This window comes from Mesoplodon bidens, assembly GCF_964165515.1.
Source record: "Mesoplodon bidens genome assembly, chromosome: Y".
In the NCBI taxonomy this organism is placed as follows: domain Eukaryota; kingdom Metazoa; phylum Chordata; class Mammalia; order Artiodactyla; family Ziphiidae; genus Mesoplodon; species Mesoplodon bidens.
This window is the reverse complement of record NC_138180.1, coordinates 33,635,594-33,779,772: the sequence shown is the minus strand read 5'-3', so window position 1 is coordinate 33,779,772 and position 144,179 is coordinate 33,635,594.

The following is a 144,179-nucleotide window of genomic DNA, read 5'->3' as shown; positions in this document are numbered from 1 at the left end:
TAGTGTTTTCCTCTGTATAACTGTTAGGTGCAGTTTTTTTTTTTTTCTTTTTTGGTTCAAGTTAGATTTTATTCCTCTTTTATGTATTTATAGATATAAGCATGGAAATAATTCATTGTTATATATACATCAGTGTGAATGGAAGAACTTTTTTTCTGTTTTATTTTTACATTTTATTTTTAAAAATTTTGAAATTTAATTTTGTTTATTTTTTTATACAGTAGGTTATTATTAGTTATCTATTTTATGCATATACATGTATACAGGTCAATCCCAATCTCCCAACTCATCCCACCACCACCACCCCATGGCTTCCCCCACTTTGTGTCCATACGTCTGTTCTCTACCTCTGTGTCTCTATTTCTGCCCTGCAAACCAGTTCATCTGTACCATTTTTCTAGGTTCCACATATAGGCATTAGTATACAATATTTGTTTTTCTCTTTCTGACTTACTTCACTCTGCATGACAGTCTCTAGATCCATCAACTTCTCTACAAATGACCCAGTTTCATTCCTTTTTATGGCTGAGTAATATTCCATTTTATATATGTACCACATCTTTATCCATTCGTCTGTCTGTGGGCATTTAGGTTGCTTCCATTACCTGGCTATTGTAAATAGTGCTGCAATGAACATTGTGGTGAATGTGTCTTTGTGATTTATGGTTTTCTCTGGGTATATGCCCAGAAGTGGGATTGCTGGATCCTATGGTAATTCTCTTTTTAGTTTTTTAAAGGAACCTCCATACTGTTCTCCATAGTGACTGTATCAATTTACATTCCCACCAATAGCGGAAGAGGGTTCCTTTTGTCCACACCCTCCCCAGAATTTGTTGTTTGTACATTATCTGATGATGCCGATTCTAACAGGTGTGAGGTCTTACCTCATTGTAGTTTTGATTTGCATTTCTCTAATAATTAGTGATGTTGAGCAGCTTCTCATGTGCATCTTGGCCATCTCTGTGACTTCTTTGAAGAAACGTCTCTTTAGATCTTCTGCCCATTTTTGTATTGGGTTGTTTGTTTTATTAATATTAAGCTGCATGAGCTGTTTATATATATTGGAGATTAAACCTTTGTCCATTGATTCGTTTGTGAACGTTTTCGCCCATTCTGAGGGTTGCCTTTTTCCATTCCCGTTTTTTTAACAAAGAAAGAAAGAAAGCAAAAGAAGCAGAACACTAATGTGCGTGAAATATGCCTCTTGAAACTGTCGTTTTGAAATATGGACGTCTTTTGAATTTTTTGGTCGATATATGACCCCAGGATTTGTTTTCAGGGCAGGTGTCATTTACAGGCCGGTAATGATTTGGAATATCCACTGACCATTAGCGCTGGGATTAAAGCTGCAGTTGTGAGAAACGGCCACAAGGAGGCAGCAGTTCTCCCTTACCAAATCTGGTTACTAGGGCAGCAGAGCCTCAATGGAAGTCGCGTTCTAGATTGGAATGTAGAACGGAATGTGCCAGGAGAAAGCCCCTCAAGTGTGTCTCACTACTTCTTGTTCTTGTTTTTAATTTAATCTTTTATTTTTTATTACAGCAAGTTTGAGTACAACGTTTAGCTTGTTGTAGGTGTGCAAGAGGTGGTTCTTTTACACATATACATATGTCTGTTCTTCCTGGGATCCTTTTCCCATGTACGTTATGACAGAATGTTGAGTAGTCTTCTCTTGGTACTCCGTAGGTCTTTGGTGATTATATACGTCTACTGTGTTTGTATATGTCTGTTAACCCCAATATCGTAATGAATTCAATCCTCACACCTTTCCTTTGGTGAACCATAAGTTTGTTTAATGAATCTGTGATTGCCCTTCTCCGTGGAAATATCTGCCCTGGTATCAATTTATAGGTAACACCTATAAGTGATATGATACGATATGTGTCTTTCACTTTCTGACTTACTCCAAGTCACGTGATTACCTCGAGACTCATCTACGGTGTCCTTTTTTTCCTTGGCGAATATTCTGTCTTAGCGAGGTCCATTTTCTGCAATGTGATTCCCTGAGGGCTGAGGATTAGCTGCCCTGGGCAGCCTGACCCTGCCGGCAAGCCCTCCCCAGGTGTGCCTGGGTTGAGGTCAATATAAACAGCACTCCAGGCAGCAATAGCCCCTGCAGCTGTGCCTGACTCCATATTCTCTGCCCCGTCAGCAGTCTCGGGGCTGTGCTGGTGGGAGGGTGGGAGGGTCCACGGCTTTGTGGGTGGCCCGGTGTGAGTGGGGCTCTGCTGGACTTTCGGCAGGAGTTGCCAGGCTGCCACCTGTAAAGAAGAGGATGTGTCACCCATAACTTCCACTGGAATATCTCTCCGGGCTGAGGTGAGGAAGGAAAAAAAGGAGTGGGGGCCGGGACAGGAGGGGTATCTCAGGCAGGGCAATGGAAAGCTTGCAGAATAGCGCCCGTGTCCAGGACCATCCTGGCTGACCTGCAGGCACCAAGTTGGCCTGCGTGCCGTCGCTGGTGTGGCTCCACGGCGCTCCCTCTAGGCTTTCAAGCCCTTGTACATATTCAGGTGTTTCACCTGGGAAGGGTGGGAACAGTTCAGCAGCATCTGGCCTGGGGCTCAGCTCACGTTTACTCACAGAGGCCTGGGCACGGTCTCCCAGCTTTGCAATAAGGACGCTCCTTGCGTGGGCGGGTGGGGCTGCTGGCTGTATGGGAGATGATTCCCCACCTCTGACCAATTTCAGAATTGTTTACCACTGGAGCAAGTGCCTTGGTAGTGTTTTCCTCTGTATAACTGTTAGGTGCAGTTTTTTTTTTTTTCTTTTTTGGTTCAAGTTAGATTTTATTCCTCTTTTATGTATTTATAGATATAAGCATGGAAATAATTCATTGTTATATATACATCAGTGTGAATGGAAGAACTTTTTTTCTGTTTTATTTTTACATTTTATTTTTAAAAATTTTGAAATTTAATTTTGTTTATTTTTTTATACAGTAGGTTATTATTAGTTATCTATTTTATGCATATACATGTATACAGGTCAATCCCAATCTCCCAACTCATCCCACCACCACCACCCCATGGCTTCCCCCACTTTGTGTCCATACGTCTGTTCTCTACCTCTGTGTCTCTATTTCTGCCCTGCAAACCAGTTCATCTGTACCATTTTTCTAGGTTCCACATATAGGCATTAGTATACAATATTTGTTTTTCTCTTTCTGACTTACTTCACTCTGCATGACAGTCTCTAGATCCATCAACTTCTCTACAAATGACCCAGTTTCATTCCTTTTTATGGCTGAGTAATATTCCATTTTATATATGTACCACATCTTTATCCATTCGTCTGTCTGTGGGCATTTAGGTTGCTTCCATTACCTGGCTATTGTAAATAGTGCTGCAATGAACATTGTGGTGAATGTGTCTTTGTGATTTATGGTTTTCTCTGGGTATATGCCCAGAAGTGGGATTGCTGGATCCTATGGTAATTCTCTTTTTAGTTTTTTAAAGGAACCTCCATACTGTTCTCCATAGTGACTGTATCAATTTACATTCCCACCAATAGCGGAAGAGGGTTCCTTTTGTCCACACCCTCCCCAGAATTTGTTGTTTGTACATTATCTGATGATGCCGATTCTAACAGGTGTGAGGTCTTACCTCATTGTAGTTTTGATTTGCATTTCTCTAATAATTAGTGATGTAGAGCAGCTTCTCATGTGCGTCTTGGCCATCTCTGTGTCTTCTTTGAAGAAACGTCTCTTTAGATCTTCTGCCCATTTTTGTATTGGGTTGTTTGTTTTATTAATATTAAGCTGCATGAGCTGTTTATATATATTGGAGATTAAACCTTTGTCCATTGATTCGTTTGTGAACGTTTTCGCCCATTCTGAGGGGTGCCTTTTTCCATTCCCGTTTTTTTAACAAAGAAAGAAAGAAAGCAAAAGAAGCAGAACACTAATGTGCGTGAAATATGCCTCTTGAAACTGTCGTTTTGAAATATGGACGTCTTTTGAATTTTTTGGTCGATATATGACCCCAGGATTTGTTTTCAGGGCAGGTGTCATTTACAGGCCGGTAATGATTTGGAATATCCACTGACCATTAGCGCTGGGATTAAAGCTGCAGTTGTGAGAAACGGCCACAAGGTGGCAGCAGTTCTCCCTTACCAAATCTGGTTACTAGGGCAGCAGAGCCTCAATGGAAGTCGCGTTCTAGATTGGAATGTAGAACGGAATGTGCCAGGAGAAAGCACCTCAAGTGTGTCTCACTACTTCTTGTTCTTGTTTTTAATTTAATTTTTTATTTTTTTATTACAGCATGTTTGAGTACAACGTTTAGCTTGTTGTAGGTGTGCAAGATATGGTTCTTTTACACATATACATATGTCTGTTCTTCCTGGGATCCTTTTCCCATGTACGTTATGACAGAATGTTGAGTAGTCTTCTCTTGGTACTCCGTAGGTCTTTGGTGATTATATACGTCTACTGTGTTTGTATATGTCTGTTAACCCCAATATCGTAATGAATTCAATCCTCACACCTTTCCTTTGGTGAACCATAAGTTTGTTTAATGAATCTGTGATTGCCCTTCTCCGTGGAAATATCTGCCCTGGTATCAATTTATAGGTAACACCTATAAGTGATATGATACGATATGTGTCTTTCACTTTCTGACTTACTCCAAGTCACGTGATTACCTCGAGACTCATCTACGGTGCTGCAAATGGCATTGTGTCCTTTTTTTCCTTGGCGAATATTCTGTCTTAGCGAGGTCCATTTTCTGCAATGTGATTCCCTGAGGGCTGAGGATTAGCTGCCCTGGGCAGCCTGACCCTGCCGGCAAGCCCTCCCCAGGTGTGCCTGGGTTGAGGTCAATATAAACAGCACTCCAGGCAGCAATAGCCCCTGCAGCTGTGCCTGACTCCATATTCTCTGCCCCGTCAGCAGTCTCGGGGCTGTGCTGGTGGGAGGGTGGGAGGGTCCACGGCTTTGTGGGTGGCCCGGTGTGAGTGGGGCTCTGCTGGACTTTCGGCAGGAGTTGCCAGGCTGCCACCTGTAAAGAAGAGGATGTGTCACCCATAACTTCCACTGGAATATCTCTCCGGGCTGAGGTGAGGAAGGAAAAAAAGGAGTGGGGGCCGGGACAGGAGGGGTATCTCAGGCAGGGCAATGGAAAGCTTCCAGAAGAGCGCCCGTGGACAGGACCATCCTGGCTGACCTGCAGGCACCAAGTTGGCCTGCGTGCCGTCGCTGGTGTGGCTCCACGGCCCTCCCTCTAGGCTTTCAAGCCCTTGTACCTATTCAGGTGTTTCACCTGGGAAGGGTGGGAACAGTTCAGCAGCATCTGGCCTGGGGCTCAGCTCACGTTTACTCACAGAGGCCTGGGCACGGTCTCCCAGCTTTGCAATAAGGACGCTCCTTGCGTGGGCGGGTGGGGCTGCTGGCTGTATGGGAGATGATTCCCCACCTCTGACCAATTTCAGAATTGTTTACCACTGGAGCAAGTGCCTTGGTAGTGTTTTCCTCTGTATAACTGTTAGGTGCAGTTTTTTTTTTTTTCTTTTTTGGTTCAAGTTAGATTTTATTCCTCTTTTATGTATTTATAGATATAAGCATGGAAATAATTCATTGTTATATATACATCAGTGTGAATGGAAGAACTTTTTTTCTGTTTTATTTTTACATTTTATTTTTAAAAATTTTGAAATTTAATTTTGTTTATTTTTTTATACAGTAGGTTATTATTAGTTATCTATTTTATGCATATACATGTATACAGGTCAATCCCAATCTCCCAACTCATCCCACCACCACCACCCCATGGCTTCCCCCACTTTGTGTCCATACGTCTGTTCTCTACCTCTGTGTCTCTATTTCTGCCCTGCAAACCAGTTCATCTGTACCATTTTTCTAGGTTCCACATATAGGCATTAGTATACAATATTTGTTTTTCTCTTTCTGACTTACTTCACTCTGTATGACAGTCTCTAGATCCATCAACTTCTCTACAAATGACCCAGTTTCATTCCTTTTTATGGCTGAGTAATATTCCATTTTATATATGTACCACATCTTTATCCATTCGTCTGTCTGTGGGCATTTAGGTTGCTTCCATTACCTGGCTATTGTAAATAGTGCTGCAATGAACATTGTGGTGAATGTGTCTTTGTGATTTATGGTTTTCTCTGGGTATATGCCCAGAAGTGGGATTGCTGGATCCTATGGTAATTCTCTTTTTAGTTTTTTAAAGGAACCTCCATACTGTTCTCCATAGTGACTGTATCAATTTACATTCCCACCAATAGCGGAAGAGGGTTCCTTTTGTCCACACCCTCCCCAGAATTTGTTGTTTGTACATTATCTGATGATGCCGATTCTAACAGGTGTGAGGTCTTACCTCATTGTAGTTTTGATTTGCATTTCTCTAATAATTAGTGATGTTGAGCAGCTTCTCATGTGCATCTTGGCCATCTCTGTGACTTCTTTGAAGAAACGTCTCTTTAGATCTTCTGCCCATTTTTGTATTGGGTTGTTTGTTTTATTAATATTAAGCTGCATGAGCTGTTTATATATATTGGAGATTAAACCTTTGTCCATTGATTCGTTTGTGAACGTTTTCGCCCATTCTGAGGGTTGCCTTTTTCCATTCCCGTTTTTTTAACAAAGAAAGAAAGAAAGCAAAAGAAGCAGAACACTAATGTGCGTGAAATATGCCTCTTGAAACTGTCGTTTTGAAATATGGACGTCTTTTGAATTTTTTGGTCGATATATGACCCCAGGATTTGTTTTCAGGGCAGGTGTCATTTACAGGCCGGTAATGATTTGGAATATCCACTGACCATTAGCGCTGGGATTAAAGCTGCAGTTGTGAGAAACGGCCACAAGGTGGCAGCAGTTCTCCCTTACCAAATCTGGTTACTAGGGCAGCAGAGCCTCAATGGAAGTCGCGTTCTAGATTGGAATGTAGAACGGAATGTGCCAGGAGAAAGCCCCTCAAGTGTGTCTCACTACTTCTTGTTCTTGTTTTTAATTTAATCTTTTATTTTTTATTACAGCAAGTTTGAGTACAACGTTTAGCTTGTTGTAGGTGTGCAAGAGGTGGTTCTTTTACACATATACATATGTCTGTTCTTCCTGGGATCCTTTTCCCATGTACGTTATGACAGAATGTTGAGTAGTCTTCTCTTGGTACTCCGTAGGTCTTTGGTGATTATATACGTCTACTGTGTTTGTATATGTCTGTTAACCCCAATATCGTAATGAATTCAATCCTCACACCTTTCCTTTGGTGAACCATAAGTTTGTTTAATGAATCTGTGATTGCCCTTCTCCGTGGAAATATCTGCCCTGGTATCAATTTATAGGTAACACCTATAAGTGATATGATACGATATGTGTCTTTCACTTTCTGACTTACTCCAAGTCACGTGATTACCTCGAGACTCATCTACGGTGTCCTTTTTTTCCTTGGCGAATATTCTGTCTTAGCGAGGTCCATTTTCTGCAATGTGATTCCCTGAGGGCTGAGGATTAGCTGCCCTGGGCAGCCTGACCCTGCCGGCAAGCCCTCCCCAGGTGTGCCTGGGTTGAGGTCAATATAAACAGCACTCCAGGCAGCAATAGCCCCTGCAGCTGTGCCTGACTCCATATTCTCTGCCCCGTCAGCAGTCTCGGGGCTGTGCTGGTGGGAGGGTGGGAGGGTCCACGGCTTTGTGGGTGGCCCGGTGTGAGTGGGGCTCTGCTGGACTTTCGGCAGGAGTTGCCAGGCTGCCACCTGTAAAGAAGAGGATGTGTCACCCATAACTTCCACTGGAATATCTCTCCGGGCTGAGGTGAGGAAGGAAAAAAAGGAGTGGGGGCCGGGACAGGAGGGGTATCTCAGGCAGGGCAATGGAAAGCTTGCAGAATAGCGCCCGTGTCCAGGACCATCCTGGCTGACCTGCAGGCACCAAGTTGGCCTGCGTGCCGTCGCTGGTGTGGCTCCACGGCGCTCCCTCTAGGCTTTCAAGCCCTTGTACATATTCAGGTGTTTCACCTGGGAAGGGTGGGAACAGTTCAGCAGCATCTGGCCTGGGGCTCAGCTCACGTTTACTCACAGAGGCCTGGGCACGGTCTCCCAGCTTTGCAATAAGGACGCTCCTTGCGTGGGCGGGTGGGGCTGCTGGCTGTATGGGAGATGATTCCCCACCTCTGACCAATTTCAGAATTGTTTACCACTGGAGCAAGTGCCTTGGTAGTGTTTTCCTCTGTATAACTGTTAGGTGCAGTTTTTTTTTTTTTCTTTTTTGGTTCAAGTTAGATTTTATTCCTCTTTTATGTATTTATAGATATAAGCATGGAAATAATTCATTGTTATATATACATCAGTGTGAATGGAAGAACTTTTTTTCTGTTTTATTTTTACATTTTATTTTTAAAAATTTTGAAATTTAATTTTGTTTATTTTTTTATACAGTAGGTTATTATTAGTTATCTATTTTATGCATATACATGTATACAGGTCAATCCCAATCTCCCAACTCATCCCACCACCACCACCCCATGGCTTCCCCCACTTTGTGTCCATACGTCTGTTCTCTACCTCTGTGTCTCTATTTCTGCCCTGCAAACCAGTTCATCTGTACCATTTTTCTAGGTTCCACATATAGGCATTAGTATACAATATTTGTTTTTCTCTTTCTGACTTACTTCACTCTGCATGACAGTCTCTAGATCCATCAACTTCTCTACAAATGACCCAGTTTCATTCCTTTTTATGGCTGAGTAATATTCCATTTTATATATGTACCACATCTTTATCCATTCGTCTGTCTGTGGGCATTTAGGTTGCTTCCATTACCTGGCTATTGTAAATAGTGCTGCAATGAACATTGTGGTGAATGTGTCTTTGTGATTTATGGTTTTCTCTGGGTATATGCCCAGAAGTGGGATTGCTGGATCCTATGGTAATTCTCTTTTTAGTTTTTTAAAGGAACCTCCATACTGTTCTCCATAGTGACTGTATCAATTTACATTCCCACCAATAGCGGAAGAGGGTTCCTTTTGTCCACACCCTCCCCAGAATTTGTTGTTTGTACATTATCTGATGATGCCGATTCTAACAGGTGTGATGTCTTACCTCATTGTAGTTTTGATTTGCATTTCTCTAATAATTAGTGATGTAGAGCAGCTTCTCATGTGCGTCTTGGCCATCTCTGTGTCTTCTTTGAAGAAACGTCTCTTTAGATCTTCTGCCCATTTTTGTATTGGGTTGTTTGTTTTATTAATATTAAGCTGCATGAGCTGTTTATATATATTGGAGATTAAACCTTTGTCCATTGATTCGTTTGTGAACGTTTTCGCCCATTCTGAGGGTTGCCTTTTTCCATTCCCGTTTTTTTAACAAAGAAAGAAAGAAAGCAAAAGAAGCAGAACACTAATGTGCGTGAAATATGCCTCTTGAAACTGTCGTTTTGAAATATGGACGTCTTTTGAATTTTTTGGTCGATATATGACCCCAGGATTTGTTTTCAGGGCAGGTGTCATTTACAGGCCGGTAATGATTTGGAATATCCACTGACCATTAGCGCTGGGATTAAAGCTGCAGTTGTGAGAAACGGCCACAAGGTGGCAGCAGTTCTCCCTTACCAAATCTGGTTACTAGGGCAGCAGAGCCTCAATGGAAGTCGCGTTCTAGATTGGAATGTAGAACGGAATGTGCCAGGAGAAAGCACCTCAAGTGTGTCTCACTACTTCTTGTTCTTGTTTTTAATTTAATTTTTTATTTTTTTATTACAGCATGTTTGAGTACAACGTTTAGCTTGTTGTAGGTGTGCAAGATATGGTTCTTTTACACATATACATATGTCTGTTCTTCCTGGGATCCTTTTCCCATGTACGTTATGACAGAATGTTGAGTAGTCTTCTCTTGGTACTCCGTAGGTCTTTGGTGATTATATACGTCTACTGTGTTTGTATATGTCTGTTAACCCCAATATCGTAATGAATTCAATCCTCACACCTTTCCTTTGGTGAACCATAAGTTTGTTTAATGAATCTGTGATTGCCCTTCTCCGTGGAAATATCTGCCCTGGTATCAATTTATAGGTAACACCTATAAGTGATATGATACGATATGTGTCTTTCACTTTCTGACTTACTCCAAGTCACGTGATTACCTCGAGACTCATCTACGGTGCTGCAAATGGCATTGTGTCCTTTTTTTCCTTGGCGAATATTCTGTCTTAGCGATGTCCATTTTCTGCAATGTGATTCCCTGAGGGCTGAGGATTAGCTGCCCTGGGCAGCCTGACCCTGCCGGCAAGCCCTCCCCAGGTGTGCCTGGGTTGAGGTCAATATAAACAGCACTCCAGGCAGCAATAGCCCCTGCAGCTGTGCCTGACTCCATATTCTCTGCCCCGTCAGCAGTCTCGGGGCTGTGCTGGTGGGAGGGTGGGAGGGTCCACGGCTTTGTGGGTGGCCCGGTGTGAGTGGGGCTCTGCTGGACTTTCGGCAGGAGTTGCCAGGCTGCCACCTGTAAAGAAGAGGATGTGTCACCCATAACTTCCACTGGAATATCTCTCCGGGCTGAGGTGAGGAAGGAAAAAAAGGAGTGGGGGCCGGGACAGGAGGGGTATCTCAGGCAGGGCAATGGAAAGCTTCCAGAAGAGCGCCCGTGGACAGGACCATCCTGGCTGACCTGCAGGCACCAAGTTGGCCTGCGTGCCGTCGCTGGTGTGGCTCCACGGCCCTCCCTCTAGGCTTTCAAGCCCTTGTACCTATTCAGGTGTTTCACCTGGGAAGGGTGGGAACAGTTCAGCAGCATCTGGCCTGGGGCTCAGCTCACGTTTACTCACAGAGGCCTGGGCACGGTCTCCCAGCTTTGCAATAAGGACGCTCCTTGCGTGGGCGGGTGGGGCTGCTGGCTGTATGGGAGATGATTCCCCACCTCTGACCAATTTCAGAATTGTTTACCACTGGAGCAAGTGCCTTGCTAGTGTTTTCCTCTGTATAACTGTTAGGTGCAGTTTTTTTTTTTTTCTTTTTTGGTTCAAGTTAGATTTTATTCCTCTTTTATGTATTTATAGATATAAGCATGGAAATAATTCATTGTTATATATACATCAGTGTGAATGGAAGAACTTTTTTTCTGTTTTATTTTTACATTTTATTTTTAAAAGTTTTGAAATTTAATTTTGTTTATTTTTTTATACAGTAGGTTATTATTAGTTATCTATTTTATGCATATACATGTATACAGGTCAATCCCAATCTCCCAACTCATCCCACCACCACCACCCCATGGCTTCCCCCACTTTGTGTCCATACGTCTGTTCTCTACCTCTGTGTCTCTATTTCTGCCCTGCAAACCAGTTCATCTGTACCATTTTTCTAGGTTCCACATATAGGCATTAGTATACAATATTTGTTTTTCTCTTTCTGACTTACTTCACTCTGTATGACAGTCTCTAGATCCATCAACTTCTCTACAAATGACCCAGTTTCATTCCTTTTTATGGCTGAGTAATATTCCATTTTATATATGTACCACATCTTTATCCATTCGTCTGTCTGTGGGCATTTAGGTTGCTTCCATTACCTGGCTATTGTAAATAGTGCTGCAATGAACATTGTGGTGAATGTGTCTTTGTGATTTATGGTTTTCTCTGGGTATATGCCCAGAAGTGGGATTGCTGGATCCTATGGTAATTCTCTTTTTAGTTTTTTAAAGGAACCTCCATACTGTTCTCCATAGTGACTGTATCAATTTACATTCCCACCAATAGCGGAAGAGGGTTCCTTTTGTCCACACCCTCCCCAGAATTTGTTGTTTGTACATTATCTGATGATGCCGATTCTAACAGGTGTGAGGTCTTACCTCATTGTAGTTTTGATTTGCATTTCTCTAATAATTAGTGATGTTGAGCAGCTTCTCATGTGCATCTTGGCCATCTCTGTGACTTCTTTGAAGAAACGTCTCTTTAGATCTTCTGCCCATTTTTGTATTGGGTTGTTTGTTTTATTAATATTAAGCTGCATGAGCTGTTTATATATATTGGAGATTAAACCTTTGTCCATTGATTCGTTTGTGAACGTTTTCGCCCATTCTGAGGGTTGCCTTTTTCCATTCCCGTTTTTTTAACAAAGAAAGAAAGAAAGCAAAAGAAGCAGAACACTAATGTGCGTGAAATATGCCTCTTGAAACTGTCGTTTTGAAATATGGACGTCTTTTGAATTTTTTGGTCGATATATGACCCCAGGATTTGTTTTCAGGGCAGGTGTCATTTACAGGCCGGTAATGATTTGGAATATCCACTGACCATTAGCGCTGGGATTAAAGCTGCAGTTGTGAGAAACGGCCACAAGGTGGCAGCAGTTCTCCCTTACCAAATCTGGTTACTAGGGCAGCAGAGCCTCAATGGAAGTCGCGTTCTAGATTGGAATGTAGAACGGAATGTGCCAGGAGAAAGCCCCTCAAGTGTGTCTCACTACTTCTTGTTCTTGTTTTTAATTTAATCTTTTATTTTTTATTACAGCAAGTTTGAGTACAACGTTTAGCTTGTTGTAGGTGTGCAAGAGGTGGTTCTTTTACACATATACATATGTCTGTTCTTCCTGGGATCCTTTTCCCATGTACGTTATGACAGAATGTTGAGTAGTCTTCTCTTGGTACTCCGTAGGTCTTTGGTGATTATATACGTCTACTGTGTTTGTATATGTCTGTTAACCCCAATATCGTAATGAATTCAATCCTCACACCTTTCCTTTGGTGAACCATAAGTTTGTTTAATGAATCTGTGATTGCCCTTCTCCGTGGAAATATCTGCCCTGGTATCAATTTATAGGTAACACCTATAAGTGATATGATACGATATGTGTCTTTCACTTTCTGACTTACTCCAAGTCACGTGATTACCTCGAGACTCATCTACGGTGCTGCAAATGGCATTGTGTCCTTTTTTTCCTTGGCGAATATTCTGTCTTAGCGAGGTCCATTTTCTGCAATGTGATTCCCTGAGGGCTGAGGATTAGCTGCCCTGGGCAGCCTGACCCTGCCGGCAAGCCCTCCCCAGGTGTGCCTGGGTTGAGGTCAATATAAACAGCACTCCAGGCATCAATAGCCCCTGCAGCTGTGCCTGACTCCATATTCTCTGCCCCGTCAGCAGTCTCGGGGCTGTGCTGGTGGGAGGGTGGGAGGGTCCACGGCTTTGTGGGTGGCCCGGTGTGAGTGGGGCTCTGCTGGACTTTCGGCAGGAGTTGCCAGGCTGCCACCTGTAAAGAAGAGGATGTGTCACCCATAACTTCCACTGGAATATCTCTCCGGGCTGAGGTGAGGAAGGAAAAAAAGGAGTGGGGGCCGGGACAGGAGGGGTATCTCAGGCAGGGCAATGGAAAGCTTCCAGAAGAGCGCCCGTGGCCAGGACCATCCTGGCTGACCTGCAGGCACCAAGTTGGCCTGCGTGCCGTCGCTGGTGTGGCTCCACGGCCCTCCCTCTAGGCTTTCAAGCCCTTGTACCTATTCAGGTGTTTCACCTGGGAAGGGTGGGAACAGTTCAGCAGCATCTGGCCTGGGGCTCAGCTCACGTTTACTCACAGAGGCCTGGGCACGGTCTCCCAGCTTTGCAATAAGGACGCTCCTTGCGTGGGCGGGTGGGGCTGCTGGCTGTATGGGAGATGATTCCCCACCTCTGACCAATTTCAGAATTGTTTACCACTGGAGCAAGTGCCTTGGTAGTGTTTTCCTCTGTATAACTGTTAGGTGCAGTTTTTTTTTTTTTCTTTTTTGGTTCAAGTTAGATTTTATTCCTCTTTTATGTATTTATAGATATAAGCATGGAAATAATTCATTGTTATATATACATCAGTGTGAATGGAAGAACTTTTTTTCTGTTTTATTTTTACATTTTATTTTTAAAAATTTTGAAATTTAATTTTGTTTATTTTTTTATACAGTAGGTTATTATTAGTTATCTATTTTATGCATATACATGTATACAGGTCAATCCCAATCTCCCAACTCATCCCACCACCACCACCCCATGGCTTCCCCCACTTTGTGTCCATACGTCTGTTCTCTACCTCTGTGTCTCTATTTCTGCCCTGCAAACCAGTTCATCTGTACCATTTTTCTAGGTTCCACATATAGGCATTAGTATACAATATTTGTTTTTCTCTTTCTGACTTACTTCACTCTGTATGACAGTCTCTAGATCCATCAACTTCTCTACAAATGACCCAGTTTCATTCCTTTTTATGGCTGAGTAATATTCCATTTTATATATGTACCACATCTTTATCCATTCGTCTGTCTGTGGGCATTTAGGTTGCTTCCATTACCTGGCTATTGTAAATAGTGCTGCAATGAACATTGTGGTGAATGTGTCTTTGTGATTTATGGTTTTCTCTGGGTATATGCCCAGAAGTGGGATTGCTGGATCCTATGGTAATTCTCTTTTTAGTTTTTTAAAGGAACCTCCATACTGTTCTCCATAGTGACTGTATCAATTTACATTCCCACCAATAGCGGAAGAGGGTTCCTTTTGTCCACACCCTCCCCAGAATTTGTTGTTTGTACATTATCTGATGATGCCGATTCTAACAGGTGTGAGGTCTTACCTCATTGTAGTTTTGATTTGCATTTCTCTAATAATTAGTGATGTTGAGCAGCTTCTCATGTGCATCTTGGCCATCTCTGTGACTTCTTTGAAGAAACGTCTCTTTAGATCTTCTGCCCATTTTTGTATTGGGTTGTTTGTTTTATTAATATTAAGCTGCATGAGCTGTTTATATATATTGGAGATTAAACCTTTGTCCATTGATTCGTTTGTGAACGTTTTCGCCCATTCTGAGGGTTGCCTTTTTCCATTCCCGTTTTTTTAACAAAGAAAGAAAGAAAGCAAAAGAAGCAGAACACTAATGTGCGTGAAATATGCCTCTTGAAACTGTCGTTTTGAAATATGGACGTCTTTTGAATTTTTTGGTCGATATATGACCCCAGGATTTGTTTTCAGGGCAGGTGTCATTTACAGGCCGGTAATGATTTGGAATATCCACTGACCATTAGCGCTGGGATTAAAGCTGCAGTTGTGAGAAACGGCCACAAGGTGGCAGCAGTTCTCCCTTACCAAATCTGGTTACTAGGGCAGCAGAGCCTCAATGGAAGTCGCGTTCTAGATTGGAATGTAGAACGGAATGTGCCAGGAGAAAGCCCCTCAAGTGTGTCTCACTACTTCTTGTTCTTGTTTTTAATTTAATCTTTTATTTTTTATTACAGCAAGTTTGAGTACAACGTTTAGCTTGTTGTAGGTGTGCAAGAGGTGGTTCTTTTACACATATACATATGTCTGTTCTTCCTGGGATCCTTTTCCCATGTACGTTATGACAGAATGTTGAGTAGTCTTCTCTTGGTACTCCGTAGGTCTTTGGTGATTATATACGTCTACTGTGTTTGTATATGTCTGTTAACCCCAATATCGTAATGAATTCAATCCTCACACCTTTCCTTTGGTGAACCATAAGTTTGTTTAATGAATCTGTGATTGCCCTTCTCCGTGGAAATATCTGCCCTGGTATCAATTTATAGGTAACACCTATAAGTGATATGATACGATATGTGTCTTTCACTTTCTGACTTACTCCAAGTCACGTGATTACCTCGAGACTCATCTACGGTGCTGCAAATGGCATTGTGTCCTTTTTTTCCTTGGCGAATATTCTGTCTTAGCGAGGTCCATTTTCTGCAATGTGATTCCCTGAGGGCTGAGGATTAGCTGCCCTGGGCAGCCTGACCCTGCCGGCAAGCCCTCCCCAGGTGTGCCTGGGTTGAGGTCAATATAAACAGCACTCCAGGCAGCAATAGCCCCTGCAGCTGTGCCTGACTCCATATTCTCTGCCCCGTCAGCAGTCTCGGGGCTGTGCTGGTGGGAGGGTGGGAGGGTCCACGGCTTTGTGGGTGGCCCGGTGTGAGTGGGGCTCTGCTGGACTTTCGGCAGGAGTTGCCAGGCTGCCACCTGTAAAGAAGAGGATGTGTCACCCATAACTTCCACTGGAATATCTCTCCGGGCTGAGGTGAGGAAGGAAAAAAAGGAGTGGGGGCCGGGACAGGAGGGGTATCTCAGGCAGGGCAATGGAAAGCTTCCAGAAGAGCGCCCGTGGCCAGGACCATCCTGGCTGACCTGCAGGCACCAAGTTGGCCTGCGTGCCGTCGCTGGTGTGGCTCCACGGCCCTCCCTCTAGGCTTTCAAGCCCTTGTACCTATTCAGGTGTTTCACCTGGGAAGGGTGGGAACAGTTCAGCAGCATCTGGCCTGGGGCTCAGCTCACGTTTACTCACAGAGGCCTGGGCACGGTCTCCCAGCTTTGCAATAAGGACGCTCCTTGCGTGGGCGGGTGGGGCTGCTGGCTGTATGGGAGATGATTCCCCACCTCTGACCAATTTCAGAATTGTTTACCACTGGAGCAAGTGCCTTGGTAGTGTTTTCCTCTGTATAACTGTTAGGTGCAGTTTTTTTTTTTTCTTTTTTGGTTCAAGTTAGATTTTATTCCTCTTTTATGTATTTATAGATATAAGCATGGAAATAATTCATTGTTATATATACATCAGTGTGAATGGAAGAACTTTTTTTCTGTTTTATTTTTACATTTTATTTTTAAAAATTTTGAAATTTAATTTTGTTTATTTTTTTATACAGTAGGTTATTATTAGTTATCTATTTTATGCATATACATGTATACAGGTCAATCCCAATCTCCCAACTCATCCCACCACCACCACCCCATGGCTTCCCCCACTTTGTGTCCATACGTCTGTTCTCTACCTCTGTGTCTCTATTTCTGCCCTGCAAACCAGTTCATCTGTACCATTTTTCTAGGTTCCACATATAGGCATTAGTATACAATATTTGTTTTTCTCTTTCTGACTTACTTCACTCTGTATGACAGTCTCTAGATCCATCAACTTCTCTACAAATGACCCAGTTTCATTCCTTTTTATGGCTGAGTAATATTCCATTTTATATATGTACCACATCTTTATCCATTCGTCTGTCTGTGGGCATTTAGGTTGCTTCCATTACCTGGCTATTGTAAATAGTGCTGCAATGAACATTGTGGTGAATGTGTCTTTGTGATTTATGGTTTTCTCTGGGTATATGCCCAGAAGTGGGATTGCTGGATCCTATGGTAATTCTCTTTTTAGTTTTTTAAAGGAACCTCCATACTGTTCTCCATAGTGACTGTATCAATTTACATTCCCACCAATAGCGGAAGAGGGTTCCTTTTGTCCACACCCTCCCCAGAATTTGTTGTTTGTACATTATCTGATGATGCCGATTCTAACAGGTGTGAGGTCTTACCTCATTGTAGTTTTGATTTGCATTTCTCTAATAATTAGTGATGTTGAGCAGCTTCTCATGTGCATCTTGGCCATCTCTGTGACTTCTTTGAAGAAACGTCTCTTTAGATCTTCTGCCCATTTTTGTATTGGGTTGTTTGTTTTATTAATATTAAGCTGCATGAGCTGTTTATATATATTGGAGATTAAACCTTTGTCCATTGATTCGTTTGTGAACGTTTTCGCCCATTCTGAGGGTTGCCTTTTTCCATTCCCGTTTTTTTAACAAAGAAAGAAAGAAAGCAAAAGAAGCAGAACACTAATGTGCGTGAAATATGCCTCTTGAAACTGTCGTTTTGAAATATGGACGTCTTTTGAATTTTTTGGTCGATATATGACCCCAGGATTTGTTTTCAGGGCAGGTGTCATTTACAGGCCGGTAATGATTTGGAATATCCACTGACCATTAGCGCTGGGATTAAAGCTGCAGTTGTGAGTAACGGCCACAAGGTGGCAGCAGTTCTCCCTTACCAAATCTGGTTACTAGGGCAGCAGAGCCTCAATGGAAGTCGCGTTCTAGATTGGCATGTAGAACGGAATGTGCCAGGAGAAAGCCCCTCAAGTGTGTCTCACTACTTCTTGTTCTTGTTTTTAATTTAATTTTTTATTTTTTATTACAGCAAGTTTGAGTACAACGTTTAGCTTGTTGTAGGTGTGTAAGAGGTGGTTCTTTTACACATATACATATGTCTGTTCTTCCTGGGATCCTTTTCCCATGTACGTTATGACAGAATGTTGAGTAGTCTTCTCTTGGTACTCCGTAGGTCTTTGGTGATTATATACGTCTACTGTGTTTGTATATGTCTGTTAACCCCAATATCGTAATGAATTCAATCCTCACACCTTTCCTTTGGTGAACCATAAGTTTGTTTAATGAATCTGTGATTGCCCTTCTCCGTGGAAATATCTGCCCTGGTATCAATTTATAGGTAACACCTATAAGTGATATGATACGATATGTGTCTTTCACTTTCTGACTTACTCCAAGTCACGTGATTACCTCGAGACTCATCTACGGTGTCCTTTTTTTCCTTGGCGAATATTCTGTCTTAGCGAGGTCCATTTTCTGCAATGTGATTCCCTGAGGGCTGAGGATTAGCTGCCCTGGGCAGCCTGACCCTGCCGGCAAGCCCTCCCCAGGTGTGCCTGGGTTGAGGTCAATATAAACAGCACTCCAGGCAGCAATAGCCCCTGCAGCTGTGCCTGACTCCATATTCTCTGCCCCGTCAGCAGTCTCGGGGCTGTGCTGGTGGGAGGGTGGGAGGGTCCACGGCTTTGTGGGTGGCCCGGTGTGAGTGGGGCTCTGCTGGACTTTCGGCAGGAGTTGCCAGGCTGCCACCTGTAAAGAAGAGGATGTGTCACCCATAACTTCCACTGGAATATCTCTCCGGGCTGAGGTGAGGAAGGAAAAAAAGGAGTGGGGGCCGGGACAGGAGGGGTATCTCAGGCAGGGCAATGGAAAGCTTCCAGAAGAGCGCCCGTGGCCAGGACCACCCTGGCTGACCTGCAGGCACCAAGTTGGCCTGCGTGCCGTCGCTGGTGTGGCTCCACGGCCCTCCCTCTAGGCTTTCAAGCCCTTGTACATATTCAGGTGTTTCACCTGGGAAGGGTGGGAACAGTTCAGCAGCATCTGGCCTGGGGCTCAGCTCACGTTTACTCACAGAGGCCTGGGCACGGTCTCCCAGCTTTGCAATAAGGACGCTCCTTGCGTGGGCGGGTGGGGCTGCTGGCTGTATGGGAGATGATTCCCCACCTCTGACCAATTTCAGAATTGTTTACCACTGGAGCAAGTGCCTTGGTAGTGTTTTCCTCTGTATAACTGTTAGGTGCAGTTTTTTTTTTTTTTTCTTTTTTGGTTCAAGTTAGATTTTATTCCTCTTTTATGTATTTATAGATATAAGCATGGAAATAATTCATTGTTATATATACATCAGTGTGAATTGAAGAACTTTTTTTCTGTTTTATTTTTACATTTTATTTTTAAAAGTTTTGAAATTTAATTTTGTTTATTTTTTTATACAGTAGGTTATTATTAGTTATCTATTTTATGCATATACATGTATACAGGTCAATCCCAATCTCCCAACTCATCCCACCACCACCACCCCATGGCTTCCCCCACTTTGTGTCCATACGTCTGTTCTCTACCTCTGTGTCTCTATTTCTGCCCTGCAAACCAGTTCATCTGTACCATTTTTCTAGGTTCCACATATAGGCATTAGTATACAATATTTGTTTTTCTCTTTCTGACTTACTTCACTCTGTATGACAGTCTCTAGATCCATCAACTTCTCTACAAATGACCCAGTTTCATTCCTTTTTATGGCTGAGTAATATTCCATTTTATATATGTACCACATCTTTATCCATTCGTCTGTCTGTGGCCATTTAGGTGGCTTCCATTACCTGGCTATTGTAAATAGTGCTGCAATGAACATTGTGGTGAATGTGTCTTTGTGATTTATGGTTTTCTCTGGGTATATGCCCAGAAGTGGGATTGCTGGATCCTATGGTAATTCTCTTTTTAGTTTTTTAAAGGAACCTCCATACTGTTCTCCATAGTGACTGTATCAATTTACATTCCCACCAATAGCGGAAGAGGGTTCCTTTTGTCCACACCCTCCCCAGAATTTGTTGTTTGTACATTATCTGATGATGCCGATTCTAACAGGTGTGAGGTCTTACCTCATTGTAGTTTTGATTTGCATTTCTCTAATAATTAGTGATGTTGAGCAGCTTCTCATGTGCATCTTGGCCATCTCTGTGACTTCTTTGAAGAAACGTCTCTTTAGATCTTCTGCCCATTTTTGTATTGGGTTGTTTGTTTTATTAATATTAAGCTGCATGAGCTGTTTATATATATTGGAGATTAAACCTTTGTCCATTGATTCGTTTGTGAACGTTTTCGCCCATTCTGAGGGTTGCCTTTTTCCATTCCCGTTTTTTTAACAAAGAAAGAAAGAAAGCAAAAGAAGCAGAACACTAATGTGCGTGAAATATGCCTCTTGAAACTGTCGTTTTGAAATATGGACGTCTTTTGAATTTTTTGGTCGATATATGACCCCAGGATTTGTTTTCAGGGCAGGTGTCATTTACAGGCCGGTAATGATTTGGAATATCCACTGACCATTAGCGCTGGGATTAAAGCTGCAGTTGTGAGAAACGGCCACAAGGTGGCAGCAGTTCTCCCTTACCAAATCTGGTTACTAGGGCAGCAGAGCCTCAATGGAAGTCGCGTTCTAGATTGGAATGTAGAACGGAATGTGCCAGGAGAAAGCCCCTCAAGTGTGTCTCACTACTTCTTGTTCTTGTTTTTAATTTAATCTTTTATTTTTTATTACAGCAAGTTTGAGTACAACGTTTAGCTTGTTGTAGGTGTGCAAGAGGTGGTTCTTTTACACATATACATATGTCTGTTCTTCCTGGGATCCTTTTCCCATGTACGTTATGACAGAATGTTGAGTAGTCTTCTCTTGGTACTCCGTAGGTCTTTGGTGATTATATACGTCTACTGTGTTTGTATATGTCTGTTAACCCCAATATCGTAATGAATTCAATCCTCACACCTTTCCTTTGGTGAACCATAAGTTTGTTTAATGAATCTGTGATTGCCCTTCTCCGTGGAAATATCTGCCCTGGTATCAATTTATAGGTAACACCTATAAGTGATATGATACGATATGTGTCTTTCACTTTCTGACTTACTCCAAGTCACGTGATTACCTCGAGACTCATCTACGGTGCTGCAAATGGCATTGTGTCCTTTTTTTCCTTGGCGAATATTCTGTCTTAGCGAGGTCCATTTTCTGCAATGTGATTCCCTGAGGGCTGAGGATTAGCTGCCCTGGGCAGCCTGACCCTGCCGGCAAGCCCTCCCCAGGTGTGCCTGGGTTGAGGTCAATATAAACAGCACTCCAGGCAGCAATAGCCCCTGCAGCTGTGCCTGACTCCATATTCTCTGCCCCGTCAGCAGTCTCGGGGCTGTGCTGGTGGGAGGGTGGGAGGGTCCACGGCTTTGTGGGTGGCCCGGTGTGAGTGGGGCTCTGCTGGACTTTCGGCAGGAGTTGCCAGGCTGCCACCTGTAAAGAAGAGGATGTGTCACCCATAACTTCCACTGGAATATCTCTCCGGGCTGAGGTGAGGAAGGAAAAAAAGGAGTGGGGGCCGGGACAGGAGGGGTATCTCAGGCAGGGCAATGGAAAGCTTCCAGAAGAGCGCCCGTGGCCAGGACCATCCTGGCTGACCTGCAGGCACCAAGTTGGCCTGCGTGCCGTCGCTGGTGTGGCTCCACGGCCCTCCCTCTAGGCTTTCAAGCCCTTGTACCTATTCAGGTGTTTCACCTGGGAAGGGTGGGAACAGTTCAGCAGCATCTGGCCTGGGGCTCAGCTCACGTTTACTCACAGAGGCCTGGGCACGGTCTCCCAGCTTTGCAATAAGGACGCTCCTTGCGTGGGCGGGTGGGGCTGCTGGCTGTATGGGAGATGATTCCCCACCTCTGACCAATTTCAGAATTGTTTACCACTGGAGCAAGTGCCTTGGTAGTGTTTTCCTCTGTATAACTGTTAGGTGCAGTTTTTTTTTTTTCTTTTTTGGTTCAAGTTAGATTTTATTCCTCTTTTATGTATTTATAGATATAAGCATGGAAATAATTCATTGTTATATATACATCAGTGTGAATGGAAGAACTTTTTTTCTGTTTTATTTTTACATTTTATTTTTAAAAGTTTTGAAATTTAATTTTGTTTATTTTTTTATACAGTAGGTTATTATTAGTTATCTATTTTATGCATATACATGTATACAGGTCAATCCCAATCTCCCAACTCATCCCACCACCACCACCCCATGGCTTCCCCCACTTTGTGTCCATACGTCTGTTCTCTACCTCTGTGTCTCTATTTCTGCCCTGCAAACCAGTTCATCTGTACCATTTTTCTAGGTTCCACATATAGGCATTAGTATACAATATTTGTTTTTCTCTTTCTGACTTACTTCACTCTGTATGACAGTCTCTAGATCCATCAACTTCTCTACAAATGACCCAGTTTCATTCCTTTTTATGGCTGAGTAATATTCCATTTTATATATGTACCACATCTTTATCCATTCGTCTGTCTGTGGGCATTTAGGTTGCTTCCATTACCTGGCTATTGTAAATAGTGCTGCAATGAACATTGTGGTGAATGTGTCTTTGTGATTTATGGTTTTCTCTGGGTATATGCCCAGAAGTGGGATTGCTGGATCCTATGGTAATTCTCTTTTTAGTTTTTTAAAGGAACCTCCATACTGTTCTCCATAGTGACTGTATCAATTTACATTCCCACCAATAGCGGAAGAGGGTTCCTTTTGTCCACACCCTCCCCAGAATTTGTTGTTTGTACATTATCTGATGATGCCGATTCTAACAGGTGTGAGGTCTTACCTCATTGTAGTTTTGATTTGCATTTCTCTAATAATTAGTGATGTTGAGCAGCTTCTCATGTGCATCTTGGCCATCTCTGTGACTTCTTTGAAGAAACGTCTCTTTAGATCTTCTGCCCATTTTTGTATTGGGTTGTTTGTTTTATTAATATTAAGCTGCATGAGCTGTTTATATATATTGGAGATTAAACCTTTGTCCATTGATTCGTTTGTGAACGTTTTCGCCCATTCTGAGGGTTGCCTTTTTCCATTCCCGTTTTTTTAACAAAGAAAGAAAGAAAGCAAAAGAAGCAGAACACTAATGTGCGTGAAATATGCCTCTTGAAACTGTCGTTTTGAAATATGGACGTCTTTTGAATTTTTTGGTCGATATATGACCCCAGGATTTGTTTTCAGGGCAGGTGTCATTTACAGGCCGGTAATGATTTGGAATATCCACTGACCATTAGCGCTGGGATTAAAGCTGCAGTTGTGAGAAACGGCCACAAGGTGGCAGCAGTTCTCCCTTACCAAATCTGGTTACTAGGGCAGCAGAGCCTCAATGGAAGTCGCGTTCTAGATTGGAATGTAGAACGGAATGTGCCAGGAGAAAGCCCCTCAAGTGTGTCTCACTACTTCTTGTTCTTGTTTTTAATTTAATCTTTTATTTTTTATTACAGCAAGTTTGAGTACAACGTTTAGCTTGTTGTAGGTGTGCAAGAGGTGGTTCTTTTACACATATACATATGTCTGTTCTTCCTGGGATCCTTTTCCCATGTACGTTATGACAGAATGTTGAGTAGTCTTCTCTTGGTACTCCGTAGGTCTTTGGTGATTATATACGTCTACTGTGTTTGTATATGTCTGTTAACCCCAATATCGTAATGAATTCAATCCTCACACCTTTCCTTTGGTGAACCATAAGTTTGTTTAATGAATCTGTGATTGCCCTTCTCCGTGGAAATATCTGCCCTGGTATCAATTTATAGGTAACACCTATAAGTGATATGATACGATATGTGTCTTTCACTTTCTGACTTACTCCAAGTCACGTGATTACCTCGAGACTCATCTACGGTGCTGCAAATGGCATTGTGTCCTTTTTTTCCTTGGCGAATATTCTGTCTTAGCGAGGTCCATTTTCTGCAATGTGATTCCCTGAGGGCTGAGGATTAGCTGCCCTGGGCAGCCTGACCCTGCCGGCAAGCCCTCCCCAGGTGTGCCTGGGTTGAGGTCAATATAAACAGCACTCCAGGCAGCAATAGCCCCTGCAGCTGTGCCTGACTCCATATTCTCTGCCCCGTCAGCAGTCTCGGGGCTGTGCTGGTGGGAGGGTGGGAGGGTCCACGGCTTTGTGGGTGGCCCGGTGTGAGTGGGGCTCTGCTGGACTTTCGGCAGGAGTTGCCAGGCTGCCACCTGTAAAGAAGAGGATGTGTCACCCATAACTTCCACTGGAATATCTCTCCGGGCTGAGGTGAGGAAGGAAAAAAAGGAGTGGGGGCCGGGACAGGAGGGGTATCTCAGGCAGGGCAATGGAAAGCTTCCAGAAGAGCGCCCGTGGCCAGGACCACCCTGGCTGACCTGCAGGCACCAAGTTGGCCTGCGTGCCGTCGCTGGTGTGGCTCCACGGCCCTCCCTCTAGGCTTTCAAGCCCTTGTACATATTCAGGTGTTTCACCTGGGAAGGGTGGGAACAGTTCAGCAGCATCTGGCCTGGGGCTCAGCTCACCTTTACTCACAGAGGCCTGGGCACGGTCTCCCAGCTTTGCAATAAGGACGCTCCTTGCGTGGGCGGGTGGGGCTGCTGGCTGTATGGGAGATGATTCCCCACCTCTGACCAATTTCAGAATTGTTTACCACTGGAGCAAGTGCCTTGGTAGTGTTTTCCTCTGTATAACTGTTAGGTGCAGTTTTTTTTTTTTTTTCTTTTTTGGTTCAAGTTAGATTTTATTCCTCTTTTATGTATTTATAGATATAAGCATGGAAATAATTCATTGTTATATATACATCAGTGTGAATGGAAGAACTTTTTTTCTGTTTTATTTTTACATTTTATTTTTAAAAGTTTTGAAATTTAATTTTGTTTATTTTTTTATACAGTAGGTTATTATTAGTTATCTATTTTATGCATATACATGTATACAGGTCAATCCCAATCTCCCAACTCATCCCACCACCACCACCCCATGGCTTCCCCCACTTTGTGTCCATACGTCTGTTCTCTACCTCTGTGTCTCTATTTCTGCCCTGCAAACCAGTTCATCTGTACCATTTTTCTAGGTTCCACATATAGGCATTAGTATACAATATTTGTTTTTCTCTTTCTGACTTACTTCACTCTGTATGACAGTCTCTAGATCCATCAACTTCTCTACAAATGACCCAGTTTCATTCCTTTTTATGGCTGAGTAATATTCCATTTTATATATGTACCACATCTTTATCCATTCGTCTGTCTGTGGGCATTTAGGTTGCTTCCATTACCTGGCTATTGTAAATAGTGCTGCAATGAACATTGTGGTGAATGTGTCTTTGTGATTTATGGTTTTCTCTGGGTATATGCCCAGAAGTGGGATTGCTGGATCCTATGGTAATTCTCTTTTTAGTTTTTTAAAGGAACCTCCATACTGTTCTCCATAGTGACTGTATCAATTTACATTCCCACCAATAGCGGAAGAGGGTTCCTTTTGTCCACACCCTCCCCAGAATTTGTTGTTTGTACATTATCTGATGATGCCGATTCTAACAGGTGTGAGGTCTTACCTCATTGTAGTTTTGATTTGCATTTCTCTAATAATTAGTGATGTTGAGCAGCTTCTCATGTGCATCTTGGCCATCTCTGTGACTTCTTTGAAGAAACGTCTCTTTAGATCTTCTGCCCATTTTTGTATTGGGTTGTTTGTTTTATTAATATTAAGCTGCATGAGCTGTTTATATATATTGGAGATTAAACCTTTGTCCATTGATTCGTTTGTGAACGTTTTCGCCCATTCTGAGGGTTGCCTTTTTCCATTTTCGTTTTTTTAACAAAGAAAGAAAGAAAGCAAAAGAAGCAGAACACTAATGTGCGTGAAATATGCCTCTTGAAACTGTCGTTTTGAAATATGGACGTCTTTTGAATTTTTTGGTCGATATATGACCCCAGGATTTGTTTTCAGGGCAGGTGTCATTTACAGGCCGGTAATGATTTGGAATATCCACTGACCATTAGCGCTGGGATTAAAGCTGCAGTTGTGAGAAACGGCCACAAGGTGGCAGCAGTTCTCCCTTACCAAATCTGGTTACTAGGGCAGCAGAGCCTCAATGGAAGTCGCGTTCTAGATTGGAATGTAGAACGGAATGTGCCAGGAGAAAGCCCCTCAAGTGTGTCTCACTACTTCTTGTTCTTGTTTTTAATTTAATCTTTTATTTTTTATTACAGCAAGTTTGAGTACAACGTTTAGCTTGTTGTAGGTGTGCAAGAGGTGGTTCTTTTACACATATACATATGTCTGTTCTTCCTGGGATCCTTTTCCCATGTACGTTATGACAGAATGTTGAGTAGTCTTCTCTTGGTACTCCGTAGGTCTTTGGTGATTATATACGTCTACTGTGTTTGTATATGTCTGTTAACCCCAATATCGTAATGAATTCAATCCTCACACCTTTCCTTTGGTGAACCATAAGTTTGTTTAATGAATCTGTGATTGCCCTTCTCCGTGGAAATATCTGCCCTGGTATCAATTTATAGGTAACACCTATAAGTGATATGATACGATATGTGTCTTTCACTTTCTGACTTACTCCAAGTCACGTGATTACCTCGAGACTCATCTACGGTGTCCTTTTTTTCCTTGGCGAATATTCTGTCTTAGCGAGGTCCATTTTCTGCAATGTGATTCCCTGAGGGCTGAGGATTAGCTGCCCTGGGCAGCCTGACCCTGCCGGCAAGCCCTCCCCAGGTGTGCCTGGGTTGAGGTCAATATAAACAGCACTCCAGGCAGCAATAGCCCCTGCAGCTGTGCCTGACTCCATATTCTCTGCCCCGTCAGCAGTCTCGGGGCTGTGCTGGTGGGAGGGTGGGAGGGTCCACGGCTTTGTGGGTGGCCCGGTGTGAGTGGGGCTCTGCTGGACTTTCGGCAGGAGTTGCCAGGCTGCCACCTGTAAAGAAGAGGATGTGTCACCCATAACTTCCACTGGAATATCTCTCCGGGCTGAGGTGAGGAAGGAAAAAAAGGAGTGGGGGCCGGGACAGGAGGGGTATCTCAGGCAGGGCAATGGAAAGCTTCCAGAAGAGCGCCCGTGGCCAGGACCACCCTGGCTGACCTGCAGGCACCAAGTTGGCCTGCGTGCCGTCGCTGGTGTGGCTCCACGGCCCTCCCTCTAGGCTTTCAAGCCCTTGTACATATTCAGGTGTTTCACCTGGGAAGGGTGGGAACAGTTCAGCAGCATCTGGCCTGGGGCTCAGCTCACCTTTACTCACAGAGGCCTGGGCACGGTCTCCCAGCTTTGCAATAAGGACGCTCCTTGCGTGGGCGGGTGGGGCTGCTGGCTGTATGGGAGATGATTCCCCACCTCTGACCAATTTCAGAATTGTTTACCACTGGAGCAAGTGCCTTGGTAGTGTTTTCCTCTGTATAACTGTTAGGTGCAGTTTTTTTTTTTTTTTCTTTTTTGGTTCAAGTTAGATTTTATTCCTCTTTTATGTATTTATAGATATAAGCATGGAAATAATTCATTGTTATATATACATCAGTGTGAATGGAAGAACTTTTTTTCTGTTTTATTTTTACATTTTATTTTTAAAAGTTTTGAAATTTAATTTTGTTTATTTTTTTATACAGTAGGTTATTATTAGTTATCTATTTTATGCATATACATGTATACAGGTCAATCCCAATCTCCCAACTCATCCCACCACCACCACCCCATGGCTTCCCCCACTTTGTGTCCATACGTCTGTTCTCTACCTCTGTGTCTCTATTTCTGCCCTGCAAACCAGTTCATCTGTACCATTTTTCTAGGTTCCACATATAGGCATTAGTATACAATATTTGTTTTTCTCTTTCTGACTTACTTCACTCTGTATGACAGTCTCTAGATCCATCAACTTCTCTACAAATGACCCAGTTTCATTCCTTTTTATGGCTGAGTAATATTCCATTTTATATATGTACCACATCTTTATCCATTCGTCTGTCTGTGGGCATTTAGGTTGCTTCCATTACCTGGCTATTGTAAATAGTGCTGCAATGAACATTGTGGTGAATGTGTCTTTGTGATTTATGGTTTTCTCTGGGTATATGCCCAGAAGTGGGATTGCTGGATCCTATGGTAATTCTCTTTTTAGTTTTTTAAAGGAACCTCCATACTGTTCTCCATAGTGACTGTATCAATTTACATTCCCACCAATAGCGGAAGAGGGTTCCTTTTGTCCACACCCTCCCCAGAATTTGTTGTTTGTACATTATCTGATGATGCCGATTCTAACAGGTGTGAGGTCTTACCTCATTGTAGTTTTGATTTGCATTTCTCTAATAATTAGTGATGTTGAGCAGCTTCTCATGTGCATCTTGGCCATCTCTGTGACTTCTTTGAAGAAACGTCTCTTTAGATCTTCTGCCCATTTTTGTATTGGGTTGTTTGTTTTATTAATATTAAGCTGCATGAGCTGTTTATATATATTGGAGATTAAACCTTTGTCCATTGATTCGTTTGTGAACGTTTTCGCCCATTCTGAGGGTTGCCTTTTTCCATTCCCGTTTTTTTAACAAAGAAAGAAAGAAAGCAAAAGAAGCAGAACACTAATGTGCGTGAAATATGCCTCTTGAAACTGTCGTTTTGAAATATGGACGTCTTTTGAATTTTTTGGTCGATATATGACCCCAGGATTTGTTTTCAGGGCAGGTGTCATTTACAGGCCGGTAATGATTTGGAATATCCACTGACCATTAGCGCTGGGATTAAAGCTGCAGTTGTGAGAAACGGCCACAAGGTGGCAGCAGTTCTCCCTTACCAAATCTGGTTACTAGGGCAGCAGAGCCTCAATGGAAGTCGCGTTCTAGATTGGAATGTAGAACGGAATGTGCCAGGAGAAAGCCCCTCAAGTGTGTCTCACTACTTCTTGTTCTTGTTTTTAATTTAATCTTTTATTTTTTATTACAGCAAGTTTGAGTACAACGTTTAGCTTGTTGTAGGTGTGCAAGAGGTGGTTCTTTTACACATATACATATGTCTGTTCTTCCTGGGATCCTTTTCCCATGTACGTTATGACAGAATGTTGAGTAGTCTTCTCTTGGTACTCCGTAGGTCTTTGGTGATTATATACGTCTACTGTGTTTGTATATGTCTGTTAACCCCAATATCGTAATGAATTCAATCCTCACACCTTTCCTTGGTGAACCATAAGTTTGTTTAATGAATCTGTGATTGCCCTTCTCCGTGGAAATATCTGCCCTGGTATCAATTTATAGGTAACACCTATAAGTGATATGATACGATATGTGTCTTTCACTTTCTGACTTACTCCAAGTCACGTGATTACCTCGAGACTCATCTACGGTGCTGCAAATGGCATTGTGTCCTTTTTTTCCTTGGCGAATATTCTGTCTTAGCGAGGTCCATTTTCTGCAATGTGATTCCCTGAGGGCTGAGGATTAGCTGCCCTGGGCAGCCTGACCCTGCCGGCAAGCCCTCCCCAGGTGTGCCTGGGTTGAGGTCAATATAAACAGCACTCCAGGCAGCAATAGCCCCTGCAGCTGTGCCTGACTCCATATTCTCTGCCCCGTCAGCAGTCTCGGGGCTGTGCTGGTGGGAGGGTGGGAGGGTCCACGGCTTTGTGGGTGGCCCGGTGTGAGTGGGGCTCTGCTGGACTTTCGGCAGGAGTTGCCAGGCTGCCACCTGTAAAGAAGAGGATGTGTCACCCATAACTTCCACTGGAATATCTCTCCGGGCTGAGGTGAGGAAGGAAAAAAAGGAGTGGGGGCCGGGACAGGAGGGGTATCTCAGGCAGGGCAATGGAAAGCTTCCAGAAGAGCGCCCGTGGCCAGGACCATCCTGGCTGACCTGCAGGCACCAAGTTGGCCTGCGTGCCGTCGCTGGTGTGGCTCCACGGCCCTCCCTCTAGGCTTTCAAGCCCTTGTACCTATTCAGGTGTTTCACCTGGGAAGGGTGGGAACAGTTCAGCAGCATCTGGCCTGGGGCTCAGCTCACGTTTACTCACAGAGGCCTGGGCACGGTCTCCCAGCTTTGCAATAAGGACGCTCCTTGCGTGGGCGGGTGGGGCTGCTGGCTGTATGGGAGATGATTCCCCACCTCTGACCAATTTCAGAATTGTTTACCACTGGAGCAAGTGCCTTGGTAGTGTTTTCCTCTGTATAACTGTTAGGTGCAGTTTTTTTTTTTTTCTTTTTTGGTTCAAGTTAGATTTTATTCCTCTTTTATGTATTTATAGATATAAGCATGGAAATAATTCATTGTTATATATACATCAGTGTGAATGGAAGAACTTTTTTTCTGTTTTATTTTTACATTTTATTTTTAAAAGTTTTGAAATTTAATTTTGTTTATTTTTTTATACAGTAGGTTATTATTAGTTATCTATTTTATGCATATACATGTATACAGGTCAATCCCAATCTCCCAACTCATCCCACCACCACCACCCCATGGCTTCCCCCACTTTGTGTCCATACGTCTGTTCTCTACCTCTGTGTCTCTATTTCTGCCCTGCAAACCAGTTCATCTGTACCATTTTTCTAGGTTCCACATATAGGCATTAGTATACAATATTTGTTTTTCTCTTTCTGACTTACTTCACTCTGTATGACAGTCTCTAGATCCATCAACTTCTCTACAAATGACCCAGTTTCATTCCTTTTTATGGCTGAGTAATATTCCATTTTATATATGTACCACATCTTTATCCATTCGTCTGTCTGTGGGCATTTAGGTTGCTTCCATTACCTGGCTATTGTAAATAGTGCTGCAATGAACATTGTGGTGAATGTGTCTTTGTGATTTATGGTTTTCTCTGGGTATATGCCCAGAAGTGGGATTGCTGGATCCTATGGTAATTCTCTTTTTAGTTTTTTAAAGGAACCTCCATACTGTTCTCCATAGTGACTGTATCAATTTACATTCCCACCAATAGCGGAAGAGGGTTCCTTTTGTCCACACCCTCCCCAGAATTTGTTGTTTGTACATTATCTGATGATGCCGATTCTAACAGGTGTGAGGTCTTACCTCATTGTAGTTTTGATTTGCATTTCTCTAATAATTAGTGATGTTGAGCAGCTTCTCATGTGCATCTTGGCCATCTCTGTGACTTCTTTGAAGAAACGTCTCTTTAGATCTTCTGCCCATTTTTGTATTGGGTTGTTTGTTTTATTAATATTAAGCTGCATGAGCTGTTTATATATATTGGAGATTAAACCTTTGTCCATTGATTCGTTTGTGAACGTTTTCGCCCATTCTGAGGGTTGCCTTTTTCCATTCCCGTTTTTTTAACAAAGAAAGAAAGAAAGCAAAAGAAGCAGAACACTAATGTGCGTGAAATATGCCTCTTGAAACTGTCGTTTTGAAATATGGACGTCTTTTGAATTTTTTGGTCGATATATGACCCCAGGATTTGTTTTCAGGGCAGGTGTCATTTACAGGCCGGTAATGATTTGGAATATCCACTGACCATTAGCGCTGGGATTAAAGCTGCAGTTGTGAGAAACGGCCACAAGGTGGCAGCAGTTCTCCCTTACCAAATCTGGTTACTAGGGCAGCAGAGCCTCAATGGAAGTCGCGTTCTAGATTGGAATGTAGAACGGAATGTGCCAGGAGAAAGCCCCTCAAGTGTGTCTCACTACTTCTTGTTCTTGTTTTTAATTTAATCTTTTATTTTTTATTACAGCAAGTTTGAGTACAACGTTTAGCTTGTTGTAGGTGTGCAAGAGGTGGTTCTTTTACACATATACATATGTCTGTTCTTCCTGGGATCCTTTTCCCATGTACGTTATGACAGAATGTTGAGTAGTCTTCTCTTGGTACTCCGTAGGTCTTTGGTGATTATATACGTCTACTGTGTTTGTATATGTCTGTTAACCCCAATATCGTAATGAATTCAATCCTCACACCTTTCCTTTGGTGAACCATAAGTTTGTTTAATGAATCTGTGATTGCCCTTCTCCGTGGAAATATCTGCCCTGGTATCAATTTATAGGTAACACCTATAAGTGATATGATACGATATGTGTCTTTCACTTTCTGACTTACTCCAAGTCACGTGATTACCTCGAGACTCATCTACGGTGCTGCAAATGGCATTGTGTCCTTTTTTTCCTTGGCGAATATTCTGTCTTAGCGAGGTCCATTTTCTGCAATGTGATTCCCTGAGGGCTGAGGATTAGCTGCCCTGGGCAGCCTGACCCTGCCGGCAAGCCCTCCCCAGGTGTGCCTGGGTTGAGGTCAATATAAACAGCACTCCAGGCAGCAATAGCCCCTGCAGCTGTGCCTGACTCCATATTCTCTGCCCCGTCAGCAGTCTCGGGGCTGTGCTGGTGGGAGGGTGGGAGGGTCCACGGCTTTGTGGGTGGCCCGGTGTGAGTGGGGCTCTGCTGGACTTTCGGCAGGAGTTGCCAGGCTGCCACCTGTAAAGAAGAGGATGTGTCACCCATAACTTCCACTGGAATATCTCTCCGGGCTGAGGTGAGGAAGGAAAAAAAGGAGTGGGGGCCGGGACAGGAGGGGTATCTCAGGCAGGGCAATGGAAAGCTTCCAGAAGAGCGCCCGTGGACAGGACCATCCTGGCTGACCTGCAGGCACCAAGTTGGCCTGCGTGCCGTCGCTGGTGTGGCTCCACGGCCCTCCCTCTAGGCTTTCAAGCCCTTGTACATATTCAGGTGTTTCACCTGGGAAGGGTGGGAACAGTTCAGCAGCATCTGGCCTGGGGCTCAGCTCACGTTTACTCACAGAGGCCTGGGCACGGTCTCCCAGCTTTGCAATAAGGACGCTCCTTGCGTGGGCGGGTGGGGCTGCTGGCTGTATGGGAGATGATTCCCCACCTCTGACCAATTTCAGAATTGTTTACCACTGGAGCAAGTGCCTTGGTAGTGTTTTCCTCTGTATAACTGTTAGGTTCAGGTTTTTTTTTTTTCTTTTTTGGTTCAAGTTAGATTTTATTCCTCTTTTATGTATTTATAGATATAAGCATGGAAATAATTCATTGTTATATATACATCAGTGTGAATGGAAGAACTTTTTTTCTGTTTTATTTTTACATTTTATTTTTAAAAATTTTGAAATTTAATTTTGTTTATTTTTTTATACAGTAGGTTATTATTAGTTATCTATTTTATGCATATACATGTATACAGGTCAATCCCAATCTCCCAACTCATCCCACCACCACCACCCCATGGCTTCCCCCACTTTGTGTCCATACGTCTGTTCTCTACCTCTGTGTCTCTATTTCTGCCCTGCAAACCAGTTCATCTGTACCATTTTTCTAGGTTCCACATATAGGCATTAGTATACAATATTTGTTTTTCTCTTTCTGACTTACTTCACTCTGCATGACAGTCTCTAGATCCATCAACTTCTCTACAAATGACCCAGTTTCATTCCTTTTTATGGCTGAGTAATATTCCATTTTATATATGTACCACATCTTTATCCATTCGTCTGTCTGTGGGCATTTAGGTTGCTTCCATTACCTGGCTATTGTAAATAGTGCTGCAATGAACATTGTGGTGAATGTGTCTTTGTGATTTATGGTTTTCTCTGGGTATATGCCCAGAAGTGGGATTGCTGGATCCTATGGTAATTCTCTTTTTAGTTTTTTAAAGGAACCTCCATACTGTTCTCCATAGTGACTGTATCAATTTACATTCCCACCAATAGCGGAAGAGGGTTCCTTTTGTCCACACCCTCCCCAGAATTTGTTGTTTGTACATTATCTGATGATGCCGATTCTAACAGGTGTGAGGTCTTACCTCATTGTAGTTTTGATTTGCATTTCTCTAATAATTAGTGATGTTGAGCAGCTTCTCATGTGCATCTTGGCCATCTCTGTGACTTCTTTGAAGAAACGTCTCTTTAGATCTTCTGCCCATTTTTGTATTGGGTTGTTTGTTTTATTAATATTAAGCTGCATGAGCTGTTTATATATATTGGAGATTAAACCTTTGTCCATTGATTCGTTTGTGAACGTTTTCGCCCATTCTGAGGGTTGCCTTTTTCCATTCCCGTTTTTTTAACAAAGAAAGAAAGAAAGCAAAAGAAGCAGAACACTAATGTGCGTGAAATATGCCTCTTGAAACTGTCGTTTTGAAATATGGACGTCTTTTGAATTTTTTGGTCGATATATGACCCCAGGATTTGTTTTCAGGGCAGGTGTCATTTACAGGCCGGTAATGATTTGGAATATCCACTGACCATTAGCGCTGGGATTAAAGCTGCAGTTGTGAGAAACGGCCACAAGGTGGCAGCAGTTCTCCCTTACCAAATCTGGTTACTAGGGCAGCAGAGCCTCAATGGAAGTCGCGTTCTAGATTGGAATGTAGAACGGAATGTGCCAGGAGAAAGCCCCTCAAGTGTGTCTCACTACTTCTTGTTCTTGTTTTTAATTTAATCTTTTATTTTTTATTACAGCAAGTTTGAGTACAACGTTTAGCTTGTTGTAGGTGTGCAAGAGGTGGTTCTTTTACACATATACATATGTCTGTTCTTCCTGGGATCCTTTTCCCATGTACGTTATGACAGAATGTTGAGTAGTCTTCTCTTGGTACTCCGTAGGTCTTTGGTGATTATATACGTCTACTGTGTTTGTATATGTCTGTTAACCCCAATATCGTAATGAATTCAATCCTCACACCTTTCCTTGGTGAACCATAAGTTTGTTTAATGAATCTGTGATTGCCCTTCTCCGTGGAAATATCTGCCCTGGTATCAATTTATAGGTAACACCTATAAGTGATATGATACGATATGTGTCTTTCACTTTCTGACTTACTCCAAGTCACGTGATTACCTCGAGACTCATCTACGGTGCTGCAAATGGCATTGTGTCCTTTTTTTCCTTGGCGAATATTCTGTCTTAGCGAGGTCCATTTTCTGCAATGTGATTCCCTGAGGGCTGAGGATTAGCTGCCCTGGGCAGCCTGACCCTGCCGGCAAGCCCTCCCCAGGTGTGCCTGGGTTGAGGTCAATATAAACAGCACTCCAGGCAGCAATAGCCCCTGCAGCTGTGCCTGACTCCATATTCTCTGCCCCGTCAGCAGTCTCGGGGCTGTGCTGGTGGGAGGGTGGGAGGGTCCACGGCTTTGTGGGTGGCCCGGTGTGAGTGGGGCTCTGCTGGACTTTCGGCAGGAGTTGCCAGGCTGCCACCTGTAAAGAAGAGGATGTGTCACCCATAACTTCCACTGGAATATCTCTCCGGGCTGAGGTGAGGAAGGAAAAAAAGGAGTGGGGGCCGGGACAGGAGGGGTATCTCAGGCAGGGCAATGGAAAGCTTCCAGAAGAGCGCCCGTGGCCAGGACCATCCTGGCTGACCTGCAGGCACCAAGTTGGCCTGCGTGCCGTCGCTGGTGTGGCTCCACGGCCCTCCCTCTAGGCTTTCAAGCCCTTGTACCTATTCAGGTGTTTCACTGGGAAGGGTGGGAACAGTTCAGCAGCATCTGGCCTGGGGCTCAGCTCACGTTTACTCACAGAGGCCTGGGCACGGTCTCCCAGCTTTGCAATAAGGACGCTCCTTGCGTGGGCGGGTGGGGCTGCTGGCTGTATGGGAGATGATTCCCCACCTCTGACCAATTTCAGAATTGTTTACCACTGGAGCAAGTGCCTTGGTAGTGTTTTCCTCTGTATAACTGTTAGGTGCAGTTTTTTTTTTTTTCTTTTTTGGTTCAAGTTAGATTTTATTCCTCTTTTATGTATTTATAGATATAAGCATGGAAATAATTCATTGTTATATATACATCAGTGTGAATGGAAGAACTTTTTTTCTGTTTTATTTTTACATTTTATTTTTAAAAGTTTTGAAATTTAATTTTGTTTATTTTTTTATACAGTAGGTTATTATTAGTTATCTATTTTATGCATATACATGTATACAGGTCAATCCCAATCTCCCAACTCATCCCACCACCACCACCCCATGGCTTCCCCCACTTTGTGTCCATACGTCTGTTCTCTACCTCTGTGTCTCTATTTCTGCCCTGCAAACCAGTTCATCTGTACCATTTTTCTAGGTTCCACATATAGGCATTAGTATACAATATTTGTTTTTCTCTTTCTGACTTACTTCACTCTGCATGACAGTCTCTAGATCCATCAACTTCTCTACAAATGACCCAGTTTCATTCCTTTTTATGGCTGAGTAATATTCCATTTTATATATGTACCACATCTTTATCCATTCGTCTGTCTGTGGGCATTTAGGTTGCTTCCATTACCTGGCTATTGTAAATAGTGCTGCAATGAACATTGTGGTGAATGTGTCTTTGTGATTTCTGGTTTTCTCTGGGTATATGCCCAGAAGTGGGATTGCTGGATCCTATGGTAATTCTCTTTTTAGTTTTTTAAAGGAACCTCCATACTGTTCTCCATAGTGACTGTATCAATTTACATTCCCACCAATAGCGGAAGAGGGTTCCTTTTGTCCACACCCTCCCCAGAATTTGTTGTTTGTACATTATCTGATGATGCCGATTCTAACAGGTGTGAGGTCTTACCTCATTGTAGTTTTGATTTGCATTTCTCTAATAATTAGTGATGTAGAGCAGCTTCTCATGTGCGTCTTGGCCATCTCTGTGTCTTCTTTGAAGAAACGTCTCTTTAGATCTTCTGCCCATTTTTGTATTGGGTTGTTTGTTTTATTAATATTAAGCTGCATGAGCTGTTTATATATATTGGAGATTAAACCTTTGTCCATTGATTCGTTTGTGAACGTTTTCGCCCATTCTGAGGGGTGCCTTTTTCCATTCCCGTTTTTTTAACAAAGAAAGAAAGAAAGCAAAAGAAGCAGAACACTAATGTGCGTGAAATATGCCTCTTGAAACTGTCGTTTTGAAATATGGACGTCTTTTGAATTTTTTGGTCGATATATGACCCCAGGATTTGTTTTCAGGGCAGGTGTCATTTACAGGCCGGTAATGATTTGGAATATCCACTGACCATTAGCGCTGGGATTAAAGCTGCAGTTGTGAGAAACGGCCACAAGGTGGCAGCAGTTCTCCCTTACCAAATCTGGTTACTAGGGCAGCAGAGCCTCAATGGAAGTCGCGTTCTAGATTGGAATGTAGAACGGAATGTGCCAGGAGAAAGCACCTCAAGTGTGTCTCACTACTTCTTGTTCTTGTTTTTAATTTAATTTTTTATTTTTTTATTACAGCATGTTTGAGTACAACGTTTAGCTTGTTGTAGGTGTGCAAGATATGGTTCTTTTACACATATACATATGTCTGTTCTTCCTGGGATCCTTTTCCCATGTACGTTATGACAGAATGTTGAGTAGTCTTCTCTTGGTACTCCGTAGGTCTTTGGTGATTATATACGTCTACTGTGTTTGTATATGTCTGTTAACCCCAATATCGTAATGAATTCAATCCTCACACCTTTCCTTTGGTGAACCATAAGTTTGTTTAATGAATCTGTGATTGCCCTTCTCCGTGGAAATATCTGCCCTGGTATCAATTTATAGGTAACACCTATAAGTGATATGATACGATATGTGTCTTTCACTTTCTGACTTACTCCAAGTCACGTGATTACCTCGAGACTCATCTACGGTGCTGCAAATGGCATTGTGTCCTTTTTTTCCTTGGCGAATATTCTGTCTTAGCGAGGTCCATTTTCTGCAATGTGATTCCCTGAGGGCTGAGGATTAGCTGCCCTGGGCAGCCTGACCCTGCCGGCAAGCCCTCCCCAGGTGTGCCTGGGTTGAGGTCAATATAAACAGCACTCCAGGCAGCAATAGCCCCTGCAGCTGTGCCTGACTCCATATTCTCTGCCCCGTCAGCAGTCTCGGGGCTGTGCTGGTGGGAGGGTGGGAGGGTCCACGGCTTTGTGGGTGGCCCGGTGTGAGTTGGGCTCTGCTGGACTTTCGGCAGGAGTTGCCAGGCTGCCACCTGTAAAGAAGAGGATGTGTCACCCATAACTTCCACTGGAATATCTCTCCGGGCTGAGGTGAGGAAGGAAAAAAAGGAGTGGGGGCCGGGACAGGAGGGGTATCTCAGGCAGGGCAATGGAAAGCTTCCAGAAGAGCGCCCGTGGACAGGACCATCCTGGCTGACCTGCAGGCACCAAGTTGGCCTGCGTGCCGTCGCTGGTGTGGCTCCACGGCCCTCCCTCTAGGCTTTCAAGCCCTTGTACCTATTCAGGTGTTTCACCTGGGAAGGGTGGGAACAGTTCAGCAGCATCTGGCCTGGGGCTCAGCTCACGTTTACTCACAGAGGCCTGGGCACGGTCTCCCAGCTTTGCAATAAGGACGCTCCTTGCGTGGGCGGGTGGGGCTGCTGGCTGTATGGGAGATGATTCCCCACCTCTGACCAATTTCAGAATTGTTTACCACTGGAGCAAGTGCCTTGGTAGTGTTTTCCTCTGTATAACTGTTAGGTGCAGTTTTTTTTTTTTCTTTTTTGGTTCAAGTTAGATTTTATTCCTCTTTTATGTATTTATAGATATAAGCATGGAAATAATTCATTGTTATATATACATCAGTGTGAATGGAAGAACTTTTTTTCTGTTTTATTTTTACATTTTATTTTTAAAAATTTTGAAATTTAATTTTGTTTATTTTTTTATACAGTAGGTTATTATTAGTTATCTATTTTATGCATATACATGTATACAGGTCAATCCCAATCTCCCAACTCATCCCACCACCACCACCCCATGGCTTCCCCCACTTTGTGTCCATACGTCTGTTCTCTACCTCTGTGTCTCTATTTCTGCCCTGCAAACCAGTTCATCTGTACCATTTTTCTAGGTTCCACATATAGGCATTAGTATACAATATTTGTTTTTCTCTTTCTGACTTACTTCACTCTGTATGACAGTCTCTAGATCCATCAACTTCTCTACAAATGACCCAGTTTCATTCCTTTTTATGGCTGAGTAATATTCCATTTTATATATGTACCACATCTTTATCCATTCGTCTGTCTGTGGGCATTTAGGTTGCTTCCATTACCTGGCTATTGTAAATAGTGCTGCAATGAACATTGTGGTGAATGTGTCTTTGTGATTTATGGTTTTCTCTGGGTATATGCCCAGAAGTGGGATTGCTGGATCCTATGGTAATTCTCTTTTTAGTTTTTTAAAGGAACCTCCATACTGTTCTCCATAGTGACTGTATCAATTTACATTCCCACCAATAGCGGAAGAGGGTTCCTTTTGTCCACACCCTCCCCAGAATTTGTTGTTTGTACATTATCTGATGATGCCGATTCTAACAGGTGTGAGGTCTTACCTCATTGTAGTTTTGATTTGCATTTCTCTAATAATTAGTGATGTTGAGCAGCTTCTCATGTGCATCTTGGCCATCTCTGTGACTTCTTTGAAGAAACGTCTCTTTAGATCTTCTGCCCATTTTTGTATTGGGTTGTTTGTTTTATTAATATTAAGCTGCATGAGCTGTTTATATATATTGGAGATTAAACCTTTGTCCATTGATTCGTTTGTGAACGTTTTCGCCCATTCTGAGGGTTGCCTTTTTCCATTCCCGTTTTTTTAACAAAGAAAGAAAGAAAGCAAAAGAAGCAGAACACTAATGTGCGTGAAATATGCCTCTTGAAACTGTCGTTTTGAAATATGGACGTCTTTTGAATTTTTTGGTCGATATATGACCCCAGGATTTGTTTTCAGGGCAGGTGTCATTTACAGGCCGGTAATGATTTGGAATATCCACTGACCATTAGCGCTGGGATTAAAGCTGCAGTTGTGAGAAACGGCCACAAGGTGGCAGCAGTTCTCCCTTACCAAATCTGGTTACTAGGGCAGCAGAGCCTCAATGGAAGTCGCGTTCTAGATTGGAATGTAGAACGGAATGTGCCAGGAGAAAGCCCCTCAAGTGTGTCTCACTACTTCTTGTTCTTGTTTTTAATTTAATCTTTTATTTTTTATTACAGCAAGTTTGAGTACAACGTTTAGCTTGTTGTAGGTGTGCAAGAGGTGGTTCTTTTACACATATACATATGTCTGTTCTTCCTGGGATCCTTTTCCCATGTACGTTATGACAGAATGTTGAGTAGTCTTCTCTTGGTACTCCGTAGGTCTTTGGTGATTATATACGTCTACTGTGTTTGTATATGTCTGTTAACCCCAATATCGTAATGAATTCAATCCTCACACCTTTCCTTGGTGAACCATAAGTTTGTTTAATGAATCTGTGATTGCCCTTCTCCGTGGAAATATCTGCCCTGGTATCAATTTATAGGTAACACCTATAAGTGATATGATACGATATGTGTCTTTCACTTTCTGACTTACTCCAAGTCACGTGATTACCTCGAGACTCATCTACGGTGCTGCAAATGGCATTGTGTCCTTTTTTTCCTTGGCGAATATTCTGTCTTAGCGAGGTCCATTTTCTGCAATGTGATTCCCTGAGGGCTGAGGATTAGCTGCCCTGGGCAGCCTGACCCTGCCGGCAAGCCCTCCCCAGGTGTGCCTGGGTTGAGGTCAATATAAACAGCACTCCAGGCAGCAATAGCCCCTGCAGCTGTGCCTGACTCCATATTCTCTGCCCCGTCAGCAGTCTCGGGGCTGTGCTGGTGGGAGGGTGGGAGGGTCCACGGCTTTGTGGGTGGCCCGGTGTGAGTGGGGCTCTGCTGGACTTTCGGCAGGAGTTGCCAGGCTGCCACCTGTAAAGAAGAGGATGTGTCACCCATAACTTCCACTGGAATATCTCTCCGGGCTGAGGTGAGGAAGGAAAAAAAGGAGTGGGGGCCGGGACAGGAGGGGTATCTCAGGCAGGGCAATGGAAAGCTTCCAGAAGAGCGCCCGTGGCCAGGACCATCCTGGCTGACCTGCAGGCACCAAGTTGGCCTGCGTGCCGTCGCTGGTGTGGCTCCACGGCCCTCCCTCTAGGCTTTCAAGCCCTTGTACCTATTCAGGTGTTTCACCTGGGAAGGGTGGGAACAGTTCAGCAGCATCTGGCCTGGGGCTCAGCTCACGTTTACTCACAGAGGCCTGGGCACGGTCTCCCAGCTTTGCAATAAGGACGCTCCTTGCGTGGGCGGGTGGGGCTGCTGGCTGTATGGGAGATGATTCCCCACCTCTGACCAATTTCAGAATTGTTTACCACTGGAGCAAGTGCCTTGGTAGTGTTTTCCTCTGTATAACTGTTAGGTGCAGTTTTTTTTTTTTCTTTTTTGGTTCAAGTTAGATTTTATTCCTCTTTTATGTATTTATAGATATAAGCATGGAAATAATTCATTGTTATATATACATCAGTGTGAATGGAAGAACTTTTTTTCTGTTTTATTTTTACATTTTATTTTTAAAAGTTTTGAAATTTAATTTTGTTTATTTTTTTATACAGTAGGTTATTATTAGTTATCTATTTTATGCATATACATGTATACAGGTCAATCCCAATCTCCCAACTCATCCCACCACCACCACCCCATGGCTTCCCCCACTTTGTGTCCATACGTCTGTTCTCTACCTCTGTGTCTCTATTTCTGCCCTGCAAACCAGTTCATCTGTACCATTTTTCTAGGTTCCACATATAGGCATTAGTATACAATATTTGTTTTTCTCTTTCTGACTTACTTCACTCTGTATGACAGTCTCTAGATCCATCAACTTCTCTACAAATGACCCAGTTTCATTCCTTTTTATGGCTGAGTAATATTCCATTTTATATATGTACCACATCTTTATCCATTCGTCTGTCTGTGGGCATTTAGGTTGCTTCCATTACCTGGCTATTGTAAATAGTGCTGCAATGAACATTGTGGTGAATGTGTCTTTGTGATTTATGGTTTTCTCTGGGTATATGCCCAGAAGTGGGATTGCTGGATCCTATGGTAATTCTCTTTTTAGTTTTTTAAAGGAACCTCCATACTGTTCTCCATAGTGACTGTATCAATTTACATTCCCACCAATAGCGGAAGAGGGTTCCTTTTGTCCACACCCTCCCCAGAATTTGTTGTTTGTACATTATCTGATGATGCCGATTCTAACAGGTGTGAGGTCTTACCTCATTGTAGTTTTGATTTGCATTTCTCTAATAATTAGTGATGTTGAGCAGCTTCTCATGTGCATCTTGGCCATCTCTGTGACTTCTTTGAAGAAACGTCTCTTTAGATCTTCTGCCCATTTTTGTATTGGGTTGTTTGTTTTATTAATATTAAGCTGCATGAGCTGTTTATATATATTGGAGATTAAACCTTTGTCCATTGATTCGTTTGTGAACGTTTTCGCCCATTCTGAGGGTTGCCTTTTTCCATTCCCGTTTTTTTAACAAAGAAAGAAAGAAAGCAAAAGAAGCAGAACACTAATGTGCGTGAAATATGCCTCTTGAAACTGTCGTTTTGAAATATGGACGTCTTTTGAATTTTTTGGTCGATATATGACCCCAGGATTTGTTTTCAGGGCAGGTGTCATTTACAGGCCGGTAATGATTTGGAATATCCACTGACCATTAGCGCTGGGATTAAAGCTGCAGTTGTGAGAAACGGCCACAAGGTGGCAGCAGTTCTCCCTTACCAAATCTGGTTACTAGGGCAGCAGAGCCTCAATGGAAGTCGCGTTCTAGATTGGAATGTAGAACGGAATGTGCCAGGAGAAAGCCCCTCAAGTGTGTCTCACTACTTCTTGTTCTTGTTTTTAATTTAATCTTTTATTTTTTATTACAGCAAGTTTGAGTACAACGTTTAGCTTGTTGTAGGTGTGCAAGAGGTGGTTCTTTTACACATATACATATGTCTGTTCTTCCTGGGATCCTTTTCCCATGTACGTTATGACAGAATGTTGAGTAGTCTTCTCTTGGTACTCCGTAGGTCTTTGGTGATTATATACGTCTACTGTGTTTGTATATGTCTGTTAACCCCAATATCGTAATGAATTCAATCCTCACACCTTTCCTTTGGTGAACCATAAGTTTGTTTAATGAATCTGTGATTGCCCTTCTCCGTGGAAATATCTGCCCTGGTATCAATTTATAGGTAACACCTATAAGTGATATGATACGATATGTGTCTTTCACTTTCTGACTTACTCCAAGTCACGTGATTACCTCGAGACTCATCTACGGTGCTGCAAATGGCATTGTGTCCTTTTTTTCCTTGGCGAATATTCTGTCTTAGCGAGGTCCATTTTCTGCAATGTGATTCCCTGAGGGCTGAGGATTAGCTGCCCTGGGCAGCCTGACCCTGCCGGCAAGCCCTCCCCAGGTGTGCCTGGGTTGAGGTCAATATAAACAGCACTCCAGGCAGCAATAGCCCCTGCAGCTGTGCCTGACTCCATATTCTCTGCCCCGTCAGCAGTCTCGGGGCTGTGCTGGTGGGAGGGTGGGAGGGTCCACGGCTTTGTGGGTGGCCCGGTGTGAGTGGGGCTCTGCTGGACTTTCGGCAGGAGTTGCCAGGCTGCCACCTGTAAAGAAGAGGATGTGTCACCCATAACTTCCACTGGAATATCTCTCCGGGCTGAGGTGAGGAAGGAAAAAAAGGAGTGGGGGCCGGGACAGGAGGGGTATCTCAGGCAGGGCAATGGAAAGCTTCCAGAAGAGCGCCCGTGGACAGGACCATCCTGGCTGACCTGCAGGCACCAAGTTGGCCTGCGTGCCGTCGCTGGTGTGGCTCCACGGCCCTCCCTCTAGGCTTTCAAGCCCTTGTACATATTCAGGTGTTTCACCTGGGAAGGGTGGGAACAGTTCAGCAGCATCTGGCCTGGGGCTCAGCTCACGTTTACTCACAGAGGCCTGGGCACGGTCTCCCAGCTTTGCAATAAGGACGCTCCTTGCGTGGGCGGGTGGGGCTGCTGGCTGTATGGGAGATGATTCCCCACCTCTGACCAATTTCAGAATTGTTTACCACTGGAGCAAGTGCCTTGGTAGTGTTTTCCTCTGTATAACTGTTAGGTTCAGGTTTTTTTTTTTTCTTTTTTGGTTCAAGTTAGATTTTATTCCTCTTTTATGTATTTATAGATATAAGCATGGAAATAATTCATTGTTATATATACATCAGTGTGAATGGAAGAACTTTTTTTCTGTTTTATTTTTACATTTTATTTTTAAAAATTTTGAAATTTAATTTTGTTTATTTTTTTATACAGTAGGTTATTATTAGTTATCTATTTTATGCATATACATGTATACAGGTCAATCCCAATCTCCCAACTCATCCCACCACCACCACCCCATGGCTTCCCCCACTTTGTGTCCATACGTCTGTTCTCTACCTCTGTGTCTCTATTTCTGCCCTGCAAACCAGTTCATCTGTACCATTTTTCTAGGTTCCACATATAGGCATTAGTATACAATATTTGTTTTTCTCTTTCTGACTTACTTCACTCTGCATGACAGTCTCTAGATCCATCAACTTCTCTACAAATGACCCAGTTTCATTCCTTTTTATGGCTGAGTAATATTCCATTTTATATATGTACCACATCTTTATCCATTCGTCTGTCTGTGGGCATTTAGGTTGCTTCCATTACCTGGCTATTGTAAATAGTGCTGCAATGAACATTGTGGTGAATGTGTCTTTGTGATTTATGGTTTTCTCTGGGTATATGCCCAGAAGTGGGATTGCTGGATCCTATGGTAATTCTCTTTTTAGTTTTTTAAAGGAACCTCCATACTGTTCTCCATAGTGACTGTATCAATTTACATTCCCACCAATAGCGGAAGAGGGTTCCTTTTGTCCACACCCTCCCCAGAATTTGTTGTTTGTACATTATCTGATGATGCCGATTCTAACAGGTGTGAGGTCTTACCTCATTGTAGTTTTGATTTGCATTTCTCTAATAATTAGTGATGTTGAGCAGCTTCTCATGTGCATCTTGGCCATCTCTGTGACTTCTTTGAAGAAACGTCTCTTTAGATCTTCTGCCCATTTTTGTATTGGGTTGTTTGTTTTATTAATATTAAGCTGCATGAGCTGTTTATATATATTGGAGATTAAACCTTTGTCCATTGATTCGTTTGTGAACGTTTTCGCCCATTCTGAGGGTTGCCTTTTTCCATTCCCGTTTTTTTAACAAAGAAAGAAAGAAAGCAAAAGAAGCAGAACACTAATGTGCGTGAAATATGCCTCTTGAAACTGTCGTTTTGAAATATGGACGTCTTTTGAATTTTTTGGTCGATATATGACCCCAGGATTTGTTTTCAGGGCAGGTGTCATTTACAGGCCGGTAATGATTTGGAATATCCACTGACCATTAGCGCTGGGATTAAAGCTGCAGTTGTGAGAAACGGCCACAAGGTGGCAGCAGTTCTCCCTTACCAAATCTGGTTACTAGGGCAGCAGAGCCTCAATGGAAGTCGCGTTCTAGATTGGAATGTAGAACGGAATGTGCCAGGAGAAAGCCCCTCAAGTGTGTCTCACTACTTCTTGTTCTTGTTTTTAATTTAATCTTTTATTTTTTATTACAGCAAGTTTGAGTACAACGTTTAGCTTGTTGTAGGTGTGCAAGAGGTGGTTCTTTTACACATATACATATGTCTGTTCTTCCTGGGATCCTTTTCCCATGTACGTTATGACAGAATGTTGAGTAGTCTTCTCTTGGTACTCCGTAGGTCTTTGGTGATTATATACGTCTACTGTGTTTGTATATGTCTGTTAACCCCAATATCGTAATGAATTCAATCCTCACACCTTTCCTTGGTGAACCATAAGTTTGTTTAATGAATCTGTGATTGCCCTTCTCCGTGGAAATATCTGCCCTGGTATCAATTTATAGGTAACACCTATAAGTGATATGATACGATATGTGTCTTTCACTTTCTGACTTACTCCAAGTCACGTGATTACCTCGAGACTCATCTACGGTGCTGCAAATGGCATTGTGTCCTTTTTTTCCTTGGCGAATATTCTGTCTTAGCGAGGTCCATTTTCTGCAATGTGATTCCCTGAGGGCTGAGGATTAGCTGCCCTGGGCAGCCTGACCCTGCCGGCAAGCCCTCCCCAGGTGTGCCTGGGTTGAGGTCAATATAAACAGCACTCCAGGCAGCAATAGCCCCTGCAGCTGTGCCTGACTCCATATTCTCTGCCCCGTCAGCAGTCTCGGGGCTGTGCTGGTGGGAGGGTGGGAGGGTCCACGGCTTTGTGGGTGGCCCGGTGTGAGTGGGGCTCTGCTGGACTTTCGGCAGGAGTTGCCAGGCTGCCACCTGTAAAGAAGAGGATGTGTCACCCATAACTTCCACTGGAATATCTCTCCGGGCTGAGGTGAGGAAGGAAAAAAAGGAGTGGGGGCCGGGACAGGAGGGGTATCTCAGGCAGGGCAATGGAAAGCTTCCAGAAGAGCGCCCGTGGCCAGGACCATCCTGGCTGACCTGCAGGCACCAAGTTGGCCTGCGTGCCGTCGCTGGTGTGGCTCCACGGCCCTCCCTCTAGGCTTTCAAGCCCTTGTACCTATTCAGGTGTTTCACCTGGGAAGGGTGGGAACAGTTCAGCAGCATCTGGCCTGGGGCTCAGCTCACGTTTACTCACAGAGGCCTGGGCACGGTCTCCCAGCTTTGCAATAAGGACGCTCCTTGCGTGGGCGGGTGGGGCTGCTGGCTGTATGGGAGATGATTCCCCACCTCTGACCAATTTCAGAATTGTTTACCACTGGAGCAAGTGCCTTGGTAGTGTTTTCCTCTGTATAACTGTTAGGTGCAGTTTTTTTTTTTTCTTTTTTGGTTCAAGTTAGATTTTATTCCTCTTTTATGTATTTATAGATATAAGCATGGAAATAATTCATTGTTATATATACATCAGTGTGAATGGAAGAACTTTTTTTCTGTTTTATTTTTACATTTTATTTTTAAAAGTTTTGAAATTTAATTTTGTTTATTTTTTTATACAGTAGGTTATTATTAGTTATCTATTTTATGCATATACATGTATACAGGTCAATCCCAATCTCCCAACTCATCCCACCACCACCACCCCATGGCTTCCCCCACTTTGTGTCCATACGTCTGTTCTCTACCTCTGTGTCTCTATTTCTGCCCTGCAAACCAGTTCATCTGTACCATTTTTCTAGGTTCCACTTATAGGCATTAGTATACAATATTTGTTTTTCTCTTTCTGACTTACTTCACTCTGCATGACAGTCTCTAGATCCATCAACTTCTCTACAAATGACCCAGTTTCATTCCTTTTTATGGCTGAGTAATATTCCATTTTATATATGTACCACATCTTTATCCATTCGTCTGTCTGTGGGCATTTAGGTTGCTTCCATTACCTGGCTATTGTAAATAGTGCTGCAATGAACATTGTGGTGAATGTGTCTTTGTGATTTATGGTTTTCTCTGGGTATATGCCCAGAAGTGGGATTGCTGGATCCTATGGTAATTCTCTTTTTAGTTTTTTAAAGGAACCTCCATACTGTTCTCCATAGTGACTGTATCAATTTACATTCCCACCAATAGCGGAAGAGGGTTCCTTTTGTCCACACCCTCCCCAGAATTTGTTGTTTGTACATTATCTGATGATGCCGATTCTAACAGGTGTGAGGTCTTACCTCATTGTAGTTTTGATTTGCATTTCTCTAATAATTAGTGATGTAGAGCAGCTTCTCATGTGCGTCTTGGCCATCTCTGTGTCTTCTTTGAAGAAACGTCTCTTTAGATCTTCTGCCCATTTTTGTATTGGGTTGTTTGTTTTATTAATATTAAGCTGCATGAGCTGTTTATATATATTGGAGATTAAACCTTTGTCCATTGATTCGTTTGTGAACGTTTTCGCCCATTCTGAGGGTTGCCTTTTTCCATTCCCGTTTTTTTAACAAAGAAAGAAAGAAAGCAAAAGAAGCAGAACACTAATGTGCGTGAAATATGCCTCTTGAAACTGTCGTTTTGAAATATGGACGTCTTTTGAATTTTTTGGTCGATATATGACCCCAGGATTTGTTTTCAGGGCAGGTGTCATTTACAGGCCGGTAATGATTTGGAATATCCACTGACCATTAGCGCTGGGATTAAAGCTGCAGTTGTGAGAAACGGCCACAAGGTGGCAGCAGTTCTCCCTTACCAAATCTGGTTACTAGGGCAGCAGAGCCTCAATGGAAGTCGCGTTCTAGATTGGAATGTAGAACGGAATGTGCCAGGAGAAAGCACCTCAAGTGTGTCTCACTACTTCTTGTTCTTGTTTTTAATTTAATTTTTTATTTTTTTATTACAGCATGTTTGAGTACAACGTTTAGCTTGTTGTAGGTGTGCAAGATATGGTTCTTTTACACATATACATATGTCTGTTCTTCCTGGGATCCTTTTCCCATGTACGTTATGACAGAATGTTGAGTAGTCTTCTCTTGGTACTCCGTAGGTCTTTGGTGATTATATACGTCTACTGTGTTTGTATATGTCTGTTAACCCCAATATCGTAATGAATTCAATCCTCACACCTTTCCTTTGGTGAACCATAAGTTTGTTTAATGAATCTGTGATTGCCCTTCTCCGTGGAAATATCTGCCCTGGTATCAATTTATAGGTAACACCTATAAGTGATATGATACGATATGTGTCTTTCACTTTCTGACTTACTCCAAGTCACGTGATTACCTCGAGACTCATCTACGGTGCTGCAAATGGCATTGTGTCCTTTTTTTCCTTGGCGAATATTCTGTCTTAGCGAGGTCCATTTTCTGCAATGTGATTCCCTGAGGGCTGAGGATTAGCTGCCCTGGGCAGCCTGACCCTGCCGGCAAGCCCTCCCCAGGTGTGCCTGGGTTGAGGTCAATATAAACAGCACTCCAGGCAGCAATAGCCCCTGCAGCTGTGCCTGACTCCATATTCTCTGCCCCGTCAGCAGTCTCGGGGCTGTGCTGGTGGGAGGGTGGGAGGGTCCACGGCTTTGTGGGTGGCCCGGTGTGAGTGGGGCTCTGCTGGACTTTCGGCAGGAGTTGCCAGGCTGCCACCTGTAAAGAAGAGGATGTGTCACCCATAACTTCCACTGGAATATCTCTCCGGGCTGAGGTGAGGAAGGAAAAAAAGGAGTGGGGGCCGGGACAGGAGGGGTATCTCAGGCAGGGCAATGGAAAGCTTCCAGAAGAGCGCCCGTGGACAGGACCATCCTGGCTGACCTGCAGGCACCAAGTTGGCCTGCGTGCCGTCGCTGGTGTGGCTCCACGGCCCTCCCTCTAGGCTTTCAAGCCCTTGTACCTATTCAGGTGTTTCACCTGGGAAGGGTGGGAACAGTTCAGCAGCATCTGGCCTGGGGCTCAGCTCACGTTTACTCACAGAGGCCTGGGCACGGTCTCCCAGCTTTGCAATAAGGACGCTCCTTGCGTGGGCGGGTGGGGCTGCTGGCTGTATGGGAGATGATTCCCCACCTCTGACCAGTTTCAGAATTGTTTACCACTGGAGCAAGTGCCTTGGTAGTGTTTTCCTCTGTATAACTGTTAGGTGCAGTTTTTTTTTTTTTCTTTTTTGGTTCAAGTTAGATTTTATTCCTCTTTTATGTATTTATAGATATAAGCATGGAAATAATTCATTGTTATATATACATCAGTGTGAATGGAAGAACTTTTTTTCTGTTTTATTTTTACATTTTATTTTTAAAAATTTTGAAATTTAATTTTGTTTATTTTTTTATACAGTAGGTTATTATTAGTTATCTATTTTATGCATATACATGTATACAGGTCAATCCCAATCTCCCAACTCATCCCACCACCACCACCCCATGGCTTCCCCCACTTTGTGTCCATACGTCTGTTCTCTACCTCTGTGTCTCTATTTCTGCCCTGCAAACCAGTTCATCTGTACCATTTTTCTAGGTTCCACATATAGGCATTAGTATACAATATTTGTTTTTCTCTTTCTGACTTACTTCACTCTGTATGACAGTCTCTAGATCCATCAACTTCTCTACAAATGACCCAGTTTCATTCCTTTTTATGGCTGAGTAATATTCCATTTTATATATGTACCACATCTTTATCCATTCGTCTGTCTGTGGGCATTTAGGTTGCTTCCATTACCTGGCTATTGTAAATAGTGCTGCAATGAACATTGTGGTGAATGTGTCTTTGTGATTTATGGTTTTCTCTGGGTATATGCCCAGAAGTGGGATTGCTGGATCCTATGGTAATTCTCTTTTTAGTTTTTTAAAGGAACCTCCATACTGTTCTCCATAGTGACTGTATCAATTTACATTCCCACCAATAGCGGAAGAGGGTTCCTTTTGTCCACACCCTCCCCAGAATTTGTTGTTTGTACATTATCTGATGATGCCGATTCTAACAGGTGTGAGGTCTTACCTCATTGTAGTTTTGATTTGCATTTCTCTAATAATTAGTGATGTTGAGCAGCTTCTCATGTGCATCTTGGCCATCTCTGTGACTTCTTTGAAGAAACGTCTCTTTAGATCTTCTGCCCATTTTTGTATTGGGTTGTTTGTTTTATTAATATTAAGCTGCATGAGCTGTTTATATATATTGGAGATTAAACCTTTGTCCATTGATTCGTTTGTGAACGTTTTCGCCCATTCTGAGGGTTGCCTTTTTCCATTCCCGTTTTTTTAACAAAGAAAGAAAGAAAGCAAAAGAAGCAGAACACTAATGTGCGTGAAATATGCCTCTTGAAACTGTCGTTTTGAAATATGGACGTCTTTTGAATTTTTTGGTCGATATATGACCCCAGGATTTGTTTTCAGGGCAGGTGTCATTTACAGGCCGGTAATGATTTGGAATATCCACTGACCATTAGCGCTGGGATTAAAGCTGCAGTTGTGAGAAACGGCCACAAGGTGGCAGCAGTTCTCCCTTACCAAATCTGGTTACTAGGGCAGCAGAGCCTCAATGGAAGTCGCGTTCTAGATTGGAATGTAGAACGGAATGTGCCAGGAGAAAGCCCCTCAAGTGTGTCTCACTACTTCTTGTTCTTGTTTTTAATTTAATCTTTTATTTTTTATTACAGCAAGTTTGAGTACAACGTTTAGCTTGTTGTAGGTGTGCAAGAGGTGGTTCTTTTACACATATACATATGTCTGTTCTTCCTGGGATCCTTTTCCCATGTACGTTATGACAGAATGTTGAGTAGTCTTCTCTTGGTACTCCGTAGGTCTTTGGTGATTATATACGTCTACTGTGTTTGTATATGTCTGTTAACCCCAATATCGTAATGAATTCAATCCTCACACCTTTCCTTTGGTGAACCATAAGTTTGTTTAATGAATCTGTGATTGCCCTTCTCCGTGGAAATATCTGCCCTGGTATCAATTTATAGGTAACACCTATAAGTGATATGATACGATATGTGTCTTTCACTTTCTGACTTACTCCAAGTCACGTGATTACCTCGAGACTCATCTACGGTGCTGCAAATGGCATTGTGTCCTTTTTTTCCTTGGCGAATATTCTGTCTTAGCGAGGTCCATTTTCTGCAATGTGATTCCCTGAGGGCTGAGGATTAGCTGCCCTGGGCAGCCTGACCCTGCCGGCAAGCCCTCCCCAGGTGTGCCTGGGTTGAGGTCAATATAAACAGCACTCCAGGCAGCAATAGCCCCTGCAGCTGTGCCTGACTCCATATTCTCTGCCCCGTCAGCAGTCTCGGGGCTGTGCTGGTGGGAGGGTGGGAGGGTCCACGGCTTTGTGGGTGGCCCGGTGTGAGTGGGGCTCTGCTGGACTTTCGGCAGGAGTTGCCAGGCTGCCACCTGTAAAGAAGAGGATGTGTCACCCATAACTTCCACTGGAATATCTCTCCGGGCTGAGGTGAGGAAGGAAAAAAAGGAGTGGGGGCCGGGACAGGAGGGGTATCTCAGGCAGGGCAATGGAAAGCTTCCAGAAGAGCGCCCGTGGCCAGGACCATCCTGGCTGACCTGCAGGCACCAAGTTGGCCTGCGTGCCGTCGCTGGTGTGGCTCCACGGCCCTCCCTCTAGGCTTTCAAGCCCTTGTACCTATTCAGGTGTTTCACCTGGGAAGGGTGGGAACAGTTCAGCAGCATCTGGCCTGGGGCTCAGCTCACGTTTACTCACAGAGGCCTGGGCACGGTCTCCCAGCTTTGCAATAAGGACGCTCCTTGCGTGGGCGGGTGGGGCTGCTGGCTGTATGGGAGATGATTCCCCACCTCTGACCAATTTCAGAATTGTTTACCACTGGAGCAAGTGCCTTGGTAGTGTTTTCCTCTGTATAACTGTTAGGTGCAGTTTTTTTTTTTTCTTTTTTGGTTCAAGTTAGATTTTATTCCTCTTTTATGTATTTATAGATATAAGCATGGAAATAATTCATTGTTATATATACATCAGTGTGAATGGAAGAACTTTTTTTCTGTTTTATTTTTACATTTTATTTTTAAAAATTTTGAAATTTAATTTTGTTTATTTTTTTATACAGTAGGTTATTATTAGTTATCTATTTTATGCATATACATGTATACAGGTCAATCCCAATCTCCCAACTCATCCCACCACCACCACCCCATGGCTTCCCCCACTTTGTGTCCATACGTCTGTTCTCTACCTCTGTGTCTCTATTTCTGCCCTGCAAACCAGTTCATCTGTACCATTTTTCTAGGTTCCACATATAGGCATTAGTATACAATATTTGTTTTTCTCTTTCTGACTTACTTCACTCTGTATGACAGTCTCTAGATCCATCAACTTCTCTACAAATGACCCAGTTTCATTCCTTTTTATGGCTGAGTAATATTCCATTTTATATATGTACCACATCTTTATCCATTCGTCTGTCTGTGGGCATTTAGGTTGCTTCCATTACCTGGCTATTGTAAATAGTGCTGCAATGAACATTGTGGTGAATGTGTCTTTGTGATTTATGGTTTTCTCTGGGTATATGCCCAGAAGTGGGATTGCTGGATCCTATGGTAATTCTCTTTTTAGTTTTTTAAAGGAACCTCCATACTGTTCTCCATAGTGACTGTATCAATTTACATTCCCACCAATAGCGGAAGAGGGTTCCTTTTGTCCACACCCTCCCCAGAATTTGTTGTTTGTACATTATCTGATGATGCCGATTCTAACAGGTGTGAGGTCTTACCTCATTGTAGTTTTGATTTGCATTTCTCTAATAATTAGTGATGTTGAGCAGCTTCTCATGTGCATCTTGGCCATCTCTGTGACTTCTTTGAAGAAACGTCTCTTTAGATCTTCTGCCCATTTTTGTATTGGGTTGTTTGTTTTATTAATATTAAGCTGCATGAGCTGTTTATATATATTGGAGATTAAACCTTTGTCCATTGATTCGTTTGTGAACGTTTTCGCCCATTCTGAGGGTTGCCTTTTTCCATTCCCGTTTTTTTAACAAAGAAAGAAAGAAAGCAAAAGAAGCAGAACACTAATGTGCGTGAAATATGCCTCTTGAAACTGTCGTTTTGAAATATGGACGTCTTTTGAATTTTTTGGTCGATATATGACCCCAGGATTTGTTTTCAGGGCAGGTGTCATTTACAGGCCGGTAATGATTTGGAATATCCACTGACCATTAGCGCTGGGATTAAAGCTGCAGTTGTGAGAAACGGCCACAAGGTGGCAGCAGTTCTCCCTTACCAAATCTGGTTACTAGGGCAGCAGAGCCTCAATGGAAGTCGCGTTCTAGATTGGAATGTAGAACGGAATGTGCCAGGAGAAAGCCCCTCAAGTGTGTCTCACTACTTCTTGTTCTTGTTTTTAATTTAATCTTTTATTTTTTATTACAGCAAGTTTGAGTACAACGTTTAGCTTGTTGTAGGTGTGCAAGAGGTGGTTCTTTTACACATATACATATGTCTGTTCTTCCTGGGATCCTTTTCCCATGTACGTTATGACAGAATGTTGAGTAGTCTTCTCTTGGTACTCCGTAGGTCTTTGGTGATTATATACGTCTACTGTGTTTGTATATGTCTGTTAACCCCAATATCGTAATGAATTCAATCCTCACACCTTTCCTTTGGTGAACCATAAGTTTGTTTAATGAATCTGTGATTGCCCTTCTCCGTGGAAATATCTGCCCTGGTATCAATTTATAGGTAACACCTATAAGTGATATGATACGATATGTGTCTTTCACTTTCTGACTTACTCCAAGTCAGGTGATTACCTCGAGACTCATCTACGGTGCTGCAAATGGCATTGTGTCCTTTTTTTCCTTGGCGAATATTCTGTCTTAGCGAGGTCCATTTTCTGCAATGTGATTCCCTGAGGGCTGAGGATTAGCTGCCCTGGGCAGCCTGACCCTGCCGGCAAGCCCTCCCCAGGTGTGCCTGGGTTGAGGTCAATATAAACAGCACTCCAGGCAGCAATAGCCCCTGCAGCTGTGCCTGACTCCATATTCTCTGCCCCGTCAGCAGTCTCGGGGCTGTGCTGGTGGGAGGGTGGGAGGGTCCACGGCTTTGTGGGTGGCCCGGTGTGAGTGGGGCTCTGCTGGACTTTCGGCAGGAGTTGCCAGGCTGCCACCTGTAAAGAAGAGGATGTGTCACCCATAACTTCCACTGGAATATCTCTCCGGGCTGAGGTGAGGAAGGAAAAAAAGGAGTGGGGGCCGGGACAGGAGGGGTATCTCAGGCAGGGCAATGGAAAGCTTCCAGAAGAGCGCCCGTGGCCAGGACCATCCTGGCTGACCTGCAGGCACCAAGTTGGCCTGCGTGCCGTCGCTGGTGTGGCTCCACGGCCCTCCCTCTAGGCTTTCAAGCCCTTGTACCTATTCAGGTGTTTCACCTGGGAAGGGTGGGAACAGTTCAGCAGCATCTGGCCTGGGGCTCAGCTCACGTTTACTCACAGAGGCCTGGGCACGGTCTCCCAGCTTTGCAATAAGGACGCTCCTTGCGTGGGCGGGTGGGGCTGCTGGCTGTATGGGAGATGATTCCCCACCTCTGACCAATTTCAGAATTGTTTACCACTGGAGCAAGTGCCTTGGTAGTGTTTTCCTCTGTATTACTGTTAGGTGCAGTTTTTTTTTTTTCTTTTTTGGTTCAAGTTAGATTTTATTCCTCTTTTATGTATTTATAGATATAAGCATGGAAATAATTCATTGTTATATATACATCAGTGTGAATGGAAGAACTTTTTTTCTGTTTTATTTTTACATTTTATTTTTAAAAATTTTGAAATTTAATTTTGTTTATTTTTTTATACAGTAAGTTATTATTAGTTATCTATTTTATGCATATACATGTATACAGGTCAATCCCAATCTCCCAACTCATCCCACCACCACCACCCCATGGCTTCCCCCACTTTGTGTCCATACGTCTGTTCTCTACCTCTGTGTCTCTATTTCTGCCCTGCAAACCAGTTCATCTGTACCATTTTTCTAGGTTCCACATATAGGCATTAGTATACAATATTTGTTTTTCTCTTTCTGACTTACTTCACTCTGTATGACAGTCTCTAGATCCATCAACTTCTCTACAAATGACCCAGTTTCATTCCTTTTTATGGCTGAGTAATATTCCATTTTATATATGTACCACATCTTTATCCATTCGTCTGTCTGTGGGCATTTAGGTTGCTTCCATTACCTGGCTATTGTAAATAGTGCTGCAATGAACATTGTGGTGAATGTGTCTTTGTGATTTATGGTTTTCTCTGGGTATATGCCCAGAAGTGGGATTGCTGGATCCTATGGTAATTCTCTTTTTAGTTTTTTAAAGGAACCTCCATACTGTTCTCCATAGTGACTGTATCAATTTACATTCCCACCAATAGCGGAAGAGGGTTCCTTTTGTCCACACCCTCCCCAGAATTTGTTGTTTGTACATTATCTGATGATGCCGATTCTAACAGGTGTGAGGTCTTACCTCATTGTAGTTTTGATTTGCATTTCTCTAATAATTAGTGATGTTGAGCAGCTTCTCATGTGCATCTTGGCCATCTCTGTGACTTCTTTGAAGAAACGTCTCTTTAGATCTTCTGCCCATTTTTGTATTGGGTTGTTTGTTTTATTAATATTAAGCTGCATGAGCTGTTTATATATATTGGAGATTAAACCTTTGTCCATTGATTCGTTTGTGAACGTTTTCGCCCATTCTGAGGGTTGCCTTTTTCCATTCCCGTTTTTTTAACAAAGAAAGAAAGAAAGCAAAAGAAGCAGAACACTAATGTGCGTGAAATATGCCTCTTGAAACTGTCGTTTTGAAATATGGACGTCTTTTGAATTTTTTGGTCGATATATGACCCCAGGATTTGTTTTCAGGGCAGGTGTCATTTACAGGCCGGTAATGATTTGGAATATCCACTGACCATTAGCGCTGGGATTAAAGCTGCAGTTGTGAGAAACGGCCACAAGGTGGCAGCAGTTCTCCCTTACCAAATCTGGTTACTAGGGCAGCAGAGCCTCAATGGAAGTCGCGTTCTAGATTGGCATGTAGAACGGAATGTGCCAGGAGAAAGCCCCTCAAGTGTGTCTCACTACTTCTTGTTCTTGTTTTTAATTTAATTTTTTATTTTTTATTACAGCAAGTTTGAGTACAACGTTTAGCTTGTTGTAGGTGTGCAAGAGGTGGTTCTTTTACACATATACATATGTCTGTTCTTCCTGGGATCCTTTTCCCATGTACGTTATGACAGAATGTTGAGTAGTCTTCTCTTGGTACTCCGTAGGTCTTTGGTGATTATATACGTCTACTGTGTTTGTATATGTCTGTTAACCCCAATATCGTAATGAATTCAATCCTCACACCTTTCCTTTGGTGAACCATAAGTTTGTTTAATGAATCTGTGATTGCCCTTCTCCGTGGAAATATCTGCCCTGGTATCAATTTATAGGTAACACCTATAAGTGATATGATACGATATGTGTCTTTCACTTTCTGACTTACTCCAAGTCACGTGATTACCTCGAGACTCATCTACGGTGCTGCAAATGGCATTGTGTCCTTTTTTTCCTTGGCGAATATTCTGTCTTAGCGAGGTCCATTTTCTGCAATGTGATTCCCTGAGGGCTGAGGATTAGCTGCCCTGGGCAGCCTGACCCTGCCGGCAAGCCCTCCCCAGGTGTGCCTGGGTTGAGGTCAATATAAACAGCACTCCAGGCAGCAATAGCCCCTGCAGCTGTGCCTGACTCCATATTCTCTGCCCCGTCAGCAGTCTCGGGGCTGTGCTGGTGGGAGGGTGGGAGGGTCCACGGCTTTGTGGGTGGCCCGGTGTGAGTGGGGCTCTGCTGGACTTTCGGCAGGAGTTGCCAGGCTGCCACCTGTAAAGAAGAGGATGTGTCACCCATAACTTCCACTGGAATATCTCTCCGGGCTGAGGTGAGGAAGGAAAAAAAGGAGTGGGGGCCGGGACAGGAGGGGTATCTCAGGCAGGGCAATGGAAAGCTTCCAGAAGAGCGCCCGTGGCCAGGACCACCCTGGCTGACCTGCAGGCACCAAGTTGGCCTGCATGCCGTCGCTGGTGTGGCTCCACGGCCCTCCCTCTAGGCTTTCAAGCCCTTGTACATATTCAGGTGTTTCACCTGGGAAGGGTGGGAACAGTTCAGCAGCATCTGGCCTGGGGCTCAGCTCACCTTTACTCACAGAGGCCTGGGCACGGTCTCCCAGCTTTGCAATAAGGACGCTCCTTGCGTGGGCGGGTGGGGCTGCTGGCTGTATGGGAGATGATTCCCCACCTCTGACCAATTTCAGAATTGTTTACCACTGGAGCAAGTGCCTTGGTAGTGTTTTCCTCTGTATAACTGTTAGGTGCAGTTTTTTTTTTTTTTCTTTTTTGGTTCAAGTTAGATTTTATTCCTCTTTTATGTATTTATAGATATAAGCATGGAAATAATTCATTGTTATATATACATCAGTGTGAATGGAAGAACTTTTTTTCTGTTTTATTTTTACATTTTATTTTTAAAAGTTTTGAAATTTAATTTTGTTTATTTTTTTATACAGTAGGTTATTATTAGTTATCTATTTTATGCATATACATGTATACAGGTCAATCCCAATCTCCCAACTCATCCCACCACCACCACCCCATGGCTTCCCCCACTTTGTGTCCATACGTCTGTTCTCTACCTCTGTGTCTCTATTTCTGCCCTGCAAACCAGTTCATCTGTACCATTTTTCTAGGTTCCACATATAGGCATTAGTATACAATATTTGTTTTTCTCTTTCTGACTTACTTCACTCTGTATGACAGTCTCTAGATCCATCAACTTCTCTACAAATGACCCAGTTTCATTCCTTTTTATGGCTGAGTAATATTCCATTTTATATATGTACCACATCTTTATCCATTCGTCTGTCTGTGGGCATTTAGGTTGCTTCCATTACCTGGCTATTGTAAATAGTGCTGCAATGAACATTGTGGTGAATGTGTCTTTGTGATTTATGGTTTTCTCTGGGTATATGCCCAGAAGTGGGATTGCTGGATCCTATGGTAATTCTCTTTTTAGTTTTTTAAAGGAACCTCCATACTGTTCTCCATAGTGACTGTATCAATTTACATTCCCACCAATAGCGGAAGAGGGTTCCTTTTGTCCACACCCTCCCCAGAATTTGTTGTTTGTACATTATCTGATGATGCCGATTCTAACAGGTGTGAGGTCTTACCTCATTGTAGTTTTGATTTGCATTTCTCTAATAATTAGTGATGTTGAGCAGCTTCTCATGTGCATCTTGGCCATCTCTGTGACTTCTTTGAAGAAACGTCTCTTTAGATCTTCTGCCCATTTTTGTATTGGGTTGTTTGTTTTATTAATATTAAGCTGCATGAGCTGTTTATATATATTGGAGATTAAACCTTTGTCCATTGATTCGTTTGTGAACGTTTTCGCCCATTCTGAGGGTTGCCTTTTTCCATTCCCGTTTTTTTAACAAAGAAAGAAAGAAAGCAAAAGAAGCAGAACACTAATGTGCGTGAAATATGCCTCTTGAAACTGTCGTTTTGAAATATGGACGTCTTTTGAATTTTTTGGTCGATATATGACCCCAGGATTTGTTTTCAGGGCAGGTGTCATTTACAGGCCGGTAATGATTTGGAATATCCACTGACCATTAGCGCTGGGATTAAAGCTGCAGTTGTGAGAAACGGCCACAAGGTGGCAGCAGTTCTCCCTTACCAAATCTGGTTACTAGGGCAGCAGAGCCTCAATGGAAGTCGCGTTCTAGATTGGAATGTAGAACGGAATGTGCCAGGAGAAAGCCCCTCAAGTGTGTCTCACTACTTCTTGTTCTTGTTTTTAATTTAATCTTTTATTTTTTATTACAGCAAGTTTGAGTACAACGTTTAGCTTGTTGTAGGTGTGCAAGAGGTGGTTCTTTTACACATATACATATGTCTGTTCTTCCTGGGATCCTTTTCCCATGTACGTTATGACAGAATGTTGAGTAGTCTTCTCTTGGTACTCCGTAGGTCTTTGGTGATTATATACGTCTACTGTGTTTGTATATGTCTGTTAACCCCAATATCGTAATGAATTCAATCCTCACACCTTTCCTTTGGTGAACCATAAGTTTGTTTAATGAATCTGTGATTGCCCTTCTCCGTGGAAATATCTGCCCTGGTATCAATTTATAGGTAACACCTATAAGTGATATGATACGATATGTGTCTTTCACTTTCTGACTTACTCCAAGTCACGTGATTACCTCGAGACTCATCTACGGTGCTGCAAATGGCATTGTGTCCTTTTTTTCCTTGGCGAATATTCTGTCTTAGCGAGGTCCATTTTCTGCAATGTGATTCCCTGAGGGCTGAGGATTAGCTGCCCTGGGCAGCCTGACCCTGCCGGCAAGCCCTCCCCAGGTGTGCCTGGGTTGAGGTCAATATAAACAGCACTCCAGGCAGCAATAGCCCCTGCAGCTGTGCCTGACTCCATATTCTCTGCCCCGTCAGCAGTCTCGGGGCTGTGCTGGTGGGAGGGTGGGAGGGTCCACGGCTTTGTGGGTGGCCCGGTGTGAGTGGGGCTCTGCTGGACTTTCGGCAGGAGTTGCCAGGCTGCCACCTGTAAAGGAGAGGATGTGTCACCCATAACTTCCACTGGAATATCTCTCCGGGCTGAGGTGAGGAAGGAAAAAAAGGAGTGGGGGCCGGGACAGGAGGGGTATCTCAGGCAGGGCAATGGAAAGCTTCCAGAAGAGCGCCCGTGGCCAGGACCACCCTGGCTGACCTGCAGGCACCAAGTTGGCCTGCGTGCCGTCGCTGGTGTGGCTCCACGGCCCTCCCTCTAGGCTTTCAAGCCCTTGTACATATTCAGGTGTTTCACCTGGGAAGGGTGGGAACAGTTCAGCAGCATCTGGCCTGGGGCTCAGCTCACGTTTACTCACAGAGGCCTGGGCACGGTCTCCCAGCTTTGCAATAAGGACGCTCCTTGCGTGGGCGGGTGGGGCTGCTGGCTGTATGGGAGATGATTCCCCACCTCTGACCAATTTCAGAATTGTTTACCACTGGAGCAAGTGCCTTGGTAGTGTTTTCCTCTGTATAACTGTTAGGTTCAGTTTTTTTTTTTTTTCTTTTTTGGTTCAAGTTAGATTTTATTCCTCTTTTATGTATTTATAGATATAAGCATGGAAATAATTCATTGTTATATATACATCAGTGTGAATGGAAGAACTTTTTTTCTGTTTTATTTTTACATTTTATTTTTAAAAATTTTGAAATTTAATTTTGTTTATTTTTTTATACAGTAGGTTATTATTAGTTATCTATTTTATGCATATACATGTATACAGGTCAATCCCAATCTCCCAACTCATCCCACCACCACCACCCCATGGCTTCCCCCACTTTGTGTCCATACGTCTGTTCTCTACCTCTGTGTCTCTATTTCTGCCCTGCAAACCAGTTCATCTGTACCATTTTTCTAGGTTCCACATATAGGCATTAGTATACAATATTTGTTTTTCTCTTTCTGACTTACTTCACTCTGTATGACAGTCTCTAGATCCATCAACTTCTCTACAAATGACCCAGTTTCATTCCTTTTTATGGCTGAGTAATATTCCATTTTATATATGTACCACATCTTTATCCATTCGTCTGTCTGTGGGCATTTAGGTTGCTTCCATTACCTGGCTATTGTAAATAGTGCTGCAATGAACATTGTGGTGAATGTGTCTTTGTGATTTATGGTTTTCTCTGGGTATATGCCCAGAAGTGGGATTGCTGGATCCTATAGTAATTCTCTTTTTAGTTTTTTAAAGGAACCTCCATACTGTTCTCCATAGTGACTGTATCAATTTACATTCCCACCAATAGCGGAAGAGGGTTCCTTTTGTCCACACCCTCCCCAGAATTTGTTGTTTGTACATTATCTGATGATGCCGATTCTAACAGGTGTGAGGTCTTACCTCATTGTAGTTTTGATTTGCATTTCTCTAATAATTAGTGATGTTGAGCAGCTTCTCATGTGCATCTTGGCCATCTCTGTGACTTCTTTGAAGAAACGTCTCTTTAGATCTTCTGCCCATTTTTGTATTGGGTTGTTTGTTTTATTAATATTAAGCTGCATGAGCTGTTTATATATATTGGAGATTAAACCTTTGTCCATTGATTCGTTTGTGAACGTTTTCGCCCATTCTGAGGGTTGCCTTTTTCCATTCCCGTTTTTTTAACAAAGAAAGAAAGAAAGCAAAAGAAGCAGAACACTAATGTGCGTGAAATATGCCTCTTGAAACTGTCGTTTTGAAATATGGACGTCTTTTGAATTTTTTGGTCGATATATGACCCCAGGATTTGTTTTCAGGGCAGGTGTCATTTACAGGCCGGTAATGATTTGGAATATCCACTGACCATTAGCGCTGGGATTAAAGCTGCAGTTGTGAGAAACGGCCACAAGGTGGCAGCAGTTCTCCCTTACCAAATCTGGTTACTAGGGCAGCAGAGCCTCAATGGAAGTCGCGTTCTAGATTGGAAGGTAGAACGGAATGTGCCAGGAGAAGGCCCCTCAAGTGTGTCTCACTACTTCTTGTTCTTGTTTTTAATTCAATTTTTTATTTTTTTATTACAGCATGTTTGAGTACAACGTTTAGCTTGTTGTAGGTGTGCAAGAGGTGGTTCTTTTACACATATACATATGTCTGTTCTTCCTGGGATCCTTTTCCCATGTACGTTATGACAGAATGTTGAGTAGTCTTCTCTTGGTACTCCGTAGGTCTTTGGTGATTATATACGTCTACTGTGTTTGTATATGTCTGTTAACCCCAATATCGTAATGAATTCAATCCTCACACCTTTCCTTTGGTGAACCATAAGTTTGTTTAATGAATCTGTGATTGCCCTTCTCCGTGGAAATATCTGCCCTGGTATCAATTTATAGGTAACACCTATAAGTGATATGATACGATATGTGTCTTTCACTTTCTGACTTACTCCAAGTCACGTGATTACCTCGAGACTCATCTACGGTGCTGCAAATGGCATTGTGTCCTTTTTTTCCTTGGCGAATATTCTGTCTTAGCGAGGTCCATTTTCTGCAATGTGATTCCCTGAGGGCTGAGGATTAGCTGCCCTGGGCAGCCTGACCCTGCCGGCAAGCCCTCCCCAGGTGTGCCTGGGTTGAGGTCAATATAAACAGCACTCCAGGCAGCAATAGCCCCTGCAGCTGTGCCTGACTCCATATTCTCTGCCCCGTCAGCAGTCTCGGGGCTGTGCTGGTGGGAGGGTGGGAGGGTCCACGGCTTTGTGGGTGGCCCGGTGTGAGTGGGGCTCTGCTGGACTTTCGGCAGGAGTTGCCAGGCTGCCACCTGTAAAGAAGAGGATGTGTCACCCATAACTTCCACTGGAATATCTCTCCGGGCTGAGGTGAGGAAGGAAAAAAAGGAGTGGGGGCCGGGACAGGAGGGGTATCTCAGGCAGGGCAATGGAAAGCTTCCAGAAGAGCGCCCGTGGCCAGGACCACCCTGGCTGACCTGCAGGCACCAAGTTGGCCTGCGTGCCGTCGCTGGTGTGGCTCCACGGCCCTCCCTCTAGGCTTTCAAGCCCTTGTACATATTCAGGTGTTTCACCTGGGAAGGGTGGGAACAGTTCAGCAGCATCTGGCCTGGGGCTCAGCTCACGTTTACTCACAGAGGCCTGGGCACGGTCTCCCAGCTTTGCAATAAGGACGCTCCTTGCGTGGGCGGGTAGGGCTGCTGGCTGTATGGGAGATGATTCCCCACCTCTGACCAATTTCAGAATTGTTTACCACTGGAGCAAGTGCCTTGGTAGTGTTTTCCTCTGTATAACTGTTAGGTTCAGTTTTTTTTTTCTTTTTTGGTTCAAGTTAGATTTTATTCCTCTTTTATGTATTTATAGATATAAGCATGGAAATAATTCATTGTTATATATACATCAGTGTGAATGGAAGAACTTTTTTTCTGTTTTATTTTTACATTTTATTTTTAAAAATTTTGAAATTTAATTTTGTTTATTTTTTTATACAGTAGGTTATTATTAGTTATCTATTTTATGCATATACATGTATACAGGTCAATCCCAATCTCCCAACTCATCCCACCACCACCACCCCATGGCTTCCCCCACTTTGTGTCCATACGTCTGTTCTCTACCTCTGTGTCTCTATTTCTGCCCTGCAAACCAGTTCATCTGTACCATTTTTCTAGGTTCCACATATAGGCATTAGTATACAATATTTGTTTTTCTCTTTCTGACTTACTTCACTCTGTATGACAGTCTCTAGATCCATCAACTTCTCTACAAATGACCCAGTTTCATTCCTTTTTATGGCTGAGTAATATTCCATTTTATATATGTACCACATCTTTATCCATTCGTCTGTCTGTGGGCATTTAGGTTGCTTCCATTACCTGGCTATTGTAAATAGTGCTGCAATGAACATTGTGGTGAATGTGTCTTTGTGATTTATGGTTTTCTCTGGGTATATGCCCAGAAGTGGGATTGCTGGATCCTATGGTAATTCTCTTTTTAGTTTTTTAAAGGAACCTCCATACTGTTCTCCATAGTGACTGTATCAATTTACATTCCCACCAATAGCGGAAGAGGGTTCCTTTTGTCCACACCCTCCCCAGAATTTGTTGTTTGTACATTATCTGATGATGCCGATTCTAACAGGTGTGAGGTCTTACCTCATTGTAGTTTTGATTTGCATTTCTCTAATAATTAGTGATGTTGAGCAGCTTCTCATGTGCATCTTGGCCATCTCTGTGACTTCTTTGAAGAAACGTCTCTTTAGATCTTCTGCCCATTTTTGTATTGGGTTGTTTGTTTTATTAATATTAAGCTGCATGAGCTGTTTATATATATTGGAGATTAAACCTTTGTCCATTGATTCGTTTGTGAACGTTTTCGCCCATTCTGAGGGTTGCCTTTTTCCATTCCCGTTTTTTTAACAAAGAAAGAAAGAAAGCAAAAGAAGCAGAACACTAATGTGCGTGAAATATGCCTCTTGAAACTGTCGTTTTGAAATATGGACGTCTTTTGAATTTTTTGGTCGATATATGACCCCAGGATTTGTTTTCAGGGCAGGTGTCATTTACAGGCCGGTAATGATTTGGAATATCCACTGACCATTAGCGCTGGGATTAAAGCTGCAGTTGTGAGAAACGGCCACAAGGTGGCAGCAGTTCTCCCTTACCAAATCTGGTTACTAGGGCAGCAGAGCCTCAAAGGAAGTCGCGTTCTAGATTGGAAGGTAGAACGGAATGTGCCAGGAGAAGGCCCCTCAAGTGTGTCTCACTACTTCTTGTTCTTGTTTTTAATTCAATTTTTTATTTTTTTATTACAGCATGTTTGAGTACAACGTTTAGCTTGTTGTAGGTGTGCAAGAGGTGGTTCTTTTACACATATACATATGTCTGTTCTTCCTGGGATCCTTTTCCCATGTACGTTATGACAGAATGTTGAGTAGTCTTCTCTTGGTACTCCGTAGGTCTTTGGTGATTATATACGTCTACTGTGTTTGTATATGTCTGTTAACCCCAATATCGTAATGAATTCAATCCTCACACCTTTCCTTTGGTGAACCATAAGTTTGTTTAATGAATCTGTGATTGCCCTTCTCCGTGGAAATATCTGCCCTGGTATCAATTTATAGGTAACACCTATAAGTGATATGATACGATATGTGTCTTTCACTTTCTGACTTACTCCAAGTCACGTGATTACCTCGAGACTCATCTACGGTGCTGCAAATGGCATTGTGTCCTTTTTTTCCTTGGCGAATATTCTGTCTTAGCGAGGTCCATTTTCTGCAATGTGATTCCCTGAGGGCTGAGGATTAGCTGCCCTGGGCAGCCTGACCCTGCCGGCAAGCCCTCCCCAGGTGTGCCTGGGTTGAGGTCAATATAAACAGCACTCCAGGCAGCAATAGCCCCTGCAGCTGTGCCTGACTCCATATTCTCTGCCCCGTCAGCAGTCTCGGGGCTGTGCTGGTGGGAGGGTGGGAGGGTCCACGGCTTTGTGGGTGGCCCGGTGTGAGTGGGGCTCTGCTGGACTTTCGGCAGGAGTTGCCAGGCTGCCACCTGTAAAGAAGAGGATGTGTCACCCATAACTTCCACTGGAATATCTCTCCGGGCTGAGGTGAGGAAGGAAAAAAAGGAGTGGGGGCCGGGACAGGAGGGGTATCTCAGGCAGGGCAATGGAAAGCTTCCAGAAGAGCGCCCGTGGCCAGGACCACCCTGGCTGACCTGCAGGCACCAAGTTGGCCTGCGTGCCGTCGCTGGTGTGGCTCCACGGCCCTCCCTCTAGGCTTTCAAGCCCTTGTACATATTCAGGTGTTTCACCTGGGAAGGGTGGGAACAGTTCAGCAGCATCTGGCCTGGGGCTCAGCTCACGTTTACTCACAGAGGCCTGGGCACGGTCTCCCAGCTTTGCAATAAGGACGCTCCTTGCGTGGGCGGGTGGGGCTGCTGGCTGTATGGGAGATGATTCCCCACCTCTGACCAATTTCAGAATTGTTTACCACTGGAGCAAGTGCCTTGGTAGTGTTTTCCTCTGTATAACTGTTAGGTTCAGGTTTCTTTTTTTTCTTTTTTGGTTCAAGTTAGATTTTATTCCTCTTTTATGTATTTATAGATATAAGCATGGAAATAATTCATTGTTATATATACATCAGTGTGAATGGAAGAACTTTTTTTCTGTTTTATTTTTACATTTTATTTTTAAAAATTTTGAAATTTAATTTTGTTTATTTTTTTATACAGTAGGTTATTATTAGTTATCTATTTTATGCATATACATGTATACAGGTCAATCCTAATCTCCCAACTCATCCCACCACCACCACCCCATGGCTTCCCCCACTTTGTGTCCATACGTCTGTTCTCTACCTCTGTGTCTCTATTTCTGCCCTGCAAACCAGTTCATCTGTACCATTTTTCTAGGTTCCACATATAGGCATTAGTATACAATATTTGTTTTTCTCTTTCTGACTTACTTCACTCTGTATGACAGTCTCTAGATCCATCAACTTCTCTTCAAATGACCCAGTTTCATTCCTTTTTATGGCTGAGTAATATTCCATTTTATATATGTACCACATCTTTATCCATTCGTCTGTCTGTGGGCATTTAGGTTGCTTCCATTACCTGGCTATTGTAAATAGTGCTGCAATGAACATTGTGGTGAATGTGTCTTTGTGATTTATGGTTTTCTCTGGGTATATGCCCAGAAGTGGGATTGCTGGATCCTATGGTAATTCTCTTTTTAGTTTTTTAAAGGAACCTCCATACTGTTCTCCATAGTGACTGTATCAATTTACATTCCCACCAATAGCGGAAGAGGGTTCCTTTTGTCCACACCCTCCCCAGAATTTGTTGTTTGTACTTTATCTGATGATGCCGATTCTAACAGGTGTGAGGTCTTACCTCATTGTAGTTTTGATTTGCATTTCTCTAATAATTAGTGATGTTGAGCAGCTTCTCATGTGCATCTTGGCCATCTCTGTGACTTCTTTGAAGAAACGTCTCTTTAGATCTTCTGCCCATTTTTGTATTGGGTTGTTTGTTTTATTAATATTAAGCTGCATGAGCTGTTTATATATATTGGAGATTAAACCTTTGTCCATTGATTCGTTTGTGAACGTTTTCGCCCATTCTGAGGGTTGCCTTTTTCCATTCCCGTTTTTTTAACAAAGAAAGAAAGAAAGCAAAAGAAGCAGAACACTAATGTGCGTGAAATATGCCTCTTGAAACTGTCGTTTTGAAATATGGACGTCTTTTGAATTTTTTGGTCGATATATGACCCCAGGATTTGTTTTCAGGGCAGGTGTCATTTACAGGCCGGTAATGATTTGGAATATCCACTGACCATTAGCGCTGGGATTAAAGCTGCAGTTGTGAGAAACGGCCACAAGGTGGCAGCAGTTCTCCCTTACCAAATCTGGTTACTAGGGCAGCAGAGCCTCAATGGAAGTCGCGTTCTAGATTGGAATGTAGAACGGAATGTGCCAGGAGAAAGCCCCTCAAGTGTGTCTCACTACTTCTTGTTCTTGTTTTTAATTTAATCTTTTATTTTTTATTACAGCAAGTTTGAGTACAACGTTTAGCTTGTTGTAGGTGTGCAAGAGGTGGTTCTTTTACACATATACATATGTCTGTTCTTCCTGGGATCCTTTTCCCATGTACGTTATGACAGAATGTTGAGTAGTCTTCTCTTGGTACTCCGTAGGTCTTTGGTGATTATATACGTCTACTGTGTTTGTATATGTCTGTTAACCCCAATATCGTAATGAATTCAATCCTCACACCTTTCCTTTGGTGAACCATAAGTTTGTTTAATGAATCTGTGATTGCCCTTCTCCGTGGAAATATCTGCCCTGGTATCAATTTATAGGTAACACCTATAAGTGATATGATACGATATGTGTCTTTCACTTTCTGACTTACTCCAAGTCACGTGATTACCTCGAGACTCATCTACGGTGCTGCAAATGGCATTGTGTCCTTTTTTTCCTTGGCGAATATTCTGTCTTAGCGAGGTCCATTTTCTGCAATGTGATTCCCTGAGGGCTGAGGATTAGCTGCCCTGGGCAGCCTGACCCTGCCGGCAAGCCCTCCCCAGGTGTGCCTGGGTTGAGGTCAATATAAACAGCACTCCAGGCAGCAATAGCCCCTGCAGCTGTGCCTGACTCCATATTCTCTGCCCCGTCAGCAGTCTCGGGGCTGTGCTGGTGGGAGGGTGGGAGGGTCCACGGCTTTGTGGGTGGCCCGGTGTGAGTGGGGCTCTGCTGGACTTTCGGCAGGAGTTGCCAGGCTGCCACCTGTAAAGGAGAGGATGTGTCACCCATAACTTCCACTGGAATATCTCTCCGGGCTGAGGTGAGGAAGGAAAAAAAGGAGTGGGGGCCGGGACAGGAGGGGTATCTCAGGCAGGGCAATGGAAAGCTTCCAGAAGAGCGCCCGTGGCCAGGACCACCCTGGCTGACCTGCAGGCACCAAGTTGGCCTGCGTGCCGTCGCTGGTGTGGCTCCACGGCCCTCCCTCTAGGCTTTCAAGCCCTTGTACATATTCAGGTGTTTCACCTGGGAAGGGTGGGAACAGTTCAGCAGCATCTGGCCTGGGGCTCAGCTCACGTTTACTCACAGAGGCCTGGGCACGGTCTCCCAGCTTTGCAATAAGGACGCTCCTTGCGTGGGCGGGTGGGGCTGCTGGCTGTATGGGAGATGATTCCCCACCTCTGACCAATTTCAGAATTGTTTACCACTGGAGCAAGTGCCTTGGTAGTGTTTTCCTCTGTATAACTGTTAGGTTCAGTTTTTTTTTTTTTCTTTTTTGGTTCAAGTTAGATTTTATTCCTCTTTTATGTATTTATAGATATAAGCATGGAAATAATTCATTGTTATATATACATCAGTGTGAATGGAAGAACTTTTTTTCTGTTTTATTTTTACATTTTATTTTTAAAAATTTTGAAATTTAATTTTGTTTATTTTTTTATACAGTAGGTTATTATTAGTTATCTATTTTATGCATATACATGTATACAGGTCAATCCCAATCTCCCAACTCATCCCACCACCACCACCCCATGGCTTCCCCCACTTTGTGTCCATACGTCTGTTCTCTACCTCTGTGTCTCTATTTCTGCCCTGCAAACCAGTTCATCTGTACCATTTTTCTAGGTTCCACATATAGGCATTAGTATACAATATTTGTTTTTCTCTTTCTGACTTACTTCACTCTGTATGACAGTCTCTAGATCCATCAACTTCTCTACAAATGACCCAGTTTCATTCCTTTTTATGGCTGAGTAATATTCCATTTTATATATGTACCACATCTTTATCCATTCGTCTGTCTGTGGGCATTTAGGTTGCTTCCATTACCTGGCTATTGTAAATAGTGCTGCAATGAACATTGTGGTGAATGTGTCTTTGTGATTTATGGTTTTCTCTGGGTATATGCCCAGAAGTGGGATTGCTGGATCCTATGGTAATTCTCTTTTTAGTTTTTTAAAGGAACCTCCATACTGTTCTCCATAGTGACTGTATCAATTTACATTCCCACCAATAGCGGAAGAGGGTTCCTTTTGTCCACACCCTCCCCAGAATTTGTTGTTTGTACATTATCTGATGATGCCGATTCTAACAGGTGTGAGGTCTTACCTCATTGTAGTTTTGATTTGCATTTCTCTAATAATTAGTGATGTTGAGCAGCTTCTCATGTGCATCTTGGCCATCTCTGTGACTTCTTTGAAGAAACGTCTCTTTAGATCTTCTGCCCATTTTTGTATTGGGTTGTTTGTTTTATTAATATTAAGCTGCATGAGCTGTTTATATATATTGGAGATTAAACCTTTGTCCATTGATTCGTTTGTGAACGTTTTCGCCCATTCTGAGGGTTGCCTTTTTCCATTCCCGTTTTTTTAACAAAGAAAGAAAGAAAGCAAAAGAAGCAGAACACTAATGTGCGTGAAATATGCCTCTTGAAACTGTCGTTTTGAAATATGGACGTCTTTTGAATTTTTTGGTCGATATATGACCCCAGGATTTGTTTTCAGGGCAGGTGTCATTTACAGGCCGGTAATGATTTGGAATATCCACTGACCATTAGCGCTGGGATTAAAGCTGCAGTTGTGAGAAACGGCCACAAGGTGGCAGCAGTTCTCCCTTACCAAATCTGGTTACTAGGGCAGCAGAGCCTCAATGGAAGTCGCGTTCTAGATTGGCATGTAGAACGGAATGTGCCAGGAGAAGGCCCCTCAAGTGTGTCTCACTACTTCTTGTTCTTGTTTTTAATTCAATTTTTTATTTTTTTATTACAGCATGTTTGAGTACAACGTTTAGCTTGTTGTAGGTGTGCAAGAGGTGGTTCTTTTACACATATACATATGTCTGTTCTTCCTGGGATCCTTTTCCCATGTACGTTATGACAGAATGTTGAGTAGTCTTCTCTTGGTACTCCGTAGGTCTTTGGTGATTATATACGTCTACTGTGTTTGTATATGTCTGTTAACCCCAATATCGTAATGAATTCAATCCTCACACCTTTCCTTTGGTGAACCATAAGTTTGTTTAATGAATCTGTGATTGCCCTTCTCCGTGGAAATATCTGCCCTGGTATCAATTTATAGGTAACACCTATAAGTGATATGATACGATATGTGTCTTTCACTTTCTGACTTACTCCAAGTCACGTGATTACCTCGAGACTCATCTACGGTGCTGCAAATGGCATTGTGTCCTTTTTTTCCTTGGCGAATATTCTGTCTTAGCGAGGTCCATTTTCTGCAATGTGATTCCCTGAGGGCTGAGGATTAGCTGCCCTGGGCAGCCTGACCCTGCCGGCAAGCCCTCCCCAGGTGTGCCTGGGTTGAGGTCAATATAAACAGCACTCCAGGCAGCAATAGCCCCTGCAGCTGTGCCTGACTCCATATTCTCTGCCCCGTCAGCAGTCTCGGGGCTGTGCTGGTGGGAGGGTGGGAGGGTCCACGGCTTTGTGGGTGGCCCGGTGTGAGTGGGGCTCTGCTGGACTTTCGGCAGGAGTTGCCAGGCTGCCACCTGTAAAGAAGAGGATGTGTCACCCATAACTTCCACTGGAATATCTCTCCGGGCTGAGGTGAGGAAGGAAAAAAAGGAGTGGGGGCCGGGACAGGAGGGGTATCTCAGGCAGGGCAATGGAAAGCTTCCAGAAGAGCGCCCGTGGCCAGGACCACCCTGGCTGACCTGCAGGCACCAAGTTGGCCTGCGTGCCGTCGCTGGTGTGGCTCCACGGCCCTCCCTCTAGGCTTTCAAGCCCTTGTACATATTCAGGTGTTTCACCTGGGAAGGGTGGGAACAGTTCAGCAGCATCTGGCCTGGGGCTCAGCTCACGTTTACTCACAGAGGCCTGGGCACGGTCTCCCAGCTTTGCAATAAGGACGATCCTTGCGTGGGCGGGTGGGGCTGCTGGCTGTATGGGAGATGATTCCCCACCTCTGACCAATTTCAGAATTGTTTACCACTGGAGCAAGTGCCTTGGTAGTGTTTTCCTCTGTATAACTGTTAGGTTCAGGTTTCTTTTTTTTCTTTTTTGGTTCAAGTTAGATTTTATTCCTCTTTTATGTATTTATAGATATAAGCATGGAAATAATTCATTGTTATATATACATCAGTGTGAATGGAAGAACTTTTTTTCTGTTTTATTTTTACATTTTATTTTTAAAAATTTTGAAATTTAATTTTGTTTATTTTTTTATACAGTAGGTTATTATTAGTTATCTATTTTATGCATATACATGTATACAGGTCAATCCCAATCTCCCAACTCATCCCACCACCACCACCCCATGGCTTCCCCCACTTTGTGTCCATACGTCTGTTCTCTACCTCTGTATCTCTATTTCTGCCCTGCAAACCAGTTCATCTGTACCATTTTTCTAGGTTCCACATATAGGCATTAGTATACAATATTTGTTTTTCTCTTTCTGACTTACTTCACTCTGTATGACAGTCTCTAGATCCATCAACTTCTCTACAAATGACCCAGTTTCATTCCATTTTATGGCTGAGTAATATTCCATTTTATATATGTACCACATCTTTATCCATTCGTCTGTCTGTGGGCATTTAGGTTGCTTCCATTACCTGGCTATTGTAAATAGTGCTGCAATGAACATTGTGGTGAATGTGTCTTTGTGATTTATGGTTTTCTCTGGGTATATGCCCAGAAGTGGGATTGCCGGATCCTATGGTAATTCTCTTTTTAGTTTTTTAAAGGAACCTCCATACTGTTCTCCATAGTGACTGTATCAATTTACATTCCCACCAATAGCGGAAGAGGGTTCCTTTTGTCCACACCCTCCCCAGAATTTGTTGTTTGTACATTATCTGATGATGCCGATTCTAACAGGTGTGAGGTCTTACCTCATTGTAGTTTTGATTTGCATTTCTCTAATAATTAGTGATGTTGAGCAGCTTCTCATGTGCGTCTTGGCCATCTCTGTGACTTCTTTGAAGAAACGTCTCTTTAGATCTTCTGCCCATTTTTGTATTGGGTTGTTTGTTTTATTAATATTAAGCTGCATGAGCTGTTTATATATATTGGAGATTAAACCTTTGTCCATTGATTCGTTTGTGAACGTTTTCGCCCATTCTGAGGGTTGCCTTTTTCCATTCCCGTTTTTTTAACAAAGAAAGAAAGAAAGCAAAAGAAGCAGAACACTACTGTGCGTGAAATATGCCTCTTGAAACTGTCGTTTTGAAATATGGACGTCTTTTGAATTTTTTGGTCGATATATGACCCCAGGATTTGTTTTCAGGGCAGGTGTCATTTACAGGCCGGTAATGATTTGGAATATCCACTGACCATTAGCGCTGGGATTAAAGCTGCAGTTGTGAGAAACGGCCACAAGGTGGCAGCAGTTCTCCCTTACCAAATCTGGTTACTAGGGCAGCAGAGCCTCAATGGAAGTCGCGTTCTAGATTGGCATGTAGAACGGAATGTGCCAGGAGAAAGCCCCTCAAGTGTGTCTCACTACTTCTTGTTCTTGTTTTTAATTTAATCTTTTATTTTTTATTACAGCAAGTTTGAGTACAACGTTTAGCTTGTTGTAGGTGTGCAAGAGGTGGTTCTTTTACACATATACATATGTCTGTTCTTCCTGGGATCCTTTTCCCATGTACGTTATGACAGAATGTTGAGTAGTCTTCTCTTGGTACTCCGTAGGTCTTTGGTGATTATATACGTCTACTGTGTTTGTATATGTCTGTTAACCCCAATATCGTAATGAATTCAATCCTCACACCTTTCCTTTGGTGAACCATAAGTTTGTTTAATGAATCTGTGATTGCCCTTCTCCGTGGAAATATCTGCCCTGGTATCAATTTATAGGTAACACCTATAAGTGATATGATACGATATGTGTCTTTCACTTTCTGACTTACTCCAAGTCACGTGATTACCTCGAGACTCATCTACGGTGCTGCAAATGGCATTGTGTCCTTTTTTTCCTTGGCGAATATTCTGTCTTAGCGAGGTCCATTTTCTGCAATGTGATTCCCTGAGGGCTGAGGATTAGCTGCCCTGGGCAGCCTGACCCTGCCGGCAAGCCCTCCCCAGGTGTGCCTGGGTTGAGGTCAATATAAACAGCACTCCAGGCAGCAATAGCCCCTGCAGCTGTGCCTGACTCCATATTCTCTGCCCCGTCAGCAGTCTCGGGGCTGTGCTGGTGGGAGGGTGGGAGGGTCCACGGCTTTGTGGGTGGCCCGGTGTGAGTGGGGCTCTGCTGGACTTTCGGCAGGAGTTGCCAGGCTGCCACCTGTAAAGGAGAGGATGTGTCACCCATAACTTCCACTGGAATATCTCTCCGGGCTGAGGTGAGGAAGGAAAAAAAGGAGTGGGGGCCGGGACAGGAGGGGTATCACAGGCAGGGCAATGGAAAGCTTCCAGAAGAGCGCCCGTGGCCAGGACCACCCTGGCTGACCTGCAGGCACCAAGTTGGCCTGCGTGCCGTCGCTGGTGTGGCTCCACGGCCCTCCCTCTAGGCTTTCAAGCCCTTGTACATATTCAGGTGTTTCACCTGGGAAGGGTGGGAACAGTTCAGCAGCATCTGGCCTGGGGCTCAGCTCACGTTTACTCACAGAGGCCTGGGCACGGTCTCCCAGCTTTGCAATAAGGACGCTCCTTGCGTGGGCGGGTGGGGCTGCTGGCTGTATGGGAGACGATTCCCCACCTCTGACCAATTTCAGAATTGTTTACCACTGGAGCAAGTGCCTTGGTAGTGTTTTCCTCTGTATAACTGTTAGGTTCAGTTTTTTTTTTTCTTTTTTGGTTCAAGTTAGATTTTATTCCTCTTTTATGTATTTATAGATATAAGCATGGAAATAATTCATTGTTATATATACATCAGTGTGAATGGAAGAACTTTTTTTCTGTTTTATTTTTACATTTTATTTTTAAAAATTTTGAAATTTAATTTTGTTTATTTTTTTATACAGTAGGTTATTATTAGTTATCTATTTTATGCATATACATGTATACAGGTCAATCCCAATCTCCCAACTCATCCCACCACCACCACCCCATGGCTTCCCCCACTTTGTGTCCATACATCTGTTCTCTACCTCTGTGTCTCTATTTCTGCCCTGCAAACCAGTTCATCTGTACCATTATTCTAGGTTCCACATATAGGCATTAATATACAATATTTGTTTTTCTCTTTCTGACTTACTTCACTCTGCATGACAGTCTCTAGATCCATCAACTTCTCTACAAATGACCCAGTTTCATTCCTTTTTATGGCTGAGTAATATTCCATTTTATATATGTACCACATCTTTATCCATTCGTCTGTCTGTGGGCATTTAGGTTGCTTCCATTACCTGGCTATTGTAAATAGTGCTGCAATGAACATTGTGGTGAATGTGTCTTTGTGATTTATGGTTTTCTCTGGGTATATGCCCAGAAGTGGGATTGCTGGATCCTATGGTAATTCTCTTTTTAGTTTTTTAAAGGAACCTCCATACTGTTCTCCATAGTGACTGTATCAATTTACATTCCCACCAATAGCGGAAGAGGGTTCCTTTTGTCCACACCCTCCCCAGAATTTGTTGTTTGTACATTATCTGATGATGCCGATTCTAACAGGTGTGAGGTCTTACCTCATTGTAGTTTTGATTTGCATTTCTCTAATAATTAGTGATGTTGAGCAGCTTCTCATGTGCGTCTTGGCCATCTCTGTGACTTCTTTGAAGAAACGTCTCTTTAGATCTTCTGCCCATTTTTGTATTGGGTTGTTTGTTTTATTAATATTAAGCTGCATGAGCTGTTTATATATATTGGAGATTAAACCTTTGTCCATTGATTCATTTGTGAACGTTTTCGCCCATTCTGAGGGTTGCCTTTTTCCATTCCCGTTTTTTTAACAAAGAAAGAAAGAAAGCAAAAGAAGCAGAACACTAATGTGCGTGAAATATGCCTCTTGAAACTGTCGTTTTGGAATATGGACGTCTTTTGAATTTTTTGGTCGATATATGACCCCAGGATTTGTTTTCAGGGCAGGTGTCATTTACAGGCCTGTAATGATTTGGAATATCCACTGACCATTAGCGCTGGGATTAAAGCTGCAGTTGTGAGAAACGGCCACAAGGTGGCAGCAGTTCTCCCTTACCAAATCTGGTTACTAGGGCAGCAGAGCCTCAATGGAAGTCGCGTTCTAGATTGGAATGTAGAACGGAATGTGCCAGGAGAAAGCCCCTCAAGTGTGTCTCACTACTTCTTGTTCTTGTTTTTAATTTAATTTTTTATTTTTTTATTACAGCATGTTTGAGTACAACGTTTAGCTTGTTGTAGGTGTGCAAGAGGTGGTTCTTTTACACATATACATATGTCTGTTCTTCCTGGGATCCTTTTCCCATGTACGTTATGACAGAATGTTGAGTAGACTTCTCTTGGTACTCCGTAGGTCTTTGGTGATTATATACGTCTACTGTGTTTGTATATGTCTGTTAACCCCAATATCGTAATGAATTCAATCCTCACACCTTTCCTTTGGTGAACCATAAGTTTGTTTAATGAATCTGTGATTGCCCTTCTCCGTGGAAATATCTGCCCTGGTATCAATTTATAGGTAACACCTATAAGTGATATGATACGATATGTGTCTTTCACTTTCTGACTTACTCCAAGTCACGTGATTACCTCGAGACTCATCTACGGTGCTGCAAATGGCATTGTGTCCTTTTTTTCCTTGGCGAATATTCTGTCTTAGCGAGGTCCATTTTCTGCAATGTGATTCCCTGAGGGCTGAGGATTAGCTGCCCTGGGCAGCCTGACCCTGCCGGCAAGCCCTCCCCAGGTGTGCCTGGGTTGAGGTCAATATAAACAGCACTCCAGGCAGCAATAGCCCCTGCAGCTGTGCCTGACTCCATATTCTCTGCCCCGTCAGCAGTCTCGGGGCTGTGCTGGTGGGAGGGTGGGAGGGTCCACGGCTTTGTGGGTGGCCCGGTGTGAGTGGGGCTCTGCTGGACTTTCGGCAGGAGTTGCCAGGCTGCCACCTGTAAAGGAGAGGATGTGTCACCCATAACTTCCACTGGAATATCTCTCCGGGCTGAGGTGAGGAAGGAAAAATGGAGTGGGGGCCGGGACAGGAGGGGTATCTCAGGCAGGGCAATGGAAAGCTTCCAGAAGAGCGCCCGTGGCCAGGACCATCCTGGCTGACCTGCAGGCACCAAGTTGGCCTGCGTGCCGTCGCTGGTGTGGCTCCACGGCCCTCCCTCTAGGCTTTCAAGCCCTTGTACATATTCAGGTGTTTCACCTGGGAAGGGTGGGAACAGTTCAGCAGCATCTGGCCTGGGGCTCAGCTCACGTTTACTCACAGAGGCCTGGGCACGGTCTCCCAGCTTTGCAATAAGGACGCTCCTTGCGTGGGCGGGTGGGGCTGCTGGCTGTATGGGAGATGATTCCCCACCTCTGACCAATTTCAGAATTGTTTACCACTGGAGCAAGTGCCTTGGTAGTGTTTTCCTCTGTATAACTGTTAGGTTCAGTTTTTTTCTTTCTTTTTTGGTTCAAGTTAGATTATTCCTCTTTTATGTATTTATAGATATAAGCATGGAAATAATTCATTGTTATATATACATCAGTGTGAATGGAAGAACTTTTTTTCTGTTTTATTTTTACATTTTATTTTTAAAAATTTTGAAATTTAATTTTGTTTATTTTTTTATACAGTAAGTTATTATTAGTTATCTATTTTATGCATATACATGTATACAGGTCAATCCCAATCTCCCAACTCATCCCACCACCACCACCCCATGGCTTCCCCCACTTTGTGTCCATACGTCTGTTCTCTACCTCTGTGTCTCTATTTCTGCCCTGCAAACCAGTTCATCTGCACCATTTTTCTAGGTTCCACATATAGGCATTACTATACAATATTTGTTTTTCTCTTTCTGACTTACTTCACTCTGTATGACAGTCTCTAGATCCATCAACTTCTCTACAAATGACCCAGTTTCATTCCTTTTTATGGCTGAGTAATATTCCATTTTATATATGTACCACATCTTTATCCATTCGTCTGTCTGTGGGCATTTAGGTTGCTTCCATTACCTGGCTATTGTAAATAGTGCTGCAATGAACATTGTGGTGAATGTGTCTTTGTGATTTATGGTTTTCTCTGGGTATATGCCCAGAAGTGGGATTGCTGGATCCTATGGTAATTCTCTTTTTAGTTTTTTAAAGGAACCTCCATACTGTTCTCCATAGTGACTGTATCAATTTACATTCCCACCAATAGCGGAAGAGGGTTCCTTTTGTCCACACCCTCCCCAGAATTTGTTGTTTGTACATTATCTGATGATGCCGATTCTAACAGGTGTGAGGTCTTACCTCATTGTAGTTTTGATTTGCATTTCTCTAATAATTAGTGATGTTGAGCAGCTTCTCATGTGCGTCTTGGCCATCTCTGTGACTTCTTTGAAGAAACGTCTCTTTAGATCTTCTGCCCATTTTTGTATTGGGTTGTTTGTTTTATTAATATTAAGCTGCATGAGCTGTTTATATATATTGGAGATTAAACCTTTGTCCATTGATTCGTTTGTGAACGTTTTCGCCCATTCTGAGGGTTGCCTTTTTCCATTCCCGTTTTTTTAACAAAGAAAGAAAGAAAGCAAAAGAAGCAGAACACTACTGTGCGTGAAATATGCCTCTTGAAACTGTCGTTTTGAAATATGGACGTCTTTTGAATTTTTTGGTCGATATATGACCCCAGGATTTGTTTTCAGGGCAGGTGTCATTTACAGGCCGGTAATGATTTGGAATATCCACTGACCATTAGCGCTGGGATTAAAGCTGCAGTTGTGAGAAACGGCCACAAGGTGGCAGCAGTTCTCCCTTACCAAATCTGGTTACTAGGGCAGCAGAGCCTCAATGGAAGTCGCGCTCTAGATTGGAATGTAGAACGGAATGTGCCAGGAGAAAGCCCCTCAAGTGTGTCTCACTACTTCTTGTTCTTGTTTTTAATTTAATCTTTTATTTTTTATTACAGCAAGTTTGAGTACAACGTTTAGCTTGTTGTAGGTGTGCAAGAGGTGGTTCTTTTACACATATACATATGTCTGTTCTTCCTGGGATCCTTTTCCCATGTACGTTATGACAGAATGTTGAGTAGTCTTCTCTTGGTACTCCGTAGGTCTTTGGTGATTATATACGTCTACTGTGTTTGTATATGTCTGTTAACCCCAATATCGTAATGAATTCAATCCTCACACCTTTCCTTTGGTGAACCATAAGTTTGTTTAATGAATCTGTGATTGCCCTTCTCCGTGGAAATATCTGCCCTGGTATCAATTTATAGGTAACACCTATAAGTGATATGATACGATATGTGTCTTTCACTTTCTGACTTACTCCAAGTCACGTGATTACCTCGAGACTCATCTACGGTGCTGCAAATGGCATTGTGTCCTTTTTTTCCTTGGCGAATATTCTGTCTTAACGAGGTCCATTTTCTGCAATGTGATTCCCTGAGGGCTGAGGATTAGCTGCCCTGGGCAGCCTGACCCTGCCGGCAAGCCCTCCCCAGGTGTGCCTGGGTTGAGGTCAATATAAACAGCACTCCAGGCAGCAATAGCCCCTGCAGCTGTGCCTGACTCCATATTCTCTGCCCCGTCAGCAGTCTCGGGGCTGTGCTGGTGGGAGGGTGGGAGGGTCCACGGCTTTGTGGGTGGCCCGGTGTGAGTGGGGCTCTGCTGGACTTTCGGCAGGAGTTGCCAGGCTGCCACCTGTAAAGGAGAGGATGTGTCACCCATAACTTCCACTGGAATATCTCTCCGGGCTGAGGTGAGGAAGGAAAAAAAGGAGTGGGGGCCGGGACAGGAGGGGTATCACAGGCAGGGCAATGGAAAGCTTCCAGAAGAGCGCCCGTGGCCAGGACCACCCTGGCTGACCTGCAGGCACCAAGTTGGCCTGCGTGCCGTCGCTGGTGTGGCTCCACGGCCCTCCCTCTAGGCTTTCAAGCCCTTGTACATATTCAGGTGTTTCACCTGGGAAGGGTGGGAACAGTTCAGCAGCATCTGGCCTGGGGCTCAGCTCACGTTTACTCACAGAGGCCTGGGCACGGTCTCCCAGCTTTGCAATAAGGACGCTCCTTGCGTGGGCGGGTGGGGCTGCTGGCTGTATGGGAGATGATTCCCCACCTCTGACCAATTTCAGAATTGTTTACCACTGGAGCAAGTGCCTTGGTAGTGTTTTCCTCTGTATAACTGTTAGGTTCAGGTTTTTTTTTTTTCTTTTTTGGTTCAAGTTAGATTTTATTCCTCTTTTATGTATTTATAGATATAAGCATGGAAATAATTCATTGTTATATATACATCAGTGTGAATGGAAGAACTTTTTTTCTGTTTTATTTTTACATTTTATTTTTAAAAATTTTGAAATTTAATTTTGTTTATTTTTTTATACAGTAGGTTATTATTAGTTATCTATTTTATGCATATACATGTATACAGGTCAATCCCAATCTCCCAACTCATCCCACCACCACCACCCCATGGCTTCCCCCACTTTGTGTCCATACGTCTGTTCTCTACCTCTGTGTCTCTATTTCTGCCCTGCAAACCAGTTCATCTGTACCATTTTTCTAGGTTCCACATATAGGCATTAGTATACAATATTTGTTTTTCTCTTTCTGACTTACTTCACTCTGTATGACAGTCTCTAGATCCATCAACTTCTCTACAAATGACCCAGTTTCATTCCTTTTTATGGCTGAGTAATATTCCATTTTATATATGTACCACATCTTTATCCATTCGTCTGTCTGTGGGCATTTAGGTTGCTTCCATTACCTGGCTATTGTAAATAGTGCTGCAATGAACATTGTGGTGAATGTGTCTTTGTGATTTATGGTTTTCTCTGGGTATATGCCCAGAAGTGGGATTGCTGGATCCTATGGTAATTCTCTTTTTAGTTTTTTAAAGGAACCTCCATACTGTTCTCCATAGTGACTGTATCAATTTACATTCCCACCAATAGCGGAAGAGGGTTCCTTTTGTCCACACCCTCCCCAGAATTTGTTGTTTGTACATTATCTGATGATGCCGATTCTAACAGGTGTGAGGTCTTACCTCATTGTAGTTTTGATTTGCATTTCTCTAATAATTAGTGATGTTGAGCAGCTTCTCATGTGCGTCTTGGCCATCTCTGTGACTTCTTTGAAGAAACGTCTCTTTAGATCTTCTGCCCATTTTTGTATTGGGTTGTTTGTTTTATTAATATTAAGCTGCATGAGCTGTTTATATATATTGGAGATTAAACCTTTGTCCATTGATTCGTTTGTGAACGTTTTCGCCCATTCTGAGGGTTGCCTTTTTCCATTCCCGTTTTTTTAACAAAGAAAGAAAGAAAGCAAAAGAAGCAGAACACTAATGTGCGTGAAATATGCCTCTTGAAACTGTCGTTTTGAAATATGGACGTCTTTTGAATTTTTTGGTCGATATATGACCCCAGGATTTGTTTTCAGGGCAGGTGTCATTTACAGGCCGGTAATGATTTGGAATATCCACTGACCATTAGCGCTGGGATTAAAGCTGCAGTTGTGAGAAACGGCCACAAGGTGGCAGCAGTTCTCCCTTACCAAATCTGGTTACTAGGGCAGCAGAGCCTCAATGGAAGTCGCGTTCTAGATTGGCATGTAGAACGGAATGTGCCAGGAGAAAGCCCCTCAAGTGTGTCTCACTACTTCTTGTTCTTGTTTTTAATTCAATTTTTTATTTTTTTATTACAGCATGTTTGAGTACAACGTTTAGCTTGTTGTAGGTGTGCAAGAGGTGGTTCTTTTACACATATACATATGTCTGTTCTTCCTGGGATCCTTTTCCCATGTACGTTATGACAGAATGTTGAGTAGTCTTCTCTTGGTACTCCGTAGGTCTTTGGTGATTATATACGTCTACTGTGTTTGTATATGTCTGTTAACCCCAATATCGTAATGAATTCAATCCTCACACCTTTCCTTTGGTGAACCATAAGTTTGTTTAATGAATCTGTGATTGCCCTTCTCCGTGGAAATATCTGCCCTGGTATCAATTTATAGGTAACACCTATAAGTGATATGATACGATATGTGTCTTTCACTTTCTGACTTACTCCAAGTCACGTGATTACCTCGAGACTCATCTACGGTGCTGCAAATGGCATTGTGTCCTTTTTTTCCTTGGCGAATATTCTGTCTTAGCGAGGTCCATTTTCTGCAATGTGATTCCCTGAGGGCTGAGGATTAGCTGCCCTGGGCAGCCTGACCCTGCCGGCAAGCCCTCCCCAGGTGTGCCTGGGTTGAGGTCAATATAAACAGCACTCCAGGCAGCAATAGCCCCTGCAGCTGTGCCTGACTCCATATTCTCTGCCCCGTCAGCAGTCTCGGGGCTGTGCTGGTGGGAGGGTGGGAGGGTCCACGGCTTTGTGGGTGGCCCGGTGTGAGTGGGGCTCTGCTGGACTTTCGGCAGGAGTTGCCAGGCTGCCACCTGTAAAGGAGAGGATGTGTCACCCATAACTTCCACTGGAATATCTCTCCGGGCTGAGGTGAGGAAGGAAAAAAAGGAGTGGGGGCCGGGACAGGAGGGGTATCTCAGGCAGGGCAATGGAAAGCTTCCAGAAGAGCGCCCGTGGCCAGGACCACCCTGGCTGACCTGCAGGCACCAAGTTGGCCTGCGTGCCGTCACTGGTGTGGCTCCACGGCCCTCCCTCTAGGCTTTCAAGCCCTTGTACATATTCAGGTGTTTCACCTGGGAAGGGTGGGAACAGTTCAGCAGCATCTGGCCTGGGGCTCAGCTCACGTTTACTCACAGAGGCCTGGGCACGGTCTCCCAGCTTTGCAATAAGGACGCTCCTTGCGTGGGCGGGTGGGGCTGCTGGCTGTATGGGAGATGATTCCCCACCTCTGACCAATTTCAGAATTGTTTACCACTGGAGCAAGTGCCTTGGTAGTGTTTTCCTCTGTATAACTGTTAGGTTCAGGTTTTTTTTTTTTCTTTTTTGGTTCAAGTTAGATTTTATTCCTCTTTTATGTATTTATAGATATAAGCATGGAAATAATTCATTGTTATATATACATCAGTGTGAATGGAAGAACTTTTTTTCTGTTTTATTTTTACATTTTATTTTTAAAAATTTTGAAATTTAATTTTGTTTATTTTTTTATACAGTAGGTTATTATTAGTTATCTATTTTATGCATGTACATGTATACAGGTCAATCCCAATCTCCCAACTCATCCCACCACCACCACCCCATGGCTTCCCCCACTTTGTGTCCATACGTCTGTTCTCTACCTCTGTGTCTCTATTTCTGCCCTGCAAACCAGTTCATCTGTACCATTTTTCTAGGTTCCACATATAGGCATTAGTATACAATATTTGTTTTTCTCTTTCTGACTTACTTCACTCTGTATGACAGTCTCTAGATCCATCAACTTCTCTACAAATGACCCAGTTTCATTCCTTTTTATGGCTGAGTAATATTCCATTTTATATATGTACCACATCTTTATCCATTCGTCTGTCTGTGGGCATTTAGGTTGCTTCCATTACCTGGCTATTGTAAATAGTGCTGCAATGAACATTGTGGTGAATGTGTCTTTGTGATTTATGGTTTTCTCTGGGTATATGCCCAGAAGTGGGATTGCTGGATCCTATGGTAATTCTCTTTTTAGTTTTTTAAAGGAACCTCCATACTGTTCTCCATAGTGACTGTATCAATTTACATTCCCACCAATAGCGGAAGAGGGTTCCTTTTGTCCACACCCTCCCCAGAATTTGTTGTTTGTACATTATCTGATGATGCCGATTCTAACAGGTGTGAGGTCTTACCTCATTGTAGTTTTGATTTGCATTTCTCTAATAATTAGTGATGTTGAGCAGCTTCTCATGTGCGTCTTGGCCATCTCTGTGTCTTCTTTGAAGAAACGTCTCTTTAGATCTTCTGCCCATTTTTGTATTGGGTTGTTTGTTTTATTAATATTAAGCTGCATGAGCTGTTTATATATATTGGAGATTAAACCTTTGTCCATTGATTCGTTTGTGAACGTTTTCGCCCATTCTGAGGGTTGCCTTTTTCCATTCCCGTTTTTTTAACAAAGAAAGAAAGAAAGCAAAAGAAGCAGAACACTAATGTGCGTGAAATATGCCTCTTGAAACTGTCGTTTTGAAATATGGACGTCTTTTGAATTTTTTGGTCGATATATGACCCCAGGATTTGTTTTCAGGGCAGGTGTCATTTACAGGCCGGTAATGATTTGGAATATCCACTGACCATTAGCGCTGGGATTAAAGCTGCAGTTGTGAGAAACGGCCACAAGGTGGCAGCAGTTCTCCCTTACCAAATCTGGTTACTAGGGCAGCAGAGCCTCAATGGAAGTCGCGTTCTAGATTGGCATGTAGAACGGAATGTGCCAGGAGAAAGCCCCTCAAGTGTGTCTCACTACTTCTTGTTCTTGTTTTTAATTTAATCTTTTATTTTTTATTACAGCAAGTTTGAGTACAACGTTTAGCTTGTTGTAGGTGTGCAAGAGGTGGTTCTTTTACACATATACATATGTCTGTTCTTCCTGGGATCCTTTTCCCATGTACGTTATGACAGAATGTTGAGTAGTCTTCTCTTGGTACTCCGTAGGTCTTTGGTGATTATATACGTCTACTGTGTTTGTATATGTCTGTTAACCCCAATATCGTAATGAATTCAATCCTCACACCTTTCCTTTGGTGAACCATAAGTTTGTTTAATGAATCTGTGATTGCCCTTCTCCGTGGAAATATCTGCCCTGGTATCAATTTATAGGTAACACCTATAAGTGATATGATACGATATGTGTCTTTCACTTTCTGACTTACTCCAAGTCACGTGATTACCTCGAGACTCATCTACGGTGCTGCAAATGGCATTGTGTCCTTTTTTTCCTTGGCGAATATTCTGTCTTAGCGAGGTCCATTTTCTGCAATGTGATTCCCTGAGGGCTGAGGATTAGCTGCCCTGGGCAGCCTGACCCTGCCGGCAAGCCCTCCCCAGGTGTGCCTGGGTTGAGGTCAATATAAACAGCACTCCAGGCAGCAATAGCCCCTGCAGCTGTGCCTGACTCCATATTCTCTGCCCCATCAGCAGTCTCGGGGCTGTGCTGGTGGGAGGGTGGGAGGGTCCACGGCTTTGTGGGTGGCCCGGTGTGAGTGGGGCTCTGCTGGACTTTCGGCAGGAGTTGCCAGGCTGCCACCTGTAAAGGAGAGGATGTGTCACCCATAACTTCCACTGGAATATCTCTCCGGGCTGAGGTGAGGAAGGAAAAAAAGGAGTGGGGGCCGGGACAGGAGGGGTATATCAGGCAGGGCAATGGAAAGCTTCCAGAAGAGCGCCCGTGGCCAGGACCATCCTGGCTGACCTGCAGGCACCAAGTTGGCCTGCGTGCCGTCGCTGGTGTGGCTCCACGGCCCTCCCTCTAGGCTTTCAAGCCCTTGTACATATTCAGGTGTTTCACCTGGGAAGGGTGGGAACAGTTCAGCAGCATCTGGCCTGGGGCTCAGCTCACGTTTACTCACAGAGGCCTGGGCACGGTCTCCCAGCTTTGCAATAAGGACGCTCCTTGCGTGGGCGGGTGGGGCTGCTGGCTGTATGGGAGATGATTCCCCACCTCTGACCAATTTCAGAATTGTTTACCACTGGAGCAAGTGCCTTGGTAGTGTTTTCCTCTGTATAACTGTTAGGTTCAGTTTTTTTTTTTCTTTTTTGGTTCAAGTTAGATTTTATTCCTCTTTTATGTATTTATAGATATAAGCATGGAAATAATTCATTGTTATATATACATCAGTGTGAATGGAAGAACTTTTTTTCTGTTTTATTTTTACATTTTATTTTTAAAAATTTTGAAATTTAATTTTGTTTATTTTTTTATACAGTAGGTTATTATTAGTTATCTATTTTATGCATATACATGTATACAGGTCAATCCCAATCTCCCAACTCATCCCACCACCACCACCCCATGGCTTCCCCCACTTTGTGTCCATACGTCTGTTCTCTACCTCTGTGTCTCTATTTCTGCCCTGCAAACCAGTTCATCTGTACCATTTTTCTAGGTTCCACATATAGGCATTAGTATACAATATTTGTTTTTCTCTTTCTGACTTACTTCACTCTGTATGACAGTCTCTAGATCCATCAACTTCTCTACAAATGACCCAGTTTCATTCCTTTTTATGGCTGAGTACTATTCCATTTTATATATGTACCACATCTTTATCCATTCGTCTGTCTGTGGGCATTTAGGTTGCTTCCATTACCTGGCTATTGTAAATAGTGCTGCAATGAACATTGTGGTGAATGTGTCTTTGTGATTTATGGTTTTCTCTGGGTATATGCCCAGAAGTGGGATTGCTGGATCCTATGGTAATTCTCTTTTTAGTTTTTTAAAGGAACCTCCATACTGTTCTCCATAGTGACTGTATCAATTTACATTCCCACCAATAGCGGAAGAGGGTTCCTTTTGTCCACACCCTCCCCAGAATTTGTTGTTTGTACATTATCTGATGATGCCGATTCTAACAGGTGTGAGGTCTTACCTCATTGTAGTTTTGATTTGCATTTCTCTAATAATTAGTGATGTTGAGCAGCTTCTCATGTGCGTCTTGGCCATCTCTGTGTCTTCTTTGAAGAAACGTCTCTTTAGATCTTCTGCCCATTTTTGTATTGGGTTGTTTGTTTTATTAATATTAAGCTGCATGAGCTGTTTATATATATTGGAGATTAAACCTTTGTCCATTGATTCGTTTGTGAACGTTTTCGCCCATTCTGAGGGTTGCCTTTTTCCATTCCCGTTTTTTTAACAAAGAAAGAAAGAAAGCAAAAGAAGCAGAACACTAATGTGCGTGAAATATGCCTCTTGAAACTGTCGTTTTGAAATATGGACGTCTTTTGAATTTTTTGGTCGATATATGACCCCAGGATTTGTTTTCAGGGCAGGTGTCATTTACAGGCCGGTAATGATTTGGAATATCCACTGACCATTAGCGCTGGGATTAAAGCTGCAGTTGTGAGAAACGGCCACAAGGTGGCAGCAGTTCTCCCTTACCAAATCTGGTTACTAGGGCAGCAGAGCCTCAATGGAAGTCGCGTTCTAGATTGGCATGTAGAACGGAATGTGCCAGGAGAAAGCCCCTCAAGTGTGTCTCACTACTTCTTGTTCTTGTTTTTAATTTAATCTTTTATTTTTTATTACAGCAAGTTTGAGTACAACGTTTAGCTTGTTGTAGGTGTGCAAGAGGTGGTTCTTTTACACATATACATATGTCTGTTCTTCCTGGGATCCTTTTCCCATGTACGTTATGACAGAATGTTGAGTAGTCTTCTCTTGGTACTCCGTAGGTCTTTGGTGATTATATACGTCTACTGTGTTTGTATATGTCTGTTAACCCCAATATCGTAATGAATTCAATCCTCACACCTTTCCTTTGGTGAACCATAAGTTTGTTTAATGAATCTGTGATTGCCCTTCTCCGTGGAAATATCTGCCCTGGTATCAATTTATAGGTAACACCTATAAGTGATATGATACGATATGTGTCTTTCACTTTCTGACTTACTCCAAGTCACGTGATTACCTCGAGACTCATCTACGGTGCTGCAAATGGCATTGTGTCCTTTTTTTCCTTGGCGAATATTCTGTCTTAGCGAGGTCCATTTTCTGCAATGTGATTCCCTGAGGGCTGAGGATTAGCTGCCCTGGGCAGCCTGACCCTGCCGGCAAGCCCTCCCCAGGTGTGCCTGGGTTGAGGTCAATATAAACAGCACTCCAGGCAGCAATAGCCCCTGCAGCTGTGCCTGACTCCATATTCTCTGCCCCATCAGCAGTCTCGGGGCTGTGCTGGTGGGAGGGTGGGAGGGTCCACGGCTTTGTGGGTGGCCCGGTGTGAGTGGGGCTCTGCTGGACTTTCGGCAGGAGTTGCCAGGCTGCCACCTGTAAAGGAGAGGATGTGTCACCCATAACTTCCACTGGAATATCTCTCCGGGCTGAGGTGAGGAAGGAAAAAAAGGAGTGGGGGCCGGGACAGGAGGGGTATATCAGGCAGGGCAATGGAAAGCTTCCAGAAGAGCGCCCGTGGCCAGGACCATCCTGGCTGACCTGCAGGCACCAAGTTGGCCTGCGTGCCGTCGCTGGTGTGGCTCCACGGCCCTCCCTCTAGGCTTTCAAGCCCTTGTACATATTCAGGTGTTTCACCTGGGAAGGGTGGGAACAGTTCAGCAGCATCTGGCCTGGGGCTCAGCTCACGTTTACTCACAGAGGCCTGGGCACGGTCTCCCAGCTTTGCAATAAGGACGCTCCTTGCGTGGGCGGGTGGGGCTGCTGGCTGTATGGGAGATGATTCCCCACCTCTGACCAATTTCAGAATTGTTTACCACTGGAGCAAGTGCCTTGGTAGTGTTTTCCTCTGTATAACTGTTAGGTTCAGTTTTTTTTTTTCTTTTTTGGTTCAAGTTAGATTTTATTCCTCTTTTATGTATTTATAGATATAAGCATGGAAATAATTCATTGTTATATATACATCAGTGTGAATGGAAGAACTTTTTTTCTGTTTTATTTTTACATTTTATTTTTAAAAATTTTGAAATTTAATTTTGTTTATTTTTTTATACAGTAGGTTATTATTAGTTATCTATTTTATGCATATACATGTATACAGGTCAATCCCAATCTCCCAACTCATCCCACCACCACCACCCCATGGCTTCCCCCACTTTGTGTCCATACGTCTGTTCTCTACCTCTGTGTCTCTATTTCTGCCCTGCAAACCAGTTCATCTGTACCATTTTTCTAGGTTCCACATATAGGCATTAGTATACAATATTTGTTTTTCTCTTTCTGACTTACTTCACTCTGTATGACAGTCTCTAGATCCATCAACTTCTCTACAAATGACCCAGTTTCATTCCTTTTTATGGCTGAGTACTATTCCATTTTATATATGTACCACATCTTTATCCATTCGTCTGTCTGTGGGCATTTAGGTTGCTTCCATTACCTGGCTATTGTAAATAGTGCTGCAATGAACATTGTGGTGAATGTGTCTTTGTGATTTATGGTTTTCTCTGGGTATATGCCCAGAAGTGGGATTGCTGGATCCTATGGTAATTCTCTTTTTAGTTTTTTAAAGGAACCTCCATACTGTTCTCCATAGTGACTGTATCAATTTACATTCCCACCAATAGCGGAAGAGGGTTCCTTTTGTCCACACCCTCCCCAGAATTTGTTGTTTGTACATTATCTGATGATGCCGATTCTAACAGGTGTGAGGTCTTACCTCATTGTAGTTTTGATTTGCATTTCTCTAATAATTAGTGATGTTGAGCAGCTTCTCATGTGCGTCTTGGCCATCTCTGTGACTTCTTTGAAGAAACGTCTCTTTAGATCTTCTGCCCATTTTTGTATTGGGTTGTTTGTTTTATTAATATTAAGCTGCATGAGCTGTTTATATATATTGGAGATTAAACCTTTGTCCATTGATTCGTTTGTGAACGTTTTCGCCCATTCTGAGGGTTGCCTTTTTCCATTCCCGTTTTTTTAACAAAGAAAGAAAGAAAGCAAAAGAAGCAGAACACTACTGTGCGTGAAATATGCCTCTTGAAACTGTCGTTTTGAAATATGGACGTCTTTTGAATTTTTTGGTCGATATATGACCCCAGGATTTGTTTTCAGGGCAGGTGTCATTTACAGGCCGGTAATGATTTGGAATATCCACTGACCATTAGCGCTGGGATTAAAGCTGCAGTTGTGAGAAACGGCCACAAGGTGGCAGCAGTTCTCCCTTACCAAATCTGGTTACTAGGGCAGCAGAGCCTCAATGGAAGTCGCGTTCTAGATTGGCATGTAGAACGGAATGTGCCAGGAGAAAGCCCCTCAAGTGTGTCTCACTACTTCTTGTTCTTGTTTTTAATTTAATCTTTTATTTTTTATTACAGCAAGTTTGAGTACAACGTTTAGCTTGTTGTAGGTGTGCAAGAGGTGGTTCTTTTACACATATACATATGTCTGTTCTTCCTGGGATCCTTTTCCCATGTACGTTATGACAGAATGTTGAGTAGTCTTCTCTTGGTACTCCGTAGGTCTTTGGTGATTATATACGTCTACTGTGTTTGTATATGTCTGTTAACCCCAATATCGTAATGAATTCAATCCTCACACCTTTCCTTTGGTGAACCATAAGTTTGTTTAATGAATCTGTGATTGCCCTTCTCCGTGGAAATATCTGCCCTGGTATCAATTTATAGGTAACACCTATAAGTGATATGATACGATATGTGTCTTTCACTTTCTGACTTACTCCAAGTCACGTGATTACCTCGAGACTCATCTACGGTGCTGCAAATGGCATTGTGTCCTTTTTTTCCTTGGCGAATATTCTGTCTTAGCGAGGTCCATTTTCTGCAATGTGATTCCCTGAGGGCTGAGGATTAGCTGCCCTGGGCAGCCTGACCCTGCCGGCAAGCCCTCCCCAGGTGTGCCTGGGTTGAGGTCAATATAAACAGCACTCCAGGCAGCAATAGCCCCTGCAGCTGTGCCTGACTCCATATTCTCTGCCCCGTCAGCAGTCTCGGGGCTGTGCTGGTGGGAGGGTGGGAGGGTCCACGGCTTTGTGGGTGGCCCGGTGTGAGTGGGGCTCTGCTGGACTTTCGGCAGGAGTTGCCAGGCTGCCACCTGTAAAGGAGAGGATGTGTCACCCATAACTTCCACTGGAATATCTCTCCGGGCTGAGGTGAGGAAGGAAAAAAAGGAGTGGGGGCCGGGACAGGAGGGGTATCACAGGCAGGGCAATGGAAAGCTTCCAGAAGAGCGCCCGTGGCCAGGACCACCCTGGCTGACCTGCAGGCACCAAGTTGGCCTGCGTGCCGTCGCTGGTGTGGCTCCACGGCCCTCCCTCTAGGCTTTCAAGCCCTTGTACATATTCAGGTGTTTCACCTGGGAAGGGTGGGAACAGTTCAGCAGCATCTGGCCTGGGGCTCAGCTCACGTTTACTCACAGAGGCCTGGGCACGGTCTCCCAGCTTTGCAATAAGGACGCTCCTTGCGTGGGCGGGTGGGGCTGCTGGCTGTATGGGAGATGATTCCCCACCTCTGACCAATTTCAGAATTGTTTACCACTGGAGCAAGTGCCTTGGTAGTGTTTTCCTCTGTATAACTGTTAGGTTCAGGTTTTTTTTTTTCTTTTTTGGTTCAAGTTAGATTTTATTCCTCTTTTATGTATTTATAGATATAAGCATGGAAATAATTCATTGTTATATATACATCAGTGTGAATGGAAGAACTTTTTTTCTGTTTTATTTTTACATTTTATTTTTAAAAATTTTGAAATTTAATTTTGTTTATTTTTTTATACAGTAGGTTATTATTAGTTATCTATTTTATGCATATACATGTATACAGGTCAATCCCAATCTCCCAACTCATCCCACCACCACCACCCCATGGCTTCCCACACTTTGTGTCCATACGTCTGTTCTCTACCTCTGTGTCTCTATTTCTGCCCTGCAAACCAGTTCATCTGTACCATTTTTCTAGGTTCCACATATAGGCATTAGTATACAATATTTGTTTTTCTCTTTCTGACTTACTTCACTCTGTATGACAGTCTCTAGATCCATCAACGTCTCTACAAATGACCCAGTTTCATTCCTTTTTATGGCTGAGTAATATTCCATTTTATATATGTACCACATCTTTATCCATTCGTCTGTCTGTGGGCATTTAGGTTGCTTCCATTACCTGGCTATTGTAAATAGTGCTGCAATGAACATTGTGGTGAATGTGTCTTTGTGATTTATGGTTTTCTCTGGGTATATGCCCAGAAGTGGGATTGCTGGATCCTATGGTAATTCTCTTTTTAGTTTTTTAAAGGAACCTCCATACTGTTCTCCATAGTGACTGTATCAATTTACATTCCCACCAATAGCGGAAGAGGGTTCCTTTTGTCCACACCCTCCCCAGAATTTGTTGTTTGTACATTATCTGATGATGCCGATTCTAACAGGTGTGAGGTCTTACCTCATTGTAGTTTTGATTTGCATTTCTCTAATAATTAGTGATGTTGAGCAGCTTCTCATGTGCGTCTTGGCCATCTCTGTGACTTCTTTGAAGAAACGTCTCTTTAGATCTTCTGCCCATTTTTGTATTGGGTTGTTTGTTTTATTAATATTAAGCTGCATGAGCTGTTTATATATATTGGAGATTAAACCTTTGTCCATTGATTCGTTTGTGAACGTTTTCGCCCATTTTGAGGGTTGCCTTTTTCCATTCCCGTTTTTTTAACAAAGAAAGAAAGAAAGCAAAAGAAGCAGAACACTAATGTGCATGAAATATGCCTCTTGAAACTGTCGTTTTGAAATATGGACGTCTTTTGAATTTTTTGGTCGATATATGACCCCAGGATTTGTTTTCAGGGCAGGTGTCATTTACAGGCCGGTAATGATTTGGAATATCCACTGACCATTAGCGCTGGGATTAAAGCTGCAGTTGTGAGAAACGGCCACAAGGTGGCAGCAGTTCTCCCTTACCAAATCTGGTTACTAGGGCAGCAGTGCCTCAATGGAAGTCGCATTCTAGATTGGCATGTAGAACGGAATGTGCCAGGAGAAAGCCCCTCAAGTGTGTCTCACTACTTCTTGTTCTTGTTTTTAATTCAATTTTTTATTTTTTTATTACAGCATGTTTGAGTACAACGTTTAGCTTGTTGTAGGTGTGCAAGAGGTGGTTCTTTTACACATATACATATGTCTGTTCTTCCTGGGATCCTTTTCCCATGTACGTTATGACAGAATGTTGAGTAGTCTTCTCTTGGTACTCCGTAGGTCTTTGGTGATTATATACGTCTACTGTGTTTGTATATGTCTGTTAACCCCAATATCGTAATGAATTCAATCCTCACACCTTTCCTTTGGTGAACCATAAGTTTCTTTAATGAATCTGTGATTGCCCTTCTCCGTGGAAATATCTGCCCTGGTATCAATTTATAGGTAACTCCTATAAGTGATATGATACGATATGTGTCTTTCACTTTCTGACTTACTCCAAGTCACGTGATTACCTCGAGACTCATCTACGGTGCTGCAAATGGCATTGTGTCCTTTTTTTCCTTGGCGAATATTCTGTCTTAGCGAGGTCCATTTTCTGCAATGTGATTCCCTGAGGGCTGAGGATTAGCTGCCCTGGGCAGCCTGACCCTGCCGGCAAGCCCTCCCCAGGTGTGCCTGGGTTGAGGTCAATATAAACAGCACTCCAGGCAGCAATAGCCCCTGCAGCTGTGCCTGACTCCATATTCTCTGCCCCGTCAGCAGTCTCGGGGCTGTGCTGGTGGGAGGGTGGGAGGGTCCACGGCTTTGTGGGTGGCCCGGTGTGAGTGGGGCTCTGCTGGACTTTCGGCAGGAGTTGCCAGGCTGCCACCTGTAAAGGAGAGGATGTGTCACCCATAACTTCCACTGGAATATCTCTCCGGGCTGAGGTGAGGAAGGAAAAAAAGGAGTGGGGGCCGGGACAGGAGGGGTATCACAGGCAGGGCAATGGAAAGCTTCCAGAAGAGCGCCCGTGGCCAGGACCACCCTGGCTGACCTGCAGGCACCAAGTTGGCCTGCGTGCCGTCGCTGGTGTGGCTCCACGGCCCTCCCTCTAGGCTTTCAAGCCCTTGTACATATTCAGGTGTTTCACCTGGGAAGGGTGGGAACAGTTCAGCAGCATCTGGCCTGGGGCTCAGCTCACGTTTACTCACAGAGGCCTGGGCACGGTCTCCCAGCTTTGCAATAAGGACGCTCCTTGCGTGGGCGGGTGGGGCTGCTGGCTGTATGGGAGATGATTCCCCACCTCTGACCAATTTCAGAATTGTTTACCACTGGAGCAAGTGCCTTGGTAGTGTTTTCCTCTGTATAACTGTTAGGTTCAGGTTTTTTTTTTTTCTTTTTTGGTTCAAGTTAGATTTTATTCCTCTTTTATGTATTTATAGATATAAGCATGGAAATAATTCATTGTTATATATACATCAGTGTGAATGGAAGAACTTTTTTTCTGTTTTATTTTTACATTTTATTTTTAAAAATTTTGAAATTTAATTTTGTTTATTTTTTTATATAGTAGGTTATTATTAGTTATCTATTTTATGCATATACATGTATACAGGTCAATCCCAATCTCCCAACTCATCCCACCACCACCACCCCATGGCTTCCCCCACTTTGTGTCCATACGTCTGTTCTCTACCTCTGTGTCTCTATTTCTGCCCTGCAAACCAGTTCATCTGTACCATTTTTCTAGGTTCCACATATAGGCATTAGTATACAATATTTGTTTTTCTCTTTCTGACTTACTTCACTCTGTATGACAGTCTCTAGATCCATCAACTTCTCTACAAATGACCCAGTTTCATTCCTTTTTATGGCTGAGTAATATTCCATTTTATATATGTACCACATCTTTATCCATTCGTCTGTCTGTGGGCATTTAGGTTGCTTCCATTACCTGGCTATTGTAAATAGTGCTGCAATGAACATTGTGGTGAATGTGTCTTTGTGATTTATGGTTTTCTCTGGGTATATGCCCAGAAGTGGGATTGCTGGATCCTATGGTAATTCTCTTTTTAGTTTTTTAAAGGAACCTCCATACTGTTCTCCATAGTGACTGTATCAATTTACATTCCCACCAATAGCGGAAGAGGGTTCCTTTTGTCCACACCCTCCCCAGAATTTGTTGTTTGTACATTATCTGATGATGCCGATTCTAACAGGTGTGAGGTCTTACCTCATTGTAGTTTTGATTTGCATTTCTCTAATAATTAGTGATGTTGAGCAGCTTCTCATGTGCGTCTTGGCCATCTCTGTGACTTCTTTGAAGAAACGTCTCTTTAGATCTTCTGCCCATTTTTGTATTGGGTTGTTTGTTTTATTAATATTAAGCTGCATGAGCTGTTTATATATATTGGAGATTAAACCTTTGTCCATTGATTCGTTTGTGAACGTTTTCGCCCATTCTGAGGGTTGCCTTTTTCCATTCCCGTTTTTTTAACAAAGAAAGAAAGAAAGCAAAAGAAGCAGAACACTAATGTGCATGAAATATGCCTCTTGAAACTGTCGTTTTGAAATATGGACGTCTTTTGAATTTTTTGGTCGATATATGACCCCAGGATTTGTTTTCAGGGCAGGTGTCATTTACAGGCCGGTAATGATTTGGAATATCCACTGACCATTAGCGCTGGGATTAAAGCTGCAGTTGTGAGAAACGGCCACAAGGTGGCAGCAGTTCTCCCTTACCAAATCTGGTTACTAGGGCAGCAGAGCCTCAATGGAAGTCGCGTTCTAGATTGGCATGTAGAACGGAATGTGCCAGGAGAAAGCCCCTCAAGTGTGTCTCACTACTTCTTGTTCTTGTTTTTAATTCAATTTTTTATTTTTTTATTACAGCATGTTTGAGTACAACGTTTAGCTTGTTGTAGGTGTGCAAGAGGTGGTTCTTTTACACATATACATATGTCTGTTCTTCCTGGGATCCTTTTCCCATGTACGTTATGACAGAATGTTGAGTAGTCTTCTCTTGGTACTCCGTAGGTCTTTGGTGATTATATACGTCTACTGTGTTTGTATATGTCTGTTAACCCCAATATCGTAATGAATTCAATCCTCACACCTTTCCTTTGGTGAACCATAAGTTTGTTTAATGAATCTGTGATTGCCCTTCTCCGTGGAAATATCTGCCCTGGTATCAATTTATAGGTAACACCTATAAGTGATATGATACGATATGTGTCTTTCACTTTCTGACTTACTCCAAGTCACGTGATTACCTCGAGACTCATCTACGGTGCTGCAAATGGCATTGTGTCCTTTTTTTCCTTGGCGAATATTCTGTCTTAGCGAGGTCCATTTTCTGCAATGTGATTCCCTGAGGGCTGAGGATTAGCTGCCCTGGGCAGCCTGACCCTGCCGGCAAGCCCTCCCCAGGTGTGCCTGGGTTGAGGTCAATATAAACAGCACTCCAGGCAGCAATAGCCCCTGCAGCTGTGCCTGACTCCATATTCTCTGCCCCGTCAGCAGTCTCGGGGCTGTGCTGGTGGGAGGGTGGGAGGGTCCACGGCTTTGTGGGTGGCCCGGTGTGAGTGGGGCTCTGCTGGACTTTCGGCAGGAGTTGCCAGGCTGCCACCTGTAAAGGAGAGGATGTGTCACCCATAACTTCCACTGGAATATCTCTCCGGGCTGAGGTGAGGAAGGAAAAAAAGGAGTGGGGGCCGGGACAGGAGGGGTATCTCAGGCAGGGCAATGGAAAGCTTCCAGAAGAGCGCCCGTGGCCAGGACCACCCTGGCTGACCTGCAGGCACCAAGTTGGCCTGCGTGCCGTCGCTGGTGTGGCTCCACGGCCCTCCCTCTAGGCTTTCAAGCCCTTGTACATATTCAGGTGTTTCACCTGGGAAGGGTGGGAACAGTTCAGCAGCATCTGGCCTGGGGCTCAGCTCACGTTTACTCACAGAGGCCTGGGCACGGTCTCCCAGCTTTGCAATAAGGACGCTCCTTGCGTGGGCGGGTGGGGCTGCTGGCTGTATGGGAGATGATTCCCCACCTCTGACCAATTTCAGAATTGTTTACCACTGGAGCAAGGGCCTTGGTAGTGTTTTCCTCTGTATAACTGTTAGGTTCAGTTTTTTTTTTTCTTTTTTGGTTCAAGTTAGATTTTATTCCTCTTTTATGTATTTATAGATATAAGCATGGAAATAATTCATTGTTATATATACATCAGTGTGAATGGAAGAACTTTTTTTCTGTTTTATTTTTACATTTTATTTTTAAAAATTTTGAAATTTAATTTTGTTTATTTTTTTATACAGTAGGTTATTATTAGTTATCTATTTTATGCATGTACATGTATACAGGTCAATCCCAATCTCCCAACTCATCCCACCACCACCACCCCATGGCTTCCCCCACTTTGTGTCCATACGTCTGTTCTCTACCTCTGTGTCTCTATTTCTGCCCTGCAAACCAGTTCATCTGTACCATTTTTCTAGGTTCCACATATAGGCATTAGTATACAATATTTGTTTTTCTCTTTCTGACTTACTTCACTCTGTATGACAGTCTCTAGATCCATCAACTTCTCTACAAATGACCCAGTTTCATTCCTTTTTATGGCTGAGTAATATTCCATTTTATATATGTACCACATCTTTATCCATTCGTCTGTCTGTGGGCATTTAGGTTGCTTCCATTACCTGGCTATTGTAAATAGTGCTGCAATGAACATTGTGGTGAATGTGTCTTTGTGATTTATGGTTTTCTCTGGGTATATGCCCAGAAGTGGGATTGCTGGATCCTATGGTAATTCTCTTTTTAGTTTTTTAAAGGAACCTCCATACTGTTCTCCATAGTGACTGTATCAATTTACATTCCCACCAATAGCGGAAGAGGGTTCCTTTTGTCCACACCCTCCCCAGAATTTGTTGTTTGTACATTATCTGATGATGCCGATTCTAACAGGTGTGAGGTCTTACCTCATTGTAGTTTTGATTTGCATTTCTCTAATAATTAGTGATGTTGAGCAGCTTCTCATGTGCGTCTTGGCCATCTCTGTGTCTTCTTTGAAGAAACGTCTCTTTAGATCTTCTGCCCATTTTTGTATTGGGTTGTTTGTTTTATTAATATTAAGCTGCATGAGCTGTTTATATATATTGGAGATTAAACCTTTGTCCATTGATTCGTTTGTGAACGTTTTCGCCCATTCTGAGGGTTGCCTTTTTCCATTCCCGTTTTTTTAACAAAGAAAGAAAGAAAGCAAAAGAAGCAGAACACTAATGTGCATGAAATATGCCTCTTGAAACTGTCGTTTTGAAATATGGACGTCTTTTGAATTTTTTGGTCGATATATGACCCCAGGATTTGTTTTCAGGGCAGGTGTCATTTACAGGCCGGTAATGATTTGGAATATCCACTGACCATTAGCGCTGGGATTAAAGCTGCAGTTGTGAGAAACGGCCACAAGGTGGCAGCAGTTCTCCCTTACCAAATCTGGTTACTAGGGCAGCAGAGCCTCAATGGAAGTCGCGTTCTAGATTGGCATGTAGAACGGAATGTGCCAGGAGAAAGCCCCTCAAGTGTGTCTCACTATTTCTTGTTCTTGTTTTTAATTCAATTTTTTATTTTTTTATTACAGCATGTTTGAGTACAACGTTTAGCTTGTTGTAGGTGTGCAAGAGGTGGTTCTTTTACACATATACATATGTCTGTTCTTCCTGGGATCCTTTTCCCATGTACGTTATGACAGAATGTTGAGTAGTCTTCTCTTGGTACTCCGTAGGTCTTTGGTGATTATATACGTCTACTGTGTTTGTATATGTCTGTTAACCCCACTATCGTAATGAATTCAATCCTCACACCTTTCCTTTGGTGAACCATAAGTTTGTTTAATGAATCTGTGATTGCCCTTCTCCGTGGAAATATCTGCCCTGGTATCAATTTATAGTTAACACCTATAAGTGATATGATACGATATGTGTCTTTCACTTTCTGACTTACTCCAAGTCACGTGATTACCTCGAGACTCATCTACGGTGCTGCAAATGGCATTGTGTCCTTTTTTTCCTTGGCGAATATTCTGTCTTAGCGAGGTCCATTTTCTGCAATGTGATTCCCTGAGGGCTGAGGATTAGCTGCCCTGGGCAGCCTGACCCTGCCGGCAAGCCCTCCCCAGGTGTGCCTGGGTTGAGGTCAATATAAACAGCACTCCAGGCAGCAATAGCCCCTGCAGCTGTGCCTGACTCCATATTCTCTGCCCCGTCAGCAGTCTCGGGGCTGTGCTGGTGGGAGGGTGGGAGGGTCCACGGCTTTGTGGGTGGCCCGGTGTGAGTGGGGCTCTGCTGGACTTTCGGCAGGAGTTGCCAGGCTGCCACCTGTAAAGGAGAGGATGTGTCACCCATAACTTCCACTGGAATATCTCTCCGGGCTGAGGTGAGGAAGGAAAAAAAGGAGTGGGGGCCGGGACAGGAGGGGTATCTCAGGCAGGGCAATGGAAAGCTTCCAGAAGAGCACCCGTGGCCAGGACCATCCTGGCTGACCTGCAGGCACCAAGTTGGCCTGCGTGCCGTCGCTGGTGTGGCTCCACGGCCCTCCCTCTAGGCTTTCAAGCCCTTGTACATATTCAGGTGTTTCACCTGGGAAGGGTGGGAACAGTTCAGCAGCATCTGGCCTGGGGCTCAGCTCACGTTTACTCAGAGAGGCCTGGGCACGGTCTCCCAGCTTTGCAATAAGGACGCTCCTTGCGTGGGCGGGTGGGGCTGCTGGCTGTATGGGAGATGATTCCCCACCTCTGACCAATTTCAGAATTGTTTACCACTGGAGCAAGTGCCTTGGTAGTGTTTTCCTCTGTATAACTGTTAGGTTCAGTTTTTTTTTTTTTCTTTTTTGGTTCAAGTTAGATTTTATTCCTCTTTTATGTATTTATAGATATAAGCATGGAAATAATTCATTGTTATATATACATCAGTGTGAATGGAAGAACTTTTTTTCTGTTTTATTTTTACATTTTATTTTTAAAAATTTTGAAATTTAATTTTGTTTATTTTTTTATACAGTAGGTTATTATTAGTTATCTATTTTATGCATGTACATGTATACAGGTCAATCCCAATCTCCCAACTCATCCCACCACCACCACCCCATGGCTTCCCCCACTTTGTGTCCATACGTCTGTTCTCTACCTCTGTGTCTCTATTTCTGCCCTGCAAACCAGTTCATCTGTACCATTTTTCTAGGTTCCACAGATAGGCATTAGTATACAATATTTGTTTTTCTCTTTCTGACTTACTTCACTCTGTATGACAGTCTCTAGATCCATCAACTTCTCTACAAATGACCCAGTTTCATTCCTTTTTATGGCTGAGTAATATTCCATTTTATATATGTACCACATCTTTATCCATTCGTCTGTCTGTGGGCATTTAGGTTGCTTCCATTACCTGGCTATTGTAAATAGTGCTGCAATGAACATTGTGGTGAATGTGTCTTTGTGATTTATGGTTTTCTCTGGGTATATGCCCAGAAGTGGGATTGCTGGATCCTATGGTAATTCTCTTTTTAGTTTTTTAAAGGAACCTCCATACTGTTCTCCATAGTGACTGTATCAATTTACATTCCCACCAATAGCGGAAGAGGGTTCCTTTTGTCCACACCCTCCCCAGAATTTGTTGTTTGTACATTATCTGATGATGCCGATTCTAACAGGTGTGAGGTCTTACCTCATTGTAGTTTTGATTTGCATTTCTCTAATAATTAGTGATGTTGAGCAGCTTCTCATGTGCGTCTTGGCCATCTCTGTGTCTTCTTTGAAGAAACGTCTCTTTAGATCTTCTGCCCATTTTTGTATTGGGTTGTTTGTTTTATTAATATTAAGCTGCATGAGCTGTTTATATATATTGGAGATTAAACCTTTGTCCATTGATTCGTTTGTGAACGTTTTCGCCCATTCTGAGGGTTGCCTTTTTCCATTCCCGTTTTTTTAACAAAGAAAGAAAGAAAGCAAAAGAAGCAGAACACTAATGTGCATGAAATATGCCTCTTGAAACTGTCGTTTTGAAATATGGACGTCTTTTGAATTTTTTGGTCGATATATGACCCCAGGATTTGTTTTCAGGGCAGGTGTCATTTACAGGCCGGTAATGATTTGGAATATCCACTGACCATTAGCGCTGGGATTAAAGCTGCAGTTGTGAGAAACGGCCACAAGGTGGCAGCAGTTCTCCCTTACCAAATCTGGTTACTAGGGCAGCAGAGCCTCAATGGAAGTCGCGTTCTAGATTGGCATGTAGAACGGAATGTGCCAGGAGAAAGCCCCTCAAGTGTGTCTCACTACTTCTTGTTCTTGTTTTTAATTCAATTTTTTATTTTTTTATTACAGCATGTTTGAGTACAACGTTTAGCTTGTTGTAGGTGTGCAAGAGGTGGTTCTTTTACACATATACATATGTCTGTTCTTCCTGGGATCCTTTTCCCATGTACGTTATGACAGAATGTTGAGTAGTCTTCTCTTGGTACTCCGTAGGTCTTTGGTGATTATATACGTCTACTGTGTTTGTATATGTCTGTTAACCCCAATATCGTAATGAATTCAATCCTCACACCTTTCCTTTGGTGAACCATAAGTTTCTTTAATGAATCTGTGATTGCCCTTCTCCGTGGAAATATCTGCCCTGGTATCAATTTATAGGTAACACCTATAAGTGATATGATACGATATGTGTCTTTCACTTTCTGACTTACTCCAAGTCACGTGATTACCTCGAGACTCATCTACGGTGCTGCAAATGGCATTGTGTCCTTTTTTTCCTTGGCGAATATTCTGTCTTAGCGAGGTCCATTTTCTGCAATGTGATTCCCTGAGGGCTGAGGATTAGCTGCCCTGGGCAGCCTGACCCTGCCGGCAAGCCCTCCCCAGGTGTGCCTGGGTTGAGGTCAATATAAACAGCACTCCAGGCAGCAATAGCCCCTGCAGCTGTGCCTGACTCCATATTCTCTGCCCCGTCAGCAGTCTCGGGGCTGTGCTGGTGGGAGGGTGGGAGGGTCCACGGCTTTGTGGGTGGCCCGGTGTGAGTGGGGCTCTGCTGGACTTTTGGCAGGAGTTGCCAGGCTGCCACCTGTAAAGGAGAGGATGTGTCACCCATAACTTCCACTGGAATATCTCTCCGGACTGAGGTGAGGAAGGAAAAAAAGGAGTGGGGGCCGGGACAGGAGGGGTATCACAGTCAGGGCAATGGAAAGCTTCCAGAAGAGCGCCCGTGGCCAGGACCACCCTGGCTGACCTGCAGGCACCAAGTTGGCCTGCGTGCCGTCGCTGGTGTGGCTCCACGGCCCTCCCTCTAGGCTTTCAAGCCCTTGTACATATTCAGGTGTTTCACCTGGGAAGGGTGGGAACAGTTCAGCAGCATCTGGCCTGGGGCTCAGCTCACGTTTACTCACAGAGGCCTGGGCACGGTCTCCCAGCTTTGCAATAAGGACGCTCCTTGCGTGGGCGGGTGGGGCTGCTGGCTGTATGGGAGATGATTCCCCACCTCTGACCAATTTCAGAATTGTTTACCACTGGAGCAAGTGCCTTGGTAGTGTTTTCCTCTGTATAACTGTTAGGTTCAGGTTTTTTTTTTTTCTTTTTTGGTTCAAGTTAGATTTTATTCCTCTTTTATGTATTTATAGATATAAGCATGGAAATAATTCATTGTTATATATACATCAGTGTGAATGGAAGAACTTTTTTTCTGTTTTATTTTTACATTTTATTTTTAAAAATTTTGAAATTTAATTTTGTTTATTTTTTTATACAGTAGGTTATTATTAGTTATCTATTTTATGCATATACATGTATACAGGTCAATCCCAATCTCCCAACTCATCCCACCACCACCACCCCATGGCTTCCCCCACTTTGTGTCCATACGTCTGTTCTCTACCTCTGTGTCTCTATTTCTGCCCTGCAAACCAGTTCATCTGTACCATTTTTCTAGGTTCCACATATAGGCATTAGTATACAATATTTGTTTTTCTCTTTCTGACTTACTTCACTCTGTATGACAGTCTCTAGATCCATCAACTTCTCTACAAATGACCCAGTTTCATTCCTTTTTATGGCTGAGTAATATTCCATTTTATATATGTACCACATCTTTATCCATTCGTCTGTCTGTGGGCATTTAGGTTGCTTCCATTACCTGGCTATTGTAAATAGTGCTGCAATGAACATTGTGGTGAATGTGTCTTTGTGATTTATGGTTTTCTCTGGGTATATGCCCAGAAGTGGGATTGCTGGATCCTATGGTAATTCTCTTTTTAGTTTTTTAAAGGAACCTCCATACTGTTCTCCATAGTGACTGTATCAATTTACATTCCCACCAATAGCGGAAGAGGGTTCCTTTTGTCCACACCCTCCCCAGAATTTGTTGTTTGTACATTATCTGATGATGCCGATTCTAACAGGTGTGAGGTCTTACCTCATTGTAGTTTTGATTTGCATTTCTCTAATAATTAGTGATGTTGAGCAGCTTCTCATGTGCGTCTTGGCCATCTCTGTGTCTTCTTTGAAGAAACGTCTCTTTAGATCTTCTGCCCATTTTTGTATTGGGTTGTTTGTTTTATTAATATTAAGCTGCATGAGCTGTTTATATATATTGGAGATTAAACCTTTGTCCATTGATTCGTTTGTGAACGTTTTCGCCCATTCTGAGGGTTGCCTTTTTCCATTCCCGTTTTTTTAACAAAGAAAGAAAGAAAGCAAAAGAAGCAGAACACTAATGTGCATGAAATATGCCTCTTGAAACTGTCGTTTTGAAATATGGACGTCTTTTGAATTTTTTGGTCGATATATGACCCCAGGATTTGTTTTCAGGGCAGGTGTCATTTACAGGCCGGTAATGATTTGGAATATCCACTGACCATTAGCGCTGGGATTAAAGCTGCAGTTGTGAGAAACGGCCACAAGGTGGCAGCAGTTCTCCCTTACCAAATCTGGTTACTAGGGCAGCAGAGCCTCAATGGAAGTCGCGTTCTAGATTGGCATGTAGAACGGAATGTGCCAGGAGAAAGCCCCTCAAGTGTGTCTCACTACTTCTTGTTCTTGTTTTTAATTCAATTTTTTATTTTTTTATTACAGCATGTTTGAGTACAACGTTTAGCTTGTTGTAGGTGTGCAAGAGGTGGTTCTTTTACACATATACATATGTCTGTTCTTCCTGGGATCCTTTTCCCATGTACGTTATGACAGAATGTTGAGTAGTCTTCTCTTGGTACTCCGTAGGTCTTTGGTGATTATATACGTCTACTGTGTTTGTATATGTCTGTTAACCCCAATATCGTAATGAATTCAATCCTCACACCTTTCCTTTGGTGAACCATAAGTTTCTTTAATGAATCTGTGATTGCCCTTCTCCGTGGAAATATCTGCCCTGGTATCAATTTATAGGTAACACCTATAAGTGATATGATACGATATGTGTCTTTCACTTTCTGACTTACTCCAAGTCACGTGATTACCTCGAGACTCATCTACGGTGCTGCAAATGGCATTGTGTCCTTTTTTTCCTTGGCGAATATTCTGTCTTAGCGAGGTCCATTTTCTGCAATGTGATTCCCTGAGGGCTGAGGATTAGCTGCCCTGGGCAGCCTGACCCTGCCGGCAAGCCCTCCCCAGGTGTGCCTGGGTTGAGGTCAATATAAACAGCACTCCAGGCAGCAATAGCCCCTGCAGCTGTGCCTGACTCCATATTCTCTGCCCCGTCAGCAGTCTCGGGGCTGTGCTGGTGGGAGGGTGGGAGGGTCCACGGCTTTGTGGGTGGCCCGGTGTGAGTGGGGCTCTGCTGGACTTTCGGCAGGAGTTGCCAGGCTGCCACCTGTAAAGAAGAGGATGTGTCACCCATAACTTCCACTGGAATATCTCTCCGGGCTGAGGTGAGGAAGGAAAAAAAGGAGTGGGGGCCGGGACAGGAGGGGTATCACAGGCAGGGCAATGGAAAGCTTCCAGAAGAGCGCCCGTGGCCAGGACCACCCTGGCTGACCTGCAGGCACCAAGTTGGCCTGCGTGCCGTCGCTGGTGTGGCTCCACGGCCCTCCCTCTAGGCTTTCAAGCCCTTGTACATATTCAGGTGTTTCACCTGGGAAGGGTGGGAACAGTTCAGCAGCATCTGGCCTGGGGCTCAGCTCACGTTTACTCACAGAGGCCTGGGCACGGTCTCCCAGCTTTGCAATAAGGACGCTCCTTGCGTGGGCGGGTGGGGCTGCTGGCTGTATGGGAGATGATTCCCCACCTCTGACCAATTTCAGAATTGTTTACCACTGGAGCAAGTGCCTTGGTAGTGTTTTCCTCTGTATAACTGTTAGGTTCAGGTTTTTTTTTTTTCTTTTTTGGTTCAAGTTAGATTTTATTCCTCTTTTATGTATTTATAGATATAAGCATGGAAATAATTCATTGTTATATATACATCAGTGTGAATGGAAGAACTTTTTTTCTGTTTTATTTTTACATTTTATTTTTAAAAATTTTGAAATTTAATTTTGTTTATTTTTTTATACAGTAGGTTATTATTAGTTATCTATTTTATGCATATACATGTATACAGGTCAATCCCAATCTCCCAACTCATCCCACCACCACCACCCCATGGCTTCCCCCACTTTGTGTCCATACGTCTGTTCTCTACCTCTGTGTCTCTATTTCTGCCCTGCAAACCAGTTCATCTGTACCATTTTTCTAGGTTCCACATATAGGCATTAGTATACAATATTTGTTTTTCTCTTTCTGACTTACTTCACTCTGTATGACAGTCTCTAGATCCATCAACTTCTCTACAAATGACCCAGTTTCATTCCTTTTTATGGCTGAGTAATATTCCATTTTATATATGTACCACATCTTTATCCATTCGTCTGTCTGTGGGCATTTAGGTTGCTTCCATTACCTGGCTATTGTAAATAGTGCTGCAATGAACATTGTGGTGAATGTGTCTTTGTGATTTATGGTTTTCTCTGGGTATATGCCCAGAAGTGGGATTGCTGGATCCTATGGTAATTCTCTTTTTAGTTTTTTAAAGGAACCTCCATACTGTTCTCCATAGTGACTGTATCAATTTACATTCCCACCAATAGCGGAAGAGGGTTCCTTTTGTCCACACCCTCCCCAGAATTTGTTGTTTGTACATTATCTGATGATGCCGATTCTAACAGGTGTGAGGTCTTACCTCATTGTAGTTTTGATTTGCATTTCTCTAATAATTAGTGATGTTGAGCAGCTTCTCATGTGCGTCTTGGCCATCTCTGTGTCTTCTTTGAAGAAACGTCTCTTTAGATCTTCTGCCCATTTTTGTATTGGGTTGTTTGTTTTATTAATATTAAGCTGCATGAGCTGTTTATATATATTGGAGATTAAACCTTTGTCCATTGATTCGTTTGTGAACGTTTTCGCCCATTCTGAGGGTTGCCTTTTTCCATTCCCGTTTTTTTAACAAAGAAAGAAAGAAAGCAAAAGAAGCAGAACACTAATGTGCATGAAATATGCCTCTTGAAACTGTCGTTTTGAAATATGGACGTCTTTTGAATTTTTTGGTCGATATATGACCCCAGGATTTGTTTTCAGGGCAGGTGTCATTTACAGGCCGGTAATGATTTGGAATATCCACTGACCATTAGCGCTGGGATTAAAGCTGCAGTTGTGAGAAACGGCCACAAGGTGGCAGCAGTTCTCCCTTACCAAATCTGGTTACTAGGGCAGCAGAGCCTCAATGGAAGTCGCGTTCTAGATTGGCATGTAGAACGGAATGTGCCAGGAGAAAGCCCCTCAAGTGTGTCTCACTACTTCTTGTTCTTGTTTTTAATTCAATTTTTTATTTTTTTATTACAGCATGTTTGAGTACAACGTTTAGCTTGTTGTAGGTGTGCAAGAGGTGGTTCTTTTACACATATACATATGTCTGTTCTTCCTGGGATCCTTTTCCCATGTACGTTATGACAGAATGTTGAGTAGTCTTCTCTTGGTACTCCGTAGGTCTTTGGTGATTATATACGTCTACTGTGTTTGTATATGTCTGTTAACCCCAATATCGTAATGAATTCAATCCTCACACCTTTCCTTTGGTGAACCATAAGTTTCTTTAATGAATCTGTGATTGCCCTTCTCCGTGGAAATATCTGCCCTGGTATCAATTTATAGGTAACACCTATAAGTGATATGATACGATATGTGTCTTTCACTTTCTGACTTACTCCAAGTCACGTGATTACCTCGAGACTCATCTACGGTGCTGCAAATGGCATTGTGTCCTTTTTTTCCTTGGCGAATATTCTGTCTTAGCGAGGTCCATTTTCTGCAATGTGATTCCCTGAGGGCTGAGGATTAGCTGCCCTGGGCAGCCTGACCCTGCCGGCAAGCCCTCCCCAGGTGTGCCTGGGTTGAGGTCAATATAAACAGCACTCCAGGCAGCAATAGCCCCTGCAGCTGTGCCTGACTCCATATTCTCTGCCCCGTCAGCAGTCTCGGGGCTGTGCTGGTGGGAGGGTGGGAGGGTCCACGGCTTTGTGGGTGGCCCGGTGTGAGTGGGGCTCTGCTGGACTTTCGGCAGGAGTTGCCAGGCTGCCACCTGTAAAGGAGAGGATGTGTCACCCATAACTTCCACTGGAATATCTCTCCGGGCTGAGGTGAGGAAGGAAAAAAAGGAGTGGGGGCCGGGACAGGAGGGGTATCACAGGCAGGGCAATGGAAAGCTTCCAGAAGAGCGCCCGTGGCCAGGACCACCCTGGCTGACCTGCAGGCACCAAGTTGGCCTGCGTGCCGTCGCTGGTGTGGCTCCACGGCCCTCCCTCTAGGCTTTCAAGCCCTTGTACATATTCAGGTGTTTCACCTGGGAAGGGTGGGAACAGTTCAGCAGCATCTGGCCTGGGGCTCAGCTCACGTTTACTCACAGAGGCCTGGGCACGGTCTCCCAGCTTTGCAATAAGGACGCTCCTTGCGTGGGCGGGTGGGGCTGCTGGCTGTATGGGAGATGATTCCCCACCTCTGACCAATTTCAGAATTGTTTACACTGGAGCAAGTGCCTTGGTAGTGTTTTCCTCTGTATAACTGTTAGGTTCAGGTTTTTTTTTTTCTTTTTTGGTTCAAGTTAGATTTTATTCCTCTTTTATGTATTTATAGATATAAGCATGGAAATAATTCATTGTTATATATACATCAGTGTGAATGGAAGAACTTTTTTTCTGTTTTATTTTTACATTTTATTTTTAAAAATTTTGAAATTTAATTTTGTTTATTTTTTTATACAGTAGGTTATTATTAGTTATCTATTTTATGCATATACATGTATACAGGTCAATCCCAATCTCCCAACTCATCCCACCACCACCACCCCATGGCTTCCCCCACTTTGTGTCCATACGTCTGTTCTCTACCTCTGTGTCTCTATTTCTGCCCTGCAAACCAGTTCATCTGTACCATTTTTCTAGGTTCCACATATAGGCATTAGTATACAATATTTGTTTTTCTCTTTCTGACTTACTTCACTCTGTATGACAGTCTCTAGATCCATCAACTTCTCTACAAATGACCCAGTTTCATTCCTTTTTATGGCTGAGTAATATTCCATTTTATATATGTACCACATCTTTATCCATTCGTCTGTCTGTGGGCATTTAGGTTGCTTCCATTACCTGGCTATTGTAAATAGTGCTGCAATGAACATTGTGGTGAATGTGTCTTTGTGATTTATGGTTTTCTCTGGGTATATGCCCAGAAGTGGGATTGCTGGATCCTATGGTAATTCTCTTTTTAGTTTTTTAAAGGAACCTCCATACTGTTCTCCATAGTGACTGTATCAATTTACATTCCCACCAATAGCGGAAGAGGGTTCCTTTTGTCCACACCCTCCCCAGAATTTGTTGTTTGTACATTATCTGATGATGCCGATTCTAACAGGTGTGAGGTCTTACCTCATTGTAGTTTTGATTTGCATTTCTCTAATAATTAGTGATGTTGAGCAGCTTCTCATGTGCGTCTTGGCCATCTCTGTGTCTTCTTTGAAGAAACGTCTCTTTAGATCTTCTGCCCATTTTTGTATTGGGTTGTTTGTTTTATTAATATTAAGCTGCATGAGCTGTTTATATATATTGGAGATTAAACCTTTGTCCATTGATTCGTTTGTGAACGTTTTCGCCCATTCTGAGGGTTGCCTTTTTCCATTCCCGTTTTTTTAACAAAGAAAGAAAGAAAGCAAAAGAAGCAGAACACTAATGTGCATGAAATATGCCTCTTGAAACTGTCGTTTTGAAATATGGACGTCTTTTGAATTTTTTGGTCGATATATGACCCCAGGATTTGTTTTCAGGGCAGGTGTCATTTACAGGCCGGTAATGATTTGGAATATCCACTGACCATTAGCGCTGGGATTAAAGCTGCAGTTGTGAGAAACGGCCACAAGGTGGCAGCAGTTCTCCCTTACCAAATCTGGTTACTAGGGCAGCAGAGCCTCAATGGAAGTCGCGTTCTAGATTGGCATGTAGAACGGAATGTGCCAGGAGAAAGCCCCTCAAGTGTGTCTCACTACTTCTTGTTCTTGTTTTTAATTCAATTTTTTATTTTTTTATTACAGCATGTTTGAGTACAACGTTTAGCTTGTTGTAGGTGTGCAAGAGGTGGTTCTTTTACACATATACATATGTCTGTTCTTCCTGGGATCCTTTTCCCATGTACGTTATGACAGAATGTTGAGTAGTCTTCTCTTGGTACTCCGTAGGTCTTTGGTGATTATATACGTCTACTGTGTTTGTATATGTCTGTTAACCCCAATATCGTAATGAATTCAATCCTCACACCTTTCCTTTGGTGAACCATAAGTTTCTTTAATGAATCTGTGATTGCCCTTCTCCGTGGAAATATCTGCCCTGGTATCAATTTATAGGTAACACCTATAAGTGATATGATACGATATGTGTCTTTCACTTTCTGACTTACTCCAAGTCACGTGATTACCTCGAGACTCATCTACGGTGCTGCAAATGGCATTGTGTCCTTTTTTTCCTTGGCGAATATTCTGTCTTAGCGAGGTCCATTTTCTGCAATGTGATTCCCTGAGGGCTGAGGATTAGCTGCCCTGGGCAGCCTGACCCTGCCGGCAAGCCCTCCCCAGGTGTGCCTGGGTTGAGGTCAATATAAACAGCACTCCAGGCAGCAATAGCCCCTGCAGCTGTGCCTGACTCCATATTCTCTGCCCCGTCAGCAGTCTCGGGGCTGTGCTGGTGGGAGGGTGGGAGGGTCCACGGCTTTGTGGGTGGCCCGGTGTGAGTGGGGCTCTGCCGGACTTTCGGCAGGAGTTGCCAGGCTGCCACCTGTAAAGGAGAGGATGTGTCACCCATAACTTCCACTGGAATATCTCTCCGGGCTTAGGTGAGGAAGGAAAAAAAGGAGTGGGGGCCGGGACAGGAGGGGTATCTCAGGCAGGGCAATGGAAAGCTTGCAGAAGAGCGCCCGTGGCCAGGACCATCCTGGCTGACCTGCAGGCACCAAGTTGGCCTGCGTGCCGTCGCTGGTGTGGCTCCACGGCCCTCCCTCTAGGCTTTCAAGCCCTTGTACATATTCAGGTGTTTCACCTGGGAAGGGTGGGAACAGTTCAGCAGCATCTGGCCTGGGGCTCAGCTCACGTTTACTCACAGAGGCCTGGGCACGGTCTCCCAGCTTTGCAATAAGGACGCTCCTTGCGTGGGCGGGTGGGGCTGCTGGCTGTATGGGAGATGATTCCCCACCTCTGACCAATTTCAGAATTGTTTACCACTGGAGCAAGTGCCTTGGTAGTGTTTTCCTCTGTATAACTGTTAGGTTCAGGTTTTTTTTTTTTCTTTTTTGGTTCAAGTTAGATTTTATTCCTCTTTTATGTATTTATAGATATAAGCATGGAAATAATTCATTGTTATATATACATCAGTGTGAATGGAAGAACTTTTTTTCTGTTTTATTTTTACATTTTATTTTTAAAAATTTTGAAATTTAATTTTGTTTATTTTTTTATACAGTAGGTTATTATTAGTTATCTATTTTATGCATATACATGTATACAGGTCAATCCCAATCTCCCAACTCATCCCACCACCACCACCCCATGGCTTCCCCCACTTTGTGTCCATACGTCTGTTCTCTACCTCTGTGTCTCTATTTCTGCCCTGCAAACCAGTTCATCTGTACCATTTTTCTAGGTTCCACATATAGGCATTAGTATACAATATTTGTTTTTCTCTTTCTGACTTACTTCACTCTGTATGACAGTCTCTAGATCCATCAACTTCTCTACAAATGACCCAGTTTCATTCCTTTTTATGGCTGAGTAATATTCCATTTTATATATGTACCACATCTTTATCCATTCGTCTGTCTGTGGGCATTTAGGTTGCTTCCATTACCTGGCTATTGTAAATAGTGCTGCAATGAACATTGTGGTGAATGTGTCTTTGTGATTTATGGTTTTCTCTGGGTATATGCCCAGAAGTGGGATTGCTGGATCCTATGGTAATTCTCTTTTTAGTTTTTTAAAGGAACCTCCATACTGTTCTCCATAGTGACTGTATCAATTTACATTCCCACCAATAGCGGAAGAGGGTTCCTTTTGTCCACACCCTCCCCAGAATTTGTTGTTTGTACATTATCTGATGATGCCGATTCTAACAGGTGTGAGGTCTTACCTCATTGTAGTTTTGATTTGCATTTCTCTAATAATTAGTGATGTTGAGCAGCTTCTCATGTGCGTCTTGGCCATCTCTGTGACTTCTTTGAAGAAACGTCTCTTTAGATCTTCTGCCCATTTTTGTATTGGGTTGTTTGTTTTATTAATATTAAGCTGCATGAGCTGTTTATATATATTGGAGATTAAACCTTTGTCCATTGATTCGTTTGTGAACGTTTTCGCCCATTCTGAGGGTTGCCTTTTTCCATTCCCGTTTTTTTAACAAAGAAAGAAAGAAAGCAAAAGAAGCAGAACACTAATGTGCATGAAATATGCCTCTTGAAACTGTCGTTTTGAAATATGGACGTCTTTTGAATTTTTTGGTCGATATATGACCCCCGGATTTGTTTTCAGGGCAGGTGTCATTTACAGGCCGGTAATGATTTGGAATATCCACTGACCATTAGCGCTGGGATTAAAGCTGCAGTTGTGAGAAACGGCCACAAGGTGGCAGCAGTTCTCCCTTACCAAATCTGGTTACTAGGGCAGCAGAGCCTCAATGGAAGTCGCGTTCTAGATTGGCATGTAGAACGGAATGTGCCAGGAGAAAGCCCCTCAAGTGTGTCTCACTACTTCTTGTTCTTGTTTTTAATTCAATTTTTTATTTTTTTATTACAGCATGTTTGAGTACAACGTTTAGCTTGTTGTAGGTGTGCAAGAGGTGGTTCTTTTACACATATACATATGTCTGTTCTTCCTGGGATCCTTTTCCCATGTACGTTATGACAGAATGTTGAGTAGTCTTCTCTTGGTACTCCGTAGGTCTTTGGTGATTATATACGTCTACTGTGTTTGTATATGTCTGTTAACCCCAATATCGTAATGAATTCAATCCTCACACCTTTCCTTTGGTGAACCATAAGTTTCTTTAATGAATCTGTGATTGCCCTTCTCCGTGGAAATATCTGCCCTGGTATCAATTTATAGGTAACACCTATAAGTGATATGATACGATATGTGTCTTTCACTTTCTGACTTACTCCAAGTCACGTGATTACCTCGAGACTCATCTACGGTGCTGCAAATGGCATTGTGTCCTTTTTTTCCTTGGCGAATATTCTGTCTTAGCGAGGTCCATTTTCTGCAATGTGATTCCCTGAGGGCTGAGGATTAGCTGCCCTGGGCAGCCTGACCCTGCCGGCAAGCCCTCCCCAGGTGTGCCTGGGTTGAGGTCAATATAAACAGCACTCCAGGCAGCAATAGCCCCTGCAGCTGTGCCTGACTCCATATTCTCTGCCCCGTCAGCAGTCTCGGGGCTGTGCTGGTGGGAGGGTGGGAGGGTCCACGGCTTTGTGGGTGGCCCGGTGTGAGTGGGGCTCTGCTGGACTTTCGGCAGGAGTTGCCAGGCTGCCACCTGTAAAGGAGAGGATGTGTCACCCATAACTTCCACTGGAATATCTCTCCGGGCTGAGGTGAGGAAGGAAAAAAAGGAGTGGGGGCCGGGACAGGAGGGGTATCACAGGCAGGGCAATGGAAAGCTTCCAGAAGAGCGCCCGTGGCCAGGACCACCCTGGCTGACCTGCAGGCACCAAGTTGGCCTGCGTGCCGTCGCTGGTGTGGCTCCACGGCCCTCCCTCTAGGCTTTCAAGCCCTTGTACATATTCAGGTGTTTCACCTGGGAAGGGTGGGAACAGTTCAGCAGCATCTGGCCTGGGGCTCAGCTCACGTTTACTCACAGAGGCCTGGGCACGGTCTCCCAGCTTTGCAATAAGGACGCTCCTTGCGTGGGCGGGTGGGGCTGCTGGCTGTATGGGAGATGATTCCCCACCTCTGACCAATTTCAGAATTGTTTACACTGGAGCAAGTGCCTTGGTAGTGTTTTCCTCTGTATAACTGTTAGGTTCAGGTTTTTTTTTTTCTTTTTTGGTTCAAGTTAGATTTTATTCCTCTTTTATGTATTTATAGATATAAGCATGGAAATAATTCATTGTTATATATACATCAGTGTGAATGGAAGAACTTTTTTTCTGTTTTATTTTTACATTTTATTTTTAAAAATTTTGAAATTTAATTTTGTTTATTTTTTTATACAGTAGGTTATTATTAGTTATCTATTTTATGCATATACATGTATACAGGTCAATCCCAATCTCCCAACTCATCCCACCACCACCACCCCATGGCTTCCCCCACTTTGTGTCCATACGTCTGTTCTCTACCTCTGTGTCTCTATTTCTGCCCTGCAAACCAGTTCATCTGTACCATTTTTCTAGGTTCCACATATAGGCATTAGTATACAATATTTGTTTTTCTCTTTCTGACTTACTTCACTCTGTATGACAGTCTCTAGATCCATCAACTTCTCTACAAATGACCCAGTTTCATTCCTTTTTATGGCTGAGTAATATTCCATTTTATATATGTACCACATCTTTATCCATTCGTCTGTCTGTGGGCATTTAGGTTGCTTCCATTACCTGGCTATTGTAAATAGTGCTGCAATGAACATTGTGGTGAATGTGTCTTTGTGATTTATGGTTTTCTCTGGGTATATGCCCAGAAGTGGGATTGCTGGATCCTATGGTAATTCTCTTTTTAGTTTTTTAAAGGAACCTCCATACTGTTCTCCATAGTGACTGTATCAATTTACATTCCCACCAATAGCGGAAGAGGGTTCCTTTTGTCCACACCCTCCCCAGAATTTGTTGTTTGTACATTATCTGATGATGCCGATTCTAACAGGTGTGAGGTCTTACCTCATTGTAGTTTTGATTTGCATTTCTCTAATAATTAGTGATGTTGAGCAGCTTCTCATGTGCGTCTTGGCCATCTCTGTGTCTTCTTTGAAGAAACGTCTCTTTAGATCTTCTGCCCATTTTTGTATTGGGTTGTTTGTTTTATTAATATTAAGCTGCATGAGCTGTTTATATATATTGGAGATTAAACCTTTGTCCATTGATTCGTTTGTGAACGTTTTCGCCCATTCTGAGGGTTGCCTTTTTCCATTCCCGTTTTTTTAACAAAGAAAGAAAGAAAGCAAAAGAAGCAGAACACTAATGTGCATGAAATATGCCTCTTGAAACTGTCGTTTTGAAATATGGACGTCTTTTGAATTTTTTGGTCGATATATGACCCCAGGATTTGTTTTCAGGGCAGGTGTCATTTACAGGCCGGTAATGATTTGGAATATCCACTGACCATTAGCGCTGGGATTAAAGCTGCAGTTGTGAGAAACGGCCACAAGGTGGCAGCAGTTCTCCCTTACCAAATCTGGTTACTAGGGCAGCAGAGCCTCAATGGAAGTCGCGTTCTAGATTGGCATGTAGAACGGAATGTGCCAGGAGAAAGCCCCTCAAGTGTGTCTCACTACTTCTTGTTCTTGTTTTTAATTCAATTTTTTATTTTTTTATTACAGCATGTTTGAGTACAACGTTTAGCTTGTTGTAGGTGTGCAAGAGGTGGTTCTTTTACACATATACATATGTCTGTTCTTCCTGGGATCCTTTTCCCATGTACGTTATGACAGAATGTTGAGTAGTCTTCTCTTGGTACTCCGTAGGTCTTTGGTGATTATATACGTCTACTGTGTTTGTATATGTCTGTTAACCCCAATATCGTAATGAATTCAATCCTCACACCTTTCCTTTGGTGAACCATAAGTTTCTTTAATGAATCTGTGATTGCCCTTCTCCGTGGAAATATCTGCCCTGGTATCAATTTATAGGTAACACCTATAAGTGATATGATACGATATGTGTCTTTCACTTTCTGACTTACTCCAAGTCACGTGATTACCTCGAGACTCATCTACGGTGCTGCAAATGGCATTGTGTCCTTTTTTTCCTTGGCGAATATTCTGTCTTAGCGAGGTCCATTTTCTGCAATGTGATTCCCTGAGGGCTGAGGATTAGCTGCCCTGGGCAGCCTGACCCTGCCGGCAAGCCCTCCCCAGGTGTGCCTGGGTTGAGGTCAATATAAACAGCACTCCAGGCAGCAATAGCCCCTGCAGCTGTGCCTGACTCCATATTCTCTGCCCCGTCAGCAGTCTCGGGGCTGTGCTGGTGGGAGGGTGGGAGGGTCCACGGCTTTGTGGGTGGCCCGGTGTGAGTGGGGCTCTGCCGGACTTTCGGCAGGAGTTGCCAGGCTGCCACCTGTAAAGGAGAGGATGTGTCACCCATAACTTCCACTGGAATATCTCTCCGGGCTTAGGTGAGGAAGGAAAAAAAGGAGTGGGGGCCGGGACAGGAGGGGTATCTCAGGCAGGGCAATGGAAAGCTTGCAGAAGAGCGCCCGTGTCCAGGACCATCCTGGCTGACCTGCAGGCACCAAGTTGGCCTGCGTGCCGTCGCTGGTGTGGCTCCACGGCCCTCCCTCTAGGCTTTCAAGCCCTTGTACATATTCAGGTGTTTCACCTGGGAAGGGTGGGAACAGTTCAGCAGCATCTGGCCTGGGGCTCAGCTCACGTTTACTCACAGAGGCCTGGGCACGGTCTCCCAGCTTTGCAATAAGGACGCTCCTTGCGTGGGCGGGTGGGGCTGCTGGCTGTATGGGAGATGATTCCCCACCTCTGACCAATTTCAGAATTGTTTACCACTGGAGCAAGTGCCTTGGTAGTGTTTTCCTCTGTATAACTGTTAGGTTCAGGTTTTTTTTTTTTCTTTTTTGGTTCAAGTTAGATTTTATTCCTCTTTTATGTATTTATAGATATAAGCATGGAAATAATTCATTGTTATATATACATCAGTGTGAATGGAAGAACTTTTTTTCTGTTTTATTTTTACATTTTATTTTTAAAAATTTTGAAATTTAATTTTGTTTATTTTTTTATACAGTAGGTTATTATTAGTTATCTATTTTATGCATATACATGTATACAGGTCAATCCCAATCTCCCAACTCATCCCACCACCACCACCCCATGGCTTCCCCCACTTTGTGTCCATACGTCTGTTCTCTACCTCTGTGTCTCTATTTCTGCCCTGCAAACCAGTTCATCTGTACCATTTTTCTAGGTTCCACAGATAGGCATTAGTATACAATATTTGTTTTTCTCTTTCTGACTTACTTCACTCTGTATGACAGTCTCTAGATCCATCAACTTCTCTACAAATGACCCAGTTTCATTCCTTTTTATGGCTGAGTAATATTCCATTTTATATATGTACCACATCTTTATCCATTCGTCTGTCTGTGGGCATTTAGGTTGCTTCCATTACCTGGCTATTGTAAATAGTGCTGCAATGAACATTGTGGTGAATGTGTCTTTGTGATTTATGGTTTTCTCTGGGTATATGCCCAGAAGTGGGATTGCTGGATCCTATGGTAATTCTCTTTTTAGTTTTTTAAAGGAACCTCCATACTGTTCTCCATAGTGACTGTATCAATTTACATTCCCACCAATAGCGGAAGAGGGTTCCTTTTGTCCACACCCTCCCCAGAATTTGTTGTTTGTACATTATCTGATGATGCCGATTCTAACAGGTGTGAGGTCTTACCTCATTGTAGTTTTGATTTGCATTTCTCTAATAATTAGTGATGTTGAGCAGCTTCTCATGTGCGTCTTGGCCATCTCTGTGACTTCTTTGAAGAAACGTCTCTTTAGATCTTCTGCCCATTTTTGTATTGGGTTGTTTGTTTTATTAATATTAAGCTGCATGAGCTGTTTATATATATTGGAGATTAAACCTTTGTCCATTGATTCGTTTGTGAACGTTTTCGCCCATTCTGAGGGTTGCCTTTTTCCATTCCCGTTTTTTTAACAAAGAAAGAAAGAAAGCAAAAGAAGCAGAACACTAATGTGCATGAAATATGCCTCTTGAAACTGTCGTTTTGAAATATGGACGTCTTTTGAATTTTTTGGTCGATATATGACCCCAGGATTTGTTTTCAGGGCAGGTGTCATTTACAGGCCGGTAATGATTTGGAATATCCACTGACCATTAGCGCTGGGATTAAAGCTGCAGTTGTGAGAAACGGCCACAAGGTGGCAGCAGTTCTCCCTTACCAAATCTGGTTACTAGGGCAGCAGAGCCTCAATGGAAGTCGCGTTCTAGATTGGCATGTAGAACGGAATGTGCCAGGAGAAAGCCCCTCAAGTGTGTCTCACTACTTCTTGTTCTTGTTTTTAATTCAATTTTTTATTTTTTTATTACAGCATGTTTGAGTACAACGTTTAGCTTGTTGTAGGTGTGCAAGAGGTGGTTCTTTTACACATATACATATGTCTGTTCTTCCTGGGATCCTTTTCCCATGTACGTTATGACAGAATGTTGAGTAGTCTTCTCTTGGTACTCCGTAGGTCTTTGGTGATTATATACGTCTACTGTGTTTGTATATGTCTGTTAACCCCAATATCGTAATGAATTCAATCCTCACACCTTTCCTTTGGTGAACCATAAGTTTCTTTAATGAATCTGTGATTGCCCTTCTCCGTGGAAATATCTGCCCTGGTATCAATTTATAGGTAACACCTATAAGTGATATGATACGATATGTGTCTTTCACTTTCTGACTTACTCCAAGTCACGTGATTACCTCGAGACTCATCTACGGTGCTGCAAATGGCATTGTGTCCTTTTTTTCCTTGGCGAATATTCTGTCTTAGCGAGGTCCATTTTCTGCAATGTGATTCCCTGAGGGCTGAGGATTAGCTGCCCTGGGCAGCCTGACCCTGCCGGCAAGCCCTCCCCAGGTGTGCCTGGGTTGAGGTCAATATAAACAGCACTCCAGGCAGCAATAGCCCCTGCAGCTGTGCCTGACTCCATATTCTCTGCCCCGTCAGCAGTCTCGGGGCTGTGCTGGTGGGAGGGTGGGAGGGTCCACGGCTTTGTGGGTGGCCCGGTGTGAGTGGGGCTCTGCCGGACTTTCGGCAGGAGTTGCCAGGCTGCCACCTGTAAAGGAGAGGATGTGTCACCCATAACTTCCACTGGAATATCTCTCCGGGCTTAGGTGAGGAAGGAAAAAAAGGAGTGGGGGCCGGGACAGGAGGGGTATCTCAGGCAGGGCAATGGAAAGCTTGCAGAAGAGCGCCCGTGGCCAGGACCATCCTGGCTGACCTGCAGGCACCAAGTTGGCCTGCGTGCCGTCGCTGGTGTGGCTCCACGGCCCTCCCTCTAGGCTTTCAAGCCCTTGTACATATTCAGGTGTTTCACCTGGGAAGGGTGGGAACAGTTCAGCAGCATCTGGCCTGGGGCTCAGCTCACGTTTACTCACAGAGGCCTGGGCACGGTCTCCCAGCTTTGCAATAAGGACGCTCCTTGCGTGGGCGGGTGGGGCTGCTGGCTGTATGGGAGATGATTCCCCACCTCTGACCAATTTCAGAATTGTTTACCACTGGAGCAAGTGCCTTGGTAGTGTTTTCCTCTGTATAACTGTTAGGTTCAGGTTTTTTTTTTTTCTTTTTTGGTTCAAGTTAGATTTTATTCCTCTTTTATGTATTTATAGATATAAGCATGGAAATAATTCATTGTTATATATACATCAGTGTGAATGGAAGAACTTTTTTTCTGTTTTATTTTTACATTTTATTTTTAAAAATTTTGAAATTTAATTTTGTTTATTTTTTTATACAGTAGGTTATTATTAGTTATCTATTTTATGCATATACATGTATACAGGTCAATCCCAATCTCCCAACTCATCCCACCACCACCACCCCATGGCTTCCCCCACTTTGTGTCCATACGTCTGTTCTCTACCTCTGTGTCTCTATTTCTGCCCTGCAAACCAGTTCATCTGTACCATTTTTCTAGGTTCCACATATAGGCATTAGTATACAATATTTGTTTTTCTCTTTCTGACTTACTTCACTCTGTATGACAGTCTCTAGATCCATCAACTTCTCTACAAATGACCCAGTTTCATTCCTTTTTATGGCTGAGTAATATTCCATTTTATATATGTACCACATCTTTATCCATTCGTCTGTCTGTGGGCATTTAGGTTGCTTCCATTACCTGGCTATTGTAAATAGTGCTGCAATGAACATTGTGGTGAATGTGTCTTTGTGATTTATGGTTTTCTCTGGGTATATGCCCAGAAGTGGGATTGCTGGATCCTATGGTAATTCTCTTTTTAGTTTTTTAAAGGAACCTCCATACTGTTCTCCATAGTGACTGTATCAATTTACATTCCCACCAATAGCGGAAGAGGGTTCCTTTTGTCCACACCCTCCCCAGAATTTGTTGTTTGTACATTATCTGATGATGCCGATTCTAACAGGTGTGAGGTCTTACCTCATTGTAGTTTTGATTTGCATTTCTCTAATAATTAGTGATGTTGAGCAGCTTCTCATGTGCGTCTTGGCCATCTCTGTGACTTCTTTGAAGAAACGTCTCTTTAGATCTTCTGCCCATTTTTGTATTGGGTTGTTTGTTTTATTAATATTAAGCTGCATGAGCTGTTTATATATATTGGAGATTAAACCTTTGTCCATTGATTCGTTTGTGAACGTTTTCGCCCATTCTGAGGGTTGCCTTTTTCCATTCCCGTTTTTTTAACAAAGAAAGAAAGAAAGCAAAAGAAGCAGAACACTAATGTGCATGAAATATGCCTCTTGAAACTGTCGTTTTGAAATATGGACGTCTTTTGAATTTTTTGGTCGATATATGACCCCAGGATTTGTTTTCAGGGCAGGTGTCATTTACAGGCCGGTAATGATTTGGAATATCCACTGACCATTAGCGCTGGGATTAAAGCTGCAGTTGTGAGAAACGGCCACAAGGTGGCAGCAGTTCTCCCTTACCAAATCTGGTTACTAGGGCAGCAGAGCCTCAATGGAAGTCGCGTTCTAGATTGGCATGTAGAACGGAATGTGCCAGGAGAAAGCCCCTCAAGTGTGTCTCACTACTTCTTGTTCTTGTTTTTAATTCAATTTTTTATTTTTTTATTACAGCCTGTTTGAGTACAACGTTTAGCTTGTTGTAGGTGTGCAAGAGGTGGTTCTTTTACACATATACATATGTCTGTTCTTCCTGGGATCCTTTTCCCATGTACGTTATGACAGAATGTTGAGTAGTCTTCTCTTGGTACTCCGTAGGTCTTTGGTGATTATATACGTCTACTGTGTTTGTATATGTCTGTTAACCCCAATATCGTAATGAATTCAATCCTCACACCTTTCCTTTGGTGAACCATAAGTTTCTTTAATGAATCTGTGATTGCCCTTCTCCGTGGAAATATCTGCCCTGGTATCAATTTATAGGTAACACCTATAAGTGATATGATACGATATGTGTCTTTCACTTTCTGACTTACTCCAAGTCACGTGATTACCTCGAGACTCATCTACGGTGCTGCAAATGGCATTGTGTCCTTTTTTTCCTTGGCGAATATTCTGTCTTAGCGAGGTCCATTTTCTGCAATGTGATTCCCTGAGGGCTGAGGATTAGCTGCCCTGGGCAGCCTGACCCTGCCGGCAAGCCCTCCCCAGGTGTGCCTGGGTTGAGGTCAATATAAACAGCACTCCAGGCAGCAATAGCCCCTGCAGCTGTGCCTGACTCCATATTCTCTGCCCCGTCAGCAGTCTCGGGGCTGTGCTGGTGGGAGGGTGGGAGGGTCCACGGCTTTGTGGGTGGCCCGGTGTGAGTGGGGCTCTGCTGGACTTTCGGCAGGAGTTGCCAGGCTGCCACCTGTAAAGGAGAGGATGTGTCACCCATAACTTCCACTGGAATATCTCTCCGGGCTTAGGTGAGGAAGGAAAAAAAGGAGTGGGGGCCGGGACAGGAGGGGTATCTCAGGCAGGGCAATGGAAAGCTTGCAGAAGAGCGCCCGTGGCCAGGACCATCCTGGCTGACCTGCAGGCACCAAGATGGCCTGCGTGCCGTCGCTGGTGTGGCTCCACGGCCCTCCCTCTAGGCTTTCAAGCCCTTGTACATATTCAGGTGTTTCACCTGGGAAGGGTGGGAACAGTTCAGCAGCATCTGGCCTGGGGCTCAGCTCACGTTTACTCACAGAGGCCTGGGCACGGTCTCCCAGCTTTGCAATAAGGACGCTCCTTGCGTGGGCGGGTGGGGCTGCTGGCTGTATGGGAGATGATTCCCCACCTCTGACCAATTTCAGAATTGTTTACCACTGGAGCAAGTGCCTTGGTAGTGTTTTCCTCTGTATAACTGTTAGGTTCAGGTTTTTTTTTTCTTTTTTGGTTCAAGTTAGATTTTATTCCTCTTTTATGTATTTATAGATATAAGCATGGAAATAATTCATTGTTATATATACATCAGTGTGAATGGAAGAACTTTTTTTCTGTTTTATTTTTACATTTTATTTTTAAAAATTTTGAAATTTAATTTTGTTTATTTTTTTATACAGTAGGTTATTATTAGTTATCTATTTTATGCATATACATGTATACAGGTCAATCCCAATCTCCCAACTCATCCCACCACCACCACCCCATGGCTTCCCCCACTTTGTGTCCATACGTCTGTTCTCTACCTCTGTGTCTCTATTTCTGCCCTGCAAACCAGTTCATCTGTACCATTTTTCTAGGTTCCACATATAGGCATTAGTATACAATATTTGTTTTTCTCTTTCTGACTTACTTCACTCTGTATGACAGTCTCTAGATCCATCAACTTCTCTACAAATGACCCAGTTTCATTCCTTTTTATGGCTGAGTAATATTCCATTTTATATATGTACCACATCTTTATCCATTCGTCTGTCTGTGGGCATTTAGGTTGCTTCCATTACCTGGCTATTGTAAATAGTGCTGCAATGAACATTGTGGTGAATGTGTCTTTGTGATTTATGGTTTTCTCTGGGTATATGCCCAGAAGTGGGATTGCTGGATCCTATGGTAATTCTCTTTTTAGTTTTTTAAAGGAACCTCCATACTCTTCTCCATAGTGACTGTATCAATTTACATTCCCACCAATAGCGGAAGAGGGTTCCTTTTGTCCACACCCTCCCCAGAATTTGTTGTTTGTACATTATCTGATGATGCCGATTCTAACAGGTGTGAGGTCTTACCTCATTGTAGTTTTGATTTGCATTTCTCTAATAATTAGTGATGTTGAGCAGCTTCTCATGTGCGTCTTGGCCATCTCTGTGACTTCTTTGAAGAAACGTCTCTTTAGATCTTCTGCCCATTTTTGTATTGGGTTGTTTGTTTTATTAATATTAAGCTGCATGAGCTGTTTATATATATTGGAGATTAAACCTTTGTCCATTGATTCGTTTGTGAACGTTTTCGCCCATTCTGAGGGTTGCCTTTTTCCATTCCCGTTTTTTTAACAAAGAAAGAAAGAAAGCAAAAGAAGCAGAACACTAATGTGCATGAAATATGCCTCTTGAAACTGTCGTTTTGAAATATGGACGTCTTTTGAATTTTTTGGTCGATATATGACCCCAGGATTTGTTTTCAGGGCAGGTGTCATTTACAGGCCGGTAATGATTTGGAATATCCACTGACCATTAGCGCTGGGATTAAAGCTGCAGTTGTGAGAAACGGCCACAAGGTGGCAGCAGTTCTCCCTTACCAAATCTGGTTACTAGGGCAGCAGAGCCTCAATGGAAGTCGCGTTCTAGATTGGCATGTAGAACGGAATGTGCCAGGAGAAAGCCCCTCAAGTGTGTCTCACTACTTCTTGTTCTTGTTTTTAATTCAATTTTTTATTTTTTTATTACAGCCTGTTTGAGTACAACGTTTAGCTTGTTGTAGGTGTGCAAGAGGTGGTTCTTTTACACATATACATATGTCTGTTCTTCCTGGGATCCTTTTCCCATGTACGTTATGACAGAATGTTGAGTAGTCTTCTCTTGGTACTCCGTAGGTCTTTGGTGATTATATACGTCTACTGTGTTTGTATATGTCTGTTAACCCCAATATCGTAATGAATTCAATCCTCACACCTTTCCTTTGGTGAACCATAAGTTTCTTTAATGAATCTGTGATTGCCCTTCTCCGTGGAAATATCTGCCCTGGTATCAATTTATAGGTAACACCTATAAGTGATATGATACGATATGTGTCTTTCACTTTCTGACTTACTCCAAGTCACGTGATTACCTCGAGACTCATCTACGGTGCTGCAAATGGCATTGTGTCCTTTTTTTCCTTGGCGAATATTCTGTCTTAGCGAGGTCCATTTTCTGCAATGTGATTCCCTGAGGGCTGAGGATTAGCTGCCCTGGGCAGCCTGACCCTGCCGGCAAGCCCTCCCCAGGTGTGCCTGGGTTGAGGTCAATATAAACAGCACTCCAGGCAGCAATAGCCCCTGCAGCTGTGCCTGACTCCATATTCTCTGCCCCGTCAGCAGTCTCGGGGCTGTGCTGGTGGGAGGGTGGGAGGGTCCACGGCTTTGTGGGTGGCCCGGTGTGAGTGGGGCTCTGCTGGACTTTCGGCAGGAGTTGCCAGGCTGCCACCTGTAAAGGAGAGGATGTGTCACCCATAACTTCCACTGGAATATCTCTCCGGGCTTAGGTGAGGAAGGAAAAAAAGGAGTGGGGGCCGGGACAGGAGGGGTATCTCAGGCAGGGCAATGGAAAGCTTGCAGAAGAGCGCCCGTGGCCAGGACCATCCTGGCTGACCTGCAGGCACCAAGTTGGCCTGCGTGCCGTCGCTGGTGTGGCTCCACGGCCCTCCCTCTAGGCTTTCAAGCCCTTGTACATATTCAGGTGTTTCACCTGGGAAGGGTGGGAACAGTTCAGCAGCATCTGGCCTGGGGCTCAGCTCACGTTTACTCACAGAGGCCTGGGCACGGTCTCCCAGCTTTGCAATAAGGACGCTCCTTGCGTGGGCGGGTGGGGCTGCTGGCTGTATGGGAGATGATTCCCCACCTCTGACCAATTTCAGAATTGTTTACCACTGGAGCAAGTGCCTTGGTAGTGTTTTCCTCTGTATAACTGTTAGGTTCAGGTTTTTTTTTTTTCTTTTTTGGTTCAAGTTAGATTTTATTCCTCTTTTATGTATTTATAGATATAAGCATGGAAATAATTCATTGTTATATATACATCAGTGTGAATGGAAGAACTTTTTTTCTGTTTTATTTTTACATTTTATTTTTAAAAATTTTGAAATTTAATTTTGTTTATTTTTTTATACAGTAGGTTATTATTAGTTATCTATTTTATGCATATACATGTATACAGGTCAATCCCAATCTCCCAACTCATCCCACCACCACCACCCCATGGCTTCCCCCACTTTGTGTCCATACGTCTGTTCTCTACCTCTGTGTCTCTATTTCTGCCCTGCAAACCAGTTCATCTGTACCATTTTTCTAGGTTCCACATATAGGCATTAGTATACAATATTTGTTTTTCTCTTTCTGACTTACTTCACTCTGTATGACAGTCTCTAGATCCATCAACTTCTCTACAAATGACCCAGTTTCATTCCTTTTTATGGCTGAGTAATATTCCATTTTATATATGTACCACATCTTTATCCATTCGTCTGTCTGTGGGCATTTAGGTTGCTTCCATTACCTGGCTATTGTAAATAGTGCTGCAATGAACATTGTGGTGAATGTGTCTTTGTGATTTATGGTTTTCTCTGGGTATATGCCCAGAAGTGGGATTGCTGGATCCTATGGTAATTCTCTTTTTAGTTTTTTAAAGGAACCTCCATACTGTTCTCCATAGTGACTGTATCAATTTACATTCCCACCAATAGCGGAAGAGGGTTCCTTTTGTCCACACCCTCCCCAGAATTTGTTGTTTGTACATTATCTGATGATGCCGATTCTAACAGGTGTGAGGTCTTACCTCATTGTAGTTTTGATTTGCATTTCTCTAATAATTAGTGATGTTGAGCAGCTTCTCATGTGCGTCTTGGCCATCTCTGTGACTTCTTTGAAGAAACGTCTCTTTAGATCTTCTGCCCATTTTTGTATTGGGTTGTTTGTTTTATTAATATTAAGCTGCATGAGCTGTTTATATATATTGGAGATTAAACCTTTGTCCATTGATTCGTTTGTGAACGTTTTCGCCCATTCTGAGGGTTGCCTTTTTCCATTCCCGTTTTTTTAACAAAGAAAGAAAGAAAGCAAAAGAAGCAGAACACTAATGTGCATGAAATATGCCTCTTGAAACTGTCGTTTTGAAATATGGACGTCTTTTGAATTTTTTGGTCGATATATGACCCCAGGATTTGTTTTCAGGGCAGGTGTCATTTACAGGCCGGTAATGATTTGGAATATCCACTGACCATTAGCGCTGGGATTAAAGCTGCAGTTGTGAGAAACGGCCACAAGGTGGCAGCAGTTCTCCCTTACCAAATCTGGTTACTAGGGCAGCAGAGCCTCAATGGAAGTCGCGTTCTAGATTGGCATGTAGAACGGAATGTGCCAGGAGAAAGCCCCTCAAGTGTGTCTCACTACTTCTTGTTCTTGTTTTTAATTCAATTTTTTATTTTTTTATTACAGCCTGTTTGAGTACAACGTTTAGCTTGTTGTAGGTGTGCAAGAGGTGGTTCTTTTACACATATACATATGTCTGTTCTTCCTGGGATCCTTTTCCCATGTACGTTATGACAGAATGTTGAGTAGTCTTCTCTTGGTACTCCGTAGGTCTTTGGTGATTATATACGTCTACTGTGTTTGTATATGTCTGTTAACCCCAATATCGTAATGAATTCAATCCTCACACCTTTCCTTTGGTGAACCATAAGTTTCTTTAATGAATCTGTGATTGCCCTTCTCCGTGGAAATATCTGCCCTGGTATCAATTTATAGGTAACACCTATAAGTGATATGATACGATATGTGTCTTTCACTTTCTGACTTACTCCAAGTCACGTGATTACCTCGAGACTCATCTACGGTGCTGCAAATGGCATTGTGTCCTTTTTTTCCTTGGCGAATATTCTGTCTTAGCGAGGTCCATTTTCTGCAATGTGATTCCCTGAGGGCTGAGGATTAGCTGCCCTGGGCAGCCTGACCCTGCCGGCAAGCCCTCCCCAGGTGTGCCTGGGTTGAGGTCAATATAAACAGCACTCCAGGCAGCAATAGCCCCTGCAGCTGTGCCTGACTCCATATTCTCTGCCCCGTCAGCAGTCTCGGGGCTGTGCTGGTGGGAGGGTGGGAGGGTCCACGGCTTTGTGGGTGGCCCGGTGTGAGTGGGGCTCTGCTGGACTTTCGGCAGGAGTTGCCAGGCTGCCACCTGTAAAGGAGAGGATGTGTCACCCATAACTTCCACTGGAATATCTCTCCGGGCTTAGGTGAGGAAGGAAAAAAAGGAGTGGGGGCCGGGACAGGAGGGGTATCTCAGGCAGGGCAATGGAAAGCTTGCAGAAGAGCGCCCGTGGCCAGGACCATCCTGGCTGACCTGCAGGCACCAAGATGGCCTGCGTGCCGTCGCTGGTGTGGCTCCACGGCCCTCCCTCTAGGCTTTCAAGCCCTTGTACATATTCAGGTGTTTCACCTGGGAAGGGTGGGAACAGTTCAGCAGCATCTGGCCTGGGGCTCAGCTCACGTTTACTCACAGAGGCCTGGGCACGGTCTCCCAGCTTTGCAATAAGGACGCTCCTTGCGTGGGCGGGTGGGGCTGCTGGCTGTATGGGAGATGATTCCCCACCTCTGACCAATTTCAGAATTGTTTACCACTGGAGCAAGTGCCTTGGTAGTGTTTTCCTCTGTATAACTGTTAGGTTCAGGTTTTTTTTTTTTCTTTTTTGGTTCAAGTTAGATTTTATTCCTCTTTTATGTATTTATAGATATAAGCATGGAAATAATTCATTGTTATATATACATCAGTGTGAATGGAAGAACTTTTTTTCTGTTTTATTTTTACATTTTATTTTTAAAAATTTTGAAATTTAATTTTGTTTATTTTTTTATACAGTAGGTTATTATTAGTTATCTATTTTATGCATATACATGTATACAGGTCAATCCCAATCTCCCAACTCATCCCACCACCACCACCCCATGGCTTCCCCCACTTTGTGTCCATACGTCTGTTCTCTACCTCTGTGTCTCTATTTCTGCCCTGCAAACCAGTTCATCTGTACCATTTTTCTAGGTTCCACATATAGGCATTAGTATACAATATTTGTTTTTCTCTTTCTGACTTACTTCACTCTGTATGACAGTCTCTAGATCCATCAACTTCTCTACAAATGACCCAGTTTCATTCCTTTTTATGGCTGAGTAATATTCCATTTTATATATGTACCACATCTTTATCCATTCGTCTGTCTGTGGGCATTTAGGTTGCTTCCATTACCTGGCTATTGTAAATAGTGCTGCAATGAACATTGTGGTGAATGTGTCTTTGTGATTTATGGTTTTCTCTGGGTATATGCCCAGAAGTGGGATTGCTGGATCCTATGGTAATTCTCTTTTTAGTTTTTTAAAGGAACCTCCATACTGTTCTCCATAGTGACTGTATCAATTTACATTCCCACCAATAGCGGAAGAGGGTTCCTTTTGTCCACACCCTCCCCAGAATTTGTTGTTTGTACATTATCTGATGATGCCGATTCTAACAGGTGTGAGGTCTTACCTCATTGTAGTTTTGATTTGCATTTCTCTAATAATTAGTGATGTTGAGCAGCTTCTCATGTGCGTCTTGGCCATCTCTGTGACTTCTTTGAAGAAACGTCTCTTTAGATCTTCTGCCCATTTTTGTATTGGGTTGTTTGTTTTATTAATATTAAGCTGCATGAGCTGTTTATATATATTGGAGATTAAACCTTTGTCCATTGATTCGTTTGTGAACGTTTTCGCCCATTCTGAGGGTTGCCTTTTTCCATTCCCGTTTTTTTAACAAAGAAAGAAAGAAAGCAAAAGAAGCAGAACACTAATGTGCATGAAATATGCCTCTTGAAACTGTCGTTTTGAAATATGGACGTCTTTTGAATTTTTTGGTCGATATATGACCCCAGGATTTGTTTTCAGGGCAGGTGTCATTTACAGGCCGGTAATGATTTGGAATATCCACTGACCATTAGCGCTGGGATTAAAGCTGCAGTTGTGAGAAACGGCCACAAGGTGGCAGCAGTTCTCCCTTACCAAATCTGGTTACTAGGGCAGCAGAGCCTCAATGGAAGTCGCGTTCTAGATTGGCATGTAGAACGGAATGTGCCAGGAGAAAGCCCCTCAAGTGTGTCTCACTACTTCTTGTTCTTGTTTTTAATTCAATTTTTTATTTTTTTATTACAGCCTGTTTGAGTACAACGTTTAGCTTGTTGTAGGTGTGCAAGAGGTGGTTCTTTTACACATATACATATGTCTGTTCTTCCTGGGATCCTTTTCCCATGTACGTTATGACAGAATGTTGAGTAGTCTTCTCTTGGTACTCCGTAGGTCTTTGGTGATTATATACGTCTACTGTGTTTGTATATGTCTGTTAACCCCAATATCGTAATGAATTCAATCCTCACACCTTTCCTTTGGTGAACCATAAGTTTCTTTAATGAATCTGTGATTGCCCTTCTCCGTGGAAATATCTGCCCTGGTATCAATTTATAGGTAACACCTATAAGTGATATGATACGATATGTGTCTTTCACTTTCTGACTTACTCCAAGTCACGTGATTACCTCGAGACTCATCTACGGTGCTGCAAATGGCATTGTGTCCTTTTTTTCCTTGGCGAATATTCTGTCTTAGCGAGGTCCATTTTCTGCAATGTGATTCCCTGAGGGCTGAGGATTAGCTGCCCTGGGCAGCCTGACCCTGCCGGCAAGCCCTCCCCAGGTGTGCCTGGGTTGAGGTCAATATAAACAGCACTCCAGGCAGCAATAGCCCCTGCAGCTGTGCCTGACTCCATATTCTCTGCCCCGTCAGCAGTCTCGGGGCTGTGCTGGTGGGAGGGTGGGAGGGTCCACGGCTTTGTGGGTGGCCCGGTGTGAGTGGGGCTCTGCTGGACTTTCGGCAGGAGTTGCCAGGCTGCCACCTGTAAAGGAGAGGATGTGTCACCCATAACTTCCACTGGAATATCTCTCCGGGCTTAGGTGAGGAAGGAAAAAAAGGAGTGGGGGCCGGGACAGGAGGGGTATCTCAGGCAGGGCAATGGAAAGCTTGCAGAAGAGCGCCCGTGGCCAGGACCATCCTGGCTGACCTGCAGGCACCAAGATGGCCTGCGTGCCGTCGCTGGTGTGGCTCCACGGCCCTCCCTCTAGGCTTTCAAGCCCTTGTACATATTCAGGTGTTTCACCTGGGAAGGGTGGGAACAGTTCAGCAGCATCTGGCCTGGGGCTCAGCTCACGTTTACTCACAGAGGCCTGGGCACGGTCTCCCAGCTTTGCAATAAGGACGCTCCTTGCGTGGGCGGGTGGGGCTGCTGGCTGTATGGGAGATGATTCCCCACCTCTGACCAATTTCAGAATTGTTTACCACTGGAGCAAGTGCCTTGGTAGTGTTTTCCTCTGTATAACTGTTAGGTTCAGGTTTTTTTTTTTTCTTTTTTGGTTCAAGTTAGATTTTATTCCTCTTTTATGTATTTATAGATATAAGCATGGAAATAATTCATTGTTATATATACATCAGTGTGAATGGAAGAACTTTTTTTCTGTTTTATTTTTACATTTTATTTTTAAAAATTTTGAAATTTAATTTTGTTTATTTTTTTATACAGTAGGTTATTATTAGTTATCTATTTTATGCATGTACATGTATACAGGTCAATCCCAATCTCCCAACTCATCCCACCACCACCACCCCATGGCTTCCCCCACTTTGTGTCCATACGTCTGTTCTCTACCTCTGTGTCTCTATTTCTGCCCTGCAAACCAGTTCATCTGTACCATTTTTCTAGGTTCCACATATAGGCATTAGTATACAATATTTGTTTTTCTCTTTCTGACTTACTTCACTCTGTATGACAGTCTCTAGATCCATCAACTTCTCTACAAATGACCCAGTTTCATTCCTTTTTATGGCTGAGTAATATTCCATTTTATATATGTACCACATCTTTATCCATTCGTCTGTCTGTGGGCATTTAGGTTGCTTCCATTACCTGGCTATTGTAAATAGTGCTGCAATGAACATTGTGGTGAATGTGTCTTTGTGATTTATGGTTTTCTCTGGGTATATGCCCAGAAGTGGGATTGCTGGATCCTATGGTAATTCTCTTTTTAGTTTTTTAAAGGAACCTCCATACTGTTCTCCATAGTGACTGTATCAATTTACATTCCCACCAATAGCGGAAGAGGGTTCCTTTTGTCCACACCCTCCCCAGAATTTGTTGTTTGTACATTATCTGATGATGCCGATTCTAACAGGTGTGAGGTCTTACCTCATTGTAGTTTTGATTTGCATTTCTCTAATAATTAGTGATGTTGAGCAGCTTCTCATGTGCGTCTTGGCCATCTCTGTGTCTTCTTTGAAGAAACGTCTCTTTAGATCTTCTGCCCATTTTTGTATTGGGTTGTTTGTTTTATTAATATTAAGCTGCATGAGCTGTTTATATATATTGGAGATTAAACCTTTGTCCATTGATTCGTTTGTGAACGTTTTCGCCCATTCTGAGGGTTGCCTTTTTCCATTCCCGTTTTTTTAACAAAGAAAGAAAGAAAGCAAAAGAAGCAGAACACTAATGTGCATGAAATATGCCTCTTGAAACTGTCGTTTTGAAATATGGACGTCTTTTGAATTTTTTGGTCGATATATGACCCCAGGATTTGTTTTCAGGGCAGGTGTCATTTACAGGCCGGTAATGATTTGGAATATCCACTGACCATTAGCGCTGGGATTAAAGCTGCAGTTGTGAGAAACGGCCACAAGGTGGCAGCAGTTCTCCCTTACCAAATCTGGTTACTAGGGCAGCAGAGCCTCAATGGAAGTCGCGTTCTAGATTGGCATGTAGAACGGAATGTGCCAGGAGAAAGCCCCTCAAGTGTGTCTCACTACTTCTTGTTCTTGTTTTTAATTCAATTTTTTATTTTTTTATTACAGCATGTTTGAGTACAACGTTTAGCTTGTTGTAGGTGTGCAAGAGGTGGTTCTTTTACACATATACATATGTCTGTTCTTCCTGGGATCCTTTTCCCATGTACGTTATGACAGAATGTTGAGTAGTCTTCTCTTGGTACTCCGTAGGTCTTTGGTGATTATATACGTCTACTGTGTTTGTATATGTCTGTTAACCCCACTATCGTAATGAATTCAATCCTCACACCTTTCCTTTGGTGAACCATAAGTTTGTTTAATGAATCTGTGATTGCCCTTCTCCGTGGAAATATCTGCCCTGGTATCAATTTATAGGTAACACCTATAAGTGATATGATACGATATGTGTCTTTCACTTTCTGACTTACTCCAAGTCACGTGATTACCTCGAGACTCATCTACGGTGCTGCAAATGGCATTGTGTCCTTTTTTTCCTTGGCGAATATTCTGTCTTAGCGAGGTCCATTTTCTGCAATGTGATTCCCTGAGGGCTGAGGATTAGCTGCCCTGGGCAGCCTGACCCTGCCGGCAAGCCCTCCCCAGGTGTGCCTGGGTTGAGGTCAATATAAACAGCACTCCAGGCAGCAATAGCCCCTGCAGCTGTGCCTGACTCCATATTCTCTGCCCCGTCAGCAGTCTCGGGGCTGTGCTGGTGGGAGGGTGGGAGGGTCCACGGCTTTGTGGGTGGCCCGGTGTGAGTGGGGCTCTGCTGGACTTTCGGCAGGAGTTGCCAGGCTGCCACCTGTAAAGGAGAGGATGTGTCACCCATAACTTCCACTGGAATATCTCTCCGGGCTTAGGTGAGGAAGGAAAAAAAGGAGTGGGGGCCGGGACAGGAGGGGTATCTCAGGCAGGGCAATGGAAAGCTTGCAGAAGAGCGCCCGTGGCCAGGACCATCCTGGCTGACCTGCAGGCACCAAGTTGGCCTGCGTGCCGTCGCTGGTGTGGCTCCACGGCCCTCCCTCTAGGCTTTCAAGCCCTTGTACATATTCAGGTGTTTCACCTGGGAAGGGTGGGAACAGTTCAGCAGCATCTGGCCTGGGGCTCAGCTCACGTTTACTCACAGAGGCCTGGGCACGGTCTCCCAGCTTTGCAATAAGGACGCTCCTTGCGTGGGCGGGTGGGGCTGCTGGCTGTATGGGAGATGATTCCCCACCTCTGACCAATTTCAGAATTGTTTACCACTGGAGCAAGTGCCTTGGTAGTGTTTTCCTCTGTATAACTGTTAGGTTCAGGTTTTTTTTTTTTCTTTTTTGGTTCAAGTTAGATTTTATTCCTCTTTTATGTATTTATAGATATAAGCATGGAAATAATTCATTGTTATATATACATCAGTGTGAATGGAAGAACTTTTTTTCTGTTTTATTTTTACATTTTATTTTTAAAAATTTTGAAATTTAATTTTGTTTATTTTTTTATACAGTAGGTTATTATTAGTTATCTATTTTATGCATATACATGTATACAGGTCAATCCCAATCTCCCAACTCATCCCACCACCACCACCCCATGGCTTCCCCCACTTTGTGTCCATACGTCTGTTCTCTACCTCTGTGTCTCTATTTCTGCCCTGCAAACCAGTTCATCTGTACCATTTTTCTAGGTTCCACATATAGGCATTAGTATACAATATTTGTTTTTCTCTTTCTGACTTACTTCACTCTGTATGACAGTCTCTAGATCCATCAACTTCTCTACAAATGACCCAGTTTCATTCCTTTTTATGGCTGAGTAATATTCCATTTTATATATGTACCACATCTTTATCCATTCGTCTGTCTGTGGGCATTTAGGTTGCTTCCATTACCTGGCTATTGTAAATAGTGCTGCAATGAACATTGTGGTGAATGTGTCTTTGTGATTTATGGTTTTCTCTGGGTATATGCCCAGAAGTGGGATTGCTGGATCCTATGGTAATTCTCTTTTTAGTTTTTTAAAGGAACCTCCATACTGTTCTCCATAGTGACTGTATCAATTTACATTCCCACCAATAGCGGAAGAGGGTTCCTTTTGTCCACACCCTCCCCAGAATTTGTTGTTTGTACATTATCTGATGATGCCGATTCTAACAGGTGTGAGGTCTTACCTCATTGTAGTTTTGATTTGCATTTCTCTAATAATTAGTGATGTTGAGCAGCTTCTCATGTGCGTCTTGGCCATCTCTGTGACTTCTTTGAAGAAACGTCTCTTTAGATCTTCTGCCCATTTTTGTATTGGGTTGTTTGTTTTATTAATATTAAGCTGCATGAGCTGTTTATATATATTGGAGATTAAACCTTTGTCCATTGATTCGTTTGTGAACGTTTTCGCCCATTCTGAGGGTTGCCTTTTTCCATTCCCGTTTTTTTAACAAAGAAAGAAAGAAAGCAAAAGAAGCAGAACACTAATGTGCATGAAATATGCCTCTTGAAACTGTCGTTTTGAAATATGGACGTCTTTTGAATTTTTTGGTCGATATATGACCCCAGGATTTGTTTTCAGGGCAGGTGTCATTTACAGGCCGGTAATGATTTGGAATATCCACTGACCATTAGCGCTGGGATTAAAGCTGCAGTTGTGAGAAACGGCCACAAGGTGGCAGCAGTTCTCCCTTACCAAATCTGGTTACTAGGGCAGCAGAGCCTCAATGGAAGTCGCGTTCTAGATTGGCATGTAGAACGGAATGTGCCAGGAGAAAGCCCCTCAAGTGTGTCTCACTACTTCTTGTTCTTGTTTTTAATTCAATTTTTTATTTTTTTATTACAGCCTGTTTGAGTACAACGTTTAGCTTGTTGTAGGTGTGCAAGAGGTGGTTCTTTTACACATATACATATGTCTGTTCTTCCTGGGATCCTTTTCCCATGTACGTTATGACAGAATGTTGAGTAGTCTTCTCTTGGTACTCCGTAGGTCTTTGGTGATTATATACGTCTACTGTGTTTGTATATGTCTGTTAACCCCAATATCGTAATGAATTCAATCCTCACACCTTTCCTTTGGTGAACCATAAGTTTCTTTAATGAATCTGTGATTGCCCTTCTCCGTGGAAATATCTGCCCTGGTATCAATTTATAGGTAACACCTATAAGTGATATGATACGATATGTGTCTTTCACTTTCTGACTTACTCCAAGTCACGTGATTACCTCGAGACTCATCTACGGTGCTGCAAATGGCATTGTGTCCTTTTTTTCCTTGGCGAATATTCTGTCTTAGCGAGGTCCATTTTCTGCAATGTGATTCCCTGAGGGCTGAGGATTAGCTGCCCTGGGCAGCCTGACCCTGCCGGCAAGCCCTCCCCAGGTGTGCCTGGGTTGAGGTCAATATAAACAGCACTCCAGGCAGCAATAGCCCCTGCAGCTGTGCCTGACTCCATATTCTCTGCCCCGTCAGCAGTCTCGGGGCTGTGCTGGTGGGAGGGTGGGAGGGTCCACGGCTTTGTGGGTGGCCCGGTGTGAGTGGGGCTCTGCTGGACTTTCGGCAGGAGTTGCCAGGCTGCCACCTGTAAAGGAGAGGATGTGTCACCCATAACTTCCACTGGAATATCTCTCCGGGCTTAGGTGAGGAAGGAAAAAAAGGAGTGGGGGCCGGGACAGGAGGGGTATCTCAGGCAGGGCAATGGAAAGCTTGCAGAAGAGCGCCCGTGGCCAGGACCATCCTGGCTGACCTGCAGGCACCAAGATGGCCTGCGTGCCGTCGCTGGTGTGGCTCCACGGCCCTCCCTCTAGGCTTTCAAGCCCTTGTACATATTCAGGTGTTTCACCTGGGAAGGGTGGGAACAGTTCAGCAGCATCTGGCCTGGGGCTCAGCTCACGTTTACTCACAGAGGCCTGGGCACGGTCTCCCAGCTTTGCAATAAGGACGCTCCTTGCGTGGGCGGGTGGGGCTGCTGGCTGTATGGGAGATGATTCCCCACCTCTGACCAATTTCAGAATTGTTTACCACTGGAGCAAGTGCCTTGGTAGTGTTTTCCTCTGTATAACTGTTAGGTTCAGGTTTTTTTTTTTTCTTTTTTGGTTCAAGTTAGATTTTATTCCTCTTTTATGTATTTATAGATATAAGCATGGAAATAATTCATTGTTATATATACATCAGTGTGAATGGAAGAACTTTTTTTCTGTTTTATTTTTACATTTTATTTTTAAAAATTTTGAAATTTAATTTTGTTTATTTTTTTATACAGTAGGTTATTATTAGTTATCTATTTTATGCATATACATGTATACAGGTCAATCCCAATCTCCCAACTCATCCCACCACCACCACCCCATGGCTTCCCCCACTTTGTGTCCATACGTCTGTTCTCTACCTCTGTGTCTCTATTTCTGCCCTGCAAACCAGTTCATCTGTACCATTTTTCTAGGTTCCACATATAGGCATTAGTATACAATATTTGTTTTTCTCTTTCTGACTTACTTCACTCTGTATGACAGTCTCTAGATCCATCAACTTCTCTACAAATGACCCAGTTTCATTCCTTTTTATGGCTGAGTAATATTCCATTTTATATATGTACCACATCTTTATCCATTCGTCTGTCTGTGGGCATTTAGGTTGCTTCCATTACCTGGCTATTGTAAATAGTGCTGCAATGAACATTGTGGTGAATGTGTCTTTGTGATTTATGGTTTTCTCTGGGTATATGCCCAGAAGTGGGATTGCTGGATCCTATGGTAATTCTCTTTTTAGTTTTTTAAAGGAACCTCCATACTGTTCTCCATAGTGACTGTATCAATTTACATTCCCACCAATAGCGGAAGAGGGTTCCTTTTGTCCACACCCTCCCCAGAATTTGTTGTTTGTACATTATCTGATGATGCCGATTCTAACAGGTGTGAGGTCTTACCTCATTGTAGTTTTGATTTGCATTTCTCTAATAATTAGTGATGTTGAGCAGCTTCTCATGTGCGTCTTGGCCATCTCTGTGACTTCTTTGAAGAAACGTCTCTTTAGATCTTCTGCCCATTTTTGTATTGGGTTGTTTGTTTTATTAATATTAAGCTGCATGAGCTGTTTATATATATTGGAGATTAAACCTTTGTCCATTGATTCGTTTGTGAACGTTTTCGCCCATTCTGAGGGTTGCCTTTTTCCATTCCCGTTTTTTTAACAAAGAAAGAAAGAAAGCAAAAGAAGCAGAACACTAATGTGCATGAAATATGCCTCTTGAAACTGTCGTTTTGAAATATGGACGTCTTTTGAATTTTTTGGTCGATATATGACCCCAGGATTTGTTTTCAGGGCAGGTGTCATTTACAGGCCGGTAATGATTTGGAATATCCACTGACCATTAGCGCTGGGATTAAAGCTGCAGTTGTGAGAAACGGCCACAAGGTGGCAGCAGTTCTCCCTTACCAAATCTGGTTACTAGGGCAGCAGAGCCTCAATGGAAGTCGCGTTCTAGATTGGCATGTAGAACGGAATGTGCCAGGAGAAAGCCCCTCAAGTGTGTCTCACTACTTCTTGTTCTTGTTTTTAATTCAATTTTTTATTTTTTTATTACAGCCTGTTTGAGTACAACGTTTAGCTTGTTGTAGGTGTGCAAGAGGTGGTTCTTTTACACATATACATATGTCTGTTCTTCCTGGGATCCTTTTCCCATGTACGTTATGACAGAATGTTGAGTAGTCTTCTCTTGGTACTCCGTAGGTCTTTGGTGATTATATACGTCTACTGTGTTTGTATATGTCTGTTAACCCCAATATCGTAATGAATTCAATCCTCACACCTTTCCTTTGGTGAACCATAAGTTTCTTTAATGAATCTGTGATTGCCCTTCTCCGTGGAAATATCTGCCCTGGTATCAATTTATAGGTAACACCTATAAGTGATATGATACGATATGTGTCTTTCACTTTCTGACTTACTCCAAGTCACGTGATTACCTCGAGACTCATCTACGGTGCTGCAAATGGCATTGTGTCCTTTTTTTCCTTGGCGAATATTCTGTCTTAGCGAGGTCCATTTTCTGCAATGTGATTCCCTGAGGGCTGAGGATTAGCTGCCCTGGGCAGCCTGACCCTGCCGGCAAGCCCTCCCCAGGTGTGCCTGGGTTGAGGTCAATATAAACAGCACTCCAGGCAGCAATAGCCCCTGCAGCTGTGCCTGACTCCATATTCTCTGCCCCGTCAGCAGTCTCGGGGCTGTGCTGGTGGGAGGGTGGGAGGGTCCACGGCTTTGTGGGTGGCCCGGTGTGAGTGGGGCTCTGCTGGACTTTCGGCAGGAGTTGCCAGGCTGCCACCTGTAAAGGAGAGGATGTGTCACCCATAACTTCCACTGGAATATCTCTCCGGGCTTAGGTGAGGAAGGAAAAAAAGGAGTGGGGGCCGGGACAGGAGGGGTATCTCAGGCAGGGCAATGGAAAGCTTGCAGAAGAGCGCCCGTGGCCAGGACCATCCTGGCTGACCTGCAGGCACCAAGATGGCCTGCGTGCCGTCGCTGGTGTGGCTCCACGGCCCTCCCTCTAGGCTTTCAAGCCCTTGTACATATTCAGGTGTTTCACCTGGGAAGGGTGGGAACAGTTCAGCAGCATCTGGCCTGGGGCTCAGCTCACGTTTACTCACAGAGGCCTGGGCACGGTCTCCCAGCTTTGCAATAAGGACGCTCCTTGCGTGGGCGGGTGGGGCTGCTGGCTGTATGGGAGATGATTCCCCACCTCTGACCAATTTCAGAATTGTTTACCACTGGAGCAAGTGCCTTGGTAGTGTTTTCCTCTGTATAACTGTTAGGTTCAGGTTTTTTTTTTTTCTTTTTTGGTTCAAGTTAGATTTTATTCCTCTTTTATGTATTTATAGATATAAGCATGGAAATAATTCATTGTTATATATACATCAGTGTGAATGGAAGAACTTTTTTTCTGTTTTATTTTTACATTTTATTTTTAAAAATTTTGAAATTTAATTTTGTTTATTTTTTTATACAGTAGGTTATTATTAGTTATCTATTTTATGCATGTACATGTATACAGGTCAATCCCAATCTCCCAACTCATCCCACCACCACCACCCCATGGCTTCCCCCACTTTGTGTCCATACGTCTGTTCTCTACCTCTGTGTCTCTATTTCTGCCCTGCAAACCAGTTCATCTGTACCATTTTTCTAGGTTCCACATATAGGCATTAGTATACAATATTTGTTTTTCTCTTTCTGACTTACTTCACTCTGTATGACAGTCTCTAGATCCATCAACTTCTCTACAAATGACCCAGTTTCATTCCTTTTTATGGCTGAGTAATATTCCATTTTATATATGTACCACATCTTTATCCATTCGTCTGTCTGTGGGCATTTAGGTTGCTTCCATTACCTGGCTATTGTAAATAGTGCTGCAATGAACATTGTGGTGAATGTGTCTTTGTGATTTATGGTTTTCTCTGGGTATATGCCCAGAAGTGGGATTGCTGGATCCTATGGTAATTCTCTTTTTAGTTTTTTAAAGGAACCTCCATACTGTTCTCCATAGTGACTGTATCAATTTACATTCCCACCAATAGCGGAAGAGGGTTCCTTTTGTCCACACCCTCCCCAGAATTTGTTGTTTGTACATTATCTGATGATGCCGATTCTAACAGGTGTGAGGTCTTACCTCATTGTAGTTTTGATTTGCATTTCTCTAATAATTAGTGATGTTGAGCAGCTTCTCATGTGCGTCTTGGCCATCTCTGTGTCTTCTTTGAAGAAACGTCTCTTTAGATCTTCTGCCCATTTTTGTATTGGGTTGTTTGTTTTATTAATATTAAGCTGCATGAGCTGTTTATATATATTGGAGATTAAACCTTTGTCCATTGATTCGTTTGTGAACGTTTTCGCCCATTCTGAGGGTTGCCTTTTTCCATTCCCGTTTTTTTAACAAAGAAAGAAAGAAAGCAAAAGAAGCAGAACACTAATGTGCATGAAATATGCCTCTTGAAACTGTCGTTTTGAAATATGGACGTCTTTTGAATTTTTTGGTCGATATATGACCCCAGGATTTGTTTTCAGGGCAGGTGTCATTTACAGGCCGGTAATGATTTGGAATATCCACTGACCATTAGCGCTGGGATTAAAGCTGCAGTTGTGAGAAACGGCCACAAGGTGGCAGCAGTTCTCCCTTACCAAATCTGGTTACTAGGGCAGCAGAGCCTCAATGGAAGTCGCGTTCTAGATTGGCATGTAGAACGGAATGTGCCAGGAGAAAGCCCCTCAAGTGTGTCTCACTACTTCTTGTTCTTGTTTTTAATTCAATTTTTTATTTTTTTATTACAGCATGTTTGAGTACAACGTTTAGCTTGTTGTAGGTGTGCAAGAGGTGGTTCTTTTACACATATACATATGTCTGTTCTTCCTGGGATCCTTTTCCCATGTACGTTATGACAGAATGTTGAGTAGTCTTCTCTTGGTACTCCGTAGGTCTTTGGTGATTATATACGTCTACTGTGTTTGTATATGTCTGTTAACCCCACTATCGTAATGAATTCAATCCTCACACCTTTCCTTTGGTGAACCATAAGTTTGTTTAATGAATCTGTGATTGCCCTTCTCCGTGGAAATATCTGCCCTGGTATCAATTTATAGGTAACACCTATAAGTGATATGATACGATATGTGTCTTTCACTTTCTGACTTACTCCAAGTCACGTGATTACCTCGAGACTCATCTACGGTGCTGCAAATGGCATTGTGTCCTTTTTTTCCTTGGCGAATATTCTGTCTTAGCGAGGTCCATTTTCTGCAATGTGATTCCCTGAGGGCTGAGGATTAGCTGCCCTGGGCAGCCTGACCCTGCCGGCAAGCCCTCCCCAGGTGTGCCTGGGTTGAGGTCAATATAAACAGCACTCCAGGCAGCAATAGCCCCTGCAGCTGTGCCTGACTCCATATTCTCTGCCCCGTCAGCAGTCTCGGGGCTGTGCTGGTGGGAGGGTGGGAGGGTCCACGGCTTTGTGGGTGGCCCGGTGTGAGTGGGGCTCTGCTGGACTTTCGGCAGGAGTTGCCAGGCTGCCACCTGTAAAGGAGAGGATGTGTCACCCATAACTTCCACTGGAATATCTCTCCGGGCTGAGGTGAGGAAGGAAAAAAAGGAGTGGGGGCCGGGACAGGAGGGGTATCTCAGGCAGGGCAATGGAAAGCTTCCAGAAGAGCACCCGTGGCCAGGACCATCCTGGCTGACCTGCAGGCACCAAGTTGGCCTGCGTGCCGTCGCTGATGTGGCTCCACGGCCCTCCCTCTAGGCTTTCAAGCCCTTGTACATATTCAGGTGTTTCACCTGGGAAGGGTGGGAACAGTTCAGCAGCATCTGGCCTGGGGCTCAGCTCACGTTTACTCACAGAGGCCTGGGCACGGTCTCCCAGCTTTGCAATAAGGACGCTCCTTGCGTGGGCGGGTGGGGCTGCTGGCTGTATGGGAGATGATTCCCCACCTCTGACCAATTTCAGAATTGTTTACCACTGGAGCAAGTGCCTTGGTAGTGTTTTCCTCTGTATAACTGTTAGGTTCAGTTTTTTTTTTTTCTTTTTTGGTTCAAGTTAGATTTTATTCCTCTTTTATGTATTTATAGATATAAGCATGGAAATAATTCATTGTTATATATACATCAGTGTGAATGGAAGAACTTTTTTTCTGTTTTATTTTTACATTTTATTTTTAAAAATTTTGAAATTTAATTTTGTTTATTTTTTTATACAGTAGGTTATTATTAGTTATCTATTTTATGCATGTACATGTATACAGGTCAATCCCAATCTCCCAACTCATCCCACCACCACCACCCCATGGCTTCCCCCACTTTGTGTCCATACGTCTGTTCTCTACCTCTGTGTCTCTATTTCTGCCCTGCAAACCAGTTCATCTGTACCATTTTTCTAGGTTCCACAGATAGGCATTAGTATACAATATTTGTTTTTCTCTTTCTGACTTACTTCACTCTGTATGACAGTCTCTAGATCCATCAACTTCTCTACAAATGACCCAGTTTCATTCCTTTTTATGGCTGAGTAATATTCCATTTTATATATGTACCACATCTTTATCCATTCGTCTGTCTGTGGGCATTTAGGTTGCTTCCATTACCTGGCTATTGTAAATAGTGCTGCAATGAACATTGTGGTGAATGTGTCTTTGTGATTTATGGTTTTCTCTGGGTATATGCCCAGAAGTGGGATTGCTGGATCCTATGGTAATTCTCTTTTTAGTTTTTTAAAGGAACCTCCATACTGTTCTCCATAGTGACTGTATCAATTTACATTCCCACCAATAGCGGAAGAGGGTTCCTTTTGTCCACACCCTCCCCAGAATTTGTTGTTTGTACATTATCTGATGATGCCGATTCTAACAGGTGTGAGGTCTTACCTCATTGTAGTTTTGATTTGCATTTCTCTAATAATTAGTGATGTTGAGCAGCTTCTCATGTGCGTCTTGGCCATCTCTGTGTCTTCTTTGAAGAAACGTCTCTTTAGATCTTCTGCCCATTTTTGTATTGGGTTGTTTGTTTTATTAATATTAAGCTGCATGAGCTGTTTATATATATTGGAGATTAAACCTTTGTCCATTGATTCGTTTGTGAACGTTTTCGCCCATTCTGAGGGTTGCCTTTTTCCATTCCCGTTTTTTTAACAAAGAAAGAAAGAAAGCAAAAGAAGCAGAACACTAATGTGCATGAAATATGCCTCTTGAAACTGTCGTTTTGAAATATGGACGTCTTTTGAATTTTTTGGTCGATATATGACCCCAGGATTTGTTTTCAGGGCAGGTGTCATTTACAGGCCGGTAATGATTTGGAATATCCACTGACCATTAGCGCTGGGATTAAAGCTGCAGTTGTGAGAAACGGCCACAAGGTGGCAGCAGTTCTCCCTTACCAAATCTGGTTACTAGGGCAGCAGAGCCTCAATGGAAGTCGCGTTCTAGATTGGCATGTAGAACGGAATGTGCCAGGAGAAAGCCCCTCAAGTGTGTCTCACTACTTCTTGTTCTTGTTTTTAATTCAATTTTTTATTTTTTTATTACAGCATGTTTGAGTACAACGTTTAGCTTGTTGTAGGTGTGCAAGAGGTGGTTCTTTTACACATATACATATGTCTGTTCTTCCTGGGATCCTTTTCCCATGTACGTTATGACAGAATGTTGAGTAGTCTTCTCTTGGTACTCCGTAGGTCTTTGGTGATTATATACGTCTACTGTGTTTGTATATGTCTGTTAACCCCACTATCGTAATGAATTCAATCCTCACACCTTTCCTTTGGTGAACCATAAGTTTCTTTAATGAATCTGTGATTGCCCTTCTCCGTGGAAATATCTGCCCTGGTATCAATTTATAGGTAACACCTATAAGTGATATGATACGATATGTGTCTTTCACTTTCTGACTTACTCCAAGTCACGTGATTACCTCGAGACTCATCTACGGTGCTGCAAATGGCATTGTGTCCTTTTTTTCCTTGGCGAATATTCTGTCTTAGCGAGGTCCATTTTCTGCAATGTGATTCCCTGAGGGCTGAGGATTAGCTGCCCTGGGCAGCCTGACCCTGCCGGCAAGCCCTCCCCAGGTGTGCCTGGGTTGAGGTCAATATAAACAGCACTCCAGGCAGCAATAGCCCCTGCAGCTGTGCCTGACTCCATATTCTCTGCCCCGTCAGCAGTCTCGGGGCTGTGCTGGTGGGAGGGTGGGAGGGTCCACGGCTTTGTGGGTGGCCCGGTGTGAGTGGGGCTCTGCTGGACTTTCGGCAGGAGTTGCCAGGCTGCCACCTGTAAAGGAGAGGATGTGTCACCCATAACTTCCACTGGAATATCTCTCCGGGCTGAGGTGAGGAAGGAAAAAAAGGAGTGGGGGCCGGGACAGGAGGGGTATCTCAGGCAGGGCAATGGAAAGCTTCCAGAAGAGCGCCCGTGGCCAGGACCACCCTGGCTGACCTGCAGGCACCAAGTTGGCCTGCGTGCCGTCGCTGGTGTGGCTCCACGGCCCTCCCTCTAGGCTTTCAAGCCCTTGTACATATTCAGGTGTTTCACCTGGGAAGGGTGGGAACAGTTCAGCAGCATCTGGCCTGGGGCTCAGCTCACGTTTACTCACAGAGGCCTGGGCACGGTCTCCCAGCTTTGCAATAAGGACGCTCCTTGCGTGGGCGGGTGGGGCTGCTGGCTGTATGGGAGATGATTCCCCACCTCTGACCAATTTCAGAATTGTTTACCACTGGAGCAAGTGCCTTGGTAGTGTTTTCCTCTGTATAACTGTTAGGTTCAGTTTTTTTTTTTTTCTTTTTTGGTTCAAGTTAGATTTTATTCCTCTTTTATGTATTTATAGATATAAGCATGGAAATAATTCATTGTTATATATACATCAGTGTGAATGGAAGAACTTTTTTTCTGTTTTATTTTTACATTTTATTTTTAAAAATTTTGAAATTTAATTTTGTTTATTTTTTTATACAGTAGGTTATTATTAGTTATCTATTTTATGCATATACATGTATACAGGTCAATCCCAATCTCCCAACTCATCCCACCACCACCACCCCATGGCTTCCCCCACTTTGTGTCCATACGTCTGTTCTCTACCTCTGTGTCTCTATTTCTGCCCTGCAAACCAGTTCATCTGTACCATTTTTCTAGGTTCCACAGATAGGCATTAGTATACAATATTTGTTTTTCTCTTTCTGACTTACTTCACTCTGTATGACAGTCTCTAGATCCATCAACTTCTCTACAAATGACCCAGTTTCATTCCTTTTTATGGCTGAGTAATATTCCATTTTATATATGTACCACATCTTTATCCATTCGTCTGTCTGTGGGCATTTAGGTTGCTTCCATTACCTGGCTATTGTAAATAGTGCTGCAATGAACATTGTGGTGAATGTGTCTTTGTGATTTATGGTTTTCTCTGGGTATATGCCCAGAAGTGGGATTGCTGGATCCTATGGTAATTCTCTTTTTAGTTTTTTAAAGGAACCTCCATACTGTTCTCCATAGTGACTGTATCAATTTACATTCCCACCAATAGCGGAAGAGGGTTCCTTTTGTCCACACCCTCCCCAGAATTTGTTGTTTGTACATTATCTGATGATGCCGATTCTAACAGGTGTGAGGTCTTACCTCATTGTAGTTTTGATTTGCATTTCTCTAATAATTAGTGATGTTGAGCAGCTTCTCATGTGCGTCTTGGCCATCTCTGTGAATTCTTTGAAGAAACGTCTCTTTAGATCTTCTGCCCATTTTTGTATTGGGTTGTTTGTTTTATTAATATTAAGCTGCATGAGCTGTTTATATATATTGGAGATTAAACCTTTGTCCATTGATTCGTTTGTGAACGTTTTCGCCCATTCTGAGGGTTGCCTTTTTCCATTCCCGTTTTTTTAACAAAGAAAGAAAGAAAGCAAAAGAAGCAGAACACTAATGTGCATGAAATATGCCTCTTGAAACTGTCGTTTTGAAATATGGACGTCTTTTGAATTTTTTGGTCGATATATGACCCCAGGATTTGTTTTCAGGGCAGGTGTCATTTACAGGCCGGTAATGATTTGGAATATCCACTGACCATTAGCGCTGGGATTAAAGCTGCAGTTGTGAGAAACGGCCACAAGGTGGCAGCAGTTCTCCCTTACCAAATCTGGTTACTAGGGCAGCAGAGCCTCAATGGAAGTCGCGTTCTAGATTGGCATGTAGAACGGAATGTGCCAGGAGAAAGCCCCTCAAGTGTGTCTCACTACTTCTTGTTCTTGTTTTTAATTCAATTTTTTATTTTTTTATTACAGCATGTTTGAGTACAACGTTTAGCTTGTTGTAGGTGTGCAAGAGGTGGTTCTTTTACACATATACATATGTCTGTTCTTCCTGGGATCCTTTTCCCATGTACGTTATGACAGAATGTTGAGTAGTCTTCTCTTGGTACTCCGTAGGTCTTTGGTGATTATATACGTCTACTGTGTTTGTATATGTCTGTTAACCCCAATATCGTAATGAATTCAATCCTCACACCTTTCCTTTGGTGAACCATAAGTTTGTTTAATGAATCTGTGATTGCCCTTCTCCGTGGAAATATCTGCCCTGGTATCAATTTATAGGTAACACCTATAAGTGATA